The sequence below is a fragment of the Sander vitreus genome, chromosome 14 (assembly GCF_031162955.1).
Source record: "Sander vitreus isolate 19-12246 chromosome 14, sanVit1, whole genome shotgun sequence".
NCBI classification, from domain to species: domain Eukaryota; kingdom Metazoa; phylum Chordata; class Actinopteri; order Perciformes; family Percidae; genus Sander; species Sander vitreus.
In genome coordinates this window covers 6,647,913-6,770,625 of record NC_135868.1, presented here as the reverse complement: position 1 = coordinate 6,770,625, position 122,713 = coordinate 6,647,913, and the positions used below count along the sequence as shown (strand labels likewise).

At 41.2% G+C, this 122,713-nt stretch overlaps 3 protein-coding genes across 6 annotated transcripts in view; all 3 read right to left on the bottom strand.

The window, feature by feature from the left end:
- gsk3aa (glycogen synthase kinase 3 alpha a) overlaps positions 1 to 1,291 on the bottom strand; it is a 19,037-nt gene extending 17,746 nt beyond the window's left edge. The window contains exon 1 of the mRNA XM_078267164.1: positions 945 to 1,291. Within this exon, the coding sequence (XP_078123290.1) occupies positions 945 to 1,119 (175 nt within the window). The 5' untranslated portion in view covers positions 1,120 to 1,291. The remainder of the gene's footprint in view (positions 1 to 944) is intronic.
- A 1,021-nt stretch (positions 1,292 to 2,312) lies between these two features.
- On the bottom strand, positions 2,313 to 40,000 carry cica (capicua transcriptional repressor a). 4 transcript variants are annotated; one of them, XM_078267952.1, is made up of 23 exons: positions 39,817 to 40,000; positions 32,567 to 36,303; positions 31,900 to 32,167; positions 24,378 to 24,509; positions 23,262 to 23,415; positions 19,757 to 19,856; positions 19,450 to 19,632; positions 19,058 to 19,184; positions 18,458 to 18,630; positions 16,906 to 17,038; positions 16,441 to 16,523; positions 15,116 to 15,983; positions 14,532 to 14,620; positions 13,257 to 13,417; positions 12,174 to 12,417; positions 11,342 to 11,657; positions 10,344 to 10,525; positions 9,632 to 9,774; positions 8,961 to 9,023; positions 8,719 to 8,870; positions 8,222 to 8,356; positions 6,224 to 6,346; positions 2,313 to 5,689 (listed from the first exon to the last, which is right to left on the bottom strand). In XM_078267952.1, the coding sequence occupies exons 2-23, from the start codon at positions 36,086 to 36,088 to the stop codon at positions 5,418 to 5,420; spliced, it is 7,623 nt and encodes a 2,540-aa protein (XP_078124078.1). In that variant the 5' UTR covers positions 36,089 to 36,303; positions 39,817 to 40,000; the 3' UTR covers positions 2,313 to 5,417. The 4 variants fall into 4 exon arrangements, with proteins under 4 accessions (XP_078124078.1, XP_078124081.1, XP_078124079.1 ...); XM_078267955.1 differs by having other exon boundaries at positions 15,512 to 15,983; XM_078267953.1 differs by lacking the exon at positions 39,817 to 40,000 and adding an exon at positions 36,659 to 36,841.
- An 11,988-nt stretch (positions 40,001 to 51,988) lies between these two features.
- On the bottom strand, positions 51,989 to 91,348 carry erf (Ets2 repressor factor). Its single transcript, XM_078267417.1, has 5 exons — positions 90,641 to 91,348; positions 65,414 to 65,648; positions 59,416 to 59,528; positions 56,278 to 57,185; positions 51,989 to 56,134 (listed from the first exon to the last, which is right to left on the bottom strand). Exons 1-5 carry the CDS (start codon positions 90,660 to 90,662, stop codon positions 55,490 to 55,492), a joined length of 1,923 nt encoding a protein of 640 aa, XP_078123543.1. The 5' UTR covers positions 90,663 to 91,348; the 3' UTR covers positions 51,989 to 55,489.
- Between the last annotated feature and the right edge of the window lie 31,365 nt (positions 91,349 to 122,713).

The following is a 122,713-nucleotide window of genomic DNA, read 5'->3' as shown; positions in this document are numbered from 1 at the left end:
CAAAAAGGGTATCTTTACCAGCTGAAGGCAACATTTGAGGCTTTAAGCACCTCATGGAGAGTTAGAAAACAAGGGTTACACTGCTTTTAACTGGAGACGACCTCCCATTTGGGCGCAAATATCAAAGTCTGACACCACAGCCTGCTAATGGATGATAAGGTTTGGATTAACACACACACACACACACACACACACACACACACACACGGCGATAAAGAGGCATACTATAACTCCATATCAGACCGAGGAAACCTACTACTTGGCAGCCCAGCAGAAAACCCAGCTTTTGTGCTGGATATGCATCACTTGCATCCTCCAGGCGTCGGCCACCTGCTGCTAAGGTTTTGCCCCACAGGTGACCTTGGTGAAAAGGCAACTTTCCGCCCTGACCCTTCTCCAGACGAGCCAGGCTGATAGCCAATGCCGCACTCTCAACGACACTCAAAAAAGAACCCTGACTCAGTGACTGCAACACTCAAGCTCGGGTATTTGGGTCTAGCTTGGCCACAAAGAACAAGAGAGCCCCGTTTTACTGCTCACTCACACTGACCACAGTGAAATAATTCAAAACCCCAGCTTGCAATTTAACATTTGTAAATCAGAATTTTATTATATTATTATTATTATTATTATTATTATATAATACATATGGCACTACACTGGGTTATAGTGATGACGAGCCAGCTGCTTAGTTTGACATCAGTAAGGCTGGATACATCCATCGGTCGGACGGGAACTAACGTTAGCTAGTAACACACAAAACAAGTGGCTAACGTTAGCAGGCTAGCTAGTTAGCATGCTAGCAAGTTGGTTACCACTACACGGGGGCAATTACGACTTTTCACCGGGTTGTGACACATAACACTGGCAGTTTTTTTTAGGTGAAAGCACAGCATATCAATTAGTGGATAGACAGACTCCGACAAAGACTAATTAGAACTTACTGGCCAGCTTAAGGTTCGAGCATCCCGACGAGCTGCTGCCGGAGGCCTGCGGGACCCCGGACTTTCCTGTGCTGCTCCCCACGGCAGCGGCTGATCCGGTGGACGCAGCGGCAGTTCCTGGAACACCTGGCGGCTCAGCAAACGAGCTGGTCCTGGGCCGCCCGCTGCCGCTCATATCTCTGTGCAGGGCTCAGGGTTGTATTTTCACTATTTTCAGCCAAGCGACTATTAATTATGAAAACCCGGCAGCAAATAATCGTGGAAAGACACACCAAGAAATACCGCTCCCGTTGCCGCCGGCTGTCTGGGCTGATAGCTGTTACTTGCTAGACACCTAGAAACAGACCGCTCGCAATGCCACATGGGAGATGAAGTTCGAAGTTGATGTCGTCCAGCTTTGCTGCACAGGCTTTCTAAAATCAAAACAACTACAAATTTAAAATGACTTAACAGATGTAGGCCACAGAAAGAGCAACAACCACAGTATATAGTATAATAAAATAAAAGGCTAAACATTTTAGTATTCAGAAAAAAATCTCAGATAAATCACTACATTTAGCCTATTAGTTGCAAGTTGCCCACTACCTTATTTTAATAGTACAGAGATTATTTTTTACATTACAAATTAGTGTAGCTGTAGTAACATAATTTTGAAATCTGCTAATTAGTACTTTTACTGCTTGTAAAATTAAAATTAAAGCAACAATAATAATGCAAATGGAAAGAAAATCCATAATTGAGACTTGGGAGGTTCAGCATTGTGGTATTGTTTAAATCTCCAACTAAATTTGCTTTGAATGAATGTGTTTTCTGTAATCTTATTCATTATAAACAGTGATATAATGATATGTCTTATGTGGATAAAACAACAAACTTAAGCATTGACTGGTAAAGGGCTCTGGGCTTATTTGTTTTGATGTGGTCAGCTGGTCAACTTCTAGTTTCAAACTGAATGTTTTTGAAGATATGAAAGACTCTCTGACCAGGTCCCCTTACTTTAACCCACTGCTCACCCAATACAACCTGAATCTGAAAGGCTACTCTAATCCAATAAGCACTCTTAACACTGAGATGCTTGATAGAGGCCAGCTGGGGAAGTACAGACTGTTTGTTCCAGGGATTTCGGGGACTTGCCTGGTGGGTTAAGCTGGCTGCATCTGCAGATCCTGTTCAGCCAAATTTGTTCAAGTGAGGATTCATTTGCATCAGCTATTGTTTCTTGTCTCCGCTGACATTTTGGAGAGAGCAAAGTCAAAGTAGAGATTGCAATAAATCAGGGAGTCACTTGACACCTTCTGTATGTTGATTGATAAATAAGACGTACACTAGAAAAATTCAAGGATGTGAAATAAATTCAAGGACATAAGACATTGTGTTAGATCTTTAATATTTTCAATATTTAGTTTTTTGTTGTTTAGAAATATTGCACATGGTCAACATGCCTGCTTATGAGATAACACTCACCTCGCTCATCCTAAAATTCCTTCTCCAAAGTAAGGACAGTTTATTTTTAAGCACAATCATACAGTGTACACGCATACATGTGTGTGTATGCACATATGTCTGTGGGTGTGTGCACGCGTGCATGCGATTGCACATGCATGCAGATGGACACTTTACAGCCTTAACCCCAAAGAGATGTGAATTGATAGTCCTCGATTACCTGTGTGTTTTCATATATATATTTATATATTGTATATCCTGAATATATCTTTCATATATATCCTGAATCAACTGGGTTTGATAACAGTCAAGATGGCGGAAAAAATAGTCGTGGTGACTATAAAAATACGGTCTCTAGAGTAGAATATAGAATGTAGAATACAATGAAAAATATACTATTGATAATGTTGCTGTGTGGAGAAAGAACAAGAGGTTGGTTGTGTTTATACACTACCTGCATGTGCCAAAACATACACATACACCCATACACAGACCTAAATGCACATATACGGAAATACCGGTATATATTTTTTTTCACACATCCAACTGTATACAGAGAAATAAAAGAGATACTCATGATAATAACTACCCCCACTCTTCACCAAGGAAGCAAAGAGCCAAAAAGTGCTATTCAAAAATTGTCTTTGACTTTTAGTAAGTTATACTCTCTATCTCTTCAACAATAACAATAATTGTGTGATTCTTTTTTGTTTTGTTTTATACCATAGTTAAAGACAGTATCACAACAGCTTATTCCTCTCACTGACTGCACTGGATTTATATCTATGGCACAGAGCCTTTCCCCGAAAACAAAATATCCCACCCATTTCCTAAAAAATAAATGTCCTATTGCACCATTTGACGGAAAGGGATAAGTGTCGAGAAGAGAGGGAAAAGGGGAGGGCTCCAGAGACTGCCCTCCAGGGCTGGTCTAGGATCTGCTTTCCCTGAACTAACCAAAACCATCCTGAGCTACATAGCGCTTGACCCGGGACCAGTGCTTAAGGGCACTTTCTAACAACACTTGAGGGGTCGAGGAGGAGGGTGAGGAGGAAGGTAAAGAAGGGAGGAAAGGAGTGAGGAGATATGAGTTAAAAGAAAAGCAGGGAGGACAAGGGGGAGGAATAAGGTGGTTGATAACATACGGAACAAGGTTATTATTTTTTTCTACTAAAACAATCTCTAAAAACAATACTTTCCTGATTTAACTTGCGGCGAGAAGGGCCGCACAAATTGTGCAAACACCTGATTTCAACGTTTTTACAAAACGACATACGCCCCTGCTCCCCCACTTCTGTGTCTGGTGAGAAATCGAAGAGGAGGGAATGGAGGGGAGGGGGAGAGAACCGCCCCAGGTACAATTAAAAGTGTGTGTTTGTGTGTGTGTGTGTGGGGAGAGGGGGGAGGGGGGGGGCACAGACTGATTTTGTCCCCTTCTTTGTCCAGAGTTTTTTTTTGTGATTTTTTTTTTTTATGTTGGAGAAGAAACACAATAGAACCACAAGAGAAAAACAGGCCACGGTAAAACTGGTTATTTCCACGGCAACGATAACGAGAGAAAGCAACATTATATCCACTGGGAGATTCAAAGAAGTTTGGTTAAAATTCTACTTTTATCTCTCTGTTGGTAAGCTTGTCATGTTGTTGTCCTTATTCACTATTATTATCTGTCTTCCTATAGTTGGAATATGAATCTTCCATCCAATGAGCATCATCCAGGTTCTTCTTCTGCCTTTTCTCTGTGCTCTGTCGGGAGCAGGTCAGTGTCGAACTTAACGTTGATTCTTCAAAGCCTCACAAGCAATAGTCTCTTGACATAATCTCTTTACGGTGCCTGTTCGCACAGGTTTTGGGGAGGGAGGACATACAGACAAATATAATCAGCTCCCGCCAATGAGGACTTAGTCTTTCATAATGGCAATAACTGAAGGTGCAAAGATTGGTCACACTACATCCCAACTCCTGCCTTCTTTTTGTTTCTCAGGAGCGAATTGATGTCATGCTTTCAGTTTCTCTTCTCACTACAATCACTAAAAACTGTGCAGGCCAATGGCTTGGTCAGACCAGGGTTGACTATGTTTATGTACGAGTGCTCACACTGCACAGATGTGTCCATGTACTGCGTGTTTGTTTGTGTGCATGTACTGTAAATGTGTGTGTGTGTGTGTGTGTGTGTGTGTGTGTGTGTGTGCTGTCTGTTTTGCAGCATCGAGGGGCTGTGGAATATCAGTGGAGGTCGCTGGGGTTGTGTTTGTGTCCCGACCACTGTGCTGAGTAGTGGAAGGGCGAGAAGGAGGTCAAGTCAATGGCATCTGAGGGCTGGCTGGCTGGCTGGCTGGCAACAGCAAACTGCATCTGCACAATAAGTGACAAAGTGCCTTTGTGTGTCATGGTCCTTGGTGGCTGCTCCTGGGGACTGCCAACCAAGAGTAACAGTCTGATTTGGTAAGGGTGGGTGTGTGTGTGTGTGTGTGTGTGTGTGTGTGTGTGTGTGTGTGTGTGTGTGTGTGTGTGTGTGTATGTGTGTTTATTGTTGGATCATGTGCATGCTGGAGATTACATATGCACCAGGGTTTGTGTGTGTGTGTGTGTGTGTGTGTGTGTGCCAGAGAGATATTGAATGTGTGCCACATAGTTTGTGTGTCAAACTACAAACTACTGTACAAATGTGCTGAGAGCAGACCTGGGTAAAGTGTTAACAGAAAATATTTGGGATAATTGGAAAAAAAAGGGAACACAATACTACAAGAAGCACTTGACTCATCAGGACTTGCAAGTGATTTGTCCACTTTTGAGGCTTTTTTGGAAAGTCTATTTAGACAAATCAAGCGCACCTTGAGTAGTTTGAATATTTCGGACCATATTTTTATGTATTTCTGCCCAAGTCTGATGGAAATTAGTGCCAGTAGAACAGATCCTCTGGAGCTATTCACAGTACTGGTTCAACACATAAAAGAACATTCTGCGGGGATGACACAGTCCTCTCTCTCTTCTTTTCCTTGATTTTTCCACTTTGTCATCCTCTCCAGCTTATGATCCTTCGCTTTTTGGCTCCTCGGGGCTCTGGCCTTTGTCTCCTTGCTGCTCCGACCCTCCGTCCTCCCGGGCTGATTGATTGAAGGAGGAGCTGTGGGACGGGGCGGGATTGGCTTCAGCCAACCCTCCTAACACTCCAGGCTCGAAGGTTCCGGGCGTGGCCGTCTGCATGATCTTCTGTCGGACTTCGCGGATCTTCAGTTGCAGACACACCTTGGTGGGGAAGGTGTCCGAGTAGCGTGCCTGGAAGGCAGCAGTGGCTTGAGCTGGAGACGGGAATGGAGGAGTGAAAACAGGGAGTTAGAAAATACAGCAGTTGTTATACACTCTGTATGATGTCAAGTATTACCATATATCCTGTATGGTATTTTTTAAGGCTGCAATTGCCAACGATTGTGTTGCACATTTCTTTGTACTTTGTACTTTGCGTCACATAGAGATAACCATAATTCAGTTGTAGCTCAGTTTAACAACAAAATAAACTGAGGAAGGGAAAAAGGAGAAACAGCTACAAAAAGCCCTGTCAACCCATCCAAATTCCCTGTATATTTTTCACTCATATTTGTATCATATTGTGAAATGTTACAAAGGTGTAAATTATTGTGGATTATCTTCTCAAAGTACTTAAATGGGAGTGATTAGGAAGGTAGTTTTCTTCCAATATGTGAGTATTACTATTTTAGCTGTACTGAGGGAGCAGAAGAAAGGTTTGCCTGTGCGGTTCAATAAAAGTCAAATGATTGAATCTCCATTTCAGTTGTTATTACCGTAACACTGTGTTCTATCTATGAGTGGTTTACCTGAGGGAAAGAAGCCATGTTCCTGAAACAGCTGCATGACCAGGGCCCGCCGCTGATCCAGAGTTCTACGCAGAGACGAGTAGGGGACCCGGTCCAAATCTCCAAGATCCTCTCCTTCTGTACCTGGTTGAACGAGGAGAACATTGTGTCAATTTCAGTATACCTTTTGGAGCAGTTCTGCAGCTGCTGCACCTGATGTACCGAGAAGCATGATCCTGCAATAGAGGAAGCGGCCGTTTCAGAACTGCAATTTCTTTCGTGTAGATGTGAGTCACGTATTCATTATACATGAAGATGTGACTCACCTCATCAATCAATTAATCAATCAATCAAAATGTATTTATAAAGCACTTTAAAAAGCAACCAACGTTGCACAAGGTGCTGTACAGAACAAAGTAGAAGTCATTTAAAACATTTAACATTTAAAACATGAAACAGTATCACAGTCAAAAATTTTGCACAAAAATGTCAGCCTCAGTTGAGAAAGGCCAAGGAAAAAAGGTGGGTTTTAAGAAGAGATTTAATTAGACAGTGAAAAAGCCTGTCTAATAGGCAGAGGTAGGTCATTCCATATTGTTGGAGCTGCCACAGCAAAGGCACGATCCCCTTTAAGTTTCTGCTTTGTTTTAGGGACACTCGGGTGCAATTGTTCAGCTGACCTGAGTGAGCGGGTCGGTGTGTAGGGGTGAAGCAGCTCGGACAGGTAGGATGGGGCAAAACCATTTAAGGATTTAAACACAAGTAAGTTAATTTTAAAATGGATCCTAAAATATGTGGGCAGCCAGTGGAGTGAAACGGGGGTAATGTGCTCATATTTATGTGCTCCAGTTAAAAGACGCACCGCAGCGTTTTGCACCATCTGGAGACGAGCAACAGATGAGGCACTGATGCCTACATAAAGGGCATTACAGTAATCCAACCGAGTGGTCACAAAGGCGTGTATTACTGTCTCAAAGTGCTGCCTAGTAAAAATCGCCTTTATTTTGGCTAACTGCTGTAGTTGGAAAAAGCCTGCTTTAACCACTGCCCCAATCTGTTTGTCAAGCTTAATATCGGAGTCAATTTTAACCCCTAAATTGGTAACGGTTGGCTTGACATATTGAGCCAAGTAATGAGATGTAAGCCTAACCCAAACCCTTTATTTTAACCTAACCCTAACCTTAACCCGTTATAGCTAGCTAGCTGCTAGTCTCGCATTGCCAGACCTTCCTCCACAGCGCTGCCGAGGAGGGTCTGGCTAGTCCACACAGCATTCTGGGATGGGAGAAAAACGTGCTCTGGTTTATTGGCATTTCTTTAAGCCAATCACAATCGTCTTGGGCGGTGCTAGGCACCGGGCAGAGCCACGGTGCCGATGCAAAATAGCATAAGGAAGGAACTTGTTTTGGTGGAACATGTGTACGTTCAAAAGTTGTTTTCGTCATGCAACAGAAAACTCAGATTGGACAGAAAGTCTAGCTAGCTGTCTGGATTTACCCTGCAGAGACCTGAGGAGCAGTTAACCATAGTCATAAATCCACCGGAGTTTAAAATTCCAACACAAAGAAAGAGGAAGTAAACAGACATCCGGCCGAAAAAAGGGACATCCGGCAGAATTTCCGGCGGCAACAGAGCAATCCTGGAAATGGAACGTCGTGGATATAGACTAGAGGGTGACATGGGAATCAATTGTCGCTCCCATCCCATCCCGAGCCCACGAAAATAGTTTTTCTTAATCTTTGGGCGCACTCACCGCATTGCAGCGTCATTTTTTAATTTAATCTCCGTCTCCATCCTGCTCCTGTTGATTCTATGCTCACGTTACTGACAGTGAAATCACCAACAGTGAAATCGACTCCCGTACCAAACAATTGTCACCCTCTAATATAGACTAGCTAGCTGCTAACTAAAGTCTTAACGCTTGCTCAGTGTGCCAGTTTGGTTCAGTAACTAATGTCGTAGAAAAACGGTCCTGGGACTGCAGCTTCCTCTATTGCAGGAACACAGTATAGGATGTACCTGCTCTGTCAAAGGTGAAGATTTCTCCCTCACACTTGGCGGCGCTCTTAGGGGTGTTGGGCTCCGAGCTGCAGCTGGAGAGACGGCGGGTCTTCCTCCTCGGGGAGCTGGGGTCTTCTGCTGTCAGCTCCAGCTCTGGACACATGAAATATGAAGGATGAAACAGGGAAATATGAGAAAAAGGGGGATAACAGAGTATTAATAAAAAAGAAGGACATGTAGGAAGAGAGGACAGGGTAGAGGGGTAGGGAGTGATGAAATGTAAGGGTGATTTGCAGAGGACAATGGGGTGATACAGATCAAGGAGCAAAAGAAGAAAAGGAGGAATCAGAAAAAGGCAGGTGAAGAAAAACAACACAGAATGGGAGAAACGAAGGTACATATCAGATGGAAGATGCAGAAATGTAATGAGACAAAACGTTTCCAAATAAGATATCCAAATAACAAAAATGTAATTTGTTATCTATCACTTAAGATAGTATCTCTCTGCATCTCACCAGAGGAGTTACGTCTCTTCCTGCGGTAGCTTCCTAGGATGGCTCTTGGTGAGGTGGCCAGACTCTGTAGAGTGGGCGAAGGAAGGACTTCCTCTGGGTTAAACTCTGGAAGCTCAGCAAAACGCTCCTCAAAGTACGTCTCCGACAAGACCCTGCACACAGAGAACACAGTGATCATGTCAGTCCCCAGTCCAGTAATCCGGTGGTTTAAATATATAGGGATGGATGCACATTTCTCATGCCTTAGGGCTGAGTTCTGCCAGGGCTTTCTCTTCTCTGTGGCTTCCCTGCCACTCTCCCGCTGTCTAAATAGAGAAAATAAAAGGGTGAGCACTCTGCCCACTCACATTCAGTACACAATGAGTTTCCACCATCATTTTATGAAGCTGGAGGTTTGGTCACAAACTAAAAGCAGAACTAGATGCCACAATGTGTGAAAATCAGTGTTAAATGAAATCGACAAATGGAGTCCTGTCCAGGGCGCTGGATCTCCTCTTCAAGCTGCTTCAGGCTATAATTACAGAAGATAAGCTATGGTTATATGAGCTTTCTCAGACTGAGAAAATGTAAACTGTTAAAATATTGAGAACCTTGTCTTAAAACGACCAGAAAGCCAGAAGGACCAGGCAGACTTGTTTTATTTTGCTTTGGCACTGATTCTACAAGAGCAAATAACTACAGTCTGATCAGCGAGGATGGCTCCGGACTTAAATAAAAGCTTGTCTTGCAGAACACATAACGTCTTGCATTCAATTTCAATTTTACTTACCCATTTAATGTCACTTTGCAAATCCTTTAGACACCAAACCCACTCAGATATATTTGATTCAATAAAAAAATGGAAGAACTCATGTGAAATTCCCTCAGCTAATAATTGGTGCCCTTCTAGTGCTTCTATTATTGTCCCACTTACTTTTCGAGAGAGTCGGGTGTCTTTTTGAGCGGTGGGGGTCTGAACTTGGTCTTCTTTGAGGAAGAGGAGGGCTCTCTTTCCGCAGGAGGAGGGGGAGGGGGGTCCAAACCTGAGGGTGGTGGAGGAGGGGTGCGAGGTCCAGCCTGGGAAGAGAGCGAGAGAGTTGAGAGAAAGACTGATGAAACAGCGGTCCCATCGCAGCCCTGCCGTTTGATTCCTTAACCTCCCTTTGTTTTCTGTAGTCAAAGTAATAGTCGTCAAATGTGACCTGTGTCGAAATAATTGGAAAGGAAGGTTGTTTTTTTTTGTTGCTAAATTATTCATCCATTTTTTTCCTTCAAGATATCTTTGTTCATCAGGATATGGAGAATTGTTGCATGTCTCCTGTAATATTGTTTCCAGCTCAGAAAAGTGAACCGTCTGGTTTTCTGTGGAGGAAAACTGTTGACAACCACCTGATGTCAGTAATGAAAGTGTGTAACAAGAAGGAACATAAATTCTAGTACATTCCTTCAAAGTTGTGCATTTATAAAATTCATGGCTTTTCCCTGACTTCCTTAGAGCTTAGGGTTAGGGTTAGCTAAGCTTTACTTTTAGAGAAGGAGAGATACAAAAATCTGACCTAAAACTGTTTGAACAGGCCTCTAAAGATCCTTAACCAAAGAAACGACGACTGAATGAATGAATGAATGAAGCAGATACGTTTTCTCACCTCTTTAATGCTGTCGCCCATGCTGTGGTCCTCTCTGTGTGTCTCTCTGCCTCCCTTTCTTTCACTGTTCTCCTTGTTCCCTCTCTCTTGCTCTCTGTCCGTGTCGCTTCCTTTCTCTCTGCTGTATCCATCTCTGAAGTTTTCTTCTTTGATGTACAGACTGCTGTCCTCCTCTTTTTTAACTGGAACAGATAAAGATAAGTTCAGACTTTGATTTAAACAATACTGTATCTCTCCTTACTTATCTCACTAGTCTTACAGTCTTAATCCTGCAAACTCAGTTTCACACTACATAGTCTTGCATTGCCAGACAGTCTGGCGAGTCCCCACAGCATTCCGGGATGTTTATTGGCATTTCTTTAAACCAATCACAATTGTCTTGGGCGGCACTAAGCGCCGCATGTAGCAACGGGGCCTCTGCAAAATAGCCTCGGGAAGGAACTTGTTTGGGTCGAACATGTGTACGTTTAAAGGTTGTTTTAGTCAGGTTCAACAGATAGTCTAGCTAGCTGTCTGGATTTACCCTGCAGAGATTTGAGGAGCAGTTAACTATAGTCCTCAGAAATCCACCGGAGTTTAAAATGCCAACACAAAGGAAGCGGAAGGTAACGGACATCCAGCCGAAATGAAAGACATCCGGCGGAATTTACGGCAGCACCTAAACAATCCCGGAAGAGGAACGTCGTGGATATAGACTACACACTACATACTTTTAATCTGGAAAACACTGACTGAAAAACAGACTGATTCTGCAACAATATGGCTCCTTTTCATGCTTTAAATGTAAAGAGAAAACCTTAAAAATTTGAAGTGAAGACCAATGATAGCCAAGAAAGTTGTAGGATGGGTTCATGTTGATGTCAATATTTGGTTTTGATTCTTTGTCAGGCTCCACACACTAAACTAAATAATAAGTTAAGATTTTTGCAGAGAAACCCACTAACAGAAAGAAACCAACACTAAAAAAACCGAACCACACAAAACCAGTGATGCATTACCTTCTGTGTCATTAATCATACAGGTGGCCAATGAGGAGCTGGCAGCACAGCTCGACCACCCCTGTCCTCCTTCATCAGTCTGACCATCTGTCAGGCTCTCCCTCTTCACCTCCACCTTCAGCTCCACCTCCTCCGCCTCGTTAGGCTGAGGGGTCGTCCCCGCTGAACCCTGCACCCCCATCGCCGACGGAGAGGGAGGGTTCATTGCGTCCTGGACTGGAGCGGCCACCGCAGGCGGCACATTGTCACAGGTTGTCACAGAGACCACGCCAGTAGGCAGAGTAACGGTTGGTGCAGGGTAGATGGCAGTTAGTACCTGATGGACAAGACGGCAATGCAAGCATGTCAGTAAACGAGAGATGTTTCAGATGAGGCACTCCTGGTTTTAACCGTTTGTTTTAAAGAGCAAGTAAAAAAAGGGAAGAGCAGGGTTTCTTAGTTAAATTTAAGACTTTTTAAGACCAGTATGAATTAAATTTAAGACCTTTATCACAACATCAACTAAGCCCTAAATTCAGTTTTCTCAAGCCAAGTATCATTAAACTCGCACTTCCCCTGGTGCCACACAATGTAAAATGTAGTGTAGAGGCCGAAAGTGACTGCCAATATTTTCTCTTGTTTTGTTTTTACAGTCATTTCCTTAATGTCTCAAAAGTAGTAATGATTTATCGATGCCAATTGCTTTAAAAAAACACTGGTAAAACATCGACATTTTTCACTCCTCAAATACTATTTATGAACTACTTTTGACATTCATTTTTCAAATTTTCTTCATGACCCCACACCTATACACGACAGTACTAACACTGTACAGTTCTCTGTTCCTCTTTACCTGACGACCAGCCGTTCCCGAGGCCTGACCCGGAGGGGTCTGTAATTGACAGCTCAGGGGCGGGGCTGGAGCCAACAGTGGCGGTGGACCAACAATCGGCTGAACCAGGGTTTGCCCGGCCGGGGCGATGGCGGTGAAGCCCAGGGTTGCCAGGGATGATGGGAGATACGCAGGGCCTGGAGCGGTTGTGGCCTGCTGGGGCGTTGCTGTGGTAACTCCTGGGCCAGACTGGACATAGGTGATCCTAAAGGAGAGAAGAGTGATGAGTGTCAAAGCTGAATATGGCTGAGTATAATATGACCTGAGCAGCTTACTAACTTCTATGGCTCATTAAGCAACAGCACAGATACTAAAAGACTCTACAATATTTAAGTTTGTATATAATATATTATAAAATTATATTTAAAAAAAGATGAATTATAGATGATACAACAGACGTATATGAGAGAGCAAATGTATGCTTGCAAACATTTTATATTATATTTTATATATATTTATTATTGATTATTCTGTTGATTATTCTCTTAAATAATCGATAAATAATCATAGTAATAAACAACTAGTACTTAGGCCCTAAGTACAAAACCTAACTTCTGCTCCTAATGCAATATGTATGGTATTTTATTTTTTATGATTTTTATTTAATTCTTTGTGCCACGTATGGGCAGTATATGACTATGACTATTTATATATAACATGTATGTGTTTAATGACAATAAAGCATCATATCTTAAAGATAAAGAAATGTGAATCAAATATTAAATTGTTTTGTCCGACTAACAATCCAAAATCTACAGATATTTAGTTACTAGCAAAAATAAAACACATTTGAGTAGATGGAACAAATACATTTTTGCTAAAAAAAAACTTTTACAATTACAGAAATTGTTGTTGATCCATTTTTTGTCAACTAACCGATCAATGGACTCTAATTTTCACTTTCCACAATGTGGCCAAATGGAACTATATTTTCTTTCACCCATGTCTTTACAGTTAGTATCATAGTTCACATCGTTCCAGCTGAAGCAGTGACTGAGGAAAATAAAAGTGGGTATATGTTGCTGTCTTTCAGGTGTTAGTGACCTGGTGGGTGGAGAGGTCAGAAGAACGGTCTGTGGGGGCGCGACACCTGGAGCCATCACTGTTGCCACGGAAACAGGAAAGGGGCTCCCAGGATGCACTGCTGCTGCGCCACTAGGATGAACGTTGGTCTGGACCACAGGCATGGGAGCGATCTGGATGATCTGATGTGGGGAGGGGAAGAAAAGCACATAAACAAAAGGAATTTTTCACCAACTAATCTTAACATATACCGTTTTTAGAGAACACACATCTGATATTATTTGTTATGTATCTAGTATATATATATATAATGTGGCTTTATGGTCCTCAAAACAATTCTAGCACTTTGTCAAAGCAACTGGTCCCTTCTGAATATAAAGCAGCACAGCAGTCAGCAGTCATTTAATTTGAATTGTTTTGATAATTGATTAATCATTAAATTCATAAGGGAAGAATAGTGAAAATAATGAGAAAAAAAGTGCCCATTTCAGGAGGTCTTCATTAAATTGCTTGTTTTATCTGACTAACAAAACCCAAAAATATGTAATTTACAATTATATAAAAGAGAGATGAGCAGAAAATCATCACATTTGAAAAGCTGGAACCAGCAAATATTTTGTATTTTTTCTTAATAAATGATGTCTCATAAAAAAAACAAAAAAACAGCAGTTTTCATCTCAGTTTGTGAAGATACTTTTCTGACCTCAAAGAGTGAATTCTTTTTTTTTTAAAGTTTTGGTCTGAATCAGGCCAATCAAAAATAGTTAAAGATTGCAGCACAAAGCAGTAAAACATAAGCATTAAGCAGGCCGACCTTCTGTAATCCACTTTGTTCCCATCATGAACATGTGTTAACAGTTGTAATGCCGCTGATGCTGTTGTGGATTTAACTACCTCGTCACCTGTCAGCAAACAGGGTGGCGTCTATTCATCCTTGACACTGCTGACTGCTTTAGTCACCGTTAGAGCTGCAAAGATTAGTCAATTAGATGTCAACTATTAAATTAATCACCAACTATTTTAATAATCGATTAAGTGGTTTGGGTAATTTATTAAGAGAAAAAAAGGTCAAAATTCTCTGCTTCCAGCTTCCTAAATTTGAATATTTTGTAGTTTCTTCACTCCTCTGTGACATTAAACTGAATATCTTTGAGTTGAGGACAAAACAAGACATCTGAGGTTGTCTGACATTTTATAGACCAAACAACTAATCAATCGAGAAAATAATCAACAGATTAATCGTCAATGAAAATAACCCTTAGTCGCAGCCCCTAGTCACCGCATTGACATTCTTACCTTGTTTCCTGTCGCGGGGCCGTTCTGCACAGGAAGAGGCGGCGCGACTAGGGAAATGGAAGGATGAGGAGGAGTAGACCCTGTTCTCACTGTTGCCATGGGAACCAAGAGTGAGAAGAAGAGAGAGAAAGAGAGAGAGACAGAGAGAATTAAAACACTCAGCGTGAGAAACAGAATCAAGGTGAACACAGCACAGGAGCGATGGGTGGGTGGAGACACACTGAGACAGAGAGGACATTTCAGCTGCTGATAATAGTGAAATTCCTCTCTGATAACAAAGTGGAACACTGTTCTGTTGCTTCAGACTCTTATGAATAGAGAGTGATTAAGGCTTGGGTGGGCGGTGGGTGCTCATACTCATGTCAACAGCGTTTCTCCTGTCAATCATTCATCCCCTGTTTATGTAAGACAATCAAATCTATTTTCAGAGCTTCCTGTGGAGATGACTAATAAGAAAGAAGGGAAATAAAGCAAAAAGAAAAATGAAAGAAAATGACTTATTTTTCAGTGGACCAGTGAAATCACTAAGACGAAACTCTGATTTGTTCTTTTTTTTGTCAGCCAATCGTTTCTCTCTGTCTCACCTCTGGTTCCGGGGCTGACTGATGCAACTCTGATTCCCGCCCCTGAGTGCATGCCATTGGCCAGGGTGGCATTGGAGGGCAGGGAGAGAATTTGCTGCTGGGTGAGTTGAGGGGAGGAAGGGCTCTCAGTAGGCAGGACGAACTGGACCTGCGCTAGCGGCTTGGGGAAGCCGGGAGGTGTGAGAGATGAGATGGCGGCAGTGGGGTGGAGCTGTGGCTGGAGGACAGGTAGGGGAGTTTGTGCGTGCGGCTGCGGGGTGAGTAGCTGCACTGGTTGGACAGCGGGAAAGGACCCTCCCAGAACTAGGCTAGTGACCAGACCGCTGCCCCCCACTGGGGTTACACTGACTGGACCAGGGGAGGAGGAGGAGGAGGAGGAGGAGGACAGGTACCCACCCCCTGCGATGATTGGCAGCTGCTGAGGTCCGCCTCCTCCAATCAGGAGAGCAGCTTTCTTGTCCTGAGGCAGGGAGCTGAGGGTGACGGCCCCTTCCACTGGCGTGCTGACGATGGGTCGTACTACATTGGTCGCCACAGTGGGGGCCACGCGGACGACGCCGGCGACCTGGGTCAAACCCTGCTGGGCCAAAGCGAGGGGAGCCTGGGTGCTGGATGTTGAGCCTGTGACAGACAGAGAGGAGACACCACCTCCTCCACCTTCTTCTCCTATACCTGCTGATGTTTCTTCTCTCTTGGCTCTTCCCTCGCTCCCCTCCTCTCCTCCGTCTGCACCTCTCTTTTTCTTCCTCTCAGACCCCTCTTCACCATCCCCTCCTACTCCGTTCCCTTTAGCTGAGGTGGAGTTGGAGTGAGGGACGGAGGGAGGGGAAGGAGGGAGAGAGGAGCGAGTCATTGGCTGGAAGCCATGCTGGAGGGAAAAGAGAGACGGAGCGATCAAAGCTGGGAAAGTTACCATGTAAAGTTACTTAAGAACTTTCAGTAACTCTGGAAAGTCTGTGTGTTTTTAAATGCTGGAAGGAAATAAAGGAACCACCATCGATATGATGCCTTATATGCAGAATTACACTGTTGATAAAGAAAGCAACTCTTTAAGGCTCTACACTGTAAAGTGAGCTACATTAATACTTGAGCTACCAAATCTGGTACATTATACTCCATTTCTTGATGCAGAGACTATATCAATTATATAGATCAGAAACAAGTATTGCATAAAAAAGAAATAAACCCCCCCAAAAAAGTATGAACATTTCCTTTGTATTGTATATCCAGAACAAGGACACATGGTTACCCAGAAAATATAGCTCAAAATGAAGCCCACTGTGGATATAAAATAACTCAAGTTATTTGATGAGCACTGCAGCTACCTGTCCATCTGGTTCGTCGTCATCGCTGTCCGTCACTCTCTCTTTACACTTGAGGTCAATGGAGCCTTCAGGACAGGAATCCTCTGAGGGTGGATATCAGAAGTAAGTGTTTTAACAAATTTCAGCAAACCCACTTTCCACTGCTCCCTGGACATTATTTCATTTGCAATCACTGCCTTCAAATCAACAGTATCCCCATCAAAAAGCCAATTATGTGTTATTGCCATATTCTAACGCTGGCAATTACAGTCAGGGGCTGAGGCTCACCAGATGACACAGCTACTTTTGTTTTTAGCTTCAGAGGTGTTTTGCTGAAAATTGTCATTCTGACTAAGAGATGGCTAAAGTTTAGTGTCTTTTTTTAAAGACACACTGATTGTTGTGGGAAATGAAACTATGACTTTGTGGTTATGCAACAGTCTCTCTAACCACCACTCGACCACTGTGCTGATCATCTAAGCTCACCCATGACATCATCGTCCCCCTCTTCCTCACAGATGACCATGCGCTCTTCGTCGCTGGTCACGTCCTCGCTGGCCCCGCCCTGGTACAGGGACTGAGGCGTGGGCCGGTGGCAAAACAAACCCGCCCTGTCCTCCTGACAGAAAAGAAAAAGCACATTTTACAGTTTTACAACTTCAAAAATATGTCTGAGTAGTTGTTGCAGACACAATATTTATTTGAAGGACACCTTCAAACAACTAAAAGATCCCCTCAAAAATGGGGACTTACAGAATTGAAGTACGGAACTTCAGAACAACACTTCAGAAAGAAGTAGTATCACTATTATCAAAGCATGCATACGTATGCGGCTTTGCCACCAGCATTAAATGAATACCTTCGAAACAAAAGAGTTCACATGCAGACCTATCCCTCTGTGATTAGGCGCGAAGCTGCAAACACCACAGTGCCTTCAAAGGCACTAAAAAATAGAAAGTGAAACCTTTGAAGTTGGAGGCTGAGCTCCTCCAGAGCTTTCAGCAGCAACAACTCAAGCCCTCACACACAGAACCAAGCGAGTCCATTTGAATAGTTTTTTTTACAGCTTGTTTTCCGTTGTAGAGTTCAACCAAAATGCATTGCAATGTGAAAGACACACGTCTGCTATATCTATAAATACACACACGCATGTTGGTGTGTAGGCGCTCACATACACACAAGCATTGGCCCTTTTAAGAATTACTTCAGCCTGCTGCTTTAATTTTCTGATTTTTTATTTGATTTACTTTTTTCTTTGTTCTCTTTGATGCAACAAATTAGTTTAAAGTTCATTGAATAATTAGATTAGATTCAACTTCATTGTCATTGTGCAGAGTACAAGTACAAAAGACAACAAAATGCAGTTTGCATCCAACCAGAAGTGCAAAAAAAGCAGAAAAGTGCAATGCGATATACAAAGTAAAGGCAGGTGGTGCATAGGGACAAGAAATATAGTGCAGTGTAGACAGTAGTATACAGTTGGTTTACAGGAGGTGGTTTAGAGTAATATAAATTAAATATAAATATGTGCAGTGTATTAGCAGTTACCTATAAGATAAGAATACCTATACCTATAAGAGCAGAATAAATATGGCTATGTAATATGAACAATGTATGAAAAACATGTACAGATATGTGCAATGTAGTAGCAGTAACATTATAATAGTAGTAAGAATAATATAGATATATGCAGTATATTAACAGAATATATTATAAGAAAAAGAAAAACTATGTATATGGATATTCAGTATGAACCATAGAGACAGATATAGACAGCTATGTGCAGTGTGGTAACAGTACCATTATAGTGCAGAAACAGTAACATTGTAAGAGTAGTAAGAATAAGTGTATGTGCAGGATGAATAGTATGAATAATAATAATAAGAATAATACTCTTGACTTGACTAAAAGCACATTACTTTTAACTTTCTCTAGCTTTCAGATCAAACTAGCTGCTGATCTCGTACAGTTTGCTTCACATTCTTAAATCTCCCGACTCTGTTTGCTGCCTTTGAGCTACAGATTAACAACTGCCTACCTTCTCCAAGTCTCTCTCTCTCTCCCTCTGCTCCAGGGTGTGCACGGCACTCTGGGAAAAGGCTCGGGGACGGGGGTGCTGCCCCACAAACAGCCCCCCTCGACGCTCAGATCCCCCTGGCCAGCCCGAGCCTCCTCCCTTCCCCTCCAGCACCTGAGACTCCGGATGGGGATCTGGAGACGAGAGGGGAAAGACTCTGATCAAAGATAAAATATAACACTGTATCATGTATGAAATAGATCAATAAAACTAGTTCCATAAAATACACACCAATGCTCTGTCTAAGAGCATCAGCATATTGGGTTAGGTTTAGCAATATGCAATAACAATCAGTATAATGTTTTTTTTTATAATTACAGCACATTTAGTCAGACAATGGTTAAATATATTTGAAGTGATTGCAGGATCTAAAACGGAAAATAGATTAAAAGCAGTTGATGATTCACTGATCTAAGATGTTTTCCTTGTAAAAGGCATTTTGTACATTGGCTTGGAAATGCTAATTCTCTCTCTCACACACACACACACACACACACACACACACACACACACACACACACACACACACACACACACACACACACACACACACACACACACCTATGCTCTCTGACATGCTCCTCTCCCGTGGCTCCTTTGGCATCCCGCGGCCCTCTGAAAGCGACTTTCTGCGGTCCTTGTTGCACCACTTCCAGTCTGGGTGCGCTCTGAAGTGGGCCTCTTTCACCTGGAGGAAGAGGAGGAGGAGAGGGTCTTTAACTTTCTATCGATGCTGTTCTAGTTTCTGTAGTTCAGCCATGATGCCTGTTTTTCATCACCTAATTCCAAACAAGCTGCTACTGCTGTTGGTGAAGCTGGATGTCTAGAGTACACAATTAAAAAGCTCTCATATACTCGCTAAAGATTCACTACTCTGTTATGGCCATTAGGAGTAAACTGCAAAACATACAGAAAATAAGAAGCAATTAAAGAATTTTAGATAGTATGTTTACCTGGAAGGCCAGATCGTGGTACTGCTGCTTCTCGTTGGGCCCTAGAGCGTACCACCACTCCCCCAGGATCTTGCTCACTGTCCGGTTGTCTTGGTTGGGATGTCGCTGGTGCACTAGGGCCCGGTGGCGTTTACTGAAGATCATGAATGCATTCATGGGTCGGCGGATGTGGTCCTTCTCCCTCTGGTTAGGGTTTGAAAGAGCACACAGTGTCTAGTTTTAGGTTCAGTATTAATCTGTCTCTGTTTTTCTGTATCTTTTTTGCCTTTTTCTACTGATAGACTGTCTGTCTGGACTGTGGACTGACCTTCCTGTCTCCGTCCTTGGGCAGGGCGCTGAGGGACTGTGTGCGTCTCTTCATGGGGCCATCGGAGGGCGTCGGATCGTTGGCCACACCCGGGGAGAACCTGCATTCACACAGAGAGAAAAAGTGAAACTTTGAGTCGATAAGAGAGGGGAAACTGAGGGAAATCCCTCACTGTGTGGGGCTTTCAGGAACGAGGCTAAAGGGTTGGTAAAGGATTTTAGGAGGTATTCAAGACACAATGATCCTCATGTATATCACACCTCTGTAGTTTGAAGACAAGGCTCCATAAAGTTCCACTTAATGTACAGTAAGCACTTGACCAGTATGCCATGTCAGCCAACCAGAACAGTGTTTTCTCTTTGTCTTCCTGGCTTTCTTTTCCTTTCATTTACCGTTAATGTAACTGACACACTTTTCTTTATCTGTTCAGCCTTGGTTGTTATCACTGTGCATGGCAACTACTGAGTATTTATTCAGTTAATTCCACAGAAACTGCTTTCTCTACTTCTACTAAATTGCACTCTTCCTGCGAGCCACTGGATCGTTTCAAGGAAAAAGCAACTACACACAGAGTAAATAAAAAAAGAACAGATAACTGTTGAACAGCAGTAAACAAGACATTCATTTGTATACAAATTCTTATTATATATTGATATAATAGTACAGATTATATTAGAGATGATACTTGCACAGAGACAAAAAGAGAACATGAATCATAAAACATAAATCAAGAAAGATCAATCATCTGATCCACTTCCTCAATTTATATGCGGTTGTTGCTGCTGCGCAATCCCATACTTGTAGGGTGTTGATGCATAATGTTAGAAGAAGACTAGCTCAGTGCGTAGTGTGAGTGTAGTGAGTGTATGGTGATCGGAGCAGAGAAGAAATTGACAGTAAAGTTGTCAAGGGGTAGTAAATGAACAGTGCCGGTTTCAGTTTGTCTTTGAATAAATGCTGAAGCTCCTCAAGAGCCAAGTAAAGTAAACAAAGCCTCCCCTGTGCTTCCCGACCACGGTCTGCAAGCTGAAGCAGGAACGTTATCTTGCTCTGTTTCCGTAAGACCAATATTTGAGGCTGTGGGCATGCTCGTAGAATTGTCATGGGATGCAACCTAGGTCTGGTCTGTTTAACAAAGTCATGCAAACCATTGTCTAGTGTCCACTGTGGGTTGGTGACTGAATAGACTGAATAGAACAAAAACACTTTAGATCAGTAATACAGAACGACTAATTGTCGAAAACAGCATGATTATAATGTTGGGTATTTGTTGGGTCTCTGTAAATTATAAAATGGTCTAGACCTACTCCATCTGTAAAGTGTCCTGAGATAACTTCTGATGTGATTTGACACAATAAATAATATTGAATTAAATTGAATAATGTTGAATTTATTAAATTAAAGCAGTCCTTAACTATTTGACTCAAACGTAGCTTAACCATGTCATATGATGTGCTACTTCAGTACACTTTAAGAACAAATATTACTGGGACCACTGCAGAAAATTGCAGACGAACATTTAATATCTAGGAATTCACATTATGGACACCGCTGACTATACCTGCAACAATTTGGCCACAATTTAGTACATAAACTAAACACGGTGCAGCCACATACTAGGTTTCCATCCACCTAGTCCTGTTTGTATGAAACAAACAAATATAAACTGTAGAATTATAAATCTGGATTCAATCTGGATTAAAGGTTTCTTGGCACAACTGGAAAAAAATAACAGTTTAAATTGTGAGCTTTAAAGTCAAGACTATTAGAAAAGTCTTGAAACTGTGAGGCGGCAGACAGAACGTCTGAAAACTTTCAGCTGTTAGAGGGTGAACTCGGTGTCGAGCCGTGACTACATGAATATGGTGCTTTTTTGCCTTCTTGTCTAGTTTTACAAAAGCATTTTTATTATATACAGCAAACACAGAATTCAGCTAAGATAAGGGAACACACACAGTGTCCATGAAGGTAGGTCAGTGGTCAGTTTGGGAATTAGGAAATACAAACAAGAAAAACAATTAGGGGGTAACAGATAAGAAGTGTTAGATAACAAAATATAAATACATAAAAAAAAAAAAAAAAAAAAAAAATGCGTATTATGCTTATATTTGTATGCGTCTGTAAGCATTTGTACAATATGTATTTGTAAAAGCAGCAAATAAATGGAGCTCAATTCTTGTTAAATGAGTCAAGTTTTTATTTATGCCATTAGTCTCTCCATTGAGATGTAGTTGGATAACAGGCGTAACCACTGCAACATGGAGAGATTGCTAAAGCACTTCGTTCGGTGATGGCGGCCTTTGTTAGCACGGTGACCCTGAAGCATTCAAAACCACATTACCAGCCAGACAGCCATGCAGCCCGTCTGAGTCACTCTGAAAGAGCAATAACCCAGCCAGACGCAGAGACGCAGCCTGAGACTGAGTGGAATGAACAAGCACAGACTGTACAACTCTTGCCAGACACACACACACATACACACACACACACCGATGCAGCTGGTGGAAAAGTTGTTTGTTGTTTGTTTCTTTCTTTCTTTCAAATTTTGCTGTCAGAGGTGGATTTCAGTACACCTGTTTTAAGCGTAGCGTCCTTGAGAGTTTTAAAGTCTGCGATTCAAACTACACAGACAAACTTTGTCTAATATAATCTACAGTAACTATCTGTTTCTACTGAGTCATACCCGGAGTCGCAGAAAGAAAACACTATGTATAAAGTGTTTGCTCAAAAGGAGTTTACATTTAAATGTACAGAAGACAGGGACAGAAGGTTAGCTTACGACAACAACAAAAGAAATGTTGTTTCTCCATATTAAAAGTATGGAATATTGAAATATAGCTACAGAGTTGTTTTTTTCTTTCAAACTGGATACATATAATTTGGGAAACAAAAATTAAGACTTTCCAAAAAAAGGCTCCAAAAAACCCAATCAGTTGTTAAACTAGGGATCAGATCAGAAATAAAAAGATTCAAATTTCAACAAATTCTTACATACTATGTTAATGAACCGGCATCTATGCCACAGAATAAACTGACAGAGTGACATCCCACTTTAAGAAGTCATTGGGTTTATATCTGAATAATGTACAGATTTAAATTACCGCACTTGCATGTAAACTAAACCTGAATTCAATCAATGGTTGTCTGGCAGTTTCCTGTGTCTGACTGGTGGACTGGCCTCATTTCACAATGTGGTCAATGTGTCACAGCGCTACTCTACACCTGAATTTAAATTAAATCTTTTGTTTCTTCTGCTTCTTCCTCTTTTTCTCTTGATTCCGTCTGCCATCCGTAGCCATTGCTGGACTTTGATAACCAACACAAAATGCACTGCTGAGCACTGAACTGTTATATTCTGCTATGTTAATTCAATTATTTTTTATTTTTTTTACTTTTTATGTGCCAAAAAAGACATTTGCAGAAAACAATCGTACAATTTTAAAGCAGCAGGCACCATGATAACACCAGCAGTGATGTGGATAAAAACCAGCCTCTTTGTACTTACGGGTCATCTATATCGCTCTCTGTCTCGCTGTCAGCCGCTCCCCTGTCTGTAGGAGGATTGTCATTAGTCGGGGGAGGGCATGACGGCGATCCCCTCTCTAGGTCTGGTGGGCCGGTCCGCCCGTCGCTCACCAGGGCCACACCGCAACGAGGCTCTAAAAAATAAAAGCCATTTATATGCCAGTTAGTGAAAAGTGTATTGTAGCCCATTAGTGAGCTTGCTTACTTTTACTATGACTAGCCTCCACTTTGAAGGCCATTATAACTTAGCCAAGAGGTTTTGTAGAATTGATTTAGATGGAAAAATACTTAGAAGACTTTATACAGTGTGGTGGTCTCTTAAAACACATCCCCCAAAATAAAGTTGTTTTCATCTTTGATGCTCATACATCCTAAAATAGCAAACTGTCTGTTTTCTTTTGAGATTGATAATGTGACACAGTCATGAATGGGGTGCCATGATTTACTCTAAAGTGAGCTGGTTAATTTAACAGTCTAGAGCTGAAATTATTTGTCAAAAATTATTAGCAACTATTTTGATAATCAATTAGCCTTTCAGTCTATTTACAAGCAAAAAATGGCAACAATTCGCTGGTCTCTGCAATTTGAGGCTTTTCTGCTTTTCTTTATCATATATTTTAGCTTAATGATGGGGGCTCTGAGAAATTGTATCCACTATTTCTGATTTCGTAGACTGCATGATTAATCAATAGTTGCAGCACTAACACAAAAAATAGAAAAGAAAGATAACTTAATATCTAAAATACGGCCTAATGAAGCTCTGAAGATTACTGACCGTCTCGAGTGGTCAATATTAGTCTTTGAATACATTTTAGCACTCCAGTCAGCAAATAGTGTTATCAACAATGTTACTGGAACTATTTTGGCATAAACACCAACTGTGCTGATTTGCAATTCAGTCGCAACTGTTTTGGAAAACTCTGACTTGGCTGCTGGTACGTCCGACTTTGCACTTGATTGTTTTTGGCAGAAACAAAGCCCTGCATACTGTTTCCAGTTATAATTATTATATTAGGAAATATTTGTTTATTACATACAGTCTATATTTTTGGGTACGCTGTTGAATTCAGAGAAAGGGAGTGGGGCTATTTGCTACCTTTGCTCTGATTGACAAGCTGTTGACCATCAGCAGGCTGGGCAGCCGCTCCTGATTGGCTGGGCTCCAGGAAAGGGACGAGTGAATGCCAAGGGAACACTGGCACCGACCGAGGCTCCACGTTGGTCCAAACTGTGGGAACACCAAAGGAGAGAGAGGAAAGAAAGAGAGAGTGAGAAAGTGAAATGTCACCATGTTTATCCATGTCAGTATCATGGACTATAGACAGAAGGTAGCGCACTGCCCTGTGGCAGCATGTGAAACCCTACATGATAGTCAGCCAGCGATGAGCTAAAGCGCTACTAAAAACTACACGTTCCTAGAAACTGAAGACCATGAATGGAGTTGTGTATTTAGTCACCTACTCTGCCCCCTCTCCAACATGCACACACGCACACACACACACACACACACACACACACACACACACACACACACACACACACACACACACACACAGAGACCATCCCTCAGGATAATGAGAGATGAGGGGTCATGCGGTGTGATGAGGGAACCTGTTATTTTATCCACAGAGATTTTAGACTCCAGACTACTCGCCGTCTAGACTGCTGCCGAGCTATAGACTCTGAACTGAACTCTTTCTCCAGTGTGCACCATTTCAAGCCAAAGACTACAAAGTTTAATTTGTACACAAATCTCTATTACCGGTACTAGCAGAGGTGGAAGAAGTACTAAGATCTTTTACGTAAGTAAAAGTAGTATTACCACAGTGTGAAATACAATGTTACAAGTAAAGTCCTGCATTGAAAATGCAACTTAAAGTGGCTATATGTAACTTTCAGTTTGTGTTGATTCTAGCGACCGCTTTGGACAAAAGCGGTAGTGTTTCTACCAATCCTGCTGTCGTAAAGGTCTTCTCTTTACGGTGCTGTATTACCCACTGTAGATTACCGAGTTAGCATTACAGGGAGGTCATACAGTTGCAATGAATGTTTTGCTCAGACAAAAAATCATTTACAATAACAGAATAAGTTACAGATGCATTGTTGCATTTGCAGTGTTGCATACGGTAACTTAGCCTTCTTTGAATGTTTCCTGAGCTAAACCGGGTATCACTGCCACTGAGTCACGATCCAAAGCATTAAAAGTTTGTTGAAGCAATCAACGAAGTAATAACTTAGATTCATATAGCGCCTTTCATGAAACCCACGGAAGCTTTACAAAGTAACATTACAGGGGGACAAGGGCAAAGAAAATAGTAGGCCAACACAAACACGGACTAAAAGGAATAAAACGTCAGCGCTAAATGGAAGGAGGACGTAATTTAATGTATGGTATATTGTTTATAATTTTCCTCAGAATCATTAATTTGGATAACAGATAACACAATATGCTCATGTTTGTATCATCACGATACAATACCACTGACAGCTCTACAACTGCTTATACTACCACCACTATTACTGTATAACTACCATTACGGCTAATACTACAACCACCACCAGTACTACTACAACCCCAACTATTACTGCTGCTAATACCATCCCTTCTGCATTTTTTGATATTTCTACTTTGGGAATCAGTTGAATAGTTTGTGGTTTTATCAGCAGCAGTTTATTCTATGTGTCTGTACATTTATATATATATATATATATATATATAATCATAAAATATTATATAATAAAGATTTTGGCCTCAGTTTAACCATCCACTCCTCACCCTAGTCTCGCACTGCCAGAACTATCTCCACAGTGATACTCCTCCCTTGACTGGCTGCAGCACTGTAATGTCCAGTTTCTGTTTCCATTAATAATTGTATAAAAAAGTTCCAAAACGGTCTATTTATAGCTAACCATTCGCCGGCTAATGTCTCATCTAAAATGGAGATCCAGATACTGCTGAGCTAGATAATGAAGAAAATGCAAACATGTCCTGGATGTACAGTTCACACTGTTCAAGATGTTCTCTTCTGATTAGTGTCTCATGACTATTACAGCTGTGCTCTGATCCTTGCCACTTACTACTTAGTGGCAGTTTAAATGTTGATGTGTGCATAGGGAACTTCAGCTGAGGAAGTGAGGCTTATTCAAATGTTTTACACACCAGAAGTTACTTTCTTAAGGCGGGCAGGACCAGAAATAGTACTGATTAGGGCAGCACAACATATGTTTTTTTTTATTGTCATTGCGATATCAACTGGCGCAATATACACATCGCGAAAGGCTGCGACATATCGCTGAAGACAGATGTGTTAGTTGAAAGAGAATATGAGTAGAAAACTGCACTTTAAAATGTAACTGAATCTTTTTTAGTGGTGCCTTTAATATTCAATTCAATTTGTTCAATAAAAGAATGCTGGAAATGATTTCCTTACATTTGTTTTAAATTCAGCAAGCAATTTGTTGTATTTTAGCAGAATACTGAAAGCAGTAGAAATGCAGAAATGAGTACACTTTAATATCTGTTTATTTATTTCAAGTAATATCATTATCGCGATGTTCAACAGCATTATCGCATATAGCATATTTTCCTCATATCGTGCAGCCCTGATACTGATGATGTACTTTATTGTACAAAGTATATATATATATATATATATATATATATCTTCTTTTTATCCTTCTTATTGATCATCCACAGGAAGGGCAGAGGTCTAATTCAGAAATAATGAAATAATGAAAACATCTGAAAAAGGACTTTAATTAGCAAAGATTTATAACACTTCATGATTTCATTGTAATGTATTTCAACTTGCAAACCTAAACTTCCATGTAGATTCATCATCAACTTTGAATTACTGCTGAGTCTTGAAACTTTGATAAATTATGTAATCTTTTGTTTTTATCTTCTTATCCTTTTTTCTTTTTTTTTGTATGACTATTGATATTTATTAGGTGAGGTATCTCTCCTGCACAATGTTCAAATGTTTTCTTGAATTCTTTTTGAAGTTTTCTCTTTTGAAGTCTTTTTATATACGTGTATATGTGCAAATACATAAATAAAAATGAATAAATGAACTGCTGCAGCTCTTAGGCTTGTAGGTATTTAATGACTTGCTCAAGGGCACATCAGCAGTACAGTCCGAATGATGCTGGATTTTTAAGGCTGATAATGATATTGATATTTGGGAGTTTAAAAATATTTGATTACGATATATCGGACCATAGTATTTTATTTTTATTTATTTATTTTTTACATAGAACACATAACATATCATCAAACAATATTGAATCAGATCTCTTATATTTGTTTTAAAGAATAGTGACCAAGACACTTTCTTTCTTTTATAACAAACTATTACATATTAATGAAAGGGTCAATCTTGGCAGCAAAGTATACCATCAAATAAATAGGCAAATAAATAAAAACATATACACAATCTTTTTTTTCTTTTTTTTTAAACTCCATACGGCTCCCCCAGATATTTTCAACAACTACCAGCTTCCTTTAGTAATGTATGTAAGTTAGTAACACACGTTGATATACTCATAACATATTGCTTCATACTTGGTTCGTTTACATTTTTCCATCATGTAGCTATTGCTCACTTAACTTGTAAGAGAAACAAGTATATTACTGCAGGGTCACTCTTTTTAGTGATAAAATCTCTTAGATATATACTCAGGGTGCACAACTTTTGGTTTTGTTGTCTGGCTAATAGAGGTGTGAATCTTCACTGATCTCCTGATTCGATTTGATTAGGATTATCATGTCAGCGATTCGATTCGATACGATATCTCGATGCGTCAAATACATTTTTCAATTAAAGCCATATAGGATATTTAATTCATAGCTTTTCAAGCTTCAAAAACAAAACATTCTGCAGTGCTCTAATACTAAATAAATTGGATACATAAAACTACAGCACTGAGCACATGGCACTTCCTGAATGTGCAAAACATAATATGTAAACTCAAAATGTTGTTAGGCCTACATTAAATTGTAAACAGAAATAATCGATTATGGCCCGGTCGATTATCGATGCAGCATCGTCCATGCCCACGATTCGTTGCATCGATTATTTGATTAATTTCAACACCTCTACCGGCTAACCATCTCAAGAACCTCCTTCCTAAAAACGATTGAACACATTACATTCCCACAAGCAGTGAAAGACTGGTCCTTTAGGATTACACTGGATGCACGTGTCTGGCGTATTGGGATTAAAGTGATATAGTTTAGATTTTGTGTTATATATGTTCTTAAAATCCAATTATATATGAGATTTGTTGGCAGTGAGAGATATATAGAAAGTATAGCCATATCCTTTAAGGTGCTAAACAAATCTAACTCGAGATTCTTCAAACGCTTAAAGGACCTGCTGACACCCTGAAGAGGCGAGGCATGAATATTCCAGGGAAACACTGATAGTGGTAGGTTGTGAAAAATATCAGAGAAAAAAAAAACTGCGCAGATAACCATCTGTCTCTTATTGGTTTACTTGAAGCGTTGACAGGATGAATATCAAGAGACAGCAGGGAAGAAGAAAAAAATACTCCTGATGGGGTGAACAGCTGTCTGCATGCTTTAAGGTGGGAAAGTATGCTACTCTCAACTGTAGATATCCACCTGTCCTATGACTACACATTACCACTACTTGGAGAATTTTTCAAATAATTTCTCCTGTGGGTGCAAAAGCAATAATACAGTTCCTGAGCTGTGAAACAAGATGGGACCTCATCTACATCTGAGCACTTATCTCTTCTTCACTAAAGGCTGCAGATGTACTTAAAGAGTGCACAGTAATGAAACTTGCGATTCTGATGCAGCTGCACTTGTGCTGGGCTATATTTAGGAGAGATCTCAGCCGTGGGGCCTCCACTACCTTCTGCCTGTGTTTGTTTCTGGGCTCGCTGTGGCTCTTGGCGTTTTTAAAAATGTATGGCGGAGGAAACGTAACGCTACAGAGGCAGGTGGCTGTTAGTAGCCGTGCGAGGGATGTGTGAGAGAGAGAGAGAGAGAGAGAGAGAGAGAGAGAGAGAGAGAGAGAGAGGAATAAAAGCGAGCTTCGGTAATCAGCTCAAGCCTCGACGCTTTACTGCGCTAATTCTACTGGTGGGAAAAGGGTATCCATGACAACACGCTGGCAATATGATTACTCCTTTTTCTGCTGAGAGTGATGAAACACATTCACATCACGCTAGACCTGCCCTTGATGCTCTGTCTGAGGTTGTTGATTGCCTGAAACAGCGAGATGAATGTGTGTGTGTGTGTGTGTGTGTGTGTGTGTGTGTGTGTGGTGTGTGTGTGTGCTGTGGAGGTGTGATTGTCCTTGTTGCTCTCTGCACTCCTGCTCTCAGTTTTGCATGTCTAGACATGCCAATACTCACGCCCTTTTAAAGTTTCAGTAGTGAAACACCCCTTAACTATCTCTCACACTCTCTCACACACACGCGTGCACACACACACACACACACACACGCACACACGCACACAAACGCACACACACACACACACACATAGATATGAAAAGGGTGACGCCCCCTGCACACGCATACTCAATAACTGACCCAACACAGACTGAGTTTGCGACTGATATATCAAACCTTCTCTGATCTTCACACCTCAGAGGAAAAAGGTTTTACTCTGAAGTCACCTTTACTGCCTTGAGTCAAGAAATTATAATTTAATCAGAAAAGGGTTATGAAATACTAAATATCGGTATTTAAATTTAGATTTTACAGATCCTCATGCTATAAATCTGCTACTTTTGACACTTTTCATGGTTTTAACAATTCTCCTATAGCTGCAACCATGCCACGTTTCCTAAATTTACATATTAACTGAAAAATGCACCTTCTTCCTTTTTATAATCATCTGTATGACTTACTGCATAACACAACTCCTTTTTTTTTTGAAATCAAATGTCAGTATGAACTGTGAAACTGAAAAACCAATAAATTGCCAATATCACTCTGCACTAAGACACATTCCTGTACATTTATTACACTGAGTTTTCAGATTTAGAAAGTGTTGTGCTAAAATGACACAAAATGAGAAATCATGCTTTTCAAATGGAAACTATCTTCCGCATTCCTATATTCAAAGTAACATATTTGAGTTTTGGCTGTAATATCGCAAGGTTGGCATGGAAACAAGCACACAGTATATGATTAACCCAAACACCTCTTTTTCTCAGTGGCAAATCTGATATCCAAGAGAGTGCACGCAAACAAAGCTGGCTAAAATATTTTATATTTTATATTTAACAGATTTTTTCCCAAAGAGGGTGCACAAAATTGCTCATAAGGGTAACTTCACCCCCTTTAATTTCATCCTCCCTCAAACCACACTGTGCTCTTTCGAACATTTACAGTACACCTTGTAATTTAGAGAGTTAGGTGATAGTATGGTTTATAGAGATGTTCGGAAATGCCTCGGATCCTGCCTAAAATGCTGGTATCTGTGAGCATGCGAGTCTATGCAGCGATCTTATACCACGTAATTTAGCCCTGAACAAAATATACTTTAAAGTAGTTTATTTATAACTGTCAAACAAGATAATAAAATAAAGTTTATTTAAATGTTTAAAAGTGTATCTATTCCATTCATTCTCTGTATGTATTTGTTCATGGTTTACAAAGGGTTTAACTGAGCCAGGACAAACAACAATGATAGCAATACATACACGGTTTGTAGTATACAGCTGTATAAAAATAGTAATATATATATATATATATATATATATATATACATACCTTATGACTGGTATGGGATCGTTATGCAGTATTGGCCGATACGCAAGTTCAGGTCAAATCAGTATCAGGAAGGATAAAAAGATTTAAGAAGGAAATGAGGAAAACACAATGTACACAATGTACATCCCTAGAACACCAAAATCTACATGCAGGACTGAAGCTTGGGTCAAAAATGAATGTTCATAAAATGCCAACAACTTATAATCTATTGACCTCCATCTTTTCTTTTCTTTTTGTCACCGGTATAATCTGCATGAATGCAAATCATTTCCCTGTCTCCACTGTGGCTGTTTTTAAGGAAGCCAATGATAAAGACATTGTTAACTGTGTGCTACTGGCTAAGAAAGAGCATTTCATAGAAAACAACAGCAGCCTAAAGCTGCATAACATTTCTGACACTCTTGGTTTGTTTACTTCATTCATCATATATTACATTTTAAAATAAAACAAATTTGTGAAAATTGAGTATATGCCACATACATGCCTAATAAATACCGGTATGAATAAATAACCAAATAAAAACACTCCTAAAATAGGTCAAAAGGCACTAGGAAGGCAAATTAAGGGGACAAAAAAACCATCCTTTGAATATGGTTTCTTTCTTTCACTGCAAGCAAACAATAGTAAAGTGTATATGAGTCATAGCCATAGCACTCTGATGATGCTCTGTAACTCTGTAACTCTAGAGGGATAATGAAAGCGAGAATGGCTGGGTTAGAGTACACAAGCTTCAGCCTGCACATCCCTTCCTACTTTACAGTATGGCAGAAGTGTGGCTCGGCAGACTTTGTATCTGACGTGAACAGAGGTCAAAGCCACAGAACCATGATGATATCTCATTTCCTCTCCCCGTCCTTACTCACCAGTCCCTGGCCGTCCCATGATGATTTGCTTGCGTGGAGCAGGGTGGGGCGACTCGGCTGGCAGTATGAGCGGCAGCAGTGCAGTCGGCGTGGGGTGACAGGCCACTGGCTGTGGCAGCCCCCCTCCGGAGGCATCCTGGTGTCCCTCAGGTTTCCTCTCACGCTCCCTGCCTCCAGAACCAGAGGAGGACAGGATTGAGCCCGATGAAGTGGGCACCATGGAGGGGCTGGACAATGCTGCATGGCCCACTGTGGCTGGGGTCAGTGACTGGGAGGAGACATTGAAAAAGTATTTTTAGTATGTGCCGAGAACTAAATCATAGCAAAAATATAGTAGATGTGAAAACAGTGAAAACACCTTGAACTGTGAAATTTCCCTTAAAACATATTTTTTTCATTCAGAACACAAGACAAAATAAGAGTTTACTTACAAAACGTAATGCAAAATAATTGTTAATACACTAAATCAATTTAAAATGAATTAAATAATAATGATCGTTAAAAGCCGAAATCGTAATCGCTATTAAAATTTCGATCAATTGCACAGCCCTAGTAGCTATGACATAATATTGCTATCACATGATAAAATGAAGACTTTATCCACATGGCCCATCCCTAAACTGTACATGATCATGTGGCACATATACAAAAATAGTGACTTTCTTACCGAGCTGGAGGTGACCAGGACAAGTGTGGATGTGGGGTTGCGCAAGAGAACTGCACCGTTGGTGGTGGCCCCGTTGATGGGGACGGGGACCTGCAGACCTGGGGGAGCTGTGTGTTGGGGCTGGCTGTGCTCTCTGGACCTGCTCCTCTCTCTCCTCCCTAACGGACCATCAGAGAACTTGGCCAGAGGGACATCTGGGTTGCGTACAATGACTGGGGAATCACGTAAGGGCACAATACGGCGTGGAGAGGGTTCTTGGGGCAACGGGGAGGGAGGAGTGGGAGAGACCAGCATGGGTGGAGGCGTGGAAGCAGCGGAGGATGGTGGCCTGCTGGTGGCGCTACGAGGCCGGGGGAAGGAAAGTGAGGAGGGGGTTGTGGGCTGGCTCTGGGGGGAGAGGACTCTGAAGGCGGCATTATTGTGGCCCAGGTTTGGGTCTCCCACCAACCCTCCCCCTATGCTCACCAGCTGCTGTTGCTCAGGTTTGGTCTGGTAGTCCTGGATTGCAGGCAGTGGAGGAGGCGGGTGATTGTCGAGCTTCCTCTTGCTGGGGCTCATGGGGACTGTGAAAGTGAGATTGGTCTGAAAAGTGGGCACAATCCCCGACAGGTGGCGCTCTCGCTCAACACCTGGTGTACCCATCTTAGTGCCGCTAAGCTGGCGATGGCGGCGTGGAGTAAGTGAGGCAGGGGCAGTGATGGGGCTGAAATTGGCAGGGCGAAAGCCAAAGAGCGGAGAGGGTGAGGGTGATGGGGTAGGGGAGAAGGGCGACTGGTTGGAGATAGGGGAGTATGAGGGTGTGCCTGAGCGGGAGCTCCCCAGGGAGACCAGCATGGTCGCTGCCTCGCACTCATCAAAGTCGAAACGAGAGAGATCCTGGGGGAGCAGAGAGGGAAGGACCAGGCGGGGGCGGGAATCTCCTCCACGGCTGCTGGCCTCACTGCTTTCACGTGACGTCTCATCCCAGTCAAACTCTGAGCTAGCTCTCCCACCACTCAGTCGGAGGTCGGACGGCGTCAAGGTCCCTGTGCTGCTGGCTCCACCCCGTTCCCGGCTGCCTCCACTGGCTTCCATCTCCTTGGTCCTCATTGAGAGGTGTCTGGAGCAGTATCCTCGGCGCTGGGACTCTTTAGAGCAGCCCTCCCTGGAGCACAGCCTCCTCCACTGCTTCCCATTGAACTTCTTACGGATGCCTGTTGGCGTACACACCACATCTCCCTTCTTGTACTTTTGCTGGGCAGCTGTCAGTGGGGTGCGGGAACGTGACGAGGAGGAGGAGGTTGAACCTGATCCGGATCCACCGCCACCACCTGCTCCTCCACTGGAAGAACCTCCTCCTGAGGCCTTCTCTACTCTGGAGGAGGATGCGGTAGAAGAGGAGATGGGAGGGAGAGGAGGGAGCTGAGAGGTGGTAATGACAGCACCAGCTGCTGCAGCTGCTGCGGTTGCTGGGTCAAGGCTTAAAAGAACAGGTGAAGGAGGGGGATGGGGTTTCAAGGCCAGGTGGGTAGGGGGGATCCCGGGGATCCCGGGGATCCCGATGCCCCGCACCACAGACAGGTGGGGATTGAGGTAGCCAGGCGGGGGCTTAGAGACAATGTGGCGGTGTTGGGAAAGTGCCATTGGTTTTGCCCCAGGTATGATCGCCCCCACTGGGAGCATATTAAAGTGGGACACCTCCATGTCTTCTTCGGGGGTGAGTGGCATGTACTGGTGGTGTTGCTGCTGTTGTTGTTGGTGCTGCTGCATTGCACTGTTCTCCCGTTCTCGCTCTCTTTCCCTCTCTCTTTCCTGTATTCTCTGGAGGTCCCTCTCCCTCTCTAAGTCTTTCTCAATTTCCCACTCTCGGCCTGGGGCCAGGCTGAGGACTGACGCTGGTGTTACCGGGGAGGTAATATTTTGTCCTGATGTGGAGGAAACAGGAACCATGCCTGGGTAGGGGATTCCTCTCCCCAACACTGTCCCCACGCCGGGTGTCATCCCACAGCTCAAACGACACACCTCCTGCTCCACGTCTATCTCCTCCCTATCATCCCGCTCCCTTTCCTTGTCTCTCACTCCCTCTTCTCTATCTCGTCCTCCTCCAGACGGCAGATCCAGGTCCCAAGGTGGCACCAGAAGCCGGAGTGTTTGTCGGGAGACCCACACTGCCTGGGTACCAGCAGCTGTCCCTCTGCCATCCTCTTCCTCGTCCAAGTCCTGTCTTTCCTCAGACAGGAGGACACGGTAGCGGTTGGCCACTGCAGGGTGTGTGTCCACCTGGGTCACCACACCTTGTCGATACCACTGGCCTTCGCTGCCCTCCTCATTGCCAAATGGTACGCAGACACGGGTGCCAATAGCTATTGGATGGACACCAGGCGGCGGGGCATCTAGGATAATGTCCACCACCCCTGGGGGGCTGTCATGTCGATACGGGTAACGGCACAGCGTCTTCTCACCATTCAGCTGCACCTCCAGGCTACCAAAATCACCGCTGACCTTGCGGACGACTCCAGCCCGGAACACCAATTCTGAAATCCCCCCTTCATCCCTCCTTTCGCCCCCTCCCTCCTCGTCACTTCTTCTCCTGAGCTGGCGGGCGAGGACACGCTGATTCTTCAGCCCTTTGGCGAGGGCGTCAGACAGTGCATCAGGGAGACTGGGTGGTGCGTGTGTAGACATCTGTGTGAGGGCGTGTGGGTCGCCAATTACCTCTAGGTCAGCTGAGTGCTCGCTGGCGGTGTCTGTTGAGGAGCAGCGGGGCAGGGGACTGGGCAACACTCCCTCTGCATCTCTCACCCCTTCACCCCCTCCAGGCCTTTCCCTGTCCCCTCCCAACGACAGGGTAGGGGGTCCTGAGGAGCCATTCTGAGACCCTTCCCTACCAGTGGTCCTGCTGTGGAAGTCGTCCATCATGCTCCTGCTCTGACTGTTGCCATCAGGGTGCGAGACATAGATGTCACTTCCTGAACCTGTTGACCCGTGGTTGATGACCCCACCACTAAGAGGTAGAGGAGGAGGCGTGCTGGAGGAAGGATTGCTATGGTTACCAGTAGCAGACATGCAGTGTTCAGAGGTGTACTTCTTTTTGGGAACACGGGCCTTGAAGGTGGCTGTTTTTCGGCTGGAGGCGGGGTTTGGGCTGTTGTTGGCGCTTGGTGTACTACTGTTACTACAACTGCTACCACCACTGTCACTGTGGCTGCTGCCGCTCACTGCTAACCTCCCTGGTCTATCATCTGACGCTGTCAGAAATTTCCCAGAATCCATCACAAGTGATACCGTCCTTTCTGACAGCCCTTCTCTGTGAAGCCCCTCCACCTCTGAAGTGTCCCGCGCTCTGATTGGTTCCATCTGGGAGGACTCTGAATGTGAATTAGAAGAAGAGGGTGTTTGGTTTTGTGGGGATCTGCTTCTGTCTCTGTTCTCATCTGAATCTCTCTTCTCCCCTCCTTCTGGGGCATCCCCCACTCCGCGGCGCTTCCCCCCTTTGGCCCGGGTGGAGGGAGGAGAGCGCCGCTGCTTTTTTATCGGCTTCATCTTTTCATCTAGCTTGCCTTTTCTCCAAACAAGTCTTGTTATTTATTTATCCCAGAGATTCTCTTTGGCGTTCCTCTCTTGCTCGGCCTCTTATTTTTCTTCTTCCCCCTCCTTTCTATTCTCTCTATTTTCCTCCTCTGCCAGGGCTTCTCTCTCTCATCCTGTCTTGTCTTTGTTGCGCGACTTCGGCACTTGCCCACCTTATTCCAGAGACTCTGAAAGAAAGGGAACATGGAGTGTTGGTTACTCATGTGGCAAACACATTCAGACATGCACAAAGCCCATTCACCACCAGGAAAAGATAGCTACTAACTGCATGGCAATGAGAGGAAAAATGACTGATTGAATCAACATCTATGAAAACATTAAAGTGGCATCAAAGTAATTCAAAACAAAATCAAAGCAAAGAGGGATCACATGCATCATAAAAATAAGACTAAACAGTTAAACATTAATTCTAGAAAATGTATTCCCTACTAAATGATGCACCATCGTACTATAGTAGTAATGAATGTGACTCACCTACAAATTCATTACACATTAATTCATTACATAACAGGTTCTACTCACATTACACAAGGCCTGCATCCTTACCAGGCGCATATAGAAAACAGGAGGCCATATTGTAGGGTAAACACAATGTAGGCTTACAACACGGTATGGAAATAGTGAGGAGCACTTTGCAATTTGCCCAGACAAGCCTTTCTGCATGCACATACACTCTCACACACACACTCCTCCTTGGCCGGGGCAGTAGAGGCGGGGGAATTCCTTCTTTGCTCGCATACTGAAACCCTCCCTTTCTTTCTCCCTCCCTCTCTCTCTCTCTCTCTCTCTCTCTCTCTCTCTCTCTCTCTCTCTCTCTCTCTTTCTCTCTCTTCCCCTCTCTCTGTGGCGACCTTTATCTATGTATTTCAAAGCAGAGCCAATCCGCCCCTACAAACTCCATTTCCTGTGGAAGACCATTACCTAACTTCCCGTTACTTTATTTCTCCTTCTCTCTCTTTGCTACTATTACGCTTTCATTCTTATCCCCTGCCTGCCTTCTCTCTCTGATATTGATTTCTACAACTCATCGCTTCCTTTTTTCTCTCCCCTCCTTCCACTTGGTCTCTATCCTCGTTTTGTGCTGCAGTCATACAGAAAAGCAGAGTCGTTCCAAAAAAAATGTTATTCCACACCAAAGTCATTCAGTATCTCTCTTAACCATGCCAGAGCCATTCAGAATATCTTCTATTCCACATCGGATTCATTCACAGTTCTGCCCCTGTTTAGAAAGTGAAACAAATTGATTTTGCTGACATGTTGAACGGGAGACTGTTGCCATTTAAGTGGTTTGTTTGCTGTGTGGCTGATACATGCGGGACTTGCCTCAGATCGTAGCTGCTGTGTGCTCTGCCTCATTTCTTCCAATACAACAGTCTCCACAGAGCTACGAGTGCCAGAAAGATGTTGACAACAAGTGTATAAGAGGGAGAGTCAAAACACCCCCTATATGCTCTGTCGTCGAAATTTCTCTATCCAACTGTGATATTCGCTGTCAAAATTTTCTGGATTGATGTCTACTTGTCAGTGACTGTTTGACTGTCAGTTAACTTCCATGTCTGCCTGTCTGTCCCTGTTTGTACTGTACATCCATCCTCCCCCCAAACTCTTTCTCTATGTCTGCCTGTCTCTTTTCCCTTCTGCTGCCTTCCTGTTTGTCTGTGAAGGCTAGCATTCATTCAGGTCATTTTAATATCTGCCACATCACATCGGCGAGAGAGAAATCCATTTTCAGACATGAGTGCCGCCTGTCTCAAGGCCACACACGCACACACAGCAAACCTCTGTATGATGATAGTTGATAATGCACACAGAGAGCTCATAGACATCACTTTGCTCTATGTAAATCCCTATTTAGGACAGACAGCCATAGAGCAGCCACCATAAAATAATTTGGCAACCGGCCTTACTTGGTCACGATAGAGGTATGCTACATGTGTTTACTCAGTAGTGCACTGTGTACAACAGCTGGTGTCAGAGTCATGGACCTAATGATAACAGCTTAAAGAAAAACTGACGCAACTCACGCTTCCCTCTGTGAAATATGGAGCAAGGAAGTCCATATGGGAGCTATGGTAGGCTTCCTATATTGCATTTTCAGTTCAAAGCAGAGCACTATTTTAACAACTTTAACCTTCTTGACACAAATGCATGGTAAACATGAAACATGGTTAACATGACTGTAGGCAACATCGAGCGGATATGAGTAATGTGAGGTGACAAAAACATGAACTGCTGCCTTTCTGGGTGTATAATTTAGTTTAGCTAAGTAATTGTCCAGGTTTAGGTCATGGTTTAATCACTTTTTCAACCGCAACTGGGCTACAACAAACTAATAATAGGCAAAATGCAACTCATTATTGTACCAAGTATATAATATAACATATATATTTATGCTAGCAATAAAGAATAAAACTGCATATGCCCTCAACAAATGTTTGCAACATTGCCATACGTTTAATTCACCTGGGGATACATTGTCTAGGAGTGAACTTTGCAGACCTTTCAGACCCTTATAGTATGTTTAACCTCCTGTGGAGTTGCCAAATCATTATTAAAAGTATATTTCATGTATTATATCTTCACCAAACTGCATGATATTTAAAAGTTTTGTAGAGAGCACCTCTGTAAAAGTGTACGACGGGATTACTACAGTGCTTTATTAACAACAGGCCAGGGTGTATAAATATATTGACATAGGCTAATCATAATCCAGAGTAGATAACAGCTGTTCATGTATCTACACAAGGCCTAAAGAGCAAATGCAAACTACAGAAGGTGATGTCGTCACCTCTGGTTTAGCTGGATAGTACCGTGTATGTGTCAAGCCCTCGTAGTACCGCGATTACTACCAGGTTTACTCCACAACACTCAGCAGGCCGTGGCGTGCAGCGACCAGGCCTCAACTACACACAAGGCCGCTTGGAAATCCTCAACTCACTGTCACCGGGGACATAACCGGTTTAACACGCATATTGACCCGTAATACCATGTAATATAGCCCATATTCACTGTGCTGCATGACGGTGTGAAATGTCCCAAACAGATGAACGCGTTAACTTTGTCAATCACACACAACACACCGACAAACAGCAGACAAAGTCGATTGTTTGGCCCATCCGAAAGTGACAGTCGCCTGAAAATATAGCTACAGCTGTCCGAATAACTTTGTATTGACCCTCGTCGTCATTTGCATTATTGCAACCGAGATACAAGAAGGAGAAAGTAGAAACTAGTCCAAGAAGAAGGCCCTCGAGCCCCTCAAAAACACATTAATTCAAACAGCCACGTTGATTCATGAAAAAGAGGAAGAAAATATGCCAATGTAAAAGAGAGGAGCTGGAATGACAAGCGAGTTTTCGAGGTTTGATACAACGCATGGAAAAGAACAGTTGTTATAGGAAGTCCAACGGCAGTTATGGCGTTGAATTTATTTCTAGTGGAAAAGTTTCAAGCTCACTATGTCTATCCGCACCGCTCCCTTTTTTTCGCAGAAGACACCCAATCCGCCCTCTACTCCTCTCCGTAGGCCACCCAAATATCGGAAATATGCTGATCACCTCAACTGCTAATACTGTTTATGACCACAGTAAACATGAACAACGTTAGCAGCTCGGCAAAAGCACAACAAGCCCCCCACTGCAGTGCTGCAGGAGAAAGATTTGTGGGCAGCTTATACTCACCAGAGCTAGTATAGTACCCCAGTGTGATTCTTTGTTGAGTCCGCCGGGTAAAATAGGGCAGGGTGGCCGGTCGTCCGCAGCTGCCAATTAGCGTCCGTTCATGTTTCTCCGGCAAAGCAACTTAAAAGGAGGTAAAACTACTGCCCTGTACATTCTACACTACAGTCGCAAAATGGTGAATGAAGCCCCAAAGCCTTGACAACCAGCCCGTGCGGCCAATAGCGGAGCACGAACGCGTACAGTAACCAATAGGATTCCGCGGAATGGGAGCGGTAAATTTGATCGACGGCGCGTCGTGGCCAATCACAGTGTGGGAAAACACAGAACAGCTGTTGGGAGAGCGAGTCTGCGGCGGCCAATGGGGTTCCTCTGTGGGCATGTCTACAGGCAGGCACGCAGGACGAGACATCTTTCCCTTCTTTCTTTCTTCTTTTCATCCCCTTTTCATTTGTCTACAAAGATGGCGTAGACAGAGGGAGGACTGCCTGTCTTTTTGAAACGGGTTGGACGTATTTCAGTAAATAAAACACTGACATGACATTATCAATTTTAATATAGATCAATATGTAATTCCCCAAGCTGTCTCATATATTATAACTTCAACCCACTATTATAAAACAGCTTTAATAAGAATAGTAATAATCATTATTGTCTCCACTATGATCCATGTGAGCCACAGGTTGAATGTAGTTTTAGAGGAACCACAGAGAACACCAAATCCCAAATTCACATGCTTTCTCTCTCTCTACATTCCTCTCACAAACTCTCACTCTCTCACTCACTCTCTCTCTCTCTCTCTCTCTCTCTCTCTCTCTCTCTCCGAGTTAATCAGAGGCGCTCTAAACAGCACAGAATCCCTTAGTCCCGCCTCCCCAGCCAATCAGGACAGCAGCTGGAGGCTATACGTCACCAGAGCAGCGTGTAATTGGCTGAGAGGCCTGGGGTCTACAGGCCAATGACCGAATGCTGTGGTGAGGTCACTATGCTTGTTGCCATCAGCTTGGGCATCAGGAAAAGTGAAACCCCAGTGAGTAAATTGGTCCAAATGTGGGATTATGGTTCCTAAGAGAGTGACCCATATACACTCTGGGCCTCCCTGCACACACACAAACACTGTGTGCGAGCAGGGAGGTGTGCATGTGTACAAGCAGGTACAGGCTGTAATACACTGCTGAATACAAGACAACATGCAAACAGGCTGAAAAAAATACAGTTAAACATGCATGAGTGCATACAAACAAACACACTTACACACAGATACGTGCCTGTGCACCACACACACACGCACAGACGCACGCACGCACGCACGCACGCACGCACACACACACACACACACACACACACACACACACACACACACACACACACAGACACAGTGGCATCCCACTGTGATTTCATGAGACACTAATGGTGTGTGGATTGCTGTGTAGCAGTGTGACTCGCTGTTTCTATAGCTTAGAGGCACAGGCGAGTTTGGTCAATGATGATACAGAGCTGGCTGGTTGCGGCATTGCAGTTGCCCACGCACGCACACGCGCATGCATACACACACACACACGCACACACACACACACACACACAGACAAGCGCGTACACTTGCCACAGTTACACACAACTGGGTGCACGCAAACAAGCAAGCATCTACACACATATAGCAGGCGCAGTGGAGTTATAACATGTACGGGCGTTACATAAGATGTACGTGTACTGGAGGACACACACACTGTGCCTAGTCCTGTGCAATCACACACACACACACACAGAGACACACACACACTTGTGTGTATATTGTGTAGACTATACAGCCTCTTTGAGCATGCAAACATACAGACATGCACTGTTGCACATATGATAAAGTACAGTACAGGTTTATTATTATTATTTTGTTGCAGACACAAACACACATGCACGCACACACAAGCTTAGCATTTATGTATTTACTGTACATATTTCATGGCTGTAACTTGTGACTCATAAATCTGTGAAAAATGCACCACGAAGACACACAGACACACTCACTCTGCACATGTAAGTGCAGAGTGAGTGTGATCTCTAGACATTTTCCCCATCCCTGATAGTAAAGCACTGCAGTCTCTGTCTCCCTCTAACTGACTGCTCATTCACTGTAGACGTGTGTGTATTCAGAAATGTAGGGCGAGTACAGCGAACATGAAACTTTGAGGGGTGGCTGGTTTCGTAAGGCGCCATTGAGAGACATTAAAGAGACCCGAGATTGAAGTCTATTGAAGTCTCCGAAAAGCTTTACAATGTGACTGGAGATGAATGTGTGAAGGGAGACTTTTGTGGGAAAGGGTAGAACTGAAACAGACAGCAAAGAGAGTTATGAAAGACACAGAAACGGACATGAATCATGCCAGAGACAGGAAGAGGGAGACAGACAGTAGCAGAGAAAAATGGCGAGAAGTAGACCAAGAGTGGCTGTAGAAGTTGAGCAGTTTCTGAATGAGTGCCATAAATCTGGCTGGTATTAGCACCTCTGAGCACTTTCTAAGAATGAGATGGAGAGCTGCGGCTAAGCCCCCCCAATCCCAGTCACTTTACTCTAAATGCATTATGGCCACTTAACTGCTAAACAGCTCCAGGGACCCTGTACTGCACCTGACCCAACACTCTAACACTCTCTAATTGTGTGTGTGTGTTTGCAAAAAAAAAGAAGAACAACTGGACAGTAAGAGATGGACCAGATGAGTCCAACTCTACTCTACTCTAGATGAGCGTGCAGTCACTCGTAGCCACTTCTTCTATAATCTCCTGAGTCATTTTGTTAGATGAATGGGTTTAGATAGATAGATGAACTTAATTGATCCCAAACTGGGAAATGTCAGTGCTACAGCAGCAATGTATAAGGCACACATTTTTATACTATATACATTTTTACAAATACTATGTAGTAATACACTCTGTTGTTCGGTCTCTGTAAATTATAGTTTGGTCTTGACCTACTCTATCTGTAAAGTGTCCTGAGATATCTTCTGTTATGATTTGATATTATAAATAAAATGGAATTGAATTGAAGGTGCTCATCGATCAGGGAAAGTTTAAACCTCTAAAGTGTCATGGCAACAGAGCAAACCCAATCTACTGATGGGGGCAGAGTGACTGCCGGTCACTCGAGATCTCCAGAACAATTGAGCAGTGGTGGAAGACGTACTCAGATTATTTACTCATATAAAAGTAGTAATAACACTCTTACAATACTGTTACACGTTTGGCATTCAAAAGTACACAAGTATTATCAGCAAAGTGTATTTAAACCTGCAATGGCAACAGTACCATATCTTTTTTTTTTGCAAAGTATGCAATGTACAATATTTCCCTCTGAAAAGTAGTGGGCTGAAAGTATAAAATAGCATAAAATGGAAATACTCAAGTAAAGAACAACTAGCTCAAAGTTGTACTTAAACACAGAACTGGACTAAATGTATTTTCCATCACTGCAAACAGGTAAACAGATCTTGAGTTGAAATCTTTTTACTGTACTGCTGTTTCCAAATTCAATGAACTTTCACGCTCCAATTCATATACTGGTGTGTAAACAAATGCACAATATATTCTCAGTGAGAGATTCGTTTATGTATTGCTTCTCATAACTGTTCCTTTCATCTCTTTTCACACAACAGAGATAAGGGTTGATCTTTTGCTCCTCACTTTCGGTTACATGTTGCATTGAGGATGAACACGTGTCCACCAACTGAGAAATTAAGCAATTTTAGTATGGATGCTGGTATTTGTGTGGAGATACAAAATGACACACACAATACAGTTTATAATTACTGTATATTTGGTTTAAAATACAGGCCTTACATGCCTCTCTTATTTTGATTTGATGATTATAAACTTTTGATAACCACTTTCAAAAAACACATGCCCACTTCCTGTGCAGCCTGATGTTACTTCTGTGACTTGCTTGCAAATCAAGTAATAAGACACCAATTTCTTTACTTCAGTTTGCACATTTTTCTTATATGAGCACATACATTGCAGCCATTTTGCAGACATCGTCTTCTTCTAACAAGACTGAAAAATGGGCATTCCAAACATTGCGTGAGAAGCCTGACAAAGAGTTTAAATAATGTAAATTTAATGTTAATATATTATTTGTTGTTGTACTTATTTAGATGACTGTTGAACTTTCACACACATTGCACATCATCTAATGGCTGCAGGGAGACAGAGCCATGCTCTTGTGTACTTTCCTGCTGTTGACACTTTTTTTGTGCCTTTTTTTCCGTTACACTTTTTTATTATAATTTGTTTTTAGTTTATCAATCAATCAATTTCTTTATTTTATTATTTCGCTTTTATTATTTGCATTTTTAGTCTCACACTTTTTTACGATTTATATATGTTTTTCTTTAGACAGACAGACAGAGACAGACAGACAGACAGACAGACAGACAGACAGACAAATAGACAGATAGACAGACAGACAGACAGATAGATAGATAGATAGATAGATAGATAGATAGATAGATATAGGTGACAGTTCTTTATTCATTCTGAATGGTTGTTCTTTTTTATTCATTCTACAATATCTGTGACAGTCTCTATTGCTCAGTAGATGGCGCTGCACCCTAGAACTAAAATACACTGACCTATACTTTTTTTGTTTGTTTGTTTATTTTATTGTCCTATGCACAGTAAGGAAACATGTTTCCCTGTGCTCCTGATTTTTGTTGGTTGTGTGACATTGTCATTATGGTTACAGCTATTAGATATAGTTCAAGTAAAGCTGATATATTTGACACATGTCGGCTTCACGGACAAATAGATAGGGAGCTTAAAACTAGAACTAGGTTGATTTTCAGTTGATATATTATATTTGCAGCCAATTTGCATTAACTTTAAGAAAGGTTTCCAATAAGGATAATGATATAGTCAATATATATATATGTAATATATAAAGATATATTAGAAGAAGAGTATCTCTAGTATCCCTTTAATCATAATGTGATTTCTATAATAGTCTGAGGTTTGCTTGTTGGCTGAAAAGGACACATGAGGCCATTTCAACATGTGATTTTGAGTCTTGAGCTTGGTTTTGACGTCGCTCGTTGCTTGCTATAAAAGGTTATTGAAATAATCTTTGACCTTTACAATTATTTTTCTGCAACAGATCCAAGCAGCAGCTAGTTGACGTTCTCTTCTCGTGACTCCCACAGATAATGAATCCTTATTACCGAGGATGCTGCTCTGCCGGTTCACTGAGCCGTGAGGACGATCTGCCTCCAGAAATACACTCACACGCCTGCTGCTGCACAAATACTCAACTGTCAGCATTTAATCCTTCACGCATACTGACTACCTGCTCAAGCACTAAGCCAACCCGTCTTCAGTGAGTTCTGTGTTTCATGAAACTTGTATTATAGTGTTTAAAATTAAATTAAATTAAATATTTTCTCTACACCTTACTGTCAACTTAATTAATTATGTCCTTACTGGGTTCCTAGCCTCCAATTCATCATGTTTTAACAGTTGTGGGTGCAATAGTGTGACATCTAATCATTAGGAGGAAGTAACTGTAATAGAGTAGGACATTGAAAGTAAAAGAAATAAATAAATAAAAAGTGAGTCCCTATTAAAGTGAATCCCATTTACATTTGATATATTAAGAAACAAAGGAGAGATACATAACTTATTAAACTTGTTAATCTCACTTTTTCCCACATTTCAATCAGGATACTAATGAAGGGAGACTTTAATATGGCGTGGCACAGATGTTTTTTTCAGACCAAAAAACTAACAATAATATATATATATATTTGTTTTCTGATTTAGTCTCAAAGTTGATCAAAAGTAGCAAAATAGTTTCCTTTCTAAATTATCTGCTTTCATTTTTCAATTTCAAATATTTGATTACTTTCAATCTGATTACATATTTTTTAAATTATTTGTCAGTTATTATAATAGTAAGATACACTTATCTTATTTTTAAGCAATTAATAGGCTAATCTGTTGTCTATTGAGCCGCCCCTTCACACTCATATACACACACTGCCGATAATAATAAGATAAGAAATCAATATCAATATCAATCATGTGTCTCACCAGGTTTCACAATGTTGGCGGTCCAGAGTTTTCGCTGTGACCTTATGGTGAAAGTTGAAGGCGGAGTCCCAGCAGGAGCTCGGCAACAATGCATGATAATTAGCCTTCTGTTGTGATCTGGTTTCTGTCTCAGCCTCCCTGGACTGTGACCTCTGACCTCGTCCCACAGCCAGACAACAATCCCTCTCCGCTGGAGGCCAAACAGCCCGTCAATCAGCCTCCACTCAACACGGCCCGTCCCCTGTTGAGATCAGCAGCCGATGAATGCTTCAAATCAGATTGCAGGGGAGAGGGGAGAGACAGAGAGGAAGAGGGGGGAGACAGAGAGGCGGAGGGGAGGACGAGAGCTGGTGGTCAGAGAGATGAAACAAATACTGGAATGATTAACAGAATTTAAAAAATGAGAACACAAAGAGACTGTGAAAGTGAGGAAAAAATAGAAAATGACAGATACAGAGAATCCGTTGTGTTAAATAGCTGCTACAGGAATACTATTTAGCCAGTGGTGGATTGTAACTAAGTACATTTACACAAGTACTGTATTTAAATACAATTTAGCCGTATTATACATGAGTATTTCTGCTCTATGCTACCTTATAATTCTACTCCTATTCATTTTGGCAGCAAATTGTATGTTTTAATCTACTACATTTATTTGACAGCTTGAGTTACTTTGCATATTTAAATTATTAATACAAAATACAAATCAACTTATACATTATAATACATTATTATAGATAAAGCTACCCAACTTATAGCAGCTGCAACATTAAAGTGATGTACACATTACTACATCAAAATATATAATTAAAAATTAAATATATATAATTCTGAAATGGGCCATTCTGCATAATGACAAATTTTACTTTTGGTACTTTAAGTATATTTTAATGCTAATACATTTGTACTTTGACTTAGGTAAGAGTTTGAATGGAGGACTTTGATTTTAATATTTTTTTCCACTGCAGTATTGCTACTTTTACTTAAGTCAAAATATCTCAGTACTTCTTAAACCACTGCTTTTAGCCCAACAATCTACCACAGAAGGCTAACTGAAAGTCTATTTTATTGTAATATGTTTGAGAACCTATACATGCCTCATGAAGCAGGGTCAAATAAAGTAAACATAATTTAAACTGCCATATAAATATGTTACCACTATTGGGTCTGTGTGGTAAACTGCAGCCGGTTAGCTTAGCTTAGCTTAGCATAAAGACTGGAAATGGGGGTACAGGTAGCAAAATCCCAAATTCTTGTAAAGCTCACTCATTCACACAATATCGTTTGCCTAATAAGAACAACAACTGAAGTTTAAAACACACACACACAGATAAAATATAAAAAAAACTGTGAGAACTGGAACTGGAACAAGTTATAACGTTTGTACAGTTCAAATGGTCATTGCAGGAATACACAGATTGTGTCTTCGTTTCCATGCTAACTGCCTGCTGGACGTGGATGTAAGCTAGCTTCAAATTTAGCATGTGTGAGAGTTGTTTGATTTAACAATCCAATTCAATGGTAAACAAAATTGACTTATACCATTTTTAGTTTAGTGTATTATATTGTTTGTTAAAAAAAAATCGCAATGTTATTTCCCCTCCCCAATATAATAATAATAATAATAATAATAATAATAATAATAATAATAATAATAATAATAATAATATCCTTATTAGAAATTCTTTGACCTAACCTTACCAAACTCTGGTAATGGTGATAATTAGCGAGCTAAGCTCGTTATATTTCCATTACCTTCCATAATGTAGACTTTTCCCTGACTAGATGTTTCCAGACGGGAAAGATGAGTCTAGACATAAATGTGTGTTTATATTTAATGTAAACAAACTTCAGCCAAACACTCAATTATCGAGCCGTTACGGTTACACATAGGTTTCACAGGCCATCCCACGAATCACTGACGAGTCTCGCGAGAGTTTCCAGAGCACACGCGGGAAAGGAAAGGTGTACAAGAAGGTGCACCAATCATACCAATACATCCATGTGTACTACTAGAAACTGACAGCAGGGAGAGCCAGAGTTTTAGAGAGACACCAGGAGAGAAATCAACTGGAGGCTTTTGCTCCAGTGGTTTTTAAAGGTTGTCTAGCGTTTATTATACTGTAGCCTACATAAACAGGACGGGAACAACATAAAGGTGTCTCGTTTAAGTCCAAAATCTATCCCTGTGACTGCAGAAGTATGAGCAAGATTTGGGTAAAAAGCTCAGAAAATTAGGGAACAAAGTCAACTTTATACATAACCTTATTGTACTGTATTATAAAATTGAGTCTCATGATCATCATCTTGACCTGCAGCCTAAGACCCCTCTGAGGTGAATTTGCGGGAAAATAACAGAAAGAAAGATATGTAGGCTACACAACAAACTGAACTTGTGATGTTTTGGCTAGAGCTGGCAGCTATTTTCACAATATATTAAATATTTTTAGTCATTTTTAAGCAATAATTAATTTGCCCCAGCCTCTCAAACGTGAAGATTAAGTGGTTTTCCTATCCTTCTGGGATTGTGAAGTCCTTGGGGTATTTACTGTTGGTTGGACAAAAACAAGCTTTTTTGGGGACATTTTATGGACCAAATGATTAGTTGATTTTATCTGTAATGAAAACAAGCTTTATTTGCAACACCTGTAAAATAAAAAAGATATTAAATAAAAAACATTATCACCATTAAATAATAAATAAATAATAAATCATCTAAATGCCAGCCTTTAAAAACAATCCCTTGGGCACAAATTCTGACCTTCTAATCAAACCAGGACCAACCAGAACCCAAAGAGGGGGCACAGTCATGTGTCTGATTCAAATCATGAGATAGAGACAAACCCACATTGTGTATGGAAGAGTTTTGTCAGTCTGATGAGTAATTAAAACGTCCATTTCAGCAGAAGTAAAAACATGAGGTGGGTGGATCACTGCGGTGTCATCTGGGACACAATTAGTAGCCTATTTTTATTATTAAAGTTTTCAGGGATTTTCTTGGGGCAATCATGACTAATGCTGTTCTGATGCTGTACTCAAGAACAGAATCTAAACAGTTAAACATTTGGTATAAATGAGAAGAAAAAAAAATCATCATCAAAAAACATCAATGAAAATGAACACACAGGCCATTTTTAACATCTGCAGATCTGATAACCCAGTCTTTCACAGAACCACTACAAAAACATTCGTCTCATCTGAATGTATACACTAAAAACAACTACACAATAAATACTCTGTATATCCAACAAAGACCAACAATTTCTTCCAAATACTCACCTGCTCCTAAACGGAAGGTCTGACTCACACAAACATCACTCCATCCTCCTGAATCATTCCTATTGTCATAACCAAGTCAGGGACAAAAAAAAATCCATCACAGGCCTATTGGGAGCAGAAGTGAGAATGCTTATCCCCAGATGGCTTTTCTTTACATAAAATGTGCCAGGACAAGTACAAAATACTTGACTTGCTGTTGACATAAAGCATTCACACAGAGAGAGAGAGAGAGAGAGAGAGAGAGAGAGAGAGAGAGAGAGAGAGAGAGAGAAAGGATGCAGGTTGTACAAATCCACCATCATAAAGGAAGGAGATTTGACTCAGTGATACTGGATGGCCAATGTGTGTGTGTGTGTGTGTGTGTGTGTGTGTGTGTGTGTGTGTGTTGGGTGGAGGATGTGTGATTTAGGAATGTGTATTCATGTGTGTTATAAGGGTTCTGTACATTAATTATGTCTCTTAACCACTGTCCTTCAATTTGTACATGTGGCAGTGAATGAATGCAATGAATGAATCATCTACTGACAATAAACTGAAAAACACCTCCATTGTCCCAGTGCAGCACTGTTAGCCTGCAGAGGACACCCACTCAGTGCAAAATAATAGAAAAAAATCTTACCATTGTACTCTGCACATTCCACACATATTATTCTTAGAAAAAATACAAATATGTTGTGTTTTGTGTTTTCTTTTTTTTTCTTCATGAAAAAGCTAAGTAACATTCCTAACATTCCCAAGGATACGTTAAGTGTGAAACCAATTTGTTTAGGCATCTGACATTTAACCCACTGCTTGTGTTTGGGCCATTCTTGCTGATGATGGGCCGGAGTTTGTTTAAAAAGCATCCCAACTGACAGTCGATTGAGCTGGCCTGAAGGTTATCCAGAAAATGGAGAATGACTTCTGCCCTCTAAGCCAAAGCTAGCCAGCTATTAATTGTATCTATGTAGTCACTGCACTGACTGTTTCATTGTTTACATGAGCCTATTGTGTATGCCGGGGCTACTATGTGACTTGTAACTTTACACAGAGAAAAGAATGCTTTTTTTATTTTATAGTATAGCATTAAAGCTGTTCTTGTCTCTCTCTGTGTGTGTGTGTTTTCCCCCAGAACAATTGATAACTAAACCCAAATTCTCCTCTGGGTGACTAATTAGGGGCCCGACTAACAATTACTCTCATTGTTTAGTAATAATAATAATCGTTTAGTCTATAAAATGTCAGAAAAGGTTGTTTTTCTATCCTAAAGGCCAAGGTTATTTGCTTGTTAACCCGAACAACAGACCAAACCCCCCAAATATTCAGTTTATTATCACTTAAGAAGTAGAAAAGCGGAAAATCTTCACAACTGAGAGGCTGGAACAAGGCAGTATTACTTAAAAGATTAACTGGTTATCAGAATAGTCGACAATTAGTTTGACTAATCGTTTTAGCTCTATGTTTAATTACATTTTTGTTAAGGTGTACAATAAAATAATTATAAAAATTAATAAAATAAATAAATGACGCTATAAGGAAGGAATGAAGAAAACGGTGGTGGAAGCAGTAGTCAGCTCTCTAAGCAACACTGCAGTGTAAAAATACTCCGTTGCAAGGGAAAATCCTGCATTTAAAAACCTTAAAGTAAAAGTACAAAAGTATTCATTATGCAGAATGGCCCATTTAATAATCGTGTATATATTTATGGATTATCATTAGTTATAATTAGCTTAACCTACAATAATAGATCATACTTTATTAGTTAATTTACATTTTGTATTAAGAATCTAAATCTGCAAAGTAGCTTCTAACTAAAGTTATCAATTTAATGTAGTGAAGTAAACATTTTTTACAAGATTTGCCTCCAAAACGTAGTGTGGTAGCAGTATTCTGTAGTAGGAAAATTGTACTTATGTTCTTAAGTATAGTTACATTCCACCATTGGAAGGTGGTGAATAAATGAAAGCAAGAAAGAGAGAAACTGATGTCCATTTTCACCTTTTTTTAATGAACCCTGATTATTGTAACATTACAAATGAAGATGAACAGATAGATGAGAAACTGAAGTACAGGTGGTTCCTCCATGATAAAAACTACAAGTCTCCGTCTCTCCTCTGGAGTGACAGCTCAGTGTTGAGGTGGACATGAGAGGAGAGACCGAGACGACCAGAGAGAGGACAGGGGACGCATTTCAAATAATACAATGGTTAAACAGTACAAAGCTTTTTTCATACAGAATCCTCCAAAATGGAAAAAAAATATATATACAACATCATAATATGAAAACAATAGTTTCTTCCCCTGCTGTATATCATGTGGGGATTATGTGACCCTCCTCTTGTCCATGGTAACATGGTTATGAAATCAGCATGAGTAAAAAGAAAAGAAGAAGAAAACAAAGACTGCACTGAAGCCAACTAGTTGAAGTTTTTGGGAAAGCGTGCAAACTGAAACAAAAACTCACAGAAAAACAGAATTCATGGAGAAGAGACCGGGCCATGGGCAAGAGGGTACAAAATAATCAAAAATAGTCATGTTAATATAATAATTACAAGAGTAACAGTAATATGTCTGAAAAAAAATACAGAAGAAATGATAAGCATCGATGAAATCGAGGGGTGAAAATATCAACCGGTGGGGAAAGGGTTATTGTCTTGTGTTTTGTGTTTGAAGCCACGACAGGTAAGGCAGCACAGGTGCAACAGTTCAGGTACAGCTTGGTGTTTGTATTCTGCTTTACCAGACACTTTTAAACTGCCTTAAAGTTACCTAAAATGTTGTTTTTTGTTGGCACTTTTTTTTTTATTTATTTATTTTTTTAACCAATGTACACTAACAAATTTGAATTTTATAATGCTGATAATGTTAACAAGCCAATTAGAAGGACAGGCGTGTGACATTTTTTTGCACGAGACTGGAGCGAGTTGGACAATCTGGACAAGAAAACTGGGACTAAATACCCCGGGCAAAGACTACATCTGGCTAGTCCTTTCTGAACTGTGTTGAAAAGTGTGTGTGTGGATAGCATAACTACAGAACCTACACATTCACAAGTGCACGTACACACTGAGCAGAATGAGCGAGTCAGGTTATGGGAAGTCCCTCTCTCTCCACTCCGCTCTGAGGTTTTGTGATGCCATTTCCTCAGCGTGTGTGTGTGTGTGTGTGTGTGTGTGTGTGTGTGTGTAGTTTCTATGGTTTGCAGTCCGTTCCAGAGAGACTGTGGGGGCGTCTGATGTCACGTGTGATGTCATGTTTCCCTTTATTCTAGCCACAGTAAAGCCTCACTGTAACCAGGACAGGGTGGGTGAGTGTGTGTGTGTGTGTGTGTGGCGTATGGGCAGGGTTCAGACCAGCCCATACACACTGGGTTCACACAAAGCCTGCTTGAGTCCAGAGTCCACGCTCATATCACGTCATATCAGCAGATGCGGTCCTGCTGGCTTTGCGAGGCGGCGCAGAGCTGAAAACCTGCTGTCATCCAATCAGAATCATCATGTCTGCTTTGAACACACGAGTCCGTCACCAGCTCCCCGTTACAAACCGCGTTCGTTTTAAGCAGGTCGGGGTCAAAGAGTGGCTGTCAAATACGGGTTTGAGTTGCAGGCGGGTAACCACGCAGGACAAAGTAAAAAAAAAAAAAAGAGCTAAAATGTTAACAGAAAAAGGGAATTAAATTCACCCGTTTCCTGATGCGGGAAACCCCGCCTATCTGCTACTCCAGGGATGTTAAAACAAACACGCCCACCAACAAGGTAAATATGATTTGACCCAGGTCTGGTTAAAAATGTCTGCTCACTCATTTATCCTCGGCCCATCACACCCTCCACCCCCTGATTACACAATAACTGTTTTTTTTTTTTTAATTTTTACAATATAAATATAAAACTCTGATACTGGTGGCCTTTGTCACTGCAGCTCAACGGTCATGAGAAGGCAAGGGTGAGAAGGCAAAGGCTGAATTATACTGGTAATAATATGCCCATTAGAATATATACATCTTTACCGTTAAAAATAGGATTTTCCTGATTTGTATCAAATGACCATATTGAAATATATTTGAATTCAATATATATTTGAATAAAATATATATGTGTAGATTTACTTATTCTGTATCTCTCTTTTACAAAAAACAGAAGGCATGGTGGTACTGTGTGTGTGTGTGTGTGTGTGTGTGTGTGTGTGTGTGTGTGTGTGTGTGTGTGTGTGTGTTTTTGATAAAGCATTTTGCTGGGGGTGACTTGATAAAACTCTTGTTGGCTTAAAAAAAAGGCACAATCTTATTTGGAATTGTTTGTTCATTAAAATGGGCACAATGTTCTTCTTTTTCCTTTTTGAACTGTGTATGTGAGTAAAACGTCATAAAAATAAGTGTGTTTCTCGATATCTCAGTGAAGGTTTGCCTGAGTTAACCTTGATGCTTGACATTCATTACATGGTTCCCCGTTCTGCCCTAGACAAATCAGTCCGCTTCAATCGTCACTTCTCGAAAACATCACATGAACCGATTCGGCCATTATCTCCAAAATACAGAAAGTCCTCAGATCACTGCAAATGCCCTAAAATACTGTCCATGTTCTTAAGAGGCACAAGCCTCCTTTGACAGAGAGAATACAGTCTTTAAAAAAAAAAAAAACAGGGGGAATGCAGAAGAGAGCTGCTGATCTGTATGTTAGGAGGGAGAAAATACTACGAATGCCCTCAAACCACCGAACCCTTTTAAGATTGTGCGAAGTCACGCAGGGACACGAAGAGCCGAGACACCCTCTGTATCCTCGAGGCCTGATGTTTTTACACCAGCTGTGGGTCCACACAGCAACAAGTGTGTCTCTTAATTACAGCCGTTCTAGTAGCCTCTCTCTTTTCCTCAACAAGTGAAGAGAAAAGGAGAGACTGATTTCTTTCCTCAGAAACCCAGGCGATTGCTCTGTACAGCGGGAACCACGTCCATCTGCTGGCTAACAAATGTCTTGTGTGGCAGGTCAGAGGTTGAGAGATCAAAGCTAGTTCATCACAATCTTCCTCTCCTACTCACTCAGACTTACTTTGACTGTCCTCAAGATGTACAATTCCACCCTCATTTCATGTCTTTATACACTGTAGTGAATGAGCGCGAGGATGAAGAGACCACTCAACTCAGTCTGCAGTCTGATAGTGTCCTGAGTTGTGTCTTGGAGAAAAGACTGATTGGAGAGCTTTTTCTAATCACCCTCTTCAGTCTGTGAGATCCATCGGAGCAAGGTCTTTTTTTCTTTTCTTATTGCCCTCCATTTTGTAAACGACTGCTTGGTGATGCGAGCAGACAGACAGGCACTTCTGTAATCTCTATCAGGGCTGTTAAAAGTGTTTTAGTAACATTAGGATCTATATGTCTGTTACGGTGAGAACAAATGAGGAGAGAGGGAGAAGTAAGTAGGAGGGCTCACTACTTTCAAGTGAGCCAGATGTGGGTAAGAAAATCAGTCCATCTACTGCTGTACAATCCAGGTTGCCTTTGTATGCTTTAGGTTGACTGTGATTAGTTTTACTGCACCAGATAAACAAATAGACCCATTCAAAGACATAATCTGGGCACAGGTGTGATGTGAGGTGATCCCTGGCAGATTTTACTGCCGCTATGAAAAGGCAATGTGCAATTCCTAAGAGCAGACTCCCTCTCTGTATGACTCTAATGTTAAAAAGGGGTCAGAAGTAAATATACAAACTACGTTTGATTATCTCTTAATGTTGTAAGTCACAGCAAAAATACTGTCTGCTGTGTTCATATCTGAAGATGTACCAGGGGCACAAAGGTGTCTTGCCTTGCAGAACATTAGAGGCTACACAGGCACATCTATGCTTTATGCTTTTACACAGGCTATATGGCCAGTGGTTGCTTGCTAACAGTACTGAACCACAGGAAGGTACAAAGTAAAAGGTGTTAATGCTGCAAACCGTGACAAAACCTGAGAGGTAATCATGTCAACATCTTGTCCTTTAACACATTGTGAGCATGTAGAGGTCACACATGTGGGGACATTTTTTTGTTTTATGTCAAGTAATTTAAGGAGCTTGTGGTGCTTGAGCTCAGGAAAAAGTGCCCCGCCACCTCCTTTAATTAGTGCACAAACTTCCTACATATGGTACAACATGCAAGTGTGTTCATATAATCACCTTTCAGTTACTGTCTCCACCTTTCTCCTTAAGCACACAGAACCGGCTATGTTCACTACTGCCGTCAAGAAAGCACAAAGCATAATGGTCTAAAACTATTAAGTTTTAGAGACAAGACTCAGAGGTGTGTGTCTGTGTGTGTGTGTGTGTGTGTGTGTGTGTGTCTGTGTGTGTGTGTGCGCGCGCATGAGGCTCAGCAGCCAGTGTTTTCCAGAGACAGCTGTGCTGTGGCCCTCTGCAGCTCTGAGCTCGCTCTGCGCTGGGTCGGAGGCGGTGGCAGCATCAACCCCAAAATAACACCTCTTGCTCCTTCTCTTCCTCCCCCATTCTCCACCTCCCCCACTCTCCTGCCCACCTCCTCTCTCTTTCCCTCCACCTCCTCCTCTCCGTTAGCCCTCACTTTCTTGTCCTCTGCCTCGTCCCTCTCGCCGTCCGCTTCCATCTTCTGGTCTTCGCTCCAGCGGCGTTTGAAGCGGAGTTTGAGCGGGATGCAGCGCGTGCCTCCAGGGCTGATGGGAGCTGCCTGACCCGGCTCACTCTTCAGGTTGATCAGAGGGAAGGCCAGGCTGCCGCTGCTAAGGGAAGGAGTGGCAGGAGTCTTGAAGACCTCCTCATCATCATCAGGGTCGTCATCCGGGTTACTGTGTGGAGGGGCAGAATGGCTGCTCCCATTTCCGTTAGCTCGGAGATGGTTGTTAAGCTGATGATGTTGGTGACGAGCTGTCCTGGTGAAGATGTCACCTTCGTCATCCTCGTCAATGTGATTGAGCTCATCTTCATCACTGATGTCAGTCACCTCCACCTCTTCTTCTGACTCAATGTCGGATATGGGCTCCACCTGGAGAGGAAGAGTATTTTATATCATGACATTTCATTTTTCGGCCAGAGGTTATTCACACTGAAAATGTTTTAGAGGAATTTCCAAAACCACCCCCAAGTGAAAACACCACATTCTGTGTCTGTGTGTGTTAAAAGTCTCACCTTGATCTTAGGAGGCCCGGCAGACAAGGCAGAGTTGATTTTCTGACTTGACCCTGTGAAGGAGGAGGACTGGCTGGAGGAAGAGGAGGAAGAAGCAGCAGCCAGTGAGCTCCCAGATTCCCTCTGTTTGCGTCCAAGCGGCGGCGGCTGCAGCTTGAACTTGAACGGTGATGGGTGCTGCTGCCCCTCCTCTCCGCCTCCTGGCTGCTGGCTGAGCGAATGAGAGAACGGTGACGGGTGCTGCTGCTGCTGCCCGTGGAGGTGATGGGCGGCTGGCTTCTCTGGGGTGGGGCGGTGGGGCTGAGGGATAATAATGTTGGGGTAGTGGAGGAAGGCTCGGGGGCTGAGGTGGTAGTTGTAGACAGACTGGGTGTGGGCCTGCAGGTAGTGCTTCATGTCCTCCGGGTTGAATGAGAAGTGGGAGCCCAACATGGGAGAGGACATGGAGGGAGAGGGGGTGTAGGGGAGGTGGGGGGTAGGGGTCATGGACAGGGCAGGAGACAGAGTTGGGGCCAGAAGACCCCCGGGGCCAGGCAGGGGGGAGACAGGGAATGGAGACAGAGGCTCTGGGTGGACCCTGGGCCCATGTCTGGCAAGCCCTGCTGGGTTCGGGTAGACCCTGAAGAAAGAATCATGAGGCAGACGTGGAGGAAGCAGGCCCCTGTACGCCCTCTCAGGCCCCATGCCTCGCTCATCGGCCCCCATAGCCTCCTCCAGCTCCGAGTTGGTGGAGGTTCCGTCACTGCAGTCACTCACAGAACCCCGGGCCATGCGGCGAGCCACACTGCTGAACATGCCTGGGCTGCGCAGCTCCTCACTGGATGAGAGGACTTCTGACGGCGTGGAGGGGGGGAAACGAAAGTGGTTGCCTCCAGTTGGCACTGGGGGGGCACTCTGAGGGACTCGCCCTGTGAGAAAAAGAAAAGGGAAGGAGTGAGTTAGTTAAATCAACACGGTTACGTTTAAATGCTTTTAAAAAAGAAGGATGATGATAGAAACCAGGCTCATCATCTTATAGAGCCAAAGTGAAACCAAAAACATACACAATGAAAATCTCATTGACATTGGTATTAATACAAAATAGTAAGCCCCCTACAACAGGCAGCAAGCAGCAAGCTTATAAGTTACGTTAGGACTAATGCTGCTCTCTGGAAATTACAAAAAGAGCATAGAGCATTTTCTCCTCCATCTCTAATGGCGTCTGGGAATGAGGATAGTTTTGGTTTGACACAAGTCTCGTGAGATTTCTGCATCCACCCCTATGCTACGGAGGTGTATTGGATGTTATTTATGGTGCTCAAAGTAATACAATTTAACAGATTGACATTGTTTGTTTTCCAGAAGCAGAGACCACGTTACTCTCCATTATTCATAAAACGTAGTGTCAGCATAGCGGTTTTTACAGCAACAATTTCTTTGGTAGAAAATTAGTCTTATGCAAACGGTCGACAGGGTTTCGTGGATAACTCAGAGTAACCAGGACACTGCTTCTGGAAGGAGACACTACTGTTTAAAGATTTCCATTAACACTCAAAGACAGATGTGGACAAATAAAACCAAAAAACATCTGCATGGCGAGATACCACTGGGGCTAAGTGAGAAAACAACAACAACAAAGAAATATTATGGTTTTGTGATGAACCAGCCCTTTAAACTGAAGAGAAGGGGGAAAGTAACTAATGAGAGTAGGTCACAAGTCTCCCATAACTCCAACTATTTTACCCAGAGGGTCACAGGCACACACAAAAGAAAACACTGGGTTACACAAAGCCACAAGTTCCCTTCTCTTTCAACCCTTCCTCTTTCTCTCGCTCCTGCCAGGGAGACACTGGCACTGCAATACATTCTTGGCATCCATGCACGTGCCAGAATTAAATATTGGAAAAGTTGCTCTTACTGCCATCACAAACATGGGTTGGGCTCCTCTGTTTTTTTCCAGTACCGCTGAGTGTGTGTGGGTCTCTCTTTTTAAAAAGCACAGCCATGTGTGTCAAAGACGATGAGGAGAAAAAAAAAAACGGTGTGTATATTTGAGCGTCTGTACTTGCCTATCAATCTAGATTGACGTAGGGCGTGTGTGTGTGTGTGTGTGTGTGTGTAACCGTCGTATGAAACCATCATATCACAACATGTCAGTGTGTGGGCCACATCACACGCAGACTATAATTAAAGTTTCGTGCTGCACTTATGTCACCCAGTATCCAACGCTCCATATGGGCTGTGTTTACACTGGGTGGCCGGGACCAGAACGAGAGACGACTTGAGAGGAGAGGGATAAACTGGGACGTGGCACACTGATGTCTTCAAAAACACCAAACACAAAGTAACCAGGCCGATACACGCAACACACACTACACCCAAATTCGGTTCTTTGCAAAAATAGGGGTGAACATACTTGATGTGAATATGATTCGATTTAGATTTTCTGTACCTATAAGATGTCTCTTTGGCAAGTAAACTGGTAAGTTGTCCACCACACTGACTGGAAAATGTCTAACTAATACATTTAAATGTCTCCGTTATATACAACCTTTGGGCCTTTTCTCAAAAGCCGTCTTTGCAGACGACTGTAAACTGACTGACTGACTTTCAAATTCAATCGGAGCAAAATATCAAATTAGAATTGCCTCCCTGTAATGCTACATGAAGCAAGTGTAGTAGCATCTAAAACTCGGTTCTTGGCTAACAAGTAAACAGTGTCAAGTTTAGCAGTTATTCTGGCTGATAAAATTGTAATATTAACACACAAGGACCTCAAAGTCAGACACCTGAAGGCCAAAACCCTTTCGTATGCGCTAGAGTGCACACTCTTTGAAAAGGTCCTCGCTGTCAAGTGTAATTTCATTCTTTTCATCAGAAATAACCATGAATTTCAGTTGCCAGGGGACCATCAGGGCAGAAGAAAAACATTGGTTAGACACAATGTTATAACTCCACGGACTACAACAACTAGTACTGAAAAAAAACAAAACTAACAATTCCTGCTTTCAAAAACCAAAAGCCCTGGTTAAGTGCTTGTTAATTGTAACAAATACATCTTAAGACACTCCGCCAGTGAGACATCAGCTCTTCAGTGTCTGTCAGCTGATGGTGTGCCAACCTGGGATGCTAGGTACATAAATGTGATTGTGTACATACCAGAGCCCATGTCGATGAAGGGGTAGTTGACCAGCACTAGTTTGTTGAAGTTGAACTTGTAGGTGAATCTCTTCCCTTTGGTCTTGTGAAGGATCCTCTTGTTGTAGTAGTATCTACAACGAGACAGAGAGAAGGACAAACAGAGTGTTATTTCCCAGCGAGTTACCATTTTTGTTTTATTATTATTATTATTATTATTATTGCAACTTGTGGTAAACCTCTGATGGTGGCCACAATTTGGTTTATCCGAACATAAAAATGTAAGACCATGGATAAGTTCACACATATATACTTTATGAGCTGAAACTATGATCTGAAGTAAGATTTCTCCTGCACGCCACAAAATGACTCACAGTTGCATAGCCGGCCAGCGATTATTCACAGTGCAAGGCAGCTTTATTTATACAGAACATTGTAGCAACAAGTCAATTCAAAGTCACAATTAAGAACATTCATAAAAGAGAATATAAAATGAAGCTAAAATGGAGTAAGACAGGTATAAAATACAAGAATAAAAGTTACAGTGCAGTGTAAGAAATGAACAATTACTTGATTTAAAAAAAAGACAGCATTAAAAAAGAAAAGTCTTCAGCCTTGAGTTGCAATGGACCTTCAGCTTTCTGGGAGTTTGTTCCAGATATGTGGTGCATAAAAACTGAACGCTGCTTCACCATATTTGGTTTTACAGTGTACTGAAGTAGCAGGCAAAATATAGTGCACCCCCCCTTCTTTTTATTGAATCAAGAATAAATTCGGAATCGAATCGTGACAAAGATTCCTATCCCTATGAACTCACTTAGATTTGTATGTTTAATGTAACTGAATTGCTGTTTGTCTACAGTATAATAAAGGATACAAACAATGTTTTAATATTACAGAAACCACATTGTCACTGTACAAAGCACTACCTGCATGGCAACACTAAATTACTCGGTGTACAACGCATAATTAAACAAGCTGCTTACAATGTGCACACACGGTTAAATTCTAAAATCTTACTGTGATTACTTAAGGAAGCGGAACAGCCGTTCTGATTTGGTCTTACCCAGGTGGCTCCATTAGTAATAGTGAATTAGTCATTGTCAATACACGGAGCGATGTAAAGGGGTGAATAGTGAGCCGCTGACAGCTCATCTAACAGATAAAATGGCTCCCTGTGATTCACCGATAGCCTAAGGACCAAACTACATTCATATTTCTTTACATAAGAACTTGTAAATCAGTGTCTCTCATTCAGCTGAGACCGGCCACTTCATTCTGAGAGATATAGCCTAATACATTATTCATCATTTCCAAAAGAATCGAGCAGAAAGGAGATCAGTGGCTAAATTTGTACATAGAAATACAGTTTTGCTTGAATACAAACATGTCTCTTGTTGTCAGTAAGTTATAATCGAGCTGTTCTCCAGCAGCAGAGGCTGAACGTCAAATCGGACAAGGTAGGTAACTGCTATTCATCCATCCAGTGATCCATTTTCCTTACACATCCATCTGTCTAACAAGAGTCTCTCTCTCTCTCTCTCTCTCTCTCTCTCTCTCTCTCTCTCTCTCTCTCTCTCTCTCTCTCTCTCTCTCTCTCTCTCTCTCTCTCTCTCTCTCTCTCTCTCTCTCTCTCTCTCTCTCAATAAAATATAATGGTAGCAAATGTCTGTGAGGTGATTAATATTCTGTATACACAATAACTCAATATTAAATCCACCAGTATTTTCAAAATGCTATTTAATATGCCAAGACAAAATCCTTCACCTCAGCATTTCCACAGAGCTACAAAATGATGGATGACAATATCAAACAAAATTATGCTCACCATTACAGCCCCAGAAAATAGTCAAGAAGTAAATAAGATAAGATTCTTACAGTGCAGTAAAATATTAGTTTTCTTAAATCAGTCACATTAGTAGTGACTGTTAAAAAACGGATATAATATTTGTCACTCTGAAGCCATGCCCCACAGCTGTATCCCGGTTTCATTGTGATGAGAGCATGAGTCACTCGAGTTTGGTACAATACAGAACAAAGCAGAGAGAGAGAGAGAGTGTGTGTGTGTGTGTGTGTGTGAGAACCAGGAGCTCAATCAGCCCATCAATGACTCAATGAGTAAAGGGCCTCTTCTATTAGAGACAACTACTACGCACACCCACACCATCGCATGTAATACAGACAAAAACACCCAAAGGAGCAGGCACACAGGCTCACATTTACAATGCATGCAGAAAACGTATACAAGTAATGACAAAACTACTGAGGACCCACAAAACGAATTAGAGTGGTTATTTGAAAGCACACAGTGTTCACACAGGGGCATTAAGTAATTTCAATAATAAGCCCAAACGTATAAGGGGCTGCAGTGGTGGAAAAGGTTCTCTAATCATTGAGTAAAGTTAAGTAAACATACAATACTATAATGGATTCCTGCATTTAGAATTTCTAAGTAAAATCATTCATTACATTGATTAAAAAAAAAAAAAAAATTGGAGCATCACCTTATCTTCCGCTCCGACCCCTTCAATTTCGCTCACACCACGAGTTCAAAGCATGCCCGAACCCCATGCAGATGCACAGCGCTGGCCCTCGCACTCCTCGCTCACAGAGCCATTTGTTCGGTACCTCCATGACGCCAGCGCCCGTCATCCAGCTAATGTTTTGCCGGTGGGTGAGCGAGTAGCTTCGGGCGCTGGTGGCATGGAGGTACCGAACAAAAGGCTCTGTGAGCGAGGAGTGCGAATTCTCACCGCTCACATGCTCTGGTTAGAGATGTTCCGATACCAGTATCGGCTCCGATACTGCCTAAAACGCTGGTATCGGGAAGTACTGGAGTTTATGCACCGATCCGATACCACGTAATAAAGCCCTAAAGAAAATCTACGTTAAAAGTAGTTAATTTATGTTTTTTTTTTTTCCTGAGCCAGACCGACAACAAAGATAGAAATAATATCACATCCATACAGGGATAGTAGTATACAGTTGTTAAAACATAATAAAATATATGACACACTGGTATCGGATCGGTAGTCAGTATCGGCCGATACGCAAGTTCAGGTATCAGAATCAGTATTGGGAAGCAAAAAATGGTATCGGGACATCTCAGTATTTGTGAGTAGGTGGTCACAATATCAGGCCTGTATGTGCCGCAAAAGCTGGAAGGACATAATGTTCACAGACGTGATAGATAGATGGACGGATGGCCATGATGGTCTCACACACACACACACACACACACAGAGACAGACAGACAGACAGACAGTGTTGAGTCATTATGGGACAGCCCGTCTCACACACTGAGCCCAGGCTCGCTCCAGGCCACATGCTCTTTGAAGACCATTTCAAATTCGTTCAAATAAACAAGAAAGGACTTTGACTGTATGGACTCAGCCTCTACGTATTGAACACACATGTAGATGTGTGTGAGACACAAACTCACAAGCACACACACACACAGATACATGTCTCTACACACATGTACTGTGTATGCATAAATGAACACACACACACACCTGCACTTCAAAGATGCAGAAAAGCATTAATCAAAGACTTCACATCTAACAGACGTCAGAATTAATTAACAGCCGTTCATTCATATAAAAGGTTTACTAACCACAGAAAAGACATTCACAACAAAGTTTGGCTCCAGCTGGTCCTTGATATAAAACCCTCACTGAGACCAGAGAGAAAGCAAATGCTCCTCTATCAAATTGACTGTTTATTTACAGTAAAACCTTTGTGGGATCAATTCCTTCTTAAGGATACAAGCCATTTAGTGTCCATGTTTAATTTGGAGATTAAATAACTGTGGATCGCACTAATGACTGCTAATTCTTCCATCAAATAAAACCTATAGGAAAAAGTTGCAAAAAAAAAGCAAATCAAACATTTCTTCATATGCTACTTCAGTTAAAAACAAATGTATCCCAGTTATTACACTAAACCTTTACCAGAACTTAGACCATATTAATTGAATCATCAACATTAGACACACAATCTTTGCTTTACTTAAAAATGCTTCTATTGAGTAATATAAATTGCATTTTGTCTGATATCAGGATTCTAGCGTTGGGTATACTCGAGTGCGACACAGATGCTGATAAATTTGCATACCCTACTTTTTAATCGATGCAATCGATTTTGATTGACTCATCTAACAGCTGAGAAGAAGTCAGGACGGACTCAGTGTTTTATGGTCATGCATCGGTCCATGCAGGTTTTGTGTTTCTTACTGTCGTTGTGCAACTTCAAAGTTTCAAGCTTAAACTGTGTTGACCTGGTAACAAGTTTAGAGTTGCCTGCACAGGACGGGCCACATTGCCTACAGTTGACACACAGCATAGCTTTCCCCTCATGCCGCAACCACAGGTACCGCGTTAGCCTTTGTGGCTGAAAGTGGTACTTTTTCTTCTTCCCTGGCTCAGTCGGTTGTCTTTCCCTCTCCACCAGCCTCCTCCTCCTCTTTTTGCTTTTTAAAATAATCAGCTATAGGCTGCTTCATTTTTGGAACATGCAACAGCTAAATGGATTGTTCTACGCCACTACATACACGCGCAGTGCATAGGGCAGCAAGTGCCAGCGGAGGCACCAATAATAATGATCATCATGCACTCGCATGAATGCAACCACATGAAATGTTAGCAGCATAAGCGAACATTTTGAATGCAGTCTGGAGTCCTGAATATACTTAAAGCTTTTGCTAGATGTCCTATGTACACAATACATCTGTTGCATTGTTTCTCCCTATGTGACACAAAATCAATGTGTTACATTAGCACCATACATAACTCTTTTATGTGTTAAAATATATTCCTATACAAAAGTTGTGTGCCTCTAAATATGCGGCTAAGTCAAGACAGAAAAAGGTTTAAGTAACAAACAAGACACAGATGGGATGGAGGAGGGCTGACATATAACAAGGTGTTAAATGTATCCGTGTGCACGTGGTGTGTGTGTGTGTGTGTGTGTGTGTGTGTGGGTAATGAGGCAGTGTAACTAGTCATCGCCATGGCAAACTATAGCCCACACCAACCTACAAAACAGGAGGCGACATTGATGACTAGCAGTTTGTATTTGTGTGTGTGTTTGTGTACATGAACAGACTGGCAGCTAAATAAAACTGCAGCATCCCACATGTGCTCTGCGGAGGGGGAATGTGTTTCTAAATCTGCTGTCACCCTGGAGTTTCAGCACGAAGCGCAGATGCACATTCACGACAAAAAAAAAAAATATATATATATTTTTTTTCTTTTCTTACACATTTGATGCCTGTGTAATTAAGCTCAAATTTACCAGAGAAATAAAAGATTAAAAAAGGAGAAATAAGCTCAAATGTCAAGGTCACCAACATTACACAGAACCAATACTACTGGGGGGACAAAAAGTGTTATCTAACCCCTAACCAATTGGATTTATTTTAAGCCCAGTCTTGTATACTTCACTGAGTTTATTACAGTTCACCTGGAGTTCAAAATAACATGATTCCAGTTCCTGTAACTTGAGATTGACCCACCTGGGCTCTTTGCCATTATCTGAATCCACTGGTGTTGATACCTATCAAGACCATAGGACCTAAAAATTAAGCTAAATATTATCATCGGTCCAGACAACCCTTACGAAGGATGGGTAAAACCTTTCAGACTGGAGCAAAGGCCGAGAAAAGCCCGTGTTCGTCATTTGTTGGTAAAATAACAAGTGTCATCAGGGGTTGGAGTCGAACCAGCGGCTGCTGCGTCGAGGAGTAAAGCTCTGTATATGTATATGATAGATAGGGTGTGTGTCTTATAGGAAGTGTGACCTTTAAGCTTTCAGATGAAAATGTCTGTGTTCAGTGACATTGTTCTATTTGCTTAAACAAATCAATCAAAAGGAGCAAATAAAGTTAAAAACATGTTTAAGGGGCAAGTATAGTCCAAAAACAGACACGGACGTAGTTCTGTATACATTACATTTGGGCTTAAGTGTGGAGGCGTTATCCTACTTTTATTTAACCCCTTTTTACCCACTTTAGTCTCACCTTAGAGCTCGGCTAAGCTTGTCATAGTTCATCTGTGGTTTACACTTCCTCGCCCCCCACAAGCGGGCCACCTCGTCTGGGTCCTTGATGACAAACTCTCCATAGTCTCCCTGCCAGGCGATGACGTCGTGGTACTCCTCTTTCCTCAGCAGCTCCAGGATGAAGTGCCACAGCTGGATCTGTCTGGAACCTGGGCTCGACTCGGGCTTGTAGGCCCAATCCGGAAAGGCAAACCCTGGGGGACAGAGGAGAAAGAAGAGGGGCGTTACAGCTGGATGATCATGAACAGAGGCAAATTCAAAGAGAGGATTGACAGGACAAGAAAAATCTGGGTTTACTCCAGCTCTTTAATCCCGTCTAGTCTTTTGCTTGTCTCGAGTCGTTGGCACACTGCACCTGATAAACCATTATCCTTCTGAAGCTGTTAATTGTCTCCTTGACTGCAGCTGTTTCACCAACACACTAGGTGTAAAAAGCTTGTGTTTATTGTGAATAATAGTCAGGACTTTGTCTATGTATGCATGGGTTTGGCAACTTCTAGGCACTCAAAGGCATGTTACATTTTGCAAGAAACCAGTTGGCATCCATTTTATGTGCTTGAGCATTGCTTTGTGTTGCTCTGGAGATAAACATAGGGGGAAAACAATGTGTGTAAAAAAAGGTCCAGATTTATCAAAGAGAAAATACAGTTCAGTAAAGAAGAATAGACAACACATGAGGAAAAATAGAAAAAAGCAATGACTTAGTAGAGTGGAGCATTTGCGAAAGGATACAAGACATGAGACATGTTGAGAATCACAGAATCAAGGATGAAACATGTATGTTGAAATCCTCAACACATTTCGGCCTATGACTTTGGTGCAAAGTGGCTGTAGTTCCTCCATGAAAGCTGGTGATGAGCATTTCGGGCAAATCTGTTCCCAGAGACCGCAGTCATATCAAAACTTCACCGCTATCGCCATCAAAGCTGGAAAATCAGCACTGTTATAACAGATTAACAGGCCTTGAGATATGTGCAGACAAAATATAAGCTATGGTTTTATAACTACTATCAGAACACACACTTGCACAAACACACACTATTATCCAACAGTTAAAAGTATAGGCTATGCGTTGTAAAGCAGTGGGTGGCAGTAAAAGACTCAACAGCACTTCAACACAAGGCCAGGCTGCAACACACACACACACACACACACACACACACACACACACACACACACACACACACACACACACACACACACACACACACACACACACACACACACACACACACACACACACACACACACACACACACACACACACACACACACACACACCATTAGGACCAGATGTGTCTTGGCAATCAGGCTGAGAAAGCAGAGGGTGGGAAACATATGGGCACAATATAACAATGCTGAATTTGGTGTGTGTGTTTATGTAACCGTAAAGAAACACACTATCCTAAATACCAAGGTTACAATCAGTTTCCCACACTCAACAAAGTTTTTCATATCTATATAGCTGTGACAGCAAACTTTTAACAATGATATGCTCAAGGCTGACAGACTATAACACTGATGGATTGTGGCCTGTTGACCCAAGTTGCAGTGACGGCGCATGGCACAATCTTGCTTGATATAATATAAAAGTTGTTGCATCATGCTGTATGTGACTAGTGTTGCAAAACACCTTCTAATGTATCTGTGCATAGGCCCACTAATCTGACATATTAAACAGGGAATTGTTTAATTCTTTCAGCACTTTATTACCTTCTCAACGCTTTGTTAGGAAACCACTTTGGGGCAGCTCCATAAAAGCAGACAATAACCCACAGAAAACACCCGACAAAAGAAAAGACGACATAAAAAAACTGAAAAGGGGAGTTGTTAAAGTTGTATAAGAGTTGAAAAAAGAAGACACACCTGGCCACTTAATCCTAGGGTAAAGTGAACTGTATCTGGATATGGTGCCCAGATGGTAATTAAATCATGACTTTTTTTATTTTTTATTTACACAATATGTGCTCTCACCGTCTGCACTGTGATCTCATTTATGAATAGGTTTGGAAACGGTAAAGTAAACGAAACAAAAGTGACAGGTGTCAGTTTATTAAAAATGACACGATATTTACTTTTCAACATGGGTGTAAAGAGTCTTTTCACAGCTTCTTTATTTTGGTCAGAAACACAACTGTTACCAGGTCATTTTTGTTGCACCAGTGTTTGTAGCTGCTTCAAATGCTCAGGGACTCCTTCACAGTGGATCAGTTAAAGCAACAACTGGTGGTAACGATCAGTCTTTTTTGTGAAGCTGTGATGACAATCTCCAGAGTAATGAAATTCCTAACGACATGGGTGGTGCGGCTTTAAAAAAAAATAAAAAAAAATACAGTCTGAATCTTGTGAACTGGATTTACAATTAGCCGACATGGGTCTCAACGCACCGTTATGTTCGATCAAATTCTGACCACAATGATCCGTGCATTGACAACCGGCCTCAACATGTGTTTCCCCTTATCCAGATACAGATGATGTTTTAATAGCAGGTGTAAATGGAGTTAAAGTGAGTCATGGAAAAACTAACCAAGTCATTTACGGTGAAACCAAAGTCCACTATCAGGTGTGCAAAGCACAGCTACGTGTCAGCAAATGTCATTAATCCATAGTAGTAGTAGTAGTAGTAGTAGTAATAATATTAGTAGTAGTAGAAGATGTATTGGCAGAAGTAGCAGTAGTATTGTTGGTTTTTTAAATGGAAATTATCGCGGCCGGAAAAATATCCATTTTATTTATTGTTTTTGATTGTGTTTGTTTTTTATTCCAGTGCATTTTTTGTTAACAGAGACTGAGAGTCCATTTTATTTATTGTTTTGGGTTGTGGATATTTAAAATGTCTTCCAGTTCCAGTGTTAAATATTCTTTAGAAATAAAAGTTTATTGATCTTTGAAAAGGTGTGCATTATTATGCCATTATCATTATATTAGATGAAAATGGTCTCAGAACGAATTAAAGAAGATTAATGTCATAGTTAACTCGCAATTAATCACAATCACTCGCACATTTTTATCTATTTTTATCTATATCTAAATCCTTGATTTCTTTTTGGCCCATTATTTTTTTTCATTTTAATGCTCTTATCAAAAAGTGGATCGGCTTGCTTTGTGCAAATGTTTTTTTTTTAAATTTGTTCTTAGTTGTGGTATCCATGTGTTTCTGTCTGAAGCACAGACTGTTAATATTAATATACAGTCTATGGTCTGAAGTCATCCATTGTCGCCTGGCTTTGACGAGGGGGCAGAGAATTCACATCAGCTGTGTGCTTGGTATCAAGTGGTATTTCAGACTGGATGTGCTGCGATGATAGCTCAGTTCACAACGACAAAGCACACAGATCACTTTGGTCTTGTCAATGGAACCATTTGGAAACTTTTTTTTAAAGTAAACTTTCCATTCAGAATCTTATTGGCATCCATTTCAGCGCTCGCCATCCACTCAAAACGTAACATTAGCCTACTACTCTTTGGCCGGCTCACAAGCCCAAACAAGTGTGTGCGGCATGCCTGTTGTTTTGTTTCCGGTCTAGCTAGTTCCGGTGTGGTGTTGTAGTTTTTCTAACGTTACTAGTTGTTGCAACAGCATGTGAAAAAAACTACAAAGTTTGCTATGCCAAAAAGATATAAAAATTGATGGCGTTAAAATGGGTTTGTGTTAACGCCGTTAATAACACGTTTAACTGACAGCACTAGTCTAAAGCTAACGCTAAAATGAGACACATTAACCACAGCCTCATGAGTTGGCATTAGCTTTCTAAAATAGAAAGTAACGTTACGTTAATGTCTTGACTTAATGAAAGTTTTTCGAAATGCCGTTTTTTCTTTTTCTCCCAAAGACGAACCCCAGCTGGCCGGCCACGGTCCCAGCTTTCTCTGTGTCAGACTTGATTTAGTTCGTTGTTGTTTACGCTTGTCTCACTCTCTAACTCACCGCTGCATCTTCTAATTTAAATAATGCTGCGACAGGGCTTGAGGAAGTAACGTCGCCTGCGTCTGCGCAGTGCGACCTGATGCAGCCCCTGAAGTGAGACACAGGGAACAGAAATACTGCAAAATAACGCGACTAAACGAGACAAAATAACTTTTTTTTTCATCTCGTCTTGGTCAACAAAAATGAAGAGACATTTTAGCATAGTTTTCATTTTGTAAACCACATTTAGTCTCGTTTTTATTCGTCAACAATATTGCATTATACATTTAATTATAGTCGTCGTCACATGACCAGCACTTACGTTGCGTCTCATCTCGTTTTTGTCACGTGATAAAGGTTCGTCGACGATGATATTTAGTCATAATTTTCATTGACGAAAACACTAACCACAAGGAATAAAAGATTGTACCCATCAGACCTATGAGAACGCCACTTATAGATCACCACAAAAATGAACTTGCAAATGTAATAACTTGTGTTTACAATAGTGTTGCCACACTACAGCAACAGGTCAAGTACAACTCAAGTGACTAAGCACTGGAGGCAGATTTTACATGTTTTTAGTGCTGTCCATGTTGTCAAAGGAGTTTAAACTTAGCAAGAAAACCTAACTCCAAGTATTGCATGGGCGACACATTGCATGAAGCTCCCTTGGGATCAACGTCTGCCTAAATAAAGACACACGCAAGTTGAGTTACTGCAATCTGCTTCCCACTTAAGAATAGATTTAAGAGATTCAAGCTGTGATGTTTTAAAACACCACATTTTGCAAGATTTCCAGTTGGGCAGTGGGTTGCATCCTTTCTTTTCTCAACTTTCTTTCCATTTTTCACAATTCTCCAATGACTGAATTTTGTATATGATTCATAAGATACAATGGATATAATGCTTGTTCCCACACTGGGATGCCTCTGTATTTAATTTCAAAGTGATAAAAGTGACCAGTAAGGACACATATTTCATGTATATGCCACGTTTAAGGCCACGTCCACACGTACCAAAACAATCTTTTTTTTTGTTTACCTGTCTTCCCTGGATTCGTTTCAAGGATTTTTGCATCCATACAGATCCATGTAGATCTGTGTAAATGACTCAACGCGCTACTTCATATTCCAGGCCTTTAGGCAGCGCTGTTTCTGCTACAGAAATTCACCAAAACACGGAGAAGAAGAGTTAACTTCCCATCATAACATGACTAGCTAGACTAACATTCTCTTAATACATCCATGGACTATAATAACTTTCACCACTCCTCATTTTATAAAGGCCTCTGCAAGGAAACGTGTCTTTGTTTACATTGTATAATGTGCTGTTGGATTGCTTTTTATTTTGCAATTCTGTCTGCCATCGGACATGATTGCAGCGCGCTAGCTGGCAGAGCTAACGTTAGCTCTGCTAACTAGCTAACATTGGCAGTCAAACAAACATCAATGATCCAATGTCTTTTTGATAATCTACACGTTTTTCTTGCAGTAGCTTTTCTACAATAAGCCGTGGTAAAAGTTACTATAATCCGTTCAAGGAGTTGATAAGCAGACAGATTAGCTAGCTAGCTTCCACTTTATAAACAGCTAGCTAACCATAGCAGCTAACGTTATGTCGCTGCTGTAGTGGTCAGCTACTTTAGCGATGTTTAACGTTAGCTACATAACGTAGGCAATATATCTTGTGTAGAATCCAGGATCGGCAGAGCAGAGGGAAGTGTCAGGGAGCAGAGAAACTATTTAGCTAGATGAAGTGAGCTGGTTTGACCATTGAGATGGGATATGCTCGCTTAGCTTCACCGCAATCGTGTGTGACCGTGCACTAGTGCGGGACTGCGAGTAAGAGGTCGAGGGGTGTGGCGATGACATCATCGATACAATAAATATTCGGCTTCACCATCCAGACGAAGCCAAAAGAGAGCCATTTTCGAATTTTTTTCACCCTGGTTTCAAAAAAAGTGCGTTTTCAGGCAATGCGTTTACTGGATTCGTGTGGACGAGGGGCCCAAACGATGCTAAAAATGTGCGTTTGCACCAAAAAGCCACTCCGTGTGGATGGCCCCTTAGAAACTTTCTATGAACAGCAGAATTCATCGGTAATGTACTTAAAATATAAGAAAGTGATGAGCGACGAATATAGTGGCTCTTGTAGTTTCACAACCTAGCACTTCAGTTTCTTTTATGTGGCATCTAAACATCTTACAAAGTCAAATTAATAAGGAAGGGAAAAACTATCTGATAAACAAACCCGCTCTTGATGACTAATAAACCACATGCTGCTTTCTGATCTCCTATGGTGCTCGGAGAGTGAGCCAGAAGACAGACAAGCTGGTTGTGATAGTTCATAATAGCTATTTGAAGGCAGATTACTAATGGGGTACGAGCATATGATTCATACACCAGACAGTAAGGCTCTTGTCGGTGGGGACAGGTTAGGCATTGTGACACAGACACAACACTGCTGTATAACGGGGTACAAACTGGTGATTGCCGGAGAAAAATACACGTGCACACTTCCATATGCGCACGTGCACGGACACAGGCTGACGCATACAACACACAGCAGGAGTGGATTAAATCTAAGTGGGCGAGCTAATATCTCCCTCACACACACACACACACACACACACACACACACACACACACACACACACACAGGTTAGTAGGGAGAGGTAAGAGGGTTCATGCGTGGGTGCACAGAGCACACAGACAAAGAACACGGGAATAGCAACCATGCCCACCACGCGTGTGTGTTGCAGATGTCCCTGCTGACTCATAGCTTGCTCGTTCGTTCAGCTTTCACAGAATCCGCCTTTCTCCCCCTCAATACCACTGCCATCTTTTCTTTCTTTCCTCTTTAATTCTGTCCCTCCCTCACGCAGCATCTCCTAAGACACACCGTCTCCTAGCAACAAAAGCTTTTAGCTCTAAAAATAAATGGCCGAGTCACGACGGACAAGACAAAATATGATTCAATTACAGAAACTTGCCAAAAGAGTTAAGAGTTTGGGCGCAGATCCAGAGCGCTACAGTGAGTGTGTGATCCGTCTAAGGCTGCCTGACCAGTGGCAGCTCCAGCTCCAGCGCTGTCACACAGTGTTAACAGAAAGGACACTTTGCACTGTCCTGTAAGCACTGGAGGAGCAATGTTTCACAACCATCTAGCTCAATTTGAGCCTGAATTACTGTATATTAGTAACATTTTCTTCTTTTGAAATTGATTCAGAAGCAACACATTGATAGCAATAGAGACAGGCACGGAACATCAGACAGCACAGCTGATGGTGTGACTGATGCACAATTGAGGAGCATCTGCTACAGCTGGTGGTTAATGTGAGCAAAAAGAGGTTATCTTAATTATTATTATATATTATGTTATATAAAAAGTATGAGACAGAAAGCAAGATAGTGGGAGAAGGACAGAAAAGGAGCAGTAAGACCAAACAAACAGCCAAATTGTGTTGTTGTGTACAAAGTATCATAACTGACCCTGCAATATTTAGCTATCTCAGCCCTTAGGCAAGGAGGAAGGGACACCAGTCTAACTCAGCCTACATTTTATGATACATTTACACTGCAAGCAAATCACTACCTATAGCCAGTTTTTCTTTTGCACGAACTGACACACAAGTCGCACTCAGTCCCTTTCAAGCAGAAGTCCTCCTGTAATGAAGATTGGCCGGTTTGGGTATCTGTAGCCACTGGCTTCTATACATAAGCCTCCTTTATAAATGATTTTCTGCTAACTTTAACATGGCAGGCCTGTTACAGAAACAGCCACAAAGCTTGACTAGGCAACACAGTAATGTATATATAATGTACGAGGTGAGAGATTGCTGTCCTCAGCACGGAGGGAGAGCAGTTCTCTAGTTTATTGTCGGACCATTTTGGCAAATGTAGTGAAGCTCCTGTTGCTTGCATTTGTCAAATTTGCAGCTTCAAAAGAAAATCTGAGATTAAGGCACATTTAAACTACTATTTCTAGTCTTTAGTTTTATGTTTGCATGTAAAAATACATACTAAAATAATCTTTTGTGTGCTTTTACTGGCAATGTAGCAGTTTGTATTGACACTTGAGGTGTAGAAAGTGTTTGGTAGAATCTTCCTCCAGAGCATCTTTTAAAGAAAAAAAATGTTGGTCCTTTAATGTAAAACTGGCAGAGATTTACAGACTACAGTGCATGGCACTTGAATTGGTCCTTATCGGCAGCCAGTTAAGCGTCAGTAATGATCAATGTGAGCTGCATTACACTGCTTGTTTTATAGCTACTTCAAATTAGTCGACAGCATTGCTCGACAGCACAAGAGATCTGGATGCAGTGCTACAAGTCAGGGAAAACTGAAGTAGACAAACAAACCCAAAGCTCTTTGTACTGTCTGGCAAGCTCTACTCCAGACAGGAAGAATTTCTGATTGTCAGGCGGAGGTGCAACACACCATTTCAGGCCTCATTGGATTCTAATTATAGCCAAGTACAGGGTAGGAAAACTCATTTACTATTAGCCCGCAGTCCAATGCCACCTGTATTCTCCTTTCCAAGAGAAACACAAGATCTGTGCAGCTACAGTCGATGGGTGAGTGGGTTTAACACACTGGTCTGCTTTTCTTAGGAACGCTGACGTCACCACAGTTGCAATGGTGCTCTTAATAACTGATAGCCATCATTGGGGTATTGTCTAGAAGGCCAGAAGAATAAACATGAACGGCCTCCTAGTCTACGTGCTCTCCCCAACAACTTTCTTTAACACGCTGTTCCATTTATCCATCTATCCCCTCGTTTATTTTCCCTCCCTTCCTCCTATTCTTTGGTAGGTCTATATTTAGCCATTGCAAAGGTCGGTGTGTGTCTTTCTGCAGGGTAATGATTCAGGGGCACAGAGAGCACAGAAGAGGTAACAGGCCAGGCTAAATGGCCGGGGGCCAGCTGACTGCTGAAATCTGGATGGGGTTTATCAGGGATGGGATCAGGACAACAAAAAAAAAGGCAGGAAATAGATTGGTACAGAGCAGCAAAAGGGGAATCTCCGTTGGGCGTAAACGGTACTGGCATGTGCAGAAAGTCAGAGTCTAGAGGAAAAACACACAAATAAAAAAAATCAAAAAAAAAAAAAAAATCACTTGAACATTTGAATGCAAAACTTGTTTAAGAACTTAAAATTTAAATATTTACTTCTAATTTTGTCATGAATTCCTGCACTCTATAAAATCCTGTGTATAACAAAAGGTCAATTTTAAGTTTAAGATGAACTATTGATCGTGCAGACCTGGTTGTCTGAGTTTCCATTTTTACCTCGTTGTAAACAACCTATCTAACACTGCTTCATTGAGGAGTCCTGAGCCTCAAACTACCGTTTAAAAAACCCCTGCACCTCATTGAGCTGATCTCATAATTACCTGTAAAGAATGGAGTTTAGACCTGAGGAGCCAGTGGCTTAAAGCCAGGGAGGAGTCAGAGAAATAGATGGGACGAGGAGGAAATCAGGTGGAAAGGTAGAGAAGCGGAGCAGGAAGAAAAGTAGAAGGGCAGCTTGAGAAAAAGAAACACAATCCAGCCAAGATCAAAGGGAAATGGAGGATGGCTGTCCGCAGGTGCATTGGGTGAACCCTCACCTCGGTTCTCACATGATCCCTCCATTACATAAAGCTTACAGAGAGAGACCGACAGATGAACAGACTGACAGAGACAGACTGGGAGAGGGAGGAGGACAGACTGGCTCATAGTTAGGGAGGGAGGAGAGATAAAGACAGAAATACAGAGAGAAATAGGTGTCCTAATAAAATCCTTATGTTAGAGATATGAGAGGTAGGCTGAAAATGGGCTTGCACGTAGGGCTGGGCGATATGGAGAAAATCAAATATCACGATATTTTTGACCAAATACCTCGATATCGCAACGATATTGTAGTGTTGACTATTGGTGCTTTCACAAAATATTTACACAATGAGATTTATGACAACAGTCTGGTAAGTTCAGAAAATGACATCACTTTACTGTAATGCAGCCTTTAAAACCAGGAAAAGACAACACTTATGCCATATTACGATATCCAAAATCTATCACGATATGGATATAATAGATATATTGCCCAGCTCTACTTGCACGTTCATTTCCCAACCAAGGAACAAACAAGTACTTTGAGGCCAAAGTCAAAGAGAAAGCTTCCCAGAAAAAGACAGAAAATCCGAGAAACAAAAAAGTATGTGTGAATCCCTTCAAATGGAGGAAGTGAGAAGTATATAAGGAGATACACAGGAAGAAAAGCTGCCCAAATATCAAGTGTAGATAAAGTGTACACAAAACTAGCTCACGATTAAAGAAGCTCATATTAACAGTTTCATGCATACATTTTCTCTATGGGAGTGTGTTAAGTTTTAATAGCTATTAAGGTCTGAGACTGAAGCCTAGATGCTCCATTTTTTATTAGCTGAGCTGCCCAAAGACAATTTGTTATTGATGCCTTACATTTGTGCAGAGTAACACTAGGTTTGTTGGCAGACTCTGTAACATCAATGAAGAGGCATTGTATGGCCTAAAGCAGCCCACTGGTTCTCTTGGGGATGATGTGGTTGCTTTCCATCTAAGTAATCCATCTTCCAAATAGCTTGTGCTATGAACAATGCTTCCCATAGACTGTAAGCAATCCAAACTAAACAAGGCCCCACAATTTAGGATGAGCAGTTTTGGAACACAGGCAGCTGCACTGCCATGTTCAAGTCTGCAGACAAAGAGTTAAGACACAGTAGAAAGTAAAGAGTTTGACTGTTTGCCATAGGAGTAAGGCACTGGACTGCAAAGGGAAGCCTTTAAGCGTATAAATTATCTCGGCTACAACTGAGACAGCTAAGCCACTCTAATCTGTGACACGGCAGCCACCCGAACCTCGCCAGACAGAAACCTGTCGCGTCCTGGAAAACTCGGTGGCACCTTGGAGGCAGCCAAGGCGTTGATTAAGCCAGCCCTGGCTTGGTGTGATGCGAGTGTGTCTATGTGTGTGCTCATTCATATATCTCTCACACACAATCGTATTATACTCAGATATGAGGGCAAGATCCTGCTACATGTTTCTGTGGTCACTTGACAAAATAAACAATCACAGCAATCACAATATATCTCCTAATCTGCAGCACATGAGCCAAGGTTGGAGGCCCATCAGCTTCAGGTCTATATTCCCAGAGAGGAATAAGTGCGCACACATGCATGTACACGTGCTCTAAAACGCGCCTGAGCATGCTTTCGTTCCAGAAAATGACAACCCTGTAAAACATTCAGCTGTAATGAGCTCCTCCTGAATGTAACCAAGTACATTAAACCAAGTTTGTAAAAATGTAAATAATTCTGTGTGTGAATGATGTACAGCCAAGATTCTTCTTTTTTCTTTCTGCATTGTATATACAAGTGTTCCCTTAGGGAAATAAATTATCAAATAAATGTATGTTTTTTTTCTTTTTTTATGCCATTATAACTTTATAATACTGCTCAAAAAGACATTTAGGAGCTACTCCTACTTCTGTCCATGGTTGTGCTTGTTAATTTGAGATGCCACTTGGTTTTTAGAGGGTTAATACATCCGTTAATCGTTTTTTTAATTCCAGGCAGTGCTGCCGCAGCTTGGTAATCTTTACACATTTAAACCGATTTTTAACCAATTCGCGATGCATCGTTACATCCCCAGTAACAAGAAAAGAACATTCTGCCAGACCCTTAATTCGGCAATCTCTAGACAAACTTTACTCTTACTAGACTGACTATCAATGGAAAATAATCCCTACAAACACAACTTGAAGTTGTCAGAAACTGGTTGAGGTCGTTGTGAAACTGGATTGATTTGCAGAGTGATGGTGTTGTAGAGGGGACTTCAAAGCAGGAGAGAGAGAGAAGATAAATATCTGTATTAGAATCTGACTTCTGTGTTGTGGTTTGGTCGCCAGACGACTTTCATTTTCCATCAACACACACGCGCCGCGGTGTGTAGGCCAACAATGAAAATTTGGTGACTTCAGCTATTGGATTGAGCCATGTGAACACTGGTGTGCACGCGTACGCGCACACAACCACATAGGAACACACATACACGTATCACCGCAGCCCAGAATAGGCCCGTCGCACACCAAATCCAGGGAGCTGGATGAGTGACTCATTCTCATACTCCATGCCAATCAAATTTCATCTTCTCTCGCCTCCCCCTCCCTCTTTCCCAGAATGCCGCTTTTCTTTCAGCATCTTTCCACACAGACAAAGAGGCTCCACTGTTGATGACAACTAGTAGGACAACCAGCACGACCATGCTAGAGTTTATGGATGTGACTGTGATGCAAGAAAAGGAGTAAAGAATCAAACAAACTTATCCTTTCTGCATTTATATTTGAAGTGTATCTAAATTCTCCTGAAGTCATAAAACTTCAGCCATAGGCAGCAGAGTAGCCGGAGTGTGTCAAGAGCAAATAGATAGGAATGTGCATATTTGTGCACTGATTAACACTCTTGGCTATGATTAGTCAAGTCATTTTTATTCATACTGTATAGTTTTTTCCTCAGATGGCTTTACAATCTGTTCAACATTTGATCCTAGACAGAATTAGGTAGCCTACATGAAATACAAACATTATACCGATTTCAAATTTGTGTACCCTGTATACCCACTGAGTGGAATATTTTAAATCTAAGGTTATGCAGGGGCAGGGATAAGTGTGGTATTATAAACTGAGTCAGCAGCCCGCTACGACCGAATGAATTCTTAGTGGAACACTACATTGTACGATACCGACAAGGTAACCTCCTTATCACTTTGCCGACAATTGCTGTTGATTAGATCAACTACACTCAAACTGGAAGAAACCCAAACCTTTTTACCTTAAACTGCTTCTGAACATCAGCTATCACCTTGTACAATCCCAATCTCTTAGCTCTGCATGCCAATGCTGAAGGTTGTCACTGAAAAGATAGAAACCTTCTCCACATATTCTTTTGAACTCAAACATGAATATTTGTTATTCCTGCCAGAACACTGTGTTTCTGAGCTGCCACACTTTAACATTGGCTCCTAATGTTGTTGATGTAGCACTTGTAGCTTATAGTGCAATCACAGTGACAGTAAAATTCATTCTGGATGAGCGTGTCCGTGAAATTCTTAGAATGTTAAAACAGCAAGCGAGGGACTTTCTAGATGTGTGATGTCTGGGTGCGTTAGTCAGCCTTTCCTCATTGGCAGAGCCACCGCAGTCTTAATTCCTCAGTCTATTGAATTAAAGCTGGATGTTTCAGTCTCTAGACTGAGTGGCTCGCTCCCTGTGTTAAAACATTAAAGACAGAGGCACGACGGCGTCACCGCAGGGAGATGGCAGCCCAAATGATCAAGCCACACTCGCTAGCTGTAGTGAGAAAATTAAAAGAGTGTGTCTATGTATATATGTGTGTGTGTGTGTGTGTGTGTGTTAATGCAAAACAGACATCACCCGTTTTCATGGTATGTGGGGGGTCCGGGCCCCCTAATAAAGTGCGCATGCTGTGAGTGGGCGAGATGAGTGAGTGTCTGTCTGAGGGACAGAACTGACTTTCACGTTTCAATAAAACAGAGACCCGAATCATTCATCACTGCCACTGGCCCGGGGGTTTCAAACAACAGGGACAGCAAAAGTGTCAAAAATCTACATCTTATGGAGTTACCAGATGAACGACGGCAGCGCTTTCCACCTATTAAATTCATGTAGCCTAAAGGGATACTCATATTCAACGGTTAATGATTCAGCATTCGTTCTCATTCAGAACATTTGATTCAATGAGCACATTCATTATATCATTTAAGTATACAAAGTGTTTGGATTGCCAACATTTCTAAATAATTCAGCATTAAGTTGATGTTATAATAAAAAAAACATTAGCTGGGTTTGTGTGCTGTGGGTGATAAAGAAAAGGACAGACAAGATGAAACAGCATATCATATGTATAGTGTCGGATTTACATGTTAAACGTGGCCAAAAAACATGAGGTAAACTTATTTCAGAGAAATCCCCTTGAGCTAAAACGTTCAGATTTCCAACTGTTCTGAACTCTCCAGTTTCAACAGTTTTTCTACTATTGCTCTGTGTCATGTAACACCGAACCAACCTTCTATGATTGGTTATCTGCTCCAGGCAGGACAGACTGTCTTTTTTTGTAAAGCTACTGTGTTGTTAATATTGTCACATGTACATGCTAACGGGAATGAAAGATGTCATCTTGGCCAATGTTGTTAAATTCTCCCCAATTCCGGGTCACATTGCTCCTGAAACACGTCCGGTTATGTAGTATTTGGTTTAAAAGCCTTTATCTGCGATGTTTGACTGTAGAAAGTGCTGCTATACTCTATTACTGCCCACTGCTAACTAGGGCTATGCAATTAATCACATTTTTAAATTTGATTATGTTTTTGGCTCCTAATGATCACAAAAACAAAATAAAATTGAGAAAAACGATCATTTTGCAAATTACATTTTGCAAGTACAATCTTATTTTGTCTTTGTGTGTTCTAACGGACAAGCACACTTTCACCCCTCCCCTCTTGTTTGTAGTATCTGGTGCGCGAGCATAGATTGTAGTGCACGAGTAAAGATGACGGAGCGAGAGAAGCCGCTTTGGTGAACAAAAAGGGGAAATCACATACCGCTGTTTGGGAAACGTTAGGATTTAAGGAATCTAACGTTGAACATAAACAGATCTGCAAGATTTCACAAATCTGTTTAATCACCTGAAACATAAGCACAACTAAACGTATGACCAACTAACGTTGATAACGAAGAAACAAAGAGAAGACAACAGCAGCATCTGTAACGCAGTCTTTTATTAAAAACTCACTTTATAGTGCAACTTATTATTCCTGGAGCTGAAGAAGCACCAAAAATGACAGATGCTGTTGCATACTTTTTAGCCAAAGACGTGCCCAATTAGCACAGTTGAGAACGACGGCTTTAGAAAGTTGGTGAATACTTTGGACAAGCAATATAAATTGCCATCCCACCACTATTTTACCAGAGTTGCTCTGCCTGATTAATATGACAAATGCTGTGCAGAAGTTCAACGGGAAAAGTTTCTTTTTTAAGTTCAAAAACCAAAGGTCAATGAGTAATCATTTTAAATAATCGTGAATCGTCTGCAATTTTTGACGGTAGAAAGTGCTCCTATATTCTATTACTGCCCACTACTAACTATATTAGCTGGCGCTGGTAGCTGCATGCTAACGTTGAAAAGAACTGCAATATTGGCTGTCAATGTTGTTAATTTCTCCCTAATTTCAGGTTACATTGCTGCTGAAATGTATCCGTTTGTGTCATATTTATAAGCCTTTATTGGTGTTTTTCACGGTACAAAGTCCTGCTGTATACTTCGTTAAAGCCACCGACTGTGAGACAGTAACAACGGGAGCTGCGATTTGGAAAGCTGACCAATCAGAACAGATTGGGCTTTTTCGGAAGGGGGACTTAAAGAGACAGGCGTTCCAACAAAGCATCTAAAGACACAGGGGGAATACAGGTGTAGTAGCCATGGGAAGTATGAGAAAAATAAAGTTTTTTGAACATTAAAGCATGTAAACATGTTCTAGTACAAACACAAAATACAAGTATGATGCTAAAAATGCTATACAATAGGTCACCTTAAAGTTATTCTCAATGATTGAAGTGCATATACCTGTTGTGGATTGACTTGAATAGAGGCCACATTTGTAGGTCACAAAAAGTAAATAGGGAAAATAGTGGCTTCTAGACCAAAATGATAGCCACATTTGGCTTTGATCAGTACAGTTGGATCAGCTTCCTCACCACCAGACACACCTGCAACTGGTAAACAATGTTATGTAGCTGATGACTTTAGCTGTTATGTCATCATACTGGAGCCAGTAAAACCCCTCCAATGTCTTCAGGTCTTTGTCTTACAGCTTCTCCTCATCGACCCATCCCTGCTTTAATCCACCCAGAGGGGAGACACTAGAGTATGTGCGGCAGCCTGTCAGCTGAATGCTATGTGTGTGTATTTGAGCTGCAGATAGAGAAAAGATGTAAGTATACACACACATACATACATATATATACACATACATACATATATATATATATATATATATATACACACACATATATATATATATATATATATATATATATATATATATATATATATATATATATACATATATATATATACATATATATATCATATATACATATATATATATATATATATATATATATATATATATATATATATATATATATATATATATATATATATATATATATATATATATATATATATATATATATATATATATATATATATATATATATATATATATATATATATATATATATATATATATATATATATATATATATATATATATATATATACATACACACATACACATATATATATACATACACATATATATACATACATACACATATATATACATATATATATTTCTTAAAAAGGGGTCACTAAACTTTTGTGCTTGTCTGAACATGGGTGTGAGAGAAGGTGAAAGCGTGTGTGAGAGAGAGGGTGTGTGTGTATGCTGCCTGTATGCACTTGTGTGGTTTGTTTAAAAAAAAAAAGTTTTTCACCAACCAGCCTTTATCTAACTTCATATATTTTGGGTATGAAACACCCTTACACGCAGAGTCACATCTAACAAACACACCACACACAGATAGCCACAAGGTTCCCTGTTGTGACAGCCATAAAAGACAGAAAAAAAACCACAGGGTTCCCAAAAGACCAATGACTGGAGCAAACACAACAGACAAGAAAGACTGCTGAATCCATCTCTTTCTCTCCATTGACCAAGACAGGTTTTCTTCACTCTGAAGGTCCTAGACAAGACAACAACTGCCAGAAAATTCCTTCTTCAGCTCTCTTTGACTTTATCTAGTCAAAACATTACATAATTTGTCTTTATACTGTTTTCATCTGAGGCATGAATGCAAGAAACTTTGAAACGAGCAAGCAGTATCTCATCGTGGTGACACTGCATGGATTGGATGAATCCTGTAACAAGCTGTTACAAGGCAGTGCCTTTTCTCCATGCAGCTTTAACAATATTAAACTAGACTGTCTCCACAGCAGGTATAAACTGTAAAAGGAATTTTAGCATGATTAGGTCATTAAGTCATATATAGTTATATTATTAAATGACACAGGTTGGGTAGTGCAGAAATGTCTGCCTTTGAATATATCTATAGTTTATGGTGATAGCATCAGTCAATTACTGTAATGCAGCATGGATAAGTCCTGACTAACTTACTGGGCACATTTTTGTAAATTTGTTGTTAATAATTCAAAACCAAAGGAGGGATTTATTTTACATCTTTATCTCACATGGGATTTAATGTGATTACATGCCAACTTACAGGAAACCTGCCTTTTGTCATGGGCAAGAGTGAGTTCAGTGTAACTCCTGACTGTGTTAAAAAAAAATACCTATCTTGTTCTACTGTGCTTAAAAATCACTAAAGAAATCAGCTGGAGGAAACTGCCTGTTTCATATGTAAGAAATATACCTTTTATACTGTTAAGAGTCAGGCCAGATGTGTCTTGGCTTTGGATTTAATTACTTTTGGATACAAGGACACTGAAACAAGAAATGATCTTTCCTTTGAGCCAGCAGACTGCTGCCACATTGACACTTGTGTCTTTTTGTCGTGCACGTGCATTTCTTGGAAAAAAAGAAAGAAAGAAATTAAATGTTGCTCGGAGCTTGGCTTACCCCTGCCTTTGAATAAAGGTTTAGGGGAAATAATCTCCAATAGAGTAGAAATTAGTACTTAGAAAAGTACCAATGCTCATATTTGTGAGAAAATAAATACAAAAATGTGCTTGGCATTTCTGACAGCTGGACATCTCACATTTACAATCAAGCAGTGTGGGCTAAAAATGCAGGTGCACCGCCAACAAGTGTATGGGCAGGAAAAGTCTGGGTTGGATCAACTCAGTCCAAACAACCACAAAATACCCAAACTGTGCTCTTTTTCTCTATGCAACCTTTTGGCAGCGTTTTCTCTCAGTGGCTCTTGAGGTGGTCCCTTTTGAGAAAACATATCCAATTTATTTTGCATCATTTTACAACTGGTTTCTAAATCAACTGAGTTTTCTTCTTACTGAAGACTTTCCACTGGTGTCGCAATGAATTGCCAATGAATGCCACAGTTGGATTTTAGTGCGTGTCAATACTCCCATTTCATTGTAAAACACATAACTTAGATGTTGCCACCTTCTGTAGGTCTTTCTAATTGCCAGAAAATAACTGTCAGACTACCGCTCCTCTAAGCTAAAACAGACTTACCTAAAAACATGGCGTTTGGTAGATATTTTGCTTGGTTGCAACTACTTTAACACTGCCGGTGACCGTGTTAATACGGACCCATACAGGACCACACCTAGTCTGTCCCGTTATCCTTTCTGCAGTGTGTAGACGGCAGACTCCCATGCGGGTGGAGGCCTACCTCAATCCTTTTGACCATAAACAACGCCAAACCAACCAACTCATTCTCCACGAACCACAGATGATAGCCATAACACACAGCACACCTCTTTCAGTTAGGATGACTCCAGCCAAAACAGCCACAGACAAAGCACAAACCTACCTCGACACCTTCTGTCTCTCTCAGCCTGGGTTTGATTCAAAAACCTTCAAAAGAGCTCCAAGGGCACAAAAAAAACTGTCTGCATTTTTTGATGAACAAAGGCTTTACAAGCTTCACTGACAAGGCGTATTTGATAAATCTAGTCAGATGGGTAACTGGTTTAGGACAGAGCTTTATACAGCATTTTATTACAAAAAATATTCAAAATATATCTGAATTTTGTACTAACTTCTAGCTGTGAATATTGATCAAATGGAATATTAATGCGAAAGGGGTTTGTTAAGTGTGTGACTGAACATTACTGAAGTCGGAAACCCAGTATCCTGTCAGGTGTTTCAGAGATATCTGTCCTGCTGCAGAAGCCTTATCTGCTCAGTGAAGTGAGTCTTTGGTTCCACTTGACCTAATCTGTCCTTTCATCTGCCTGACTGGGGGTCTACTGCCACAGAGCCAACACAGAATCACTCAATCATAGATACTCACATGAAAGCAGGTAGCCAGCTGACAAAGACATTGAAGTTGACGTGGAGATTCTTTCACTAAAAAAAAAGTGGTGCTGCATGTACTATACAAATGGCAGTGCCAAGATAAAAAAGCACTTTGTCTTAGCCAGGCCCTCTTTGCTTTTTGAGGGCCCAAAAACTGAATTCCTCATAGCGAAAATTACACAGAAAGATTCTTTTAATTTCCCATTGTTGGACAGAGGAAGAAGTTACTTGCCTGGGTCCAGACCTTTGAATCCGCCCACTCCACAGAGCAGACCGATTTGTCTGGCATCATGACACGAAAATTTCTCGATGAAAAAAAACTCTCAATCCAATGAGCGCTGCAGGGGACTAACTATTAGCCAATTAGTGCCAAAGGTGAGACTAACGCCGTTGTGAAGCTGTGTTAACATAGACAGCATGTCGCCAAAATCGTAGTTAGTTTTTACTTCGCTCCAGTGGTGTACTGGCATACCGAGAGCCGCCGAGTGTTGCTACTTTTGCGGCTTCATCACCCCCCACGAAATTACTTTTCGATTTGGTTCGATAACATTTGGAAAGTCTTGGAGAAACGCACGATTGAATTATCTTATCCCCATTCAAGTTAGACTGCTCGTACCGGAGTCTCTTATGATTGGTTAGGGCAAATCGAATTCCTTTTTTGTTTTTCATAGTACATAATTATATAGATATTAAGAAATACACTTGACATTAACGGTTAAAATAATGTCCCTTAATCTAGAGCGTTCAAGAAGGAGGATTCTGAATGCTGTGGTGTCATTTCATTAGCTTGTTTATCCTTTTAGAGTTGTCTATCAACTACTATGTCTATCAACACTCACCTACCAGACTGACTGAAAGGCTTTCCTGTGTGAGGCCCCAGTGTTAGTTTGGCCAGCATGTCCCAGCGTGTGCAACCTGGTGTCTATTCTCTTAGCTTTGTATGGGTCACCAAAGCCACTGTACATACACACTTCCAGGAAAAGAGGCCTGCCGTAACATCGAGAGATGATCGTAGCAACACTGACCTGGGTTGCCCCTTGACAACACACCAGAGAAATGCTGACGTCACCCTGTTGTACTTTTTCCAGGGTCTGCTTGCTCAGGATCGGCTCAGTAGTAATCAGGAATGTGATCAGGTACATCCTGTGAGAAACACTGGCGTTTAGGGGCTATTTGGTTGTGACATTTTCCTCTTTAATGGATTCTGTCATGATTTTGTTATCTATTGGAAAGACCTGAACCTGGTCCGCACCCTCATATTTATGGCCTCACCTAAGTGGTACTGCAAAAAAGCATCAGATTTTAATATTATTTTAATTTCCTATTTTGAAGATCAAAATATACACTTGCTACTACAAACCCCCATTACTATGACATTGGGACGTTGTGTAAAACGTAAATGAAAACAGAATACAATGATTTGCAAATCCTTATCAACCTATATTCAATTGAATACACTACAAAGAGAAGATATTTCATGTTTAAACTGATAAACTTCATTGTTTTGTAAATATTCACTCATTTTGAATTTGACACCGCAAAATGTTCCAAAAAGCTGGGTCCGGGGCAACAAAAGACTGGGAAAATTGAGGAATGCTTTGAAAAATAACATTCCACAGGTGAACAGGTTAATTGGTCATGATTGGGTATGTAAGGGCGTTTTCACACCTGGAGTTTGTTTGTTTTGGTCCGAATCAGTTGGTGAGTTAGTAAACTTGGAGCAATTTGCCCTCGGTCGGTTTGGTTTGGTTTCACACCTGGAAAAATCCAAGTGTACCAAATTGTGTCATTACAAATCAGGCAAGAACGTCCAGCCCTCTTATTGGTCGGATATGTCTGGGGGCGGGAGCAAGAAAGTAAATACAGGAAGAAGGTCCTGTGTTCTGGTCTAGTGGTCAAACCACCTCATTTCATTAAAATGATCAGACATTGTTTCGCAAGAGACGTTACTACATCTGCTCTGGTCACCGAGACTTCGCTCTGCTCTGCCGGCCTCTGTCTCCAATTTTAGCAGCAGCTGGTTTGACCACGGAGATGCGAGTGACCGACGGCAAGCTTGACCGCAGTCTGTTTCTGTGAGAGAAACACTGCAAGCTGCTAAAGTTTGATGCTCTGCTGCATCTCAGATTGCTAAACACACCTGACTACAGGAGACATTTGCTCAGACTTGAGGAGTTTGTATAGTTGGTGCGGTTTGAGTACGGATCACATTCTCACCACAAACGAACCGCTCCAGAGTTCCTTTGAAAGCATACCGAGACCACCTCTTCAAGCAGGTCTCTACGCTTGTTTGGTCCACTTTTAGTGCGCACCAGAGTTCGATTGCCCAAACGAACCGCACCAGCGGGGCAAACAAACTCTAGTTTGATTCAACCGAACTAAAGGCTGTCGGTGTGAAAGGAGCATCCCAAAAGGTTCAGTCGTTCACAAGCAAGGATGGGGCGAGGTTCACCACTTTGTGAACAACTCCGTGAGTGAATAGTCCAACAAAGAACGTAGTAAAAGAGTGCGGGTACTAGACTGGCCTGCCTGCAATCCAGACCTGTCTCCCATCGAAAATGTGGGGCGCGTTATGAAGCGCAAAATACGACAGCGGAGACCCCAGACTGTTGAGCAACTGAAGTCGTTCATCAAGCAAGAAAGGGAAACAAATTCCACCTGCAAAGCTTCAACAATAAGTGTCCTCAGTTCCCTAATGATTATTGAGTGTTGTTAAAGGCCCTGAACACCCAGACAGGTGTTGATAGTTAATGTGGCTGAAAGGATCTTTTCCAGGACTGTGTGGGTGTGTATAGACTGAGTAACTGACATCTTCCTGAGTCCACTGTTAGTGTTGTTGCACCGGTTAGGGCGGGACAAATGACAGCTTTGTCATCCTTATTGGCAGAAAGAATTTGTGACCTAATAAGTTCCCATCAAAGGTCCGACCCACCTTCAACCTGAAAAGAGTCTAAACAGCCAGAATAACTGAAAACACGTGTGAGTGTTCAGAGGCTTTAAAAGAAAAGGCAGTGTTTCCCCTACCATTGTTTTGGGGGGCGGCCCGCAAAAGGATTTGCAAATCATTGTATTCTGTTTTATTTACGTTTTACACAGCGTCCCAACGACATTGGAATTGGGGTTTGTAGAAAACGTGGGAAAATAATAATATATTGTTTTTAACACACTGGTATTGGATCGGAACTCTGTATCAGCCGATACACAAGTTCAGATCTTCAAAATAGGTATCGAGAAGGAAAGAAAATGGGCTTGGGACATTTCTAGAGACTGAACAACCACAACACTATACACTTAAGTCGCCAGCACCTCTTTTCAAACCTTCCCTAAGACAAACAACCTGGCCTCAACTTGTAGTGTAATTGTGCCGTCTTTGCTGCTGGTGCCAACAGCATAATTCATTATTTATGGTGAGACAGTAACACAACTGTGTCTGTCCCAAAAGAAACTGACAGTGTCATTCTTTTAACAAAATGAGCCTGGGTTCCTTAGTTTTGTTCTAACCAGTGTTATTAGAGCTATTTGAATCTGCATAAAGACGTCTTAGTTGTTCTTCCTGTAATTACAATATGCTGACTCAACTGCCCACACCAACCAAATGGTCTTCCTTAAGGGCAAATTGGTCTCGCTGGTAAAAGTCAAACACTTACTTTGTTGTGACCACATCAATGTCAGGTAGAGCCGCACATTGACAGACAGATGGGCGTACATGTGCACACACACACACACATTTATGCTCACAAACACATAAATACACTCACAGTCATAAACAGCCCTCACCAGACTTTACACCAGCTAATTGCTCATGTATGGCTCCTTTCACTCCATACACACACACACACACACACACACACACACTACAGCTGTGACGTCTCACATGTGGCGCTGTGTTGATATAAGAAGTAACACAAGTGGAAAATTGGAGCTGGTGGGGCCAGACTGCTGACTTCCTGATAGGAAGAGTGGAGTGGAGGTTGACCCATATATACATAAAGTAGTCAACAGGCTAACACCAGGGGAAATACAGACAAAGGGTCTGTGTAACTACATGCATAATGTAATGTGGATACAGATCAGGGTTACCAATGGGATTCTCTGATATTAGCAAGCCTCCTTACAAAAAAACAAACAAACTCCAAGCCAAAGTAAAATGGCCTACATCACACTGATGTCACTGCAGCTTCCTTTAGAGTTGTGACTCACTTTCTTTCAATCCCCAGAAATTAAGGGAAATTGGTATGACTCACAATAATAAAATGGGAACTACTGAAAACTTACAAACCAATCTGGTTTTCATTTAACAGACACACCAACAACAGTTTTAACTCCTTTAAGCTGTTTTTGAGCCTAACAGCACAATCAAACCAGAAAATAACGTATTAACAGACAAAGAGAGATATCATTTTCCATATTTGGAATGTCCTAGAATTTAGTTTGTAAAGATCATGGTTGGACCGATTGAAATTAAAATAATAGAACTCATACAGTTAAGAAATTTTATTTAAATGTTTATAACCTAAGACAATTATTTTGTCTAGTATTGGGTGCACATCAGGGATTTAAAATTGCTCAATGCCTGCTAAGAATTTTCTGCATAATGAGCTCTATGGTCAAGATAAAAAAAAAAAGGTTGTTTTATCGGTCATGAAGTTCAGTTAACTCAAGTATTTTGGGGCTATGCCACTCACAAGGGAAAAAAATACACCAGCAAACAGCCTACTTTTGTCATTTAGCACTTTTATTTCCCTCCGGTATAAGATATTTACACACCCATGTGGCTACAGAACCTCAAAAAAGTTGCTGGAGTTTGAGTTTTCTCATAATTGGGATATAAAAGTTATCTGAAGCAGCGCCGAGATCTAAAAGTTTCTAATTATGATGTAGTGTTGTGGTGTGGCATTTTCTCTCATAAACATCCATTATGGCTATTGGATCTCAGACTTCTGACTAAACTGAGTTTAAGTGCACCTGAAAGGCACAATGGAGGACATGTCATGAGTTATGGATGGAAAATCACAAGCATTTGAATGACAACAAAAACAGCTAAAAAAATGAGCGGGATTTGAAATAGTAGCTCTGATTAAGCTCTGTTTAAATTCCTGAAGCAGCTTAATAAAGCTGCTACACTGGTAAAATCCACTTGGACAACAAAGTGCCTCAGGAAGCAAAGAGAAAACAGACTTTTGGGGACAAACTATGCTTCTCGGTTAAATTTTAGGCAGCGTATTATCCAGGATCTCAGATAACCTCTGCTACAACCTCAGACTTATCAGCAGTTAAGTTCTCAATCCAATCATGCAGTCACTCTCTACCTTTCACTGTAGGATGTGCTGTAGTAAAAGCCTACATGGAAAAGTGATCTCCAGCTTGTAATAATGAAAATGCAAAAAACCTCCAACAAGTATTTGCTCTGTCACTTCCTCAAAAAAAATATTACAAATAGCTGAGTAAGTCTTACATGTAACTGGATTTAACCTCCCCAACAACCCCCCAAGCATCTCCTCTGAACAGTGCCCTTAAAGCAGCTAATAACTCTTTTGAGTTGCCATTTTATAGTGTCCTCCCTGCAATATGAATTTAAAAATCCCTTATAGTTATCTCTCTTTTAACCCATTCCCACTGACTTAGATTTAATATTGTGGGTGCACTATCAACGTGCACTCTTAATACTTGCAGTCACTCACTAGTTGTTCCATGTGGTGTTGGTTAAAAGCTAAATCAAATAATATTTTGTTCCACTAAAATTGAGTCGTCCTGTACTGGGACATCAACTAAAGTGCACTTTGGCCCTGACCCTGACTCCTTACCACTGATCGGGATATTATGCTAACTATACTGTCCCTCACTGTAAATAGCTCAGCATAGCTTCAAGTTAAATAGCGTGAAAATAAGTTACAAAGTAGCATTTGTGATCGCACAGTAGCTGAAAAACACAGGAGCTGAAGAACAACGTGGTCGTGAACGGGACTCACTTTTTAGTTTCGCTGAAACAATAACAACAGGCTCATATGGATCCACCCTAGCGCCATAATTTTGTCACACTTTGCCTTGGAGCGGAGAGTTTGTTAGCGTGCTAACCAGCTAGCCACCGAAGCAAGGCGCTGTTGTTTTTATCTGAAGTACAGCAGCAGCGTCTGAAAAGTTGTATTTAATAAACGTGGCCGTCAACTTACCCGAGTCTGCCGGGGTTTTCATCTTTGTTGTCGTCGTCGTCGGCGTGCTGCTTCAGTCACTTTCCCCGTCGACTCGTAACTTTAGACTTTAGTTAGCTTGCGTTTAGCCAAGTTAGCAGTGACACCCCACTCCTTCCTCCGGTGTTGTTCTCACAAGTGGCTTGTTAGAAAAGAACCTGCCCCGATTATGTGCTCGCTTTGAGTAGGAAAAAAAAACTCCGCTGACTTCACATACGCTTCTGCGTTTTACCTCGACACATCGGCGTTTGTTGAAAAAGTTTTGTGCCGGAATATTTGTTTTAAAGTAACGTTACGCGGCGTCTGATGCGAACAGTTGCCCCGAGCCTCTGGGGGGGAATCCAGTCGCCCGGGTCTGAATGGCGCAGGTCGAAGTTTGAAGGAGTCGTGCTGCTGTGGGTCGGTATTGGAGCAGCGGAATGCAACGAGACTAAAGGTTCATCCCGTTTGTTGCAACGATGTCGCATGGTCGATTCCTCCTCCACATCATCATCCTAAACGACAGTCAAAGCAGCGTTGCTTCTGAAAGGAACGAAAACCCCAAAGCCAACTCTGTTCTTTCTTTGCCCCTCTCTTCCTCCGGTACAGACTTTTTCTTTTTCCACTCACTCACTTCGTGTTCCCTCAACCCCCCTTTCTCTCTCGGGGTGTCGTGTTTCGCTCTCCTCCTGCCACACGGGGCCGCCCACGCTGACCCACGGAGGGAGGGAGGGGTTGAGGAACTGAACGCCCACTTGTTGCCAAAGATCGTCTATGTTTTTGAAAGCTTCACTTTTCCTTTCAGTGCAACAGTGAGCTGGGAGCAACAATCAACAGACAATTGAGCTAAAGCTTTTTTTGAATTGTCATTCCAACCATAAAAAGATACAGATGAGATGAAATGATTTTGTCAGAAGACCTAACCTCTATCAAAATATCCTAGGTTTATATGGATTGCATTACACATGAAACAGAAATGTTCAGATCTGATAATTGATATTGCTGCAATTAGTTTTGTTTGTGATAACTATGGTTTTTAAATCTATCAGTTGCCCCAAACCTAACAAAGTTAGACAAATTAAAATGTAATATAATAATTTGTATAACAATATATTCAGTTTGATATCATACTCTTTTTTTAAACACAGCAAATATTAACATTTGAGAGGCTGAAACCAGTTTTAGCTTTAAAAATGACGATTAATTGATTATCAAAATAGTTTCTGACCTATTTGCTGACTAATTCGGTAATCCACTTAACGTTTCAGCTATTTTGTGTGCATGAACAAGGGGCAAACAACCGATCAGTTCAATAAATGATAATTAAATGAATAATATGAATAACATAAATAGCCTTAAACTAACAGATGAAGTGCATGAAAAGGAAAAATATCTGCTGCCTGCATTTAGTTTATGGTTGAGTTTAAATTAAGTAAGACCAGTAGGGCGTCAGATTTATTTTATTTTTCGAATGACTCATTAACATAATAGACGATCTTCGATGAGGACCAATCGCTGGCTGCTGCCCAGAGCCGCCGCCGCCGCTGCCCGTTTTGTCGCCCATCTCGCTCCCGGTTGGCGCGTCACGGCGTTGCTGTGGAGACTCGTTACCGCCGCGGGTGATGACAGGCGCCGTGTTTACCTGTAAACTGCGACAGCGAGGCAGTCCGGGAGCCGCCATCCGTCATTTGAACACAGGGAAGGAAGCAAAGGCCAATCAACAGGTGTTTTGTCCTACAGGAATGGATGGTGGCTGGGTGAGACTGAAATTTACATAGACTGTAATTATAAGAGGACATCGCCTGTAGCCTATCAGGCGCTTATTAGCATTATGGGCCACACACACACACACACACACACACACACACACACACACACACACACACACACATCTTTTGTCCCACACTCCCTTTCTTCGCCTCTCTAATGAAGGGCCCTTCAGCACTTACATCAGCTCTGAGGAGGCAGCAAAAACAGAGGGAGTTGAAAAGAAAGTAGCAGTAATTACTCAAGAGCGTGAACTGGAGGGCGAGGAGCGGGCTGAACTGAAGAGCGGATGGAGAGGAAATGAAGTAGAGAAGAATAAGTGTGTGGAGCCCTTTTTTTTCGCCTTCTTTCTTAGCCAATCAGTCATTGTTTTCTCCCTTGCATCCATCCATCCCTCCCTCTCTGTCCCTCCTCTGCTCTGCTCATGTACTTTGAGTGGCAGTGTGTGGGAGGTGAAGGCCAGCCGGTGGGTGAAGTATTTCATGCAATTGTCACATTGTCACAATCACACACACACACACACACACACACACACACACACACACACACACACACAGGCACAGGCACACAGGCACAATAACAATACAACAGAAAACAACTCTCCTTTCTGCTGTCACATCGCTCTTTCATCTCCTCCTCCTCTCCGTCCTCTCCTCCTTGCCCCCATACATTACACTCCTACTCCTCTTCCTCTGCTCTGCGTGTATCCTTCATCCTCCTCAGTTTTGTAAATTCATCTCCTACTTTCTTTACGCCTACACCTCTCCTCCTGCTCTCTACCTCCTCATTTTCGTCCTTCTACTCGCCTACCTCCCTTCCTTCTCTCTTCACCTTAGTTGTTTTCCTCGTGCTTGCCTCCATATGATGCTTCGTTAACACCTGCACCACACAAGCATTTTACATAGTACAGGAACCATTTACCATTCACACACATTCATACAATGGTGGCTGAGGCTGCCATACAAGGTGCCACCCGCAGACCTGCTCATCAATAAACATGTACACACTGATGGCACAGCATCGGGAGCAACTCAGGGTTCAATGTCTTGCCCAAGGACACTTCGACATGGGACTGCAGGGCCAGGGATTGAACCACGAGCTTCCGATTGTTAGACGACCGCTCTACCACCTGAGCCACAGCCGCGCCCTGTGTGTGTGTGTGTGTGTGTGTGTGTGTGTGTGTGTGTGTGTGTGTGTGTGTGTGTGTGTGTGTGTGTGTGTGTGTGTGTGTGTGTGTGTTTGTGTGTGTGGGTGCGTGCGTGCACTTATGTTCATGATTGATTAATCTGCTGATTATAGAGTGAATTAACAGTTTGATTTGGGGAAATATGCCTTTTCTCTTTCTTGCAAAGACTTAGATGAGAAGATTGATGCTACTATCATGTCCAATTCAAGGTTATACAGCCAGGAGCTGGTTAGCTTAGTTTAGCACAAAGACTGGAAGCAGAGGGAAAGCGCTTTCTCTTTTCACGGGTAATAAAATATGCTAACTACCACACTGGTAGTATTGTGGTAGTACTGGTCCTGGTATTGTGCATACTGGGACAGTCAGAACAGAGCTATTGTTCATGTTATTTGTACCATGCTTTTCCTGCTATTACTGACTTTAAACGTTGCATTTGTGGGGTTGTCACACCCAAAAAGGAACAAATACTCACGTATGTTTTGTCCTGATTGAGTAAAACTTGATCATATTGTTCACTCTGCTCTGCAACAGCAAAACTAAAGACAAGAAACCAACCGTTTTACTAGAAAAGATTTCTAGTGAATAATAATACAATGTAATTCCTGTGTGAGGGAGATTTTAGTCTCCAGCAACCACAGATACGTATAGCTGTGTAGGTGGGGAGATGCCACTGTGAAGCAAGAATTATATAAATCAAAATAAATTTTCCTACCAAACCTGCATTACAAAAATGGTAGTTTGAAGCAAATCAAAATGTAAGTTCTTTCCCTTAAGAGTTTCTTGTGTGGTGAATACTTAGAATCCATCAGAATCAGATGTACATCCTCTTCCTACACGCTCCTCATGCTTTATTGCTGAAAAGATCTGACTCATCACAAAATTTTGGGTCAGTTTTGAGAGAGAGTTTGTGTTGTGAAAACAAAGGTTTTTTTTTTTGTATAATCGGAGTTCTGCCTAATCAATGGCATACTAAGTGGCTGGTTGTAGCTTTTGTTGGTGCTAAAACGTTGATTAAATTCAAGACTGGTTCAAAATGGTTAAACTTGAAAGAGTAATTTATATTCATATTTACTAATATAGGCTCTCTGGATAATTATAATGCTATGGTCTGCCTAACGAAAGAAATATCTTGTATGCATTTGTTATAATCATTTAGATTAATTTAGTCACTTTTTGACTTGACTTCTGTCACTGTGTTTATTGTTAGCTTTTTGTACGTGTGTTTGATTTAAAATCTAAAAAAGGATAAAAAAAAGAAAAAAAAAAAAAAAAGGTTGCAGCATTACTACAAGACAGTTCAATTCCAAAAATATATATAACAACAAAACACTTTGGATTTGGAAAAAATTGTCATGCTCAATACAAAGCCGTATGTTGTTTCACAGCAAGACTCTAAAGTGTGATGAATCTGGTGGAAATACTGTGCTAAATAACTTCCGTTGAAGTTCCAATTTTCAAGCCAATTTCTTCACTCACAACACAATAACTTTAAGTGGGGCAGGAGGGACAGAGTGTCTGCAGGTTGGGGGACACTCGGCCGCATCTAAAAGCAACGGCAACAAAAGCTCAGTGGGAGATCTGACGCTACATACGTGTGAATTGGTGGGGTGATTGGGACTAATTGATCACCAGAGTCACCATCAGTTCATTACTGAGGTGGTAATGACCCTAATCAGTAAACAGGAGCAATCAATCACCACAGATTGGTAAATGCAGAAATACAAGAATTGAAGGATTAATGAATGACGATATTCTAAAACGTGCGATCGGTGGGAATTTAGTGATAATGCTCATATTTGTTTTCCCTGCTGTTGCACATTAGATGAGATGACACAATAATAGGCTAGCTTCACCCAATATCAATGGGCTGTTTTGACACGATTGCTCAAGTTTTACCTTACAGTTCATGGTTACAAAATTATGTGTATAATGACATTACAAACCGCAACATATTACTTACAATCAGTAACAAATAGTGACATGTAAGTTTAAAAAAAGCTTGAGTAGCAACACCAACTCCAACCCATTGTATTGAGTTGTTTTTTTACCCATTGGTACTGGGTAAAGTTAAGTTATTATTGACTAAAACTGGGTTCATTTGGACCCAGTGAATTTAAGTGTGTGGAAAAAACATTGAAATGGGCCTTTACATTGTGATTAAAACATGCAATTCAAATCCTGCTGTATAATTTCAAAATAAATGGGTTACAATGTGAAATTACGTTTTTTTTCTTTTAGGATTGGTTCCATTAGAAATTCCCCAAATAGAGCTAGCTTCATGTCTTTGTTTTTTATATAGGTAAGTGTTTTATATCTGAGGAAATCTGGCATGTTTTTAAAATGGAAAATAGGCCTGAGGGGGCAAATGGTAACTGAGCCACACCCTGAGTTAGCAGCCCTCACTCTTGACAACAAAACTGTAATGGGAGAGGCCTTTTCACACCAGCCCATCTGTATGCATAAGAAAACACACTCACTCACACGCATGCACACACACGCACACACACACACACACACACACACACACACACACACACACACACACACACACAAACAGTAGTTAAGTCAAAATGAGGCAGCTTGTGTATTCGTGACAGCAGAAAATGTTTCAGTGGCTGGAGGGGAACATTTTTACATGTTCGTGTTTTGTGTGTGAGTGATGAAGACATTTTCCATGTTGTGTTACTCTGCTCTGCACCATGACCGTATGTTTGTGGAATAAGGAGGCCCTTGTCTGTGTTTCTGTCTGTCTGTCTGTCTGTCTGCCTGCCCGCTGGCTGGTCAGATGATGTCTGTCTGTCTGCTGCTCTTGTCCTTCAGTTAAAGCAGCAGGACAGCCAAGGATGTGTAGATGAGATGGAAAATGGAGGGAAGAGACACTTGGAGAGGTTTTAAAAGAAGGAAAAAATAGAGGTCAGGAGAGGAGAACTGAGGAGAAACTTCCAAGGATCAGTAGAGGGGGAGGGGTAAGGAAAGAAAGAAAGAAAGAGGGAGAGAGAGAGAGAGAGAGAGAGAGGGGGCAGAGAGAGTGAATGGACCCTTTGTGATCAAAAGGCTTGTTTATTTTCTTGGCGCTTGAACTCTTCAGGAGCCACATTGGGCCTGTCTGACTGTCTAGCTCCTGTCCTCGTCGCCTCCTCGACATCCCAACGACTGGCCCTAAATCACAAAGAGTGATCCACCACAAGCACCTAAAGCATGAAAAATGTCATTTTAAACAGTTTGAGACACACTTGAACGGTGTCAGAAGAAGATAAAATTCAGTCCAAATTGAATAAGAACAAGTGCTTCTTATGTGTGACTTTCACTTCTATATATTTTACTTTTTCCTCATCAAATTCCGGTGGTGGACAGTAACCGTCACTCAAGTACTGTATTATAATGCTAAGATATGTGTACTTTACTTGAGTATTTACTAGTTTATACTTCTACTTCACTACATTTCAGAGGGATATATCGTCCATTTAGGCTATCTAGGTACTAGTCACTTTACGGATTAACATTTTACATTGAAAACATGATGGGCTTATAAAATATGATGCACTATTGTAGAATAAATACTTGGTATATAAAGATGGTCAAAACTGCTCCACCTTGGCCGGCTGTAGCATAAAAATTCTGCATCAATATTAAAAATGATCAACAATAATAAATATAGATACAACACTTATAGAGGCCATCTTTCTGAGTAACCAGTATTTCTGATACTTGCATACATTTTTGGTCGGCTGCGGCTCAGGAAGTAAAGTGGTCGTCCACTAATCGGAAGGTCGGTGGTTTGATCCCTGGCCCTTGCAGTCTACATGTCAAAGTATCCTTGGCCAAGATACTAAACCCCATTTGCTAATTGAGTGTACATGCAAATGTTTATCCCCTCACCTCCTGATGAGCAGGTGCATATATTATCGGATAATATAGGAGGGATAGTATAACGTTACTATTATCAGTCTGTTCTCATTCACTGTTCATACTTATACCTATACTTGTGTTGCTGGAGATTAGTAGGATAACGCACGAAAATACGATGCCTGCTGAGCTAATTTTAACTACATCCTTCTTTTACGTTATTGTTTGGAAGTGTGACCCTTAACCATATATCATTTTAGAAACTCATTAAGTTAGTTGTGTCTGTGTTTTCATTTGAAAAGTACTAAAACTGTCAGATAGATGTAGTGGATTATAAAGTTAAACTTAAAATAGAAACAACCAAGTAAACTATCAAGTACATCAAATGTACTTAAGTATAGTAGGCTACTTGAGTAAAAGTACTTATTACTTTCCACCTCTTTAGAACTTGTCCAGATAAATAAATAAAATAATAAATAAATAAATAAAGTAAATTACACTTACTGAAATTAAAATAAACAATTTTCTATAATAAGATGTATGTATATATGATCCTCCTCTGCATTACTGAAAACTGAGAAACTCCTACTTTACACCACCTAACACTGCATTATAATGCATTACATTATATTACCGTCACTACATTGCATTGGGGGATTTTGCATCAAGCAGACAGTAGAGTATGCAGTCAGTCCCACTCGGACACAAACACTCTCTGTTCCCTACTCCCCCTCTGCGTCCCCCTCTCCCCTCTCTCTCTCTCTCCTCTCTCTGTTTTATGTCTCTCTCTCCCGCTCTCCTCCAGCTGGTATTCACACATGTGTAATGGGATTAACACGCTCCCGCGCCAGGGAGGAGAGAGAGGACAGAAACGGGAGGAAAGCGGGGAGGATGAGGCCATGGAAGAAATGGGGGAGGAGAGAGAGAGAGAGAGAGAGAGAGAGAGAGAGAGAGAAAGAGGGGGTTAAACAGAGAAAGGTTGAGGGGGTGGGAGAGCGGGGTTCCTGAAAAGGAAAACAAATGTATAGAGGAAAAAAAGAGGGGTGGCAGAGCTCTTTCCATTAGCTTGTTAGGCTACAGGAGGTCACAGGGGACATTTCAGGCTCATTTGAATTTCGGGGAGAACAGCCCCCGAGAAGCTCTATCTGCATACAGTCAGACCGAGAAGTGTCAGAATAGAACTGCAGTTGTCAATAAATAATAACCTCATATGCTAAAAGTATCAATCGCCCTGAGTTGATAGTGGAAGTTTATCAAAGTCAACAAACCAGAGTTAGATTCAATCCAAATTTCAGAAAAAAATTTGTGAGAGGAAAACAAATTATGAGAACGGATGGATGTTTTAAACGCACACAAGATGTTAAATATACTGTATAGATAATAATACAATAAAATACAGTATTTGACTAAGACACAGACTTGATATTGACTTTATAGTGCTGTTTCTTTCACAGGCCTAAAGAGGCAGTTCAAATAATTGTCTTACTTACCTCTAATGGTATATATCCATGCAGATAGTTTTGGTTACATCTGTCCAAGTTTTGAAATATCAATCTCAAGATTTAAGCTGCCTTCTTGATACAATGGATGTGATAGTCATCTCAAAACCTGGGCAAATCAAACTAAAACTATCTGCATGGCTAGATACCACATACGTTGAGCTGGAGTTTTTGACACCCCAAAACTAAGCTTTTTCAAAATGGCTGCTATAGTGGATTAATGTGAAAACATTAGCGTCCTGTTTTAGTTTTGGACGAGGAAAGCAGAGCTTTTGGCAAAGTGACAATGTAAGCCTGGTCAGGGACTGTGTGACAGCTTTATGTCACTTCTAACCTTATCTGTGATGACTCATTATAGCCAATCCCACAGTGCAGGTGTCGTCATTAAGTTATATATTTATGATCACAGAGAGCAGATTATTCAGATTGTCTGTTCCACTCCTGATCAAATGTTGGCTGTGATGCACAATGTTGTTGTTTGTTCACAGAAAAAAGACAAAGAAGAGAGATTTAGCCATTTTTCTTATGTTTTAGGGTTTCAGTATCGTGGGAGATCTTTACCCAAAGAACCCAATCACGTAGTTTCCACACGTAATTGCTGTTTTAAAATGAGCTGATTAAATGTGGACGTTGTCTAAGAAAGTGTAAAAGTCAGGAAAGAATGCTTACAACATACTCACATAAACACATCATTAGTTTTGTCGCTAATGAACCACCACAGGTCATTGCTCTGCATGATGAATGGCACAAAAACACTCACCATGTGGTCGAGTGGTGAGAACATGAAAGAAGTGAGCATTTAATTAGGTGCAAGTCAACTCTTCTGCAGAGAGACGATGCAGTCACATTCAATAAAGCTTTAATGTGTAGAGAGATAGAGTTCAGTTCTTGGAGAGGAAGAGAGACTGCAGAGAGGAATGTGAGAGTTATATTTGACCTATTTGCGGCCCTCTGCCAAGTCTGTAATGGAGAAAGAAGGAGAAGAAGAACATGAGTAAGGGAAACCCGAGAGGCCGAGTACACAGACGAGAGGAATCAGTGAGTGAAGGAGAGAAGTGTGAGTTGGCAAAATGGAGAGAGGGGGGAGAAGGGGACGGGAGAGGGGGGGGATTAGAGAGTCGAGCAGCCAGCAGTTGGTCAGTCAGACTGAGGTATGTGTGGAATGGTGTCAGTCTATGTAGAGCTCAGTGTGTATGTGTTAACAGCCTCCTCTGTCTATCTCTGGAGGAACTCCTTCTTCCTATTCCTATTGGCACCACGCACCGCTTCCTCCCATAATACACCCCCCCGAATACCCAGACTGCTCCATCAACTCTGTCAATATAGAAACACACTGCTTGGATGTCAGAGGAAAACTGCAACCTCATGCACCTTTAGTACTTGTGCACATAACATTTGGGTATCCGGAGTGCCTACCAACCCACAGACTGTGAAACAGGACGACCCAGTCAGTTTTTTTGCAGGCTGCTTAGATCAGAAAACATTAGATTCAACAAGCCATTGAGATTTGTCTCACTTTCCTATGTCACATCAAGGCTCATTAGAAGATATGAATATCTCCACCCACGGTTTGAGAACTACCTTTGCAAAGGTGCGCCATATTTTTCTCGCAAGCCAATCAGGGTTTTCAGAGGGGGGCTTAAAGTGACAGGCGCTAAAACAAAGTGTTTCACACAGAGGGTAAATACAGGTATATTCAAACAGACAGTATGAGAACGTTAATGTGTTTTTAAAGCATGTAAACAAGTATGAACCTGAATATGAGCATGCTATGTCTCCTTTAAAGGAACATGCCGACTTATTGGGACTTTAGCTTATTCACAGTAACCCCCAGAGTTAGACAAGTCGATACATACCCTTCTCATCTCCGTGCATGTTGTAACTCTGTCTGACGCCCCCAGCGCTAGCTAAGCCTAGCACAGATCATGCAGGTAACCGGCTCCATCTAGCCTACTGCTCCGAATAAGTGACAAAATAACGCCAACATGTTCCTATTTACATGTTGTGATTCGTATAGTCACAGTGTGTACAAATAACAAGGTCATATGAGACACAGCCGTCTTCTAACCGTATACAAACTGGGAACTATTCTCAGAAAGACAAAGCACTGCTACTTTTGCTACTTGGGCGGAGTGATTTGCTAGCAGCACCTGAAGCCCTGTGGTGAGGAGCAGAGAGTTCGCCTGGAGTTCACTCAGAGTTGGAGTAATAGAGTCAACAATTACTAGATAGTAAAAGCATAGTAACCTTGTTATTTGTACACGCTGTGACTATTCAAATCACAACATGTCTTTCCTGGCATCGTTTCAAGAATATTTGCGTCCAAACGGATCCATTTGTAAATGACTCAACACGCTACTTCATATTCCAGGCCTATAGATGGCGCTGTTTCTGCTACAGAAATTCACCAAAACACGGAGAAGAAGAGGCAGAGCATGCGCATAAAGCTTGTGGCGCTGTATACAAACAGACAGTAGAAGAAGAAACCAAACAGTCCTAGTAACCCTAATAGGCTCAATATCTTCTCCGGCAGGAACACAAGCATGTAGTCCGCCATTGTTGTTGTTGTTATGAGACGTCGTCGCGGGATAAGAGGTGGAAGGCTAGAGATCGAGGGGTGTGGCGATGACATCATCGATACGCAAGTATGCGGCTTCGCCATCCAAACGAAGACACAAGGGCGGCGTTTTCTAATTTTTTTCACCCTGGGACCAGGATTCAAAAAAGTGCGTCTTCAGGCAGTGCGTTTACAGGATTCGTTTGGACGATCGGACAAAACGATGCAAAACGTGCGTTTACACCAAAAAGCATTTCCGTGTGGATGGCCCCTCAGAGTTAGGGCGACTGTTCTACAAATGCAGATGTGTGTGCACGTCCCTTCAGATGGTGAATGAATGATTCAGGGGTGGAAAATCCTGCAGAAAAAGCTGCTATTCCAGCATTGGCAACCGCCTACACTTCAAAGCAACCAACAAAAAAAAGAAGACTGACTTATCAAAAAGAGAGTCTTAAAAAGAGTCTGATAATAAGCGCAAGAAAACACATGTCAATATTAGAGAAGCATTTCAGAGATAGAGAAAAAAAACGGCTACGTTTTAGCCTCCTGCTAACCGTAGCCAAAGGCTCACAGCTGCAGCTAATTCAAGGAGTTTATGCTAGAACCTCGAATCACAGTATAGGTGCTTTCCAACCGGATAGTACTTGTACTTTTTAGAGGAAAAGTACACTTCTAAGCAGTTCTAAGAACTACCCCAAAATCTTTTTTTCCATTTGCATTCCCACTGGCCAAGTGGCCATAGGGACTGGTGGGAAGGGTAAGGGAGTGACGCAAGCACGGCAACGGTCTTTATAGCATCGTCACTAGACCACATACAACAACAAAGCAGCATGGAGGAGGCCGTACATGGCCAGCAGTGCCTGCACCTCTGCATCAGTCCACTTGTCCGAGTTCCACATTCCATCCATTCTCGTAGTAATTCACGTAATGTTTTGCTCAACACAGACGGGGCTTTATTATATTCGGAACAGACCCCGCCTCTGCCTGCTGCTGCGCTGTGGACGTGTGTGTGTGTGTGTGTGTGTGTGTGTGTGTGTGTGTGTGTGTGTGTGTGTGTGTGTGTGTGTGTGTGTGTGTGTGTGTGTGTGTGTGTGTGTGTGTGATGGCCGGCGAGCCGCAGGACACGCTTAACCACCACAGGTTCCCGTTAATCTTATGATGGACATGTGTTGTGATATTTAAACAAACAAACCGTCAACGGCGAAATAAAAGCCTCTTATTTACGAGAGCGTTCTGAGAGACCTCCAGCTCACAGCGAGGTGTCTGAGCAAGACTGGCCGAGCGACGGGCTAGAGGCCGGGGCAGGCGCCTGCTGGCTGTCGCGTCACTTCATGGAGGTTCTCAACTCCGAAAACTTTGAAGCAAATTGTCAATTCGGCATCAATTTTTGCAAGACTGCCTACATTCGAAATCTAAACAGTTAATTTCTCGCCTAAAACGTTGTCAGAAGTGAATTTAATGATGAATAAGATGGTGAAAATTGTTAAAAATGTCCCGTTGTCGGTTGTTGCTCTGCCTGCAAGTTCCGAGTTGGCAGTGGGCGTGACTTATAAGTTCGACCAATCAAGTACACCTAGGAAAAGGGAAAAGGGAAAAGACCCTGCTCTGAAGTAGGAGCTAAAAAAGTACGCTACTGAGGCCAGAGGAACTTAAAAATCCCCAAATTCAGAACACGACGAAAAGAGTGTTCAAGGAACATTTAGTTCTAAGAATTGCAAAAATCCCTCCGGTCGGAAAGCCCCTTATGTCATCTCACAGGGCTTGACAGGCCCTTTGAAAAGAAAACAGGATGTAATTCTCATAGAATATCCGCTATATAACAGCTTCAGGATCACAATCACTACGTTCTGGGGTTTTTTCGTTGCATTTTCCAGAAAAACTGCCTACCCCAGCTTTAACTTATTTTAGGCTAAATGCGTCCTTGATCGCCACTTTTCAGGATGCTTAATCTAAGTCCAAACTGAGGAAAAGTCACTCACAGCAAACTGAATTAGATGTCAACTTAAATTTAGTAGTGATAGTGATGCTAACAGGCTCTTTGCCTTCCAGAATCTCACAGTGCTTCATTCATACTTTTTACTGTCTGTTGACAGCAGAGACAGAAAAGTATGTAAAAGTCGACAGCACCAACACAGCGACAGGCCAATGAAAATACCAACGCTTAGATTTGGTTCAGTGTTGATGTAAAAGCCTGTGGCTTGGATGCAAAGCTGCAGGAGTGTGTAACATGGTAGTGCGTTTTGTTACTTCACTATCTCCTACATGTTATCCCTCCTAACTCACTGCCTCACTCTCTCTTGTCTTTCTTTTTCTACACCATCCTCTCCTTTTTTCCTTCTGATCCTGTTCTTCATCACTCTGTCCTTTTTTTCTCTCTGGTGTTTCCTTTTCTACATACTGTATCTTGCTGACAAAAAAACAGATTGGACATTCAGCAGCCTTCTTTCCCCTCATCCTCCCCGTTTTTATTGTTTGAATATAATGTATATATTAGGACTGACATGTATAGTCTACTCTGTCTTGTATCATACAAGCATGTGAGGCCCTGTTGCCTGTCGACACTTGACTGTACCTGCGTGTCTCAGAGACAAATTATAGTTACTGCACTGAGAGATTAGGGTGACTCTGACTCAGATTGCTTTAGCTTTTCTAAGTGTTTTGTTGGCCAGTTTCACAGTCAAGACTCGACTGTTTTCTGTCCCACAAAACCTGAACTAAAAACTGAAACATTGCATCACACAGGAGGTTTGGCTGCTTAGTTTTTCCCTCTACTTAAAGACTAAACCTCTCTGTCATTTTCTAGTTATTTGCATTTGAATTATTGTCTTTTACACTTATTTTATACTTGGATATATTTGTGATTCAAGGTTTTGGCTTTGCGCTGCCACTCTCATCCACAGTTACTAACGCTGAGTGGTTTGCGGTTTGAGTCTCGCTTAAACACTTTGACAGTCGACTGACAGACAAATCAGCTGTCGATATGATCAAGTGTTTGACCTTTTAGTTGCAAGGCGCCCCCTCTACCCACAGGGTGATCCTGCCACCTACAATTATGATGATTTCTTCCACTGTTTGCAGTTATAAGTCACTCTGGGGGAAGAGTGTTGGCTAAATAATGTCTTGAGTATTAAATATCAAATGTTGGGTTAGGGCAGGGCGGAGTGTGGTGGGCTTGGCTGCACACAGTTACGCTTGGATGGCTTCGGATTGAGACTGAGTTTGTCTGAGTTGGGTTGAGATTGGCTGGCAATTGTGTTTGTGTAGGTTTGGTCGGGTTGGCCGGCCGGGAAGCAGCCTATAGGCCCAGAAAATATGCAAGAGTCCTGCTCCTTTTTGGCTGAAGTCAAGAGCATGATGGCAACAGACATCACACCAGGGCTGCGGTGATCAGCCAGCAAGACAACGCGCCAACCAACCAGCCATCCATTCCACCGCAAGCAGCCGACCACCTACCAAAACACCCCGAGCGCACAGTTTTGTTTCTATAGCTACAGAGTGACTGTCTGCATCACCGCGGTTACCAGGGGACGTTGTGTCTAGAGGTGTCTGGATTGTGGGAGACAGTCAAACGTCAGATGTGGTGTTGCATTGGCTCGTGTATTTACATTTTAGGCGGGTAGCCATGTGCTCTCATGCAGAGAAAGCCTGGGTGCAAATCACGAGGCCGGTTCACACCAAATCCATCCATCCTGACAGCCAGGAGGGGAAACCCTGATCGGCAGTGATGCACAGATTGAGTCTGGAGACACAGGAGTTTACAGGATTTTTTACTTAACCCTGCAAATGAATTAGTATTAGAAAGAAGTATTAATGTAACGTTGAATGTCTTGTTTTTTTATCTTTTGATGTTGTGTGCCCTTATTGGTGTGTGTTTGTCAGTGTGCATGGGTCTGTGTTGTGTGTCCCCGTTTGTTTTGGACCTGAACTGGGTTGGTCTGTGGGTGGGAAGGGGAATTGAAGGGAAGTGACACACTGTTTTCACTATGCTTTGTTCACCTTGCACTGCGCTGTATGTCACGCACTGTGAAAATTTAAAATTTAAATAAAAAAAGAAAACCCAAAAAACTAATAAATAAAACAATAAATAAAAAAACAGTTATTTTTGACATCTTATAAAAAATTTAAAAAACTAAACTGTCTATAGCTGCTGCCCCTTGTCATGTTTCACGTGTCTATGAGTTGTTGGCAGTTTCACCAAAGAGACGTTTCACTTCTTAACTTCTCTGGTGGCTTCATTAAAAAACATTGGTTAGAGAAAAGTCCAAATAATGAAAACTTACGTGTATCAGAACTTTGTTTTTCTTCCTCACGACCCCGAGGTTGCAAACCACTGCACTAAAAGTTGTAGTAAAGAAGTTAAAAATAGCTCCACCTCGAGCAGCTACAACAGTACAAAATTGCTTACACATTGATGCATCAGTATTATCAAATTAAAGGAGAAGACAGCAAGACGAGTGCTTCGGGACCGTCTACAGACTACAACACCGAAAAGAGATAGAAAGATATTTTCCAAAATAGGCATATGCTTATTTTTTTTAAAGTAAGTGCTGTAGTACAACTAGCAGGAGACAAGTTATAATTGAGGTAAGTTTGTAGACACTACCTTATTTAATCATTAAATTAATAAATATTTTTGTTGTATCTCTTTTCGGTTGTAGTTTGTAGACGGTCCCTAAGTCTTGCCGTCTCAACACAGGAACTAAACAGAGCTGAATTAGCAAAATGCATTTCTTTCACATCTACTGCAGTCAGATTCACTGTGTTCACTCGGAAGGAATCCCTTCACATGGGTAGGCACTTGTAATAACATTTCGAAGATGTTAAGAGGTTAAAAGCACGTTTAAAACTTGCCCTGTTTAAGCCCCCTGGGTGCAAACTGTAGCAGGAGGATAACACGGTGTAGGCAACACAGATTGTTTTCGTTTTTCTCGCTACTGACAGCACTCCTACTTTACAAACAACAGAGCTACGTGTTGAAATCGACTGGAATTCTCTTTAATAATGTAATATATGATAATTTATCTTTCACAGGGGCCATTTTTATGCAGGAGTACTTTTACTATTGATACTTTAAGTACATGTTGCTGATAATATTTATATGAACTTATGACTTAGTTTTAAGAGTCAATCAAATAATTGAAGCACAAATAACGTGAGGGTTACATCATTAACTAAACAAATACAAAATCAACAGTCCAGGCTCATGACAGCATTTAGGGTGAAGCTGTTTGCCTAGTCATTTTAATATTATTCAAAATAACTCTAACAAGTGTGACATGTACCGGTTCGACACTACAGTTAACAGTTTAACTGTTGAGACAGAATTTACATGTGAAATGTAACAAAACACGCTAACTCTCTCCAATTCAAAACAAGCTCATTTCCATTTATTAAAACAGAGATGGAGAGCAGATAGAATGGATTTTTTCCAGTAGCACTTGGGCAGATGACCGCTTTAACAAGGAGGCTGTGTGTCTTATCGTTTTCTCTTTTTTTAGTATTAAAAAACATTTTATTTATGATTTTATAAACAAATTGAAACGACGGAGTAGAACAAAATAAAACAAACAAACTGCCAGCTCCCAGAAAAAAGTGAACATATGCATGTCAATTTGTACGATGACTGAAATGTCCACAAGTGGATTGAGGGTCAGAAATAGAGTCCATAGAACCAAGACAAAGTGAGGTCAAGGAAGGACCAGGATGAAGGCTAGAAAACTGAAATCCTGGCAGATCAAAGCGCAATGCAATACAGTACAGTACTGTCCGTTACAATTAGCTCCCAGGTTGACACCTCTCCCTCCTAATATGTTCAGTAAAGGGTCCCCAGAGCTTAAGAAACTTGAAGTGGGCATTGGACAGAGTATACTGAATTTCTTCAAGGTATAGACAAGAAGCAGGCAAGAAGGGGAAACTAATTTCCACTCTCTCAGGAAAGCCCTTTTTCAAAGTCAAAGAGTAGTTGGGGCGACCCAATATCACAGAGAGTCAGGGATTAGTTGTCTGCTGTATATGTCGCTGTACAAATGAAAAGTGTCCTCCCAGAAACTCTTGATCTTCGGGCAAGACCAGAAAAGATGACCTAAGGTCTGCAGCCGACTTACACTTATCACACATAGAGAAAGAAGGAAAGATTCTGTTCAGTTCAGTCTTGGAAAAGTGCAGCCGATGGATGACTTTAAACTGAAGGAGTTGAAGGCTGACATTGATAGAACATGCTTTGATCCATCTTATCTAACCCTTTTGCCCATAACTCATCCCAAATCTCCTCACCAGTATCCTTAATCCATGCCTCTTTAAATGCGGAGAGAAGGGGTTGCTAGAGAAAAAACACCAACAAACTATGACATTAAATGTTTGGAGGTGGGGATTCTAGTCATGAGGACATAACAGTTCTTTTGTTTGGGCATCATATTAAAGTGAGGTAAGTAAGTGTATTTTCTGATGGACCACCTTCATCTGACTATAACGTTTCTTCAGACTTAATTCGTTTTAAAGGCCTTCAGCTATAGTGAAATACAAAAATCTACTAAACTTTTCACAGCAACAAACTTCAGCATGAGATTATGTTACCTTATGTTCTTAGCCAAAAACCTACAACGAGTAAAGCAGTTCAATGAGATTTATTTACTTGGAAATTACAACAGTTCTAGCTCGAGAGGTGGAGTTGTAGATTTCTTGTGATTTCTTTGGGTCTAAAAGGCAGTTTTTATCTATTAGAGGAGAGTAGTTTGGTAGAAATGTGGAAGAAAGAATGTGATTCAGGGAACATGAGGTGTTTAAAAAAAAAAGATTTATGATCATAGCTTTGAGATGAAGATGGAGAGTGATTTTGTTTTTATGACTGCAATAGGATGATAAGATGCTAAAACATCTTTGGTTCCCAATCCTGACATCCTGTTTGTCTAAGCCTGGGCATTGTCATAAAATCCTGCTACTAAAGAAAAAAAACCTTCCATTGTCTCATTTTGCATAGCTTTGCATGTAATTTCATTTACATCTTACTGTAATTTGTACTCAAAGTCTCAGATCATTCATAATGCAGATACTTTGTACTCAAATGCATCTCTTTGTGCTTCCTCAGTAGAGTTTAGGAGATGGAATTAATATAAATTATTATAAATTGAGAACACTGTATGATCAGCACTTCATTTCTGCCACTCTGGACGATCACCAGTCTAAAGTCTCTTGTGTCTCCATGAACTTTCTTATAGTGTACTGGTGCCACCTAGTGGTGTTTAATATAAACTGCAACTTAGCATACTGGTGCATGTATATTAAATAACAGTAATTTAAAGAAAACATCACAATAGTCGAAAACAGATGCCATGAAATCTCATGAAAATAGAAAACATAATAAAAATAGAAATTATGAAAAATAAAATACGCTTGTGATGATAGGGAAAGGGTGAATACTGAATTAAACTGTTTAAAATTAAAGTCTTATCAATGGTTTAAAATGGTTTAAAAAAATGGTATAATTTAAGGAAATCCCAATTTTGAGAAAGAAAGTTAATATAGTACAATTTATGTGTTTTTTTTTTTTCTATCATTTCTTTTCCTCACTTTGAGAGTGTGTTCACTGTTAATTATATATATATACAGTGGTGTGAAAAAGTGTTTGCCCCCTTCCTCATTTCCTGTTCCTTTGCATGTTTGTCACACTTAAGTGTTTCGGAACATCAAACCAATTTAAACAAAAGTCAAGGACAACACAAGTAAACACAAAATGCAATTTGTAAATGAAGGTGTTTATTATTAAAGGAGAAAAAAAATCCAAACCATCATGGCCCTGTGTGAAAAAGTGATTGCCCCCCTTGTTAAAACATACTATAACTGTGGTTGTCCACACCTGAGTTCAATTTCTCTAGCCACACCCAGGCCTGATTATTGCCACACCTGTTCACAATCAAGGCATCACTTAAATAGGAGCTGCTTGACACAGTAAGGTCCACCAGAAGATCCTTAAAAGCTACACATCATGCCGAGACCCAAAGAAATTCAGGAACAATTGAGAAAGAAAGTAATTGAGATCTATCAGTCTGGAAAGGGTTATAAAGCCATTTCCAAAGCTTTGGGAATCCAGCGAACCACAGTGAGAGCCATTATCCACAAATGGCGAAGACATGGAACAGTGGTGAACCTTCCCAGGAGTGGCCGGCCGCCCAAAAATTACCCCCAAGAGCGCAGCGACGACTCATCCAAGAGGTCACAAAAGACCCCACAACAACGTCCAAAGAACTGCAGGCCTCACTTGCCTCAGTTAAGGTCAGCGTTCATGCCTCCACCATCAGGAAAAGACTGGGCAAAAATGGCCTGCATGGCAGAGTTCCAAGGAGAAAGCCACTGCTGAGCAAAAAGAACATCAAAGCTTGTCTCAATTTCTCCAGAACACATCTTGATGATCCCCAAGACTTTTTGGGACAACGTTCTGTGGACCGATGAGACAAAAGTGGAACTCTTTGGAAGGTGTGTGTCCAAGTATATCTGGCGTAGAAGGAACACTGCATTTCATAAAAAAGAACATTATACCAACTGTAAAATATGGTGGTGGTAGTGTGATGGTCTGGGGCTGTTTTGCTGCTTCAGGACCTGGAAGACTTGCCGTGATAAAAGGAACTATGAATTCTGCTGTCTACCAAGAGATCCTGAAGGAGAATGTCCGACCATCTGTTCGTGTACTCAAGCTGAAACGAACTTGGGTTCTGCAGCAGGACAATGATCCTAAACACACCAGCAAGTCCACCACCGAATGGCTGAAGAAAAACTAAATGAAGACTTTGGAGTGGCCTAGCCAAAGTCCTGACCTGAATCCTATTGAGATGTTGTGGTATGACCTTAAAAAGGCCGTTCATGCTCGAAAACCCTCTAATGTAACTGAATTAGGACAATTCTGCAAAGATGAGTGGGCCAAAATTCCTCCAGGACGCTGTAAAAGCCTCATTGCACGTTATCGCAAACGCTTGGTTGCAGTTGTTGCTGCTAAGGGTGGCCCAACCAGTTATTAGGTTTAGGGGGCAATCACTTTTTCACACAGGGCCATGATGGTTTGGATTTTTTTTCACCTTTAATAATTAACACCTTCATTTACAAATTGCATTTTGTGTTTACTTGTGTTGTCCTTGACTATTGTTTAAATTGGTTTGATGTTCCGAAACACTTAAGTGTGACAAACATGCAAAGGAACAGGAAATGAGGAAGGGGGCAAACACTTTTTCACACTACTGTGTATATATAGTTGTGCTCATACATTTATGAACCCATGCTAAAGTTGACTAAAAATAGGAATAAAAAAATCATCTTTTGGAAATTGATCTTAATGCCTTAATTAAAAAAATGAGGAAAAATCCAACCTTTAAGGACACCAATTGTCTTTGTTAATGAATAATGTATTGTAAATAAATGTTCTTCTTTAAAATACAGGGGGCATAAGTATACACACCCCTATGTTAAATTCCCATAGAGGCAGGCAGACTTTTAATTATAATTAAGGCATTAAGATCAATTTCCAAAAGATTTTTTTATTCCTCTTTTTAGTCAACTTTAGCATGGGTTCATAAACTTATGAGCACCACTGTATTTATATAGCCTATATTTGTTTAGTATTGTGAATTAGAAAGCCTATGAAACTTGTGGCTGGCAATATCACTCCCCTTTATTAAAAAGGGGAGTGATATTGAGTTTCTTTCGGTATTCTTTTGGGAGGGGGAGTAAATAAACTACTTTTAAATGAAATCTTTAAGACCAAGAAACAGATGAAGTTATTATAATTTGCTATGAGACATTTTTTGCTAGTCATTCCTGCTGCTCTGCAATCTCTACATTGTGCTGTGGTCAGGCCGAAGCTGCCGATTTCACGGCTGCTACACACCTGGCATTTCAAGTTCGGTTCCCAAGCATTTGGCCCATTCACATCTGGCACACAAAGTGCGTAAAGGTGCAAACACAGAGGTTCATTCACGGTTACGGAGCAACAGAGTGAAGACGGAGTTAGGACGCAGTATGAATTAGAGACAGAGACAGACAGACAGTTATTTTCTTCCTTGCAGCAGGCGAAGTTGCTCCTAAGGGAGCTGTGGGTTACAACATGGTAGTTCCCAGAAGAGAGCCTGGGACTGACTGGAAACACACACACACACACACACACACACACAGGCCACCCACATCTGAACCACCCAGGACCAATAGCAGCATCATTATTTCATGAGATTAGTTCATGAGGGAGAGGGGCTGAATGTCAAAACTATCCATCATCAGTTTCACACAGAAGCCTCATATCTGCTTTTTATTTCACCACAGCTGAGAAAATGTTTTATACAACTGGGACAAAGACAAACTAAATACAGCGATAAACATCTGAGGTTTAATGTCTTTGAGAAAAATATAGATAGTGATATTAAAAAGCAAAATGACTTGATTTGAGGACTCAAGATGAATCAGTGCGTGTTCTTCAGGTTACTGGTGCAAATGGCTGACTATGGCACGATCCAATAGGTTCGACTCTCAGCGCCCAGTCATCTGCTGGACAGGGATCTGAGAGAACCAACTTGTGCACTACAGTTTTCCCAATGTGAAGGTGGATGCACTGGTATGAGTTACTGGAGATGGGAGGAGCCGTGGGGATTTTGGTTTGGCATGTGTGTGACATTACAAAGCTGCTAGCCAATCATAAAAAAAAAGCAGGAAGAAGACGAAAGAGAGGAGGAGGATGAAAGCATTTAGAAACTGGCTGGAAATATGTAGTTTTTGGAAAGAAAACAAGTTGGAGCGTCTCTCTCTAAACAACAACAACATAGTGTGGAGGATGGTGGCCCTACCAGGCAGGAATAAGTTATGAATGTGTGCAGGGGCACCTATGGACCCTCTGAGCTCAACAAAACATTAGATATATATAATCCCTGCAGGTAGCAGGCCCCCTGAATCATTCAGGGGTTTCCCTCCCAGACGGCACCCCTGAACATGTGTGTGTAACTGCAAGAATGTAAAGCAAAGTGCACGTGTGCTAAAAATCCTCTTGCTAGGTCAGCAACTCTCGACAAACCAAAACTGTGAGAAACAGTGTAGATAAGAGAGTAGATGGGAGAGTGACAAACACGTACAGTACTTGACTTGTATACTTGTACTTTACTTGAGTATTTCCATTGTCTTGCTACATCATACTTTTGCTCCACTACAGTTTAGAGGAAAATAACAGGCTTAATATTATGGGGGCATTGGCCCTCCCTTGGAACCGCCGTTGCTGTATGTAAAGTAGTTCAAATTAAGTGATTTACACATTGCAAAACTTTATTTAAAGGTCCTATGACATGCTGCTTTTTGGATTATTTTATATAGACCTTAGTGGTCCCCTAATACTGTATCTGAAGTCTCTTTTATATAGACCTTAGTGGTCCCCAAATACTGTATCTGAAGTCTCTTTTATATAGACCTTAATGGTCCCCAAATACTGTATCTGAAGTCTCTTTTATATAGACCTTAGTGGTCCCCTAATACTGTATCTGAAGTCTCGTTTATATAGGCCTTAGTGGTCCCCTAATACTGTATCTGAAGTCTCTTTTATATAGGCCTTAGTGGTCCCCTAATACTGTATCTTAAGTCTCTTTTATATAGGCCTTAGTGGTCCACTAATACTGTATCTGAAGTCTCTTTTATATAGACCTTAGTGGTCCCCTAATACTGTATCTGAAGTCTCTTTTATATAGACCTTAGTGGTCCCCAAATACTGTATCTGAAGTCTCTTTTATATAGAGCTTAGTGGTCCCCAGATACTGTATCTGAAGTCTCTTTTATATAGACCTTAGTGGTCCCCTAATACTGTATCTGAAGTGTCTTTTATATAGACCTTAGTGGTCCCCAAATACTGTATCTGAAGTCTCTTTTATATAGACCTTAGTGGTCCCCAAATACTGTATCTGAAGTCTCTTTTATATAGACCTTAGTGGTCCCCAAATACTGTATCTGAAGTCTCTTTTATATAGACCTTAGTGGTCCCCTAATACTGTATCTGAAGTCTCTTTTATATAGACCTTAGTGGTCCCCTAATACTGTATCTGAAGTCTCTTTTATATAGGCCTTAGTGGTCCCCTAATACTGTATCTTAAGTCTCTTTTATATAGGCCTTAGTGGTCCCCTAATACTGTATCTGAAGTCTCTTTTATATAGACCTTAGTGGTCCCCTAATACTGTATCTGAAGTCTCTTTTATATAGACCTTAGTGGTCCCCAATACTGTATCTGAAGTCTCTTTTATATAGACCTTAGTGGTCCCCTAATACTGTATCTGAAGTCTCTTTTATATAGGCCTTAGTGGTCCCCTAATACTGTATCTGAAGTCTCTTTTATATAGGCCTTAGTGGTCCCCTAATACTGTATCTGAAGTCTCTTTTATATAGACCTTAGTGGTCCCCCAATACTGTATCTGAAGTCTCTTTTATATAGGCCTTAGTGGTCCCCCTAATACTGTATCTGAAGTCTCTTTTATATAGGCCTTAGTGGTCCCCTAATACTGTATCTGAAGTCTCTTTTATATAGACCTTAGTGGTCCCCAAATACTGTATCTGAAGTCTCTTTCCAGAAATTCAGCCTTGGTGCAGAATTACAGCCACTAGAGCTTCGTGTTTGTGTTCTCACATTCACAATCTGCAGAGTAATCCTCACCAACCCAAGCATGTGTATGTATTGCCTTTCTGTTTTAAATGAGTGATAAATAAAATTATCCTCAACCAGCTAGCTAGCTGCCGTGCTAACCAGCTGTTCCTGCTAACAGGTCCAACCCGATGATCCATCCATCCATCTTCATCCGCTTATCCGGGGTCGGGTCGCGGGGGTAGCAGCTCCAACCCGATGATGACCCACATAACTAACATCGGTTATCCACTGACCTAGCTACATATCCAAAAAAGAAAGCCGTTCCCTTGATCGTTTAACTTAACACACATACAAAAAATATTGGTTAAATTAAAGATGACATGACACGGAAACTAGCTTCAAAAAGGCCAAAAAAATGAGTTAAATGCGGGTCTGCGGAGCTCCTACCCCGGCTAGCTGACGAGCTAGCTGCAGCTAGCTTTGGACTGCTCGCTAGCTGCTGCCCATCGTGTCGTAATATCCACCAGTCAAATCTTAACATAGGCTACAGCGAATATAATCACAGATAAGAATATGGCTAGATGTTACAAGTATGTGTGGTTACTACTGATCATATACACTCCGTGATTTACTGCATGGATTAACATGTGATAGACAATTAATGACTGCACTTCCCGGAGCTAGGATGCGTTCAGGCATCCATTAGATGTTGTATTGGCACACCCAGTGAACAATGGTATGTTGGTAGCCACGACCGACCATGTCCTCTAAAAACATGGGCTACGTGTTACATACGTTTTTAGTTAAGAATAGATTTTAATACAAAATAAACCCTAGATTGATGTCTTATCTTTGCCATTATGAGGTACTTCCCCCCGCCGTTAGCGTAGCATTGCATACCTGTAACCCAGTCAGCTACAAAGAACTGGTAAGCATCCAGACTTTTAAAAAATTTGAGATCAGCACCAGTATATTGGGATAACCATGTAGTGGTACAGACTGAAGTCGGGCAGACTCTGCAATTTAATGAGGTCCGTGAAAACGGAGGGAGGAAGAATTAAGGGTCGGTATCCAATCCTGCTATCTCCAACTTCTCCAAATACTGCTCTTTGTGAGCACCTACCAGATGCCCTACCTCGACTGATAACGGCACAACAACTTGTTGTTCAATAGAAGAAGCCATAAAGCCATAAATACAGTTTATTTAGTGTTATGTATTTCAAACTGATTGAAACTATGAAACTTTCCGCTCGTCTACTACACTGTTTAGCTTGTTATTGCTGGTGATTTTGCCAACACTAGTCACGTGTTTGCAAAGGGTCTATAGAGGAGGAGAGAGGGGGGGGCAAGGTGGAGGGTGGGGGTGTGGCCTTGACCAACTGCCATGCTTCGCTTGTTTTCAAGCCATGATGTCTCTCTCTTTCTCATGGGTGGGCCAAATTCTCTGGGCTGGCAAAACAGAGAAAGGGGAGGTAACCTTGCCCCTTATGACGACATAAGGAGGAGATTCCAGATCGGCCCATCTGAGCTTTCATTTTCTCAAAGGCAGAGCAGGATACCCAGGACTCGGTTTACACCTATCACCATTTCTAGCCACTGGGGGAACTCATATTAATGTTAAAAAACCTCATAAAGTGAATTTTTCATGCCATAGGACCTTTAAAACTTTCTAAATTCTTGTTTATTCATACAATAAATAAATAAAAACAACAACAAAGACACAGGAGATGACTTTGGTCTAAATTCGCACTTTATTCCTAACACTTACAGGTTTGTTTTGTCCCCGTTTCCCTGCCCCCCCAAAAAAAAAAAAAAAAAAAAAAAAAAACAGGCACACAGATAGCGATGAGGTTAGGGACAGTAGAGAACAGTTTCAAACCCAAACGTTTCCAACAGAATCAGGTTATAGAATCAACTCAGACAGAGAGAGCGTCGAGGTCAAAAAACAGCAAATTCTAAGCACTTCAAAACAGAAAGAAAAGACCCGAAAAACAGATACTAAAGCTTAAAGAGCAGTGTTTGTTTCATCTTTTATGTTCATCACCATCATCATTATTAGACTATGCTAAAGAAAACATTTGGAGTTTACAGCCATCATAAAAACATGGGAGTCGTACAATGCGGAGAAAAAAAGAAAATCAAGGTGAGAAGATACAGTGGAGCTCTTTGGTTTTCACTATTGAGGTTTTTTTCTTTCGCAGTAAAATCTATCTTTGCTGTCCTCTTAACCTTTGGACTTAAGCTGCATTGTAGAAAAAATAGAAAGGAAAATGTTTCTTTTTAAATTTCTCACAAACATTAAAATGGGGCAAACAATATCGACTGAAGTTATTCTCTCTTTTTTTCACTCTCTTGTCACGTTTTACATTTTGTGTTCTCAAGGCCAAAAAAAAAAAAAAAAAGAGTCTTTTATGCATCACGGTGACTTGGAAAGTTGAGCAAAGTAGTAAAATTAACATTCACAGCCACAGAAGAACTACAGTAGAAAACTGTCAAGGCCTGAAGTGCTCTTATTATCCGACAGTGTTTTTATATTAACGACAGGCGCTGGATACCTTTTATTTTAGCAGTTACAGTCCCTAACAAGAATCCTGAATGTTTATATACACATGGAATGACTGTGAGTGTGTGTTGTGTTTGTAGTGTAGCGTCTCACTGTGGTAGTTTTAACTTTGGTATCATTCTCTGTCCACCACAGCAGAGTCGGACTACACAGGCACACATACAGACAGAGCTGCACTGCTGTCGGAGACCAGAAAAAAAAGTCTTAAAAATCAAAAAGAAATGAAGAATGAATAAATTTACTTCGACATCCATTCAGTTTTTAAGCTCTGCAGTGGATTTTTAACAGCCCAAGGGTCAAGCAACAACACATTACAAACATAAATTTGTATTTTAAGTGCAAAACCTGGAGTTCAAATGTTTTCCTCCGACAGCAGTGATGAATATACACACACCTTCCTTCTCTACACAACGCAGCCACATCCTCAGCCCTTCATTGAGAACAGTGAACGCGAGAGGACGTGGTGGTGTATTTGGTAGGTTAAAGCCATAAGAACAACTGAAAATCTTTGTTTCTCCTTCATTAAACTAACTTGCTAGGGCCAGTTATACATCCCTCACTCCTGAGTTCAGACAAGTCACGTCATTTTTGTCATTAAAGCTTGAATGTCTATTTGGTTTTTTTTCATCAGAGTATCAGAGGTATGAGTTAACAGCCCCTCGTCCCTGAAGAAGGGACAGAGGGAATCAGAAAAGCTTTTTAGAGAACAGAGGAGGAGACGTGAACGGAGGAAATTCACAGAAATGTTGGGATTTTAAACCAAAACATAGGGCAAGAGTTAAGAAATGTGTCAACCACTGACCAGTTTAACCATTTGGAGTGTGTGAAACTGTGCTGTTAGTATTTCATAGTTAGATTAGTTTACTTTCCATTGACAGACAGCACACCAGACTCGCTATGTGAAATGTCCTGAAGCAGCAGGACTGGGTTGCACGAGCTATCCGTAATATCCTTTAGTTTGTTTTTGAAGCTAATAGCTAGTTTTAGATTAGTGTTTTACTAAATCAGGTTGAACCATAAACAAATAAATGTCTTAGTAGTGAAGAATTTTGTAATAAAGACTTTGTTTGAGAGGAAACGTGTAGTGCCATCTCATCAGGAAGTCACTGCTAGCATCACTTGTAAGCTGAGACATAACCGCCAAAAAGTGTCAGTTTTAGGGGCTTTATCTAAATATTAAACTTCACTGCTAATCCTTTGTAAATGTAGGTATGATTTTTTTTTTTTTATATATCTGCGTACAGGAATTGTATTTATATTCAATTATGCTAATCTAACCAACGCTATTTAGCTAGCCATTCAGTCTGACATAGTTAGCATAGCATTTTGTATTGAGAAGATGTTATATTGTTATTTTTGTGAAATTTAGTTCAAAATCTTTCAAGTTAACATTGTTTTTAATAATATTTTATTCAAATATTAGGTCAGCTGTTGACCATTTTGTATATTAGCTCTTTTACTTGTCAATCTAAACAGGTCACATGTTAGCAAGGTTCCATTAGCAATGTAACGACTACACCCGGCAGTTACTGGGTGTAGATATTTAGTAACAACTAATGTCGAAATAAGAATTTGTTTGTGTGGTGCAAACTAATTTATGAACAAAAAATGTATTTAGTAATGTGAAAACATCAATGTTGTTAGCACTTATGTTATATCTAGGCTACGTTTGAATAATGGAATAGCTGGTGCAACTGATCCAAAATTAGTTTTTTTTAAATAAAAAAAAGTCTGTGTAATCGGGAAGTAAACATCACAGACTGAAGGTTAAAGAACAGTAACACACACTCTGGGTTCTGCATGAGATGGGAAACATGGGACAGTAAAGACACAATTTTCCCACAAAGCTAATTTAAAAACAGCATTTCCCTCCGTCACAGTTTCCCTGCTACTTTCTCTCTCCGTCTCAGGTTACAACAGTCTTTAGGTTTGGTTTTGCTTTAAAACATTCGTTTGGCATCTTCCCTTCTTGTCTTGATCTCAAGAACACCCCTCTCTGCAGATACAAGCCTCACAACAACCCCTGAAAAACTATTACAAAGATCCAGAAAGACATAAATAGAATCCAATAAATACATAAAGAGTCAATAAATAAAGGTGAAAGACAAAGAAGTTAATTAAATACAAACGGACCACTTTTGCCATCCCCGAAAAAAATGCACACACCTCCCTATAAATACAAATAGTTTTTTTCCCCAACAAAGAGCCCGTGAGAGATAAGAGTTTTAAAGCTTTTGGATCTTAAATCAAGTCATCGTCTTCGGTCGTCATCATCAAAGGATAGTAGTCCCAGCCTTTTTATACATCAGCAACAAGTAAGAGCGGTTGAACATAGATCATTTCCCCCCTACAAAAACCTAAATAACTAATGGATACATTCCCTCTAAAAGTGGACGTTTATAGCCTTTAATCCATCTCAAACGTCAGCCCCACCCCAAATATCTTCTTTATCATTGGTTGCCTTCAGTTTCTGTGTGTTACATTAAAGCTCAACTCTGTTTTTAACCTGGGCCTTGTGATTTCTTTTATGAGAGTGATCAATTCTCACAAGAATATCAGACTGCTGCTTCACTCTAGAGCTATGTGAGGTACGACATGAAAATCACTCTTCCTTAAAAACTCCACCTTGGTGAGGCATTCGGGGAAATTACAGATTTTAGAGTTGACTGAAGATCATCATACAGAACTGTCCAAATTTGCTTATTACAAGGTTTTGTTTTTAGAATTTTTCAGCAGGATTATGGAAAAACTACTGGCTTGACTTTCATGAAATGTGGTAGAATGGTGTAGCATTGGGCCAAAGAAGAACCCATAAAATGTTGGCACAGATCTAAATCACACGGAGGATACACAAATTATTTTTCACTTTTGTTAACATTGCAAGATAGGGCATGGCCTGGCCGAGGTCTGCACTCTTTGAGAGCCCTTCTAGTTTATCTTGTTAACAGTTAGATTTCTAGGTTTGGTTTCCAGGTTACGTAACTTGTGAATGTGTCCCTGCTCTCAATTGCATTTACTGCTTTACAATAATATAACTTTTTTTTTCATTCATGGTGAAATGTATACAAACCAATGGCTGCCTGTAAATTCTGAAAAATAATAAAGCATATAGCATACTCTGGAAGATAGTTGGCAGTTTGCCATTTTAAACTGGTGTAGTCATTGTACTTTCCTTCTCTGGCTGCTTTAAAACTTAGCTCTAAGTGGCTTAAACTAAGCACGTCTTGGTCTTTTTCCAGACGTATTAACTTCTCACTCAGTAAAGAAACATCTGTTAAAATATATGAATGACAGCAACAATAAAGTCAAGCCTCAGAAGCCCACTGCTAAAATAAATAGTGAAAGTAATCTGATCATAAATAAACTAAAAACTAAAGTTGTGCTGATTTTTACAAGGTGACAGATGTTTTAGAAATGATCTGCATTCCAAGCAGCAGGAGAGAAAGTTAGAGACGATACGTTTGATGGGAAAGCTGTTTGAAAACCGGTCCAGGTTGAAAATTACCAGAGTTTTGCTTTAAATGTCTAAAATAAACATTAAGTACTATATTAAGTGCTTTATATTTCGTCCAACATGTTCATGTGACAGAAACAGTGTGTGTTTTACGGTTTGGTTTGTATGCAAAAGAATTGATCTTTATACCAACACATGCTCACACTAGCACACACACATACCCACACATGCATGCATACACACACATACGCACGCACTCACGCACACACATTCACACACAGCTGAGCCACTCGTACAACTTGTGCATTGGTTTGGTTGTTCTATTTGGTATGGTTGTATGTGTAAAAAGTTTTGCTTTTGGTTTTCAGTTTTGGCTTTTTCACAACATTCTGGATCAACTATCTGGGAAGCTACATTTTCACAGGTATTTAGAAACCATAAAGAAAAATAAAAAACCCAGAGCACAACCGAAGAGACAAGAAGATATGAAAATAGGCAACACGTCGCCAAAACACACCACCTCCCCGCCCCTCCCTCCCTCCCTCCTTCCCGCCGCATAATAAGTAGAAAGCAATGAGACAAATCCAGACATCATTAACAGACACACTATGGAAAGCAAAAACAAAAATATATATATTCTCAAAGTCAGTTTGTTGAGGTTATTCCATATTTTATCCATCCAGGAAAAAGAAAGTGAGAACAAAGCCGAGGTCGCTGGCAGAGGGAGGGAGGTATCGATTTCTGTCTGTCGATACAAGAACAGCAATCACAGCGAAAGACAAAGACAGACAGGGCCTTACTCCCCCCTTTTCTCCCCTCGTCCTCCCCCTATTTGTTTGTATTTGGTTTAGTTACGGTTCAGTCACTCATACATAATTAGTAGCAGTAGTAGTAGCTTTTGGTTTTGGGTTACTTTTTGGTTTTTTGGTCCGCCGCTTCGAGCGCACCTCCTCCTGCTCCTCTTCCTTCTTCTCCTCCTCCTCCTCTTCTTCTTCTTCTTGCTTTCCCCCTGCAGCTTTTCATACCTTTGGCTCCTGCGCTCCTGACCGCTTCTCCTCCTCTTCTTCTACTCCTCTTTTCTTTTGGCCCTTTGATCTGATCTTTGGAGACAAATGAGAGGGGCAGATGGGAGGAAGGGATGGAGGGCAGGGGTTTGGGGGCAGTAAGGGGAACGCCGGTGCTTCACCTCTTTCTTTTGTTCTTTTTTGGTTTGGACTCTTTCTTATGCTTGTAGTGGGTGTGTATGTGTGTTTTTTTCTCCCTTTGACACTGCAGAGGTTTTGTCTGGACACTCGTCTCCCGGGCGAATCAAGAGACAACGCTGCCAGAGGCGATGCTTTGGTATCCAAGAGTGACTGTCTGGTGGTAGATGAGCAGTCTGGAAGATGACATGGTAATGGTACCGGTGTGTATGGGGTGATAATATATAAAAGAAGCCAAATAATGCTGAATATGATCCCAAGAGTGTTTACAACTGCCTTTGGTATCCTTTTTGGAGGCAGTATATGTACTGTTGAGTGTGTATACTTTTGGTTTGAGCAAACATTAAAGATAACAATAATAATGGTGATGAAAATCCTGACAGAAATGTTCTTTTTTAGATGTAAATAATCCCCAAAACTCAGTGTGGATCTTTTAAACAGCTAGAAAAACTAAAAATTGACCAATATATTAATTTTTATCTGGATCAAATGAGATTTCCCAACATATATGGTTAGTTTGATCCTATTTACGTCCCAGAAGGGTGAGTTTGGCCACATATTAGGATTTAATGAATACCAGAAAGCTCAGGCATTCACAGAAAAGTTATTTTTTATAGCACAGTATGTATGGATTGGCATCTTACCTGATGCTATAGTAATTATAGTAATAAACCCCACCCGTCCGCCACTCCAGGCTGGTGAAAACAAACACTGTCTGTTCTAATGTAAGGTATGTTCGTCACTGTAAAGCTGTAAAGAGAGAGGTAGGTAGATATCATGCATGTGGGATCAGCTGTAAAACATTAAACAAACATATTTGGCTTGAAATACCATAAAAAGATATGAATACAAAATAATAATAAAAAATAGATGTTTTGTAAAACTGAAAATGAGAATAAAGGAAATCCTGAGTGAAATGGAAAATGTTTGGCGTGAAGTAGAATGGAGTACTGAACTGATCCTGGATTGATCAGAATGCAAAAGTCTTTTTGAACTAAAGCTTTTCTCTCCGTTTGTTGTTTTTTTGTTGTCTTTTTTGGTTTTCAGTTTTTGGTATTTGGAGATTTTGGTTTTTATCTTTGAAAGTGTGTGTTTCTCTTCTCGCATCTTTTCCTTTTTTTCAAAATTTGGTTGCAACCCCATGACCTTCCAAGCTTGTTAGACAAGTCTTTTTTTTTTTTTTTTTGCCTCCCGTTTCTCACACACAGTTTCACTTCTTAACCCTGCCCTCAGCGAGTTTATTTCTTTTCCAGCCGATAAAAAGCATGCTGTTCGTTTCCCGATGCCAAGCAAAAACACTCCTCTGCGCCACCTCTCCAGCTGTAGATCATTATTTGGTTTCAAATTTCCCCCCTTCCGTTCTGCAGTTCTCTCTGTCCTCCCCATCCTCTTTCTCTCTTTGCTTCCTCCTGTCA

Coding starts and splice junctions, on each gene's coding strand:
- cica (XM_078267952.1), bottom strand. CDS start 36,088: ATGAAGCCGATAAAAAAGCAGCGGCGCTCTCCTCCCTCCACCCGGGCC. Junction 9,775..10,343: donor TGGGCGACAGCATTAAAGAG/GTGAGAAAACGT, acceptor CTCTCTTCCCAG/GCTGGACCTCGCACCCCTCC. Junction 8,871..8,960: donor TGGCAGAACTCAGCCCTAAG/GCATGAGAAATG, acceptor CTCTGTGTGCAG/GGTCTTGTCGGAGACGTACT.
- erf (XM_078267417.1), bottom strand. CDS start 90,662: ATGAAAACCCCGGCAGACTCGG. Junction 65,649..90,640: donor GAAAACCCCGGCAGACTCGG/GTAAGTTGACGG, acceptor TCTGTCCCCCAG/GGTTTGCCTTTCCGGATTGG. Junction 57,186..59,415: donor CTTCATCGACATGGGCTCTG/GTATGTACACAA, acceptor TTTTTCTCACAG/GGCGAGTCCCTCAGAGTGCC.